The sequence below is a fragment of the Somniosus microcephalus genome, chromosome 3, assembly GCF_052327205.1.
Source record: "Somniosus microcephalus isolate GS21.2 chromosome 3, FLI_Smic_1.0, whole genome shotgun sequence".
NCBI lineage: Eukaryota > Metazoa > Chordata > Chondrichthyes > Squaliformes > Somniosidae > Somniosus > Somniosus microcephalus.
In genome coordinates this window covers 31,852,082-31,981,438 of record NC_140989.1, presented here as the reverse complement: position 1 = coordinate 31,981,438, position 129,357 = coordinate 31,852,082, and the positions used below count along the sequence as shown (strand labels likewise).

General features: G+C 46.9%; 1 protein-coding gene across 1 annotated transcript; it reads left to right on the top strand.

Annotated features, from left to right (window-relative positions):
* Positions 1-28,784: 28,784 nt before the first annotated feature.
* On the top strand, positions 28,785-108,735 carry kif28 (kinesin family member 28). Its single transcript, XM_085979803.1, has 24 exons — positions 28,785-28,981; positions 29,087-29,156; positions 38,971-39,162; positions 46,283-46,489; positions 51,004-51,039; positions 51,823-52,047; positions 60,801-60,955; positions 66,339-66,450; positions 70,003-70,070; positions 70,840-70,982; positions 71,641-71,762; positions 75,891-75,981; positions 77,397-77,457; positions 80,449-80,572; positions 81,977-82,121; positions 84,149-84,267; positions 84,846-84,953; positions 86,093-86,367; positions 87,288-87,422; positions 96,020-96,186; positions 98,206-98,312; positions 102,614-102,758; positions 104,812-104,984; positions 106,943-108,735. Exons 2-24 carry the CDS (start codon positions 29,103-29,105, stop codon positions 107,108-107,110), a joined length of 3,132 nt encoding a protein of 1,043 aa, XP_085835929.1. The 5' UTR covers positions 28,785-28,981; positions 29,087-29,102; the 3' UTR covers positions 107,111-108,735.
* The last annotated feature ends 20,622 nt before the right edge of the window (positions 108,736-129,357 follow it).

The window sequence follows — 129,357 nt, the reverse complement described above, 5'->3', positions numbered from 1 at the left end:
CGCGTGCGGCCGGGCCCTCCTACGGTCGAGTGACGGGACGATTGACCAATCCTACGCTTCGGTGACCTGACGGTCCACCAATCGGTGCCTGTGTGGGCGGGCCTTATCGTTCTGAACCGAGGTGAGTCGCCGCCATCTTGATTCCAAACTTTTCCTTTTTCCCGCTTTCTGCGTCTTTTAAAAAAATTATTAAAAAAAAGTTCCTTTTAAAACAGAAATTCTTTTTAAAAAAAAGTTAATTACTTTCAGAAATTGTTTTTAAAAAAAAAAAAGTTAATTACTTTCTAAGTCTTTTATCTAATCTCATTAATTTTCCTACCTTTCCCCGTTTTTGCAGGTAGGCCTCTAAGCCTGGGCGTCTGTTGCCAGCCATGCTGGACCCTAGGCAATTGTTTTGTGGCAAGCTTCTCCCACCCCTCACCCCCCCCCCCCCCCCTTCGGTCTCCCCCATCACGTGATGGTTGACCAATCCTATGGTGTGTGTGGGCGGGGCCTGATGCTTAATAAGACAGAATAAATAAAAGTTACTTTAGTCTTCGTGAGCACTGGAGTGACTGCAGCAACTATTGCAACGTAAGTGAAGAGATAGAGAATAAATAATTCAGTTTTTATATCTTCTAACTTTATATGTTCTTTCCTTAAAAACTTTCGGCGTTTGTATATCTTCTAACTTTATATCTTCTTTCCTTAAAAAACTTTCGGTTTTCAAAAGGCGAAAGTTTTTTAACGAAAGAAGATATAAAGTTAGAAGATATACAAAAGCCGAAAGTTTTTAAGGAAAGAACATATAAACTTAGAAGATTTCCGATTTTGTACCTTGCAGCTACTTTTTTTTAAAAGTAAAGAAATTTTGCAGTTTTTAATTAAGAAAAAAAAAATTTCCGTGCTTCCAACCGACATGAGAAAATGGCCGCCGGCTTCTTCACGCACCTTCAAGGCTGGCCGCACCCGCCCTGAAGGCTGGCAGACAGCTTTTTTTTCTTTCTGCCCCTATCCCCTCTTTCCCCCCCCCCCCCCCAAAGGTTAACCCGGCAACCGGCTCTGGAGATCGGGAGGGGAGGAGGGTTACCCCGGCAACTGGGCCTGGCCATCTTTCATCCTGGCAGCAGTTCAATGCAGTGACACCACCGCGCCATATTTGATCCTGGCGGCACGACAATTTCCTCGTGACGCTATCTTTGATCATGGCGGAACTTCAATGTGGGCCCGAACAGCGCCATCTTTAGTCTGGGCTGTCCGGTTTCTTCCCCCCTCCCTCTCTTCCCCCCTCCCTCTCTTCCCCCCTCCCCTCTTCCCTCTCCCTCCCTCTCTTCCCCCCAGTCGCTCTCTCTCTCTCTCTTTCCCCCCCCCCCCCCCAGTCGCGCTCTCTCTCTCTCTCTCTTCCAACAACAACATGCCCTCGAAAAAGCCTCGGCACCGCCGGGCACTCCAGCTAGTTTTAATATAAAAGGGGAAGAGCTCCGCTCGTCCCCTTTCCAAATTACTTTTGTACCTCTAATTTCACACATCTGTTGCTTATAATTATTGAAGTACTTGCTTATTTGTGCAACTAAAGACTGGGAAAATATAAAAAAAGAGACTTGTACCTCCGCTGTATCACTCTCGTACATGCTACAGGTAAACAAACTGGATCGTGTAGCTTCAACATTACCAATATTTTTTAAAACTATTGTAAGCTCTAGTCTGAGCCAAAGAAGACCATTGAAGGGCCTGAAACAATTCCAGTTGATTCTTTATAGATCAACTTTCAGATTCACACACACTGGCTTAGGGATTCTAGTCCTTCTCAATACATGGTGCCTCCCAATTGTTGAACTGTAAATTTTGCAAATCCTCTTCTGCTTTTCTTTCCTATCTCAAACAACCTTGCGACATCTGTGCATAAATTGGCCATTTCCACTGTGCAGCAACTTTCATGTTTATGAATCCAGGCTGGGAAAAGGTCAGCCGGCCCAAACACGCAGGTGGGTGAAATGAGGGCGAGCAACAGCCAAACCCCCTTCTCTACATCTCCTGGGAGGGACAAACAAAACTGTAACCTGTAGCCAATCCTGGAGTCCAGTTAAAAATTCCCCTCTGATCTCGCGTGGACAATCAGAAAAGCCCCAGGAGATCCCAAAACCAGTAGTTATATTCCAGAATAATTTATTCTCGCCTTCCATGTAACGTGATCATTTTATTTTCCTGAAATCCATCTAACATTTTCATGAAGGATTATAAGGTATCAGAGCTTCCTCTGGAATCCTGTTCCACATGTTCATTTCATCTACTGAATAAAGTAAAACAACTTCATCCACTGCTTCCTCAATTTGTATGTGTGATACCTAGTTCTACCTAACCCCATCACCTCAAACACACTACTTGCATGATGAACATGCCTTTAATAATCTTAAATAGTTGAATCAGACTACCTCTAAATTTCCATCTTTCCAGTGAACAGAAACCCAAGTCATCAAGCCTATCTTCATAAATCAATAACTCGGGTTAGGGACCATCCTTGTCCTCTGCATCTTCTCCAGAATTGCAGTGTCCTTACTAAGAGGGAGAGGGTGACGGGACCAAAACTGGAACCGTGCTCAAAGCTGCCTAATTACTTTGCCAAGATGCACAACATATCCACGTAGTCCTGACCAAACAACATTGATAGGTTGGGCTTCAAAACTTTCTGCTATGGCACTCAATATTGGATCTTGCACCCCAGCTATATCTTGGCCCTTGAACAATTCATTGTTAGGCTTGAGGGCTACATCAAAACAGTGGGGTAGATTTTAACTATCAGGCTGCCGATCGACGGAGCGTGCCGAACAGCGCCGGCAAGAGGGACAGACTTCGTGGTCATATTTGCAGTGAGTTGCGGGCAACAAATGGGCACTCCGATGCAGCTCTGGCTGAGATTAGGTAGGTCGGGGGAGTGGGAGGTTGCGAGTGGGGGTGGGGGGGTGTCCCAGGATTGCAGCAGCCCACTTAATTTCATTATGACTGGACAGGTGCTCCTGCTCCTCCAGGCCCCAGAAAATTAATTCCAACACATTTTCGAGCCTCTTCTGCAGTTTTACTGAGCGATGTGTCCAGCCAGTAGGCAGTTAAAATGCTGCTGGAGTCCTCTGTATCCAATAGGACCCCGATTTGCACAGATTAATGAGGCTCCTGCCTGATTCAGGCGGGCGTTTCTGCCGTCGGCAGATGCCGTCGGAAAAATGGCGATGGAGCGCGAACGGGGCGGTATGTCGACCGCCTCCATTTTAACTCTGTTACCGCTGTGGTGTATGTAACCGTTCCACCTTTAAGAGAACTATTTTAAGAGAGGCACTACTTTATCTTGGCTGCTGTATACTGTAATACCGGTGGTGACCACACCGGTATATAAGTGCTGTGTAATGATTTATTGGGCAGTTCAGCCTGACCTCCGACTAGTAAAGACCTGTTGAATTTACTCTTGTGGTCTGTGTGCAGTGATTCTTATTAACAATAACTAGAACACACAGACTTAACAGTGGCGACGATGACGATCTTACCCTGCGGCAGAGATATATCCAAGGCAGTTTAACGGGCGTCGAGAAGAGGCATCCGCCTTCATCATCCTGCTGAGAAAAGACTCGGGTCTGAAGCGCAAGGAAGAATCCTGACACGAAGCCTTCCATCAGCAACAGGCAGTGATCATCCCTACTATCACGGTGGTGGGTAAGCCGATCAGCGACGAGCAGCAAGTCGGCCACGTTGGCTGTGAAGTAGGGGAGGGAAAAACGGAGGATATAAGGGCGGAGAACTCGACCACGGCCGGGGAAAAGAGCCGGACAGAAGTCGGGGCCAGAGGCGCTGAGACTGGGGCAGCGTAAGGCACGGGAGCCGCGGTGAATGCAAACGCAGCCGGTGTAAAAGACCGGGCTGCAAGCGGGCTGGGAGACGCAACAGCGTCGAGAGAGAGCTCGACCGCGACCGGGGAAAAAGGCCGGGCAGCTACCGAGGCCGCGAGGTGTGGGATAAAAAAAAAAATTTAAACGCGGAGAACTCAGCCGCAGCCGGGGGAAGGGACCGGACTGCAAGAGGGGCTGGGAGGCACAATTTGAGAACCGCTGGGGAGGGCGAACGCAGCAATATGGCAATCGCCATTACAGGCAGCGGGGGAGAAAGGCAAACGCGGGAAGCCGCCATTTTCGTAGGCAGGGGAAGAAGACAAGCGCGGGAAACCGCCATTTTGAAAAGAAAAAAAAAATTCTTTTTGTTTCTCAAGAAGATTGCGAGGATGCCTAAGCGTGGTAACATCAACGATTTCGATCCCAATGTTGAAGATTGGGCCACGTATGTAGAACGCATAGAGATTTATTGTAAGGCAAATAAAATATCAGATGAAGATAAAGCAATAACCTTACTAAACTCAATGGGTGCGAAGACATACGGGCTATTGAAGCATCTTCTATCACCAGCTAAACCGGCGGATCAGGCTTTCGCTAATATTGTTGCTGTCCTGAGAAATCATTTGAACCCCACACCGCTGATGTTAGCGGAACGATTTAAATTTTATGCGAGAACGCAACTGAAAGAGGAAAGCAACGCGGAGTATTTAATTGAACTGCGTAAGCTAGCGAAATACTGTCAGTTTGGGGAAAGACTGACAGAGGCACTGAGAGACAAATTCGTGTGTGGATTGTCGAAAGAAGGAACACAAAAGCGGCTGCTTGAAGAGAATGATCTTACACTTGATAAGGCTGTCACTATTGCAGCGTCGCACGAAGCTGCAGCGAGAGGCACTGCGGAAATGCAGCTGAAGGCAGCAGTACTCAGCGTAGATCAAATGGCTTTGGGTACAGCGAAATGTTATCGTTGTGGAAAGACAACACACGATCAGAACCAATGCTGGTTTAAAAATCAGGAATGTAGAAAATGTGGCAAGCTTGGTCACATAGCTAAAGTATGCCGGTCAGGAAAGAAGACCAGCAACAAAAAGTCACCGCAGGAAAAGTGCAGAAAGGTACATAAGGTGGCTGAGAAGAGTTCGGATGAACAGAATTCGGATTCAGACTCCAACAGCAAGGAACTGGGTAGTCTGAGAATTCACAATGTGAGTAAGGAAACTGACCTACAAACTATCTGGGTCACACTTCAGATAGCAGGAGTCCAAGTGAAGGTGGAATTGGACACTGGATCGGCGTTGACGGTCATGAATAAGCAAGATTACAAAAGGTTATTCACACATATTCCCCTACGGGATACGGAGATAGTATTGCAGACATACACGGGGCAAAGAGTATACCCCATCGGAAAGATAAAAGTCAAGGTGGTACACAAGGGCAAAGAACACCAAGGAATGGACTTATATGTACTACCTGAGGGAGGTCCACCACTTCTGGGATGGGAGTGTATCAGGAAAATAAATATTGACTGGCACTCCCTAAAAGCAATAACGGTAGATTCCGGAAAAAAAAAGATGTCAAACCTGAACGATTGTCCAGAATATTGGATGAGGTTAAAGAGGTGTTCCAACAGGGACTGGGAACACTGAGAGGAATTACGGCAAAAATCAAGATTGCAGAACATGCAAACCCAAAATTTTTCAAAGCCAGACCTTATGTGATACGATCTGCTGTGGAAGCTGAGCTGGAAGGGCTAGAACGTTCAGGAGTACTGTCTAAGGTGGACTGGAGTGAGTGGGCCACGCCCATTGTTCCCGTCATGAAGCGTTCATCGAGTAACAAGCCAGGGGAACCGGGGAAGGTCCGCATCTGTGGAGACTTCAAGATCACGGTTAATCCGGTGCTTCACACGGTGCAATATCCGCTTCCGCGGATTGAGGATATCTTTGCTTCATTGTCTGGCGGGAAACACTTCACCAAGATAGACCTGGCGCAAGCGTACTTACAGATGGAAGTTGAGGAAGAGTCGCGCCAGTATCTCACAATCAACATGCACAGAGGCTTGTATCGATATAATAGACTGGTTTTTGGAGTGGCTTCGGCTCCAGCAATTTGGCAGAGGGCCATGGAGCAGGTATTACAGGGAATTCCAAGCACTCAATATTACTTGGACGATATCCTGATTACAGGAGATGACGATGAGGAACACTTTGCAAATTTGAAACTGGTGCTCACCAGAGTGAAGGAATATGGACTTCGAGTTAATCGCCAGAAATGTGAGTCCTTTCAGAAACGGATCTCGTACTGTGGTCATGTCATTGACCAGGAGGGGCTGCACAAGTCACCTGACAAGATCGAAGCTGTTGTGAAGGCTCCCGCTCTGGAAAATGTATCCCAGTTGAGGTCATTCCTAGGGTTGATTAACTATTACCATAAGTTTCTGCCAAATCTATCCACGGTGCTGCACCCGCTGAACGCTCTTTTGCAGAAAGAAGTACCATGGAAGTGGAGCGAGGACTGTAAGAAGGTCTTTCGCAAAAGCAAGGCATTGATCCCTCAGAGGAAGTGTTGGCTCACTTCAACCCAACGCTACCTATTCGTTTAGCTTGTAATGCTTCTCCTTATGGTATTGGAGCAGTACTCTCACACAAGTTGCCAAATGGCTTGGAACGGCCAGTCGCATTTGCATCCAGATCATTGACCTCCGCTGAGCGCAACTATGCTCAGATAGATAGGGAGGCTCTCAGCCTTGTGTGGGGAGTAAAGAAGTTTAATCATTACCTGCAGGGCCAGAAGTTTACACTGCTGACAGACCACCAGCCGTTGGTATCCATTTTTAACCCTAAGAAGGGTGTTTCGGTGATGACAGCACAGAGGCTCCAGAGATGGTCCCTTTTCCTAGGGGCACATCAATATCAGATAGAATTCAAAGGTACAAAGCAGCATGGTAATGCTGATGGGCTGTCGCGCCTGCCACTACCTACTGAGGAGGAGGCACCGACGGTTGACCCGGTGGAGTTATTTCACTCGACCATCATCGATTGTTTACCTGTCACCAATGCAAATATTGAAAGGGAGACTAGGAATGACCCGACACTGTCCCGGGTCTACGAATTGACAGTAAAGGGATGGCCAGCCCATGGTGATCCACTGTTACCGGCATTCTCAGCAAGATGAGTCATAGAGTCATAGAGTCATAGAGTTTTACAGCACAGAAAGAGGCCCTTCGGCCCATCGTGTCTGCGCCGCCCATCCATCCCTGTCCAGTCTAATCCCATTTTCCAGCATTTGGTCCATGGCCTTGTATGCAATGGCATTTCAAGTGCTCATCCAAATGCTTCTTGAATGTTGTGAGGGTTCCTGCCTCTACCACCCTTTCAGGCATTGAGTTCCACATTCCAACCACCCTCTGGGTGAAAAAGTTCCTCCTCAAATCCCCTCTAAATCTCCTGCCCCTTACCCTGAATCTATGCCCCCTTGTTATTGACCCCCCTACTAAGGGGAAAAGTTCCTCTTTGTCTACCCTATCTATGCCCCTCATCATTTTGTACACCTCAATCAGGTCCCCCCTCAGCCTTCTTTGCTCCAAGGAAAACAACCCCAGCCTGTCCAGCCTCTCTTCATAGCTGAGGCGCTCCATCCCAGGTAACATCCTGGTGAATCTTCTCTGCACCCTCTCCAAAGCAATCACATCCTTCCTATAGTGAGGCGACCAGAACTGCACACAGTACTCCAGCTGTGGCCTCACCAGCGTTTTGTACAGTTCCATCATAACCTCCCTGCTCTTATATTCTATGCCTCGGCTAATGAAGGCAAGTATCCCATATGCCTTTTTAACCACCTTATCTACCTGTTCCGCTGCCTTCAGGGATCTATGTACATGTACACCAAGGTCCCTCTGACCCTCTGTACTTCCTAGGGTCCTACCACTCCATCTGTCAGGGAACATTGATGTATGGAACAAGGGTGATTATCCCTCCTAAGTTAAGAGAGAGAGTTCTAAAAGAACTACATGAAGGTCATCTGGGGGGAGTCAAGATGAAAAGCCTTGCTAGGGCTTATGTGTGGTGGCCGGGTATCGACCAACAGATAGAGGATCTGACGAAAAGCTGCTCAGGGTGCCAAAAAGTCCAAAATGCACCTCCAATTGCACCGCTGCATCCATGGGAATGGCCTTCAACCCCATGGCAACGTGTACATATTGACTTTGCTGGTCCATTCATGGATTCCATGTTTTTAATTGCGGTGGACGCACATTCTAAATGGCCAGAAGTGATTAAAATGACTACCACTACCTCGGAGAAGACGATCGCGGTGCTAAGAACGATATTTGCAAGAAATGGATTGCCAGAGCAAATATGTTCAGACAACGGACCACAGTTCGTGTCAGAGGAATTCCAGAAATTCCTGAAGAAGAATGGGGTGAAACATTATACCTCTGCCCCATATCATCCAGCTACGAATGGGCTGGCCGAGAGGTTTGTACAGACGTTCAAAAAGGCAATAAAGGCCATGAGCGAAGATCAGATTCCACTGCAACACAAGGTGGACAATTTCCTACTGGCATATCGAAACGCCACCCATGCAACAACAAACCAAAGTCCTGCTATGATGTTCTATAACAGGAGGTTGCGGTCCAGGTTGGACTTGTTAAAACCAAATGTGCGGAGGGAAGTCGAAAACAAACAGTTCCAGCATATCAATAACAAGCCCACTCGGAGTTTTGAAATAGGACAACCGGTGTTAGCCAGGGACTATAAAAATGAGAAATGGCAATCTGGAACAATTCGGGCCAGACAAGGACCCCTGATGTACACGGTAGATGTTGGTGAAAATGTAATGCGACGTCGTGCTGACCAACTGGTGGGATCGAGAACAAGGGTCGAGCCCATGGTTACGACAGAGACAACCGTGGAGGAAGTTCGTGAACCTGAAGCATCTACCTCAGAAGTGAATATACCTGATGATGATGTCCTATCCATAGGGGATCAACTAGATGAGTCACCCCAGCAATGAGAACCAGAGACCCCTGAAAGGCGTTATCCGTCTCGGATCCTCCTCAGAGACTGAATCTGTGAACTGTTTTTACATGAAGTTGTGTATATATGTTATTATGTTATGTTTAATGGGGAATATATACTGTTAAGCTAAAAAGGGAAGATTGTGGTGTATGTAACCGTTCCACCTTTAAGAGAACTATTTTAAGAGATGCACTACTTTATCTTGGCTGCTGTATACTGTAATACCGGTGGTGACCACACCGGTATATAAGTGCTGTGTAATGATTTATTGGGCAGTTCAGCCTGACCTCCGACTAGTAAAGACCTGTTGAATTTACTCTTGTGGTCTGTGTGCAGTGATTCTTATTAACAATAACTAGAACACACAGACTTAACAACCGCCCCGTTTCCACCGGGCAGAGGGAGTTAAAATAGTGTGTGTGGGCTATCATGGATTGATTCTCAGTGTATCCAGGGACAGCACATTTGCACAATGTAGGAAAATTCAGGCATATTATACAAGAGGAATTGTAACAGCATAGAATCATAGACTGATGCAGCACAGAAGGAAGCCATTCAGCCCATCATGACTGTGCCGGCTCTTTGGTAGAGCTGTCCAATTAATCCCACTCCCCTGTTCTTTCCCATAGCCCTGTATTTTTTTTCCTTTTATAGGTTGATTGATGGACCGAAACAAAAGGTTAGGGTAAGAGTTGGGTCACTGCTGGGGTCCACTTTTGTTCCCTGTATATAATAATTTGGATTTGACCATAAGCACCATCTAGAATTACCCAAGAGCCCAAAAGTCGGGGATTTGATGAACAGCAAGGAAGGCTGCAAAAATCTTCGGGATGACAAACCGGTTCGCAGAATGGGTAGACAGTAGGTGCAATGTGGGTAAGTGTGCAGTAATGCACTTTGGGAGCAAAAACAAGGAATGGGCATGTTATGCTCAATGGAAAGACAGTGAAGGGTATGGATGTAAAGGGAAACCCAGGGGTTCAGGTACACAAGTCCCTGAAAGTGAGTGCAGGTAGATAGCCATAAAAGGGGCCCAACAGCATTTTGGGTTTTAAAATAGAGGCGTAAAGAAGTATTAAATTTGTACAAAACATTGTTTAGGCTATATTTAGAGTACTATATGTAGTTTTGGGCAACCTATTATAAAAGGACATTAAATCCATAATGTACAGTATAGATTCGCCAGGATGGGAAACTGTAATTAGGCGACGCTTGAGGTATAGCCTATTTCCACTGGAGTAGAGGCTGAGGAGATTAATAGAGCTTTTTAAAATTATGAAGGGTTTTGATAGAGATTAGGGAAAGACGTTTTCCTCTGATTGGGGAGTCAATGATGAGGAGTGATCACTTTGAAATTGTTTCTCCCTCTTAGGAAGGACACTGCAATTCTAGAGAAGATGCAGAGAAGGACAAAGATGGTCCCTAGCCTGAGTTACTGATCAATGAAGATAGGCTTGATGACTTGGGTTTCTATTCACTGGAAAGATGGAAATTTAGAGGTAGTCTGATTCAGCTATTTAAGATCATTAAAGGCATGTTCATCATGCAAGTAGATAGTGTGTTTGAGGTGATGGGGTTAGGTAGAACTAGGTAGAATCACATTACATGGAAGATGATCATATTTACAGTGAGTTGCGGGCGGCAAATGGGCACTCCGATGCCGCTCTGGCCGAGGATAGGTAGGTCGGGGGAGTGGGAGGTTGCAATCAGAGGTTTGGGGGGTGAGGGGTCCCAGGATGGCAGCAGCCATCCTCATGCAGAGGGCTATTGGAGCACAGAATGCTTTGCCACAGAGCGGCTGATGCAGAGACCATTCCATCTTTTAAGGAAAAAGTGGGTAATATTTGAAGGATGGGACTAAGGGAGGCTGGCGGAGCAGTGGGATCTGTTTTAGGTTGATCGAGCAGAGCTGGTACAGACACACTGAGCCGAACGGCCTCCTGTGCTGTAAACTTCTGTGGTCCTTGGTGAAATCTGCCACCGCTTCCTTTTTGTGATTTAGCTTTTGACGGTTTGCAGAAGGATTCCACATCATGGTTGCAATAGTCATTGGCAGGTGTCTCAGCTCTGTATGCTGCAGCTCCTTGGCTTTCATCACGAGGATGTCTTTCTAATCCAAGAGGCCATTTCTTAAATCTGTGAAATAACAGGGCAGTCTTCGTTATGTCTCCCAGATGATCCTGGATATGTGATGCAAAGGAAAAATATCTGAACTTTGCTGATTCAGTATTCTGTAAGTGCCGCGCTCCATGGTACTGTCACACTTGATAGTTCAGTGTATGTTTTGTTCTCTATTGGTTCAGATTCCCCTTCATTTTGGTTGCAGGCTCGATCACCGTCTGCTAAGTTACTGCGATTGCGGCACGGGGGCGCTAGGTCGTTGCCCACCATTTTGGGGGGTACGACAGCCCTGTTTTTGCCGGGCAGGGCGCCTGAAAATTCATCCTTAATGCTATTGGCGCCCGTGCTACATTTGGCTGACTCTTGAAATCACCACGATGCAATGAACTTGACTGGCACCCAATAGCACAGTTGCATGGGAGAAATTTGAGTATAATTCAGGATATTGTCCTAAACATTATCTCTTATTACAGCCAGGAGGCAATGCAGAATTTTGTTGTTTTTTTTTAAGCTGCTCCACCTTTCTGTGGCTCGTGTGCCAAGACTGCTGGACAAAAGGGTGACCATAATCCCACGCTCATATAGATCCTGTAAAGTTGTTTGGTTTTAATTGCCTTGCTGAATTTGGATTGAAGGTGGAGGGAGGATATTGACTCGTGCTTTTCCCTCTGCTGATGCTATGAAAGCCCACTCTTAATTTCCAAAAGCTTCAAACTGTTCACTCACTATTGAATAGGGCCGCCACCCCTCCAGGGTTGTCCTGGAATCTCCAGGAACTGAAGATTAATCTCCTGAACCCTCGCGAAAAATTATTGGGGCATTAAAAACATTGTTTTTTCCCCTTTTTTTTTAACACTTTCATTTATTAGCGGTAAAAATATTGACTAACAGTCAAGAAGCATGCAGTCGGGTGAAGGAGAGTCCGTTCACTTGCCAATTGGCTGTGGGAAGGCAGTGCGCGGTTAGCATAGTTGTTGGCTGACTCGGCAAGAGCCTGGGGGGCTGTATGGTTGGAGGTAGGAGGGTCATGTGATGATACCTCCAGGAATATGTCCAACCAGAGGTGGCAACCTTACTATTGAAAGTACTCTGGGGCTGGAGAGGAGTGAGAAGATGGTTCAAATTATAATTCCCCACTGCCCTTAGGTGTGTTTATCTAGCTTCCCCTTAAATCATGTTCTTAGGCAGTCCCTCGGAACCGAGAATGACTTGCTTCCACATTAAATATGAGTTCTCAGGTGACTGATGAGTCCAATGCGGGACCTACAGTCTCTGTCACAGGTGGGGCAGACGGTGGTTGAAGGGGCGGGTGGGTGGGGTGCTTGGGTTGACGTGCGCTCCTTGCACTGCCTGCGCTTGGCTTCCGCTTGCTCCCGACGAAGAGACTCAAGGCGTTCGGCGCCTTCCCGGATGCTTCTCCTCCACTTAAATGCATCTATGCTCGTCACCTCAACCATTCCTTGTGGTAGCAAGTTCCACATTCTAACCACTCGCTGGATAAAGAAGTTTCTCCTGAATTCCCGATTGGATTTGTTGGTGACTACATTATATTTATGGCCCCCAGTTCTGGTCTCACCTGCAAGTGGAAGCATCTTCTCTACGTCTTCCAGGGTACTCGTGACCACGCTCCCCTCTGAGATCCCGCAGTCCATCTACTGCAGCTGATTCAGTGAAAGAAGGAAAGGGGAGGGTCCGTGACAAGTGCTGCACTGAGTCAGACAGGCGGAGTGAGGAGCGCTTCTCTTCTCGATCAAACCACTGTTGCTTTAGAGGCTTTCAGCAGGAGCCAGATTGAGGTATTAGAAGAATTTCAGCTGAATTGTTACCCAGGGATTGATTGATTGATTAATTGATGTTGAAGAACTCGCTCGGAAACTGTTTCTAGAGGAAGACCGAACTCAGATCTGGTGCCAGAATCGTCGTGCGAAGATGAAAAGAATCTCATCATGAATCTCAGCTTTTGATGGTGAAGAATGGACTACTCTCCACGGATGCTGCCTGGCCTGCTGAGTTTTTCCAGCGTTTTCTGTTGTTATTTCGGATTTCCAACATCCGCAGTATTTTGCTATTGTATTAGTGTTTGGTTCACTGCCACCTCTCTTCTAGGAATGCCCACCTTGAAGAAGTTCTGCTCTGCTCCAGTTCTGACGAAAGGTCTTCGACCTGAAACGTTAACTTTGTTTCTCTCTCCATGGATGCTGCCTGGCATGCTGAGTTTTTCCAGCATTTTCTTTTGTTATAATGGACTAATATTGTGTGCAGTTTTGGTCGCCTTATCTGAGGAAGGATGTTCTTGCCATGGAGGGAGTGCAGCGAAGATTCACCAGGCTGATACCTGGGATGGCAGGAATGACGTATGAGGAGAGATTGGGTCGATTGGGCTTGTACTCGCTGGAGTTTAGAAGAATGAGAGGGGATCTCATTGAAACTTATACATTTTTAACAGGACTGGACAGACTGGATGCAGGAAGGATGTTCCCGATGGTCGGGGAGTCCAGAACCAGGGGTCACAGTCTGAGGATAAGGGGTAAGCCATTTAGGACAGAGATGAGGAGGAATTTCTTCACCCAGAGAGTGGTGAACCTGTGGAATTCTCTACCACAGCAGGCAGTGGAGGCCAATTCATTAAATATATTCAAGAAGGAGTTGGATATATTTCTTAAGGCTAAAGGGATCAAGGGATAGGGGGAGAAGGCAGGGACAGGGTACTGAATTTGGATGATCAGCCATGATCTCATTGAATGGCGGAGCAGGCTCAAGGGGCCGAATGGCCTACTCCTGCTCCTATCTTCTATGTATCTAAGTTCAGGTGAACCAACACAGAAAACAGGCTCACATTTATAGGAACTTGGACGCCAAAGAGCCCCATTTAAAAATTATTTTCGGCCAATCCTTGATGCTCCATTTTGTATCTTGAGCCGTGCAACAAGGGAAGCTGGAGTTTTGATTCTATGTGCTGAGTGAGTGATTACACCTAGGACAGCAGTAAGGGTCTTGCAGTTCAGCATCCCTGGATTAGAGAGGGGGAATAATTAGTCATGGCTCTTGTGGCTGATTGCAGTTCAGTGACACCTGCTGGAAATGCTCACACATGGCCATCAGGTGGGAGCAGAATTACACTGTTGTGACTTTCACAGTTAAATAGCTCAGCTATTGTCCAGGTTTAGATTAATGTCCTTTTGGCCGTATTGCGGGAAGGCAACCAGTGTCTGGAATCGCACTCTAGCAAGGAGTTGACTGCTTCAAAGAGGGAAGAAAAATCAATGTTGTAATTTCAAAAGCAACTGGGATGGAGAAAACATGGTCTGGTCATTTATCTCGTTGCTGCTGGAGCTTGCTGTATGCAAATTGGCTGCGGTGCTCCCCTACGTTACGACAGTGACTACACTTCAAAAAGTATTTAATTGGCTGTAAAGCGCTTTGGGACATCCCGAGGACGTGTAAGGTGTAAGGTGCCATATAAATGTATGTCCTTTAACCTGTAGGAAAGAGGCCTGCTGAAACTGTATGATTTATGAATGGTATTTAGATTGTATCCAGTATGGTGTCTCCAGTACTGTCCTTCCAGTATGGAATATGACTTGACCGTGATGAGTAATATCCTGCTTTTGTGTGTCTAAATGCAGCTTCTGTTTTATTGAATCCTGTCCAGCATTCTGTTACCAACCCAAGAGAAGACGGGCTGAAGGCCACGAGATGGCAAAGCATCTCCTCAAACGGAACAGAAAATGTTGTCGGTACCTTTCTACCTAGACACAATTTAGGACTCAGAACTCAGAGATTCAAACATGAAGTGCTTTATTGGAAGGTGTAGTGTATGTACCCGTCTACCTTTAAGAGAACTATTGTATGTAACCGTTCACCTTTAAGAGAACTATTTTAGGTGTGGCACTACTTTGTTTGGCTTCTGTATACTGTAATACCGACGGTGACCACACCAGTATATAAGTGTTGTGTCAGGATTTATTGGGCAGATTCGCCCTGACCTTCGAATAGTAAAGTCCTGTTTTAAGTTACTCTGGTAGTCTGTGTATTAATTAACTAAACAACCCACAGACTTTACAGAAGGAAAGGAAGTTCTGGCAAGTTCTGAACAAAGAGAGCTAAACTTAACAGAGAACACCCAACCATTTATCTCCTGTGACAGCGCCACCACAGGTGGGAGGAGAACACACAATAGAACACACAATACATAACATTTCCTCCCCTCTTAAATGGAAGGTCCACATTATTCCTCAACAGGTAAGTTACTTTCAATGCACTCAACGAACATAGGGTAGAGGTAGACTGCCTCAAACCCTAACTTTACCCTGGGGTTTATTCTGCCCCAGTCTTGTGGGTAAGTCACTAAGCCTACAGATCCAAGCGTCTTGGAGGCCGCCGCTCTCTGACAGGATTCCGGCGGTCATCGCTGGCTTCCACAGCAGTAGGCATTGACACAGGCCTGGATGGAGAAGGTGCCTGTGTCGTCAAAAGTCAGGAGTTTGCACAGGTGGAACAGTCTCTTTGACTTCCTGTGATGGAGAAGAGCACTGTGGCAAAGGATGCTGGTTTGCGGTATCATCCGGAAACAGTTCAGGCCAACCAGCCGTTGGAGCCTCTGTGGCTGTCTCTGCTCCTAGCAACAGTTGATCTGTGTGTCTTCTCCAGACGACGTCCTCAGCAGTCTCAACCGTGTAAGACACAGGGCCCGTCTGCGCGATCACCATAGCAGGAACCCATTTCGGTCCAGTGTTGTAATTTCGAGCTAGGACGTGCTCTCCCGGATGAAACCATCTCTCCTTGGCTCTTTTCTCTCTTTCAACTTGAGCTTGTTGTTGACAATGGACAACCTGTTCTGCCCTTGGAGGTTTGAGTAAGTCAAAACTTGTCCGCAACTGCCTCTTCATCATGAGCGAAGCGGGGGAAGTTTTGGTTGTGGCATGCGGCTCGTTCCTGTAGGACAACAGGAAGCTGTTCAGACGTTGGTGGATTGAGCCCTGACCTTGCGATGCCTTCAAGGCGTGCTTCAACGTTTGCACAAACCTTTCTGCCTGGCTGTTAGTAGAGGGATGATAGGGCGCAGACCTGATGTGTTGGACACCATTCACATGCAGGAAGGTTGCAAACTCCTGTGATACAAATTGTGGACCGTTGTCACTTACGAGTTGTTCCAGTGAGCCATAACGGCTGAACATCTCACCAAGTTTCTCAATTGTTTTCTCTGCCGTGGTAGACCTCATCACAGCGACCTCTGGCCACTTGCTACGAGCGTCCACAACCACCATAAACATCTTCTCTTCGAAAGGACCGGCGAAGTCCACATCTACTCGCTGCCACACTTCTGCAGGCCAATCCCAGGGGTGTAGGGTTGCCAGCTGTGGAACATTCTGGACCCTTTGACATGGGGAACATTTTTTGGCTTTCTCCTCAATATTCCCATCGAGACCTGGCCACCAGAAGTAGCTTCTTGCCATTTCCTTCATCCGAACCATCCCACTGTGGCCTGTATGAAGTTGTTGCAGTATAGGTTCCCTCAGAGGTGGCGGAATGATGACACGGCGTCCCCAAAGAAGACAACCTGCCTGGACGGAGAGCTCATTTCTTTTTGAAACGTAAGGTTTCAAACTAGGAGAATCTCCTATAGCTCTCCCTCGAATGACATCGTCCATTAACTCAGACAGGACTGGATCGTTGCGGGTGTGCCTTCGCACCTGAACTGCAGTGACAGGTGCTCCCTCCACTTGTCCAAAGTAGAAGATGTCTATCTGACGAGGCTCTGGGGGAGTAACAGGCAAGGGTAGCCTCGAGAGACCGTCTGCGTTGCCGTGCAAGTCTGATTTGCGATATTTGATGTCGTATGTGTGTCCTGACAATAGTAAAGTCCACCTTTGCATCCTGCTTGCAGCGAGAGACGGAATTCCGGTGTGGGGCCCGAAGATTGAAGTCAATGGACGGTGGTCCGTCAGGAGTGTGAACCTTCTCCCAAACAGGTATTGATGAAATTTTCGAATTCCAAAAACGATTCCCAAAGCCTCGCACTCGATCTGCGCATAGTTACTCTCGGCCTTGTTCAAGGTGCGTGATGCGAAGGCGATAGGTTTCTCTTCACCCGAAGGCATGATGTGGGATATGACTGCTCCCACACCATATGGTGATGCATCACATGCTAGCTGCACGGGTAGCTTTGGGTCGAAGTGTGTCAGGACCTCCGATTTCAGCAATGCTTTCTTTGCCTGGACGAAAGCTTCGTTGCACAGTTCAGTCCATTTCCATGTTTTGCCTTGACATAGCAACTGATGTAACTGTTGGATCTGTGGTTCAGTGGATATGCTCTTAAGCACACCGATGCTGTACATTAACAAATAACAGGTCTTTACTGGAGGAGGGTAGTCTCTAGACTGGGGGTACAAAGGCATGCGCAAAGCTTATATACCGGTGTGGTCACTGCCGTATACAGGAGCTGTAAAAGTAGTTCTGACTTAAAGGCACATACACTACAATTCCTCCCCTTTTAGATTAGTAATACCCCTAATATTCAAATAACAATTAACATTTCAACATGTACATTAAACAACAAAAGTCCATTTATAGATTCAGTCTTTGGGGCGGCTTCCTGACCCTTTCGGGATAGCGCCTTTCCAGAGGTTCTTGTTCTTGGTGCAGAGGCGATTCTGACCCCTTTTCCTTGGGTAGTTCATCGGGTTCCACTGCTACTGGGTCTGAAGTAGATGCTACCGGTATGTCGGGTTCATCCCCAGGTACTCGAGACATGGGGTTGACGCGTTCCTGTGACGCTAAGATCTGATCGACGTGGCGTCTCACAATGTTCTCCCCGACATCCACTGTGTACATTAATGGCCCCTGCCTTGTACATATCGTTCCGGGTTGCCACTTCTCTGTTCGATAGTCACGGGCCAAGACTGGTTGCCCTACATTGAAGCTCCTTGTCGGCTTCTCATTGATGTGCTGGAATTGTTTGTCCTCAACATTTCTTCGCACATTTGGTCTGAGCAAGTCCAGACGAGATCTCAACCTTCGGTTAAAGAACATCATGGCCGGGGTCTGGTTGGTAACTGCATGTGTCGCGTTTCGGTAGGCTAATAAGAAATTGTCCATCTTATGCTGTAGTGGAATTTCATCGTCGCACATGGCCTTTATCGCCTTCTTAAAGGTTTGTACGAACCTCTCAGCCAATCCATTTGTGGCTGGATGATACGGGGCGGATGTGTAATGCCTTACCCCATTCCTTTTCATGAATTTTTGGAACTCGTCGGACACAAACTGTGGTCCATTATCAGAGCAAATCTGCTCTGGCAAACCGTTTCTGGCAAATATGGTCCGTAGGACTGCAATCGTTTTCTCTGTAGTGGTTGAAGACATTTTTATCACCTCAGGCCACTTTGAATGAGCATCCACTGCTATTAAGAACATTGAGTCCATGAATGAACCAGCGAAATCAATATGCACCCGTTGCCATGGAGAGGAGGGCCACTCCCATGGGTGTAGAGGGGCATGTGGTGATGCATTTTGGACCTTCTGGCATCCTAAGCAGCTCTTAGTTAGGTCTTCGATTTGTTGATCGATTCCTGGCCACCACACATAAGCCCTAGCAAGGCTTTTCATTTTCACTCCCCCCAGATGACCTTCATGTAGCTCATTTAGCACTCTCTCCCTTAACTTGGGTGGAATCACCACTCTGGATCCACACATCACTGTCCCCTGGCATACTGACAGCTGTTCTCTTCTGGATGAGAATGCTGGCAACAGTGAGTCGCCATGTGTTGGCCATCCCCTCACCGTCAATTCATATACCCGTGACAACGTCGGATCATTGTGGGTCTCCTTCTCTATATCCGCGTTTGTTACTGGCAATCGTTCAATTATTGATGAATAAAATATCTCGATAGGGTCCACTGCTGGTGCTTCCTCCACAGTAGGCAGTGGCAGGCGCGATAGCCCATCAGCGTTCCCATGCTGTTTCATGCCTTTATATTCTATTTCATATTGATTCGCCCCTAGGAACAGGGATCATCTTTGTAACCGCTGTGCAGTCATCACTGGAACGCCCTTCTTAGGATTAAAGATGAAGACAAGTGGTTGGTGGTCAGTCAGCAAAGTGAACTTCTGCCCATGCAGATAGTGGTTGAATTTTTTTACTCCCCATACTAGGCTGAGGGCCTCCCTGTCAATCTGGGTGTAGTTGCGCTTGACTGAGGTTAGTGACCGAGACGCAAAGGCTACTGGCCTCTCCAACCCGTCTGGGAATTTGTGCGACAGCACCGCTCCAATACCGTAGGATGATGCATCACATGCCAAATGAATTGGTAGTGCTGGGTTGAAATGGGCCAACACCTCTTTTGATGTGATCAATTCTTTACACTTCTGAAAAGCTCGTCTACGTTCGTCATCCCACTTCCATGGTACCCCTGTTTGCAGTAGGGTGTTCAGCGGGTGTAATACCGTAGACAAATTTGGTAAGAACTTGTGGTAGTAGTTTACCAGCCCGAGGAACGACCTCAGTTGTGACACATTTTCCGATGCTGGAGCCTTGACTACTGCCTCAATCTTGTCAGGGGACTTATGTAACCCCTCTTCATCGATGACGTGGCCACAATACGAGATCTGTTTCTGGAAAAACTCGCACTTGTGGCGATTAGCTCGTAGCCCATACTCCTTTTAATCTGGTGAGCACCTTCTCCAAGTTGGCGAGGTGATCACCGTCATTTTCGCCCGTGACCAAGATGTCGTCCAAATAACACTGGGTCCCTGGAATCCCTTGCAGGACCTGATCCATCGCCCTTTGCCAGATAGCCGGAGCCGAGGCTACTCCAAACACCAGCCGGTTGTATTGATAGAAACCTTTATGAGTGTTGATCGTAAGGTAATGTTTCGAAGCTTCTTCTACCTCCATTTGCAAGTACGCCTGGGCTAGATCAATTTTGGTAAAGCGTTTACCTCCAGATAGCGAGGCGAAAATATCCTCAATTCGTGGAAGCGGATATTGCACCGTGTGAAGGACTGGGTTCACTGTCACCTTAAAATCCCCACCGATGCGGACCTTCTTTGGTTCCCCAGGCGTATTACTCAACGACCTCTTCATTACAGGAACGATGGGTGTAGCCCACTCGCTCCAGTCCACTTTGGACAGTACTCCTGAATGTTCCAACCCTTCCAGCTCTGCTTCAACAGCTGGTCTGATCGCATAAGGCACTGGTCCGGCCTTCAGAAACTTTGGGCTTGCATTTTCCTCTATTTTAATCGTTGCTGTCATTCCTTTTAGTGTTCCTAGTCCCTTCTGGAACACTTTTGCATCAGTTAGCATTTTTGACAGTCGTCCAGGTGTGACGTCGTCATCCTTTTTGGCCTCAACCTTCAGTGCCTGTATGGAATGCCAATCTAATTGTATCTTCCAGATCCATTCACGTCCTAGCAGTGGTGGTCCTCCATTTGGCAATACATATATATCCATTTTAGGTATTTCCTGGCCTTTATATGTCACTTTCACCCTTATTTTTCCTTTGGGGTAGACTTTTTGCCCCATATACGTCTTCAAGACAATTTCTGTAGCTTTCAAGGGTATGTGTGAAAATAGCCGCTTGTAGTCTCTTTGATTTATGACTGTTAGAGCTGACCCTGTGTCCAATTCCATTTCCACTTGGACTCCGTCTATCTTGAGTGTAACCCAGATAGTCTGGTGATCCTCCATTTCGGTTACCTTATGTAGTTTCAGACAAGCCAGCTCCTTGCTTCCGGAGTCTGTGTCACTTTTCTGTTCGTCTGAACCACTGTCCCTCACCTGGTGTACCTTTTTGTACTTCTCCTGTGGAGATTTCTTACTGTTGGTTTTCTTCCCAGACCTGCAGACTCTTGCTATGTGTCCTGCTTTCCCACACTGTCTGCACACTTGGTCCTTGAACCAACAATCTTTCTGGTCATGTGTTGTTCTGCCGCAGCGATAGCACTTCCCTGTTCCATAGGACATTTCATTGGTGCCATATTCTTGCGGTCTCCATTGTATCTCTGCAGCGCCCCTTGCGGCTGCTTCGTGTGATACTGCCATACTGAAAGCTTTGTCCAGCGTAAGGTCCTTTTCTGATAGAAGCCGTTTCTGGGTTCCTTCACTTTGTAGCCCACACACAAACTTGTCCCTTAACGTGTCTGCTAGTCCCGCTCCAAACTGGTAGTGTTTCGATAGCTTGCGCAGTTCCGTTAGGTACTCAGCATTGCTTTCGTCTTTGTGTTGGTTCCTTTTATGGAACTTAAATCGTTCTGCTATCAGCAGCGGTGTGGGGTTTAAGTGGTCCTGTAGGATTTCTACTATGCTTTCAAAATTCTTGTTTACCGGCTTCTCTGGGGTTATTAGATTTCGCAGTAACCCATAAGTTTTTGCACCCATGGAATTTAACAGAACCAGTGCTTTATTAGCATCTGGCACTTCATTCGCCCTGCAGTACACCTCAATACATTCCACATATGTCGCCCAATCTTCGACTTCATTGTCGAACGTAGAGATACTGCCACTCTTCGGCATACTTGGGTGTGCGTTAACTATCACAAATGGCGCCTCCCGCGCTTCCCCTTCTTCTCCGCTGGCACAAAATGGCGTCTCCCGCGTTTTCCTTCCTTCCCGCGCTCACCCTTCTTCTCCACTGTGGCTTCTAAAAATGGCGTCTCCCGCGCTCTTCCTTCTTCTCCGCGGCTCAATGGCACCTCCCGTGCTCTTCCTTCTTCACGGCTCAATGGCGTCTCCCCTTCGCCCCACGGACCCTGTTCAGCCCGTGAGCACTGGCTGTGCTCTGCGCGTTCTTTTTATATTTTTCGACGCCGCTCAGTCTAGAACCCGACTGTTTCTTACCCTCTCTCTCTCCGGTTTGTTTTATTTTCCTCGACGCCGCTCGGTGTTCAACCCCCAGCTGCGCCCTGCGCTCTTCACCCTCTGTCTTACCCCATTGACGCTGCTCGGCTCTCTCTCCGCCGTCGGTCGGCTCCAGCCGCCGCTGCTCGGGAAGGGTCTGCGCTGGACCTGTCATCGGTCTCTTACTGCTCGTTGTGGCTGGGGAACCAAGCCCAGCTCTCCACAGCCTCCCCTGCGAAGTTGGATCTCTGCCTGACTGCTGGGCGGCTGCTCGTGGTCGACGCCCGTGTTCCTGGCCTCGACTATTTTTTAATTTATTTTTTTGTTGCAGGTAGATTCGAATCGACACTCGTTGCCACTGTTGGATCCGTGGTTCAGTGGATATGCTCTTATTAAGTAAGCACACGGATGCTGTACATTAACAAATAACAGGTCTTTACTGGAGGAGGGTAGTCTCTAGACTGGGGGTACAAAGGCATGCGCAAAGCTTGCATACCGGTGTGGTCACTGCTGGTACTACAGTATACAGGAGCTGTAAAAGTAGTTCTGACTTAAAGGCACATACACTACAGTAACAGCTTCAGCAATGCTGCTAAGTCTGGAATAAACTTCCCATAGTAGTTAAGTAGCCCCAGAAATGAACGTAACTGGCTCACATTCTGGGGTGCTGGGGCCTCCACGATCGCCTTGACCTTTGACGGCGCCTTATGCAGGGCAGTAGCGTCAATCACATGCCCCAGGTACTCAACTGAAGACTGAAAGAATTCACATTTGTCTTTACGAACTCTGAGTCCGTACTCTTTCAGTCGTTGTAGTGTCGCATCCAAGTTCAGAAGATGATCCTCCTCATTTGTCCCAGTGACAAGGATGTCATCCAGGTAGCACTGGACTCCTGGCAGTCCACTCAAAATCTGATCCATTGCCCTTTGGAATAGAGCAGGGGCCGACGTAATTCCAAAGGAAGGCGGCAGTACCTGTATAGCCCCTTGTGTGTCACAATTGTCAGCAGCTCCTTTGATTTGTCATCGACATGCATTTGTAGATAAGCCTGGCATAAGTCTATTTTGCTGAACTTTTGCCCTCCGGCCAGGCCCGTAAAAAGATCAATGAGGGGAAGAGGGTACTGTTCCGCAGACAGCACCAGGTTAATAGTCACTTTAAAATCCCCGCAGATTCGAACAGATCCATCCTTTTTCAGGACAGGAACAATGGGTGTGGCCCATTTGCTCACGCTCACAGGCTCCAGGACTCCATTCTCGACTAAGGCCTCCAAGTTAGCCTCAACTTTTGGCCTAATTGCATAGGGTACAGGTCGGGCTTTGTGAAACTTCGGCTTGCTGTTAGGTTTAATGTCCAGTCTCACGCTGATCTTTTTCATGCTCCCAAGTTCACCATTGAAGAGTTCTGCATGTTTGTTTAACACTGCAGTCAGACCTGACTCCACTTTTGACATCATGCGGACTGCAGGCCAGTCCAGCGTGATTTTCTCTAGCCACGCACGTCCCAGTAGCGATGGGTAATTTCCCTTTACCACATATAGTGACAGTTTTGCAGTCTGTCCGTTCAATTTAACTGTCGCCTCAATGACGCCTCTCATGGCCACAGGTTCGCCGGTATACATCTTTAGCACAATGTTTGTTGGCTGAAGGGTAAGATGCTTTAGCATTTTGTTGTAGACAGTGTCTGAAACAAGGGACACAGCCGCGCCTGTGTCCACCTCCATCCGCACTGATTGTCCCTCCACCAGTGGTGACACCCAGTAGCCATTTGAATCACCTGCAACCGTCAGTATGTGCACCTCTTCCTCCTCAGAGGTGTCGCTCCCCTCTGTTTTGCTTGTTCCATCATACTGCACTGAATGAACACTCTTTTTCCTCTCTTGTCCAAATACAGACATTTTGCTTCCATGCTTCCCAGCTCTGTCTTTTTTTACCTCTACAGGCGCGTTCAATGTGACCCTTTTTGCCACAATTTCGGCATTCCAGCTCCGTACACCAGCAGTCATTAGCGTGATGGCCCGTTTTCCCACAACGGTAACATGTGCCGTTCCGCGCACCTTTAGGCTCAGACGACGCCTTGTGAACTCTCCCTGTTGAACTCAACTGGTGAGCCTCCTTTTCCGCCATCTCCATGGAGACACTAACTTCAATGGCCTTTTCAAGAGTAAGGTTGTCTTCAGTAAGAAGGCGCTTCTGTGTGGCTGCATTTTGCAGACCACACACAAGTCTGTCTCTAATGGTGTCCTTCAGCACCTCCTTGAACTCGCAGTGTTCTGACAACCTTTTTAAAGCAGCAATAAACATCGTCACTGATTCCCCCTCCTCTTGATTCCGTTTGTGAAATCTAAATCTCTCAGCAATAACCAGAGGTTTTGGTGAAAAATGTGCTCCAAGAATTTCCACTAGTTGCTTATATGTTTTCGTTCCTGGCTTATCTGGCTGCACAAGGCTGCGAAGTAAATTGAATGTCTTTGGCCCGATTACACTCAAAAAGGTAGGCACGACCTTTTCATTTGCCACTGCATTCGCCAATACAAAATAGTCAAAACGTTCCGTATATGCGCTCCATTGCTCCACATTTTCATCAAAATCACTGATGTTTCCTAATATAGTAGCCATCTCATGTTTCAAATTAAATTTTCTGTTTACTCACTGCACCCGTAACGTACGCAGATTCATCCGCTCCTCGTTGCCATTTGTTGTGTCGGTACCTTTCTACCTAGACACAATTTAGGACTCAGAACTCAGAGATTCAAACATGAAGTGCTTTATTGGAAGGAAAGGAAGTTCTGGCAAGTTTCGAACAAAGAGAGCTAAACTTAACAGAGAACACCCAACCATTTATCTCCTGTGACAGCGCCACCACAGGTGGGAGGAGAACACACAATAGAACACACAATACATAACAGAAAACACATCTGGAAATCCCCTCCAATCAACATTCATTAACGGTGGTTAATCAGATTCCTTATATTTTTCAGGTAATAGAAGGCAAACAGTTCATGACCATAATTATTGCACCCTTACAATAAATTGGGGGAGGTCAGTGCCATGGGTAATGGTAAATAAGGGGAAATTCACCTATCAAGTAGGGTGTTTTTTAATAATATAATAGCAAAATACTGCGGATGCTGGAAATCTGAAATAACAACGGAAAATGCTAGAAATATTCAGCAGGCCAGGCAGCATCCGTGGAGAGAGAAACAGAGTTAACGTTTCAGGTCTGGGACCCTTCATCAGAACTGGAAAAATCCAGAGATGTAATAGATATTAAGCAGGTGTAGAGACAGGGGGTGGGGGGTGGTGGTGGGGGGGGGGCGGTTAGGAGGGGAGGAAGGAATTGAAAGAACACCCTGTACTTTTGTAAGAGGCAGGAAAGATAAAATGTTGCAAATGGGAATGACAAAAATCATACTGCATGAAAATTGGGGGCAGGGATAATTATCTGAAATTGTTGAACTCAATGTTGAGTCCGGAAGGCTGTAAAGTGCCTAATCGAAAGATGAGGTGCTGTTCCTCGAGCTTACGTTGAGCTTCATTGGAACAATGTAATAGGCCGAGGACAGGCGACCGGAAGCTCAGGGTCACCCATACGGACTGAACGGAGGTGTTCCACAAAGCGGTCGCCCAATCTGCGTTTGGTCTCCCCAATGTAGAGGAGACCGCATCGTGAGCAGCGAATACAGTATATTAAATTGCAAGAAGTACAAGTAAATCGCTGTTTCACCTGGAAGGGGTGTTTGGGGCCCTGGACAGTGGGAAGGGAGGAGGTAAAAGGGCATGTGTTGCATCTCTTGCGCTTGCATGGGAAGGTGCCAGGTGAAGGAGAAGGGCTGTTGGGGGTGATTGAGGAGTGGACCAGGGTGTCGCGGAGGGAGCGGTCCCTTCGGAATGCTGAAAGGGGAAGTGAGGGGAAGATGTGTTTGGTGGTGGGATCACGTTGGAGGTGGCGGAAATGGTGGAGGATGATCCGTTGAATGTGGAGGCTGGTGGGGTGAAAGGTGAGGACAAGGAACCCTATCGTAGTCCTGGGAGGGAGGGGGAGGGGTGAGAGCAGAAGTGCGGGAAATAGAACGGACACGGTCAAGGGCCGTGTCAACCATGGTAGAGGGGAATCCTCGGTTGAGGAAAAAGGAAGCCATGTCGGAAGCACTGGTATGAAAGGTGGCATCGTCAGAACAGATGCGGCGGAGACGGAGAAACTGGGAGAATGGAATAGAGTCCTTACAGGAAGCGGGGTGGGAGGAAGTGTAGTCCAGGTAGCTGTGGGAGTTGGTGGGCTTGTAGTGGATGTTTGTTGAAAGCCGATCGCCAGAAATGGAGACGGAGAAGTCAAGGAAGGGAAGGGAAGAGTCGGAGATGGACCATGTGAAGGTGAGGGAAGGGTGAAATTGGAAGTAAAGTGAATGAACTTATCTAGTTCAGGGCGAGAGCAGGAAACGGCACCGATACAGTCATTGATGTACTGGAAAAAGAGGTGAGGGAGGGTGATACGCTATCAATTACTCAAAAGACTGAGGTTAAGCGAGTAACTAACAGGCTTTTATTAACAAGAGAATGAAGGTGTGCCTCGAGTGGTCGACCAGTCCAGAATACAGAGGGACTGTGGAGCAGTCACCTTTATACCTGGACTCGTGGGAGGAGTCAGCCGAGGCATGTACAGACATGTACACAGTGGAATACAAACACCCACACAGGCAGGTATAACAGTGGTTTACCACAGAGGGGACCTGAGTAGGACTGGAACAAAGAATGTTCCACATATCCCATGAACAGGCAGGCATAGCTGGGGCCCATGCGGGTTCCCATAGCAACACCTTTAATTTGGAGGAAGTGAGTGGAGTCAAAGGAGAAGTTGTTCAATGTGAGAACAAGTTCAGCCAGGCGGAGGAGGGTGGTGGTGGATGGGGACTAGTTGGGCCTCTGTTCAAGGAAGAAACGGAGCGCCCGAAGGCCGTCCTGGTGGGGGATGGAGGTGTAGAGCGATTGGACGTCCATAGTGAAAAGGAGACGGTTGGGGCCAGGAAACTGGAAACTGTTCAAGTGATGGAGGGCGTCAGAATAGTCGCGAATGTAGGTGGGAAGAGACTGGACAAGGGGAGAAAAAATAGAGTCGAGATAGGAAGAGATAAGTTCCGTGGGGCAAGAACAGGCTGAAATGATGGGTCTACCAGGGCAGTCCTGTTTGTGGATCTTGGGAAGGAGGTAGAAGCGGGCTGTGCGGGGTTGGGGGACTATGAGGTTGGCAGCCATGGAGGGAAGATCTCCAGAGGAGATGAGGTCAGTGACACACTTGGAAACAATGGCTTGATGTTTGCTAGTGGGGTCATGGTCCAGGCGTTTTTTTAATAATGGTCTCCATCCCTCCCTACTTCCTCCTAACTTACATACCAGTTAGTCTTCTATGTACAAAGGCAAAATACTGCGGATGCTGGAAATCTGAAATATAAACAGGAAATGCTCAGCAGCTAAATAAAATCACTGTACCAGAAATACTCTTTGATTATTGTGGGATGATTCTAACCCCCTTTCTCCTTGCATAGCCCCAATGGAGTTTTTGAGAAATTTGTAAATTGCCTATCTCAGTACGAGATATTAAGGACGTCATTAATAAAAAAAACAGATAATGATGGAAAGCACAGCAGATTGCTCAACTTCTGAAAGAGAAGGAAAGGTTAATGTTCCGATGTTACCCCTCAGAATCGACAGTCAGGCTGAACATACCCTTAAACAGGGAGGCATCGAAATTCAGGGCATGCCCCTGAAAGGCCAGCATGATCAGTGTGTTCTGTCAACGTTACAGGGGTCAAAATAGTTGTGGGATGATTTAATAGACTTGCACTTCAAGCTAGAAGCTAAATGGTTTTATTTAAAGCCTTCGCTGATTATAACAACTTGCTCTTCCATGATGCCTATGACATGATCCCCAAACTACCGCACAGAGTGTGTGTGTGTGTGTGGAGGCAGGGGTTAGACATTAGCACCAGTAGGAAGAAACATTAGGGGAGGTGGGCAAAGCCATAGTTGAAGGGATGAGTTTTAAAAGGGGCGTTGAAGAGATGCAGTGAGGGTTTGGAAAAACAACTCCAGGATGTGTGGGCAAGATGTCTGGACCACTGACTGGACAGGACAGCGTGAGGTGGGGGGAAATGCACGGAAGGCAAGAGTCTCGAGGACTGAGTGCGCAGGGCTGGGAACCTAGAGGAGGGAGGTCCTATGGGTGTTATAGTTGTATTATTAAGTTGACTGGTCTGATACTTGTTTGGTATAAAGGAAGAGGAGGAATTGTTTTGTTTAGCTTGACTTTGTTATCTTTTATACACGTAATGGTTTTGGAAATACCATATTAAATGTACCGAGGATGTGCAAGTTGTTTTGTTGGTATAAGTTCATCTGCAGGTCTGTATTTTGTTGAATCAAAGCTGAGTTTCCCAAAAATTGAGTCGTTTTTTTCTGTTGTATGGTTAATTGATCAGTAAAAATAGAGGTTCCATTAAGTTAATGGTTAACTAAACAAAAATAAAATCGTACCGGTTCAATCTTTTGCTATCAGTCATTTTCAAAAGGGGACAATGGTTTAAAATTTTGTCTTGACTTTGTCCAGTTTTAGAGTAACATCACCTCTAAAGGCAATCGGACTAAGTCGGGAGTAAGATTGTTTTTCAATTACAATTTATTTCTCATCGTATTAAAATGTATAAGTTGGCTCTAAACTAGCTTCGGGATCCTATTCAGTCACCAGCGATGCTGTCTACTTTTTCCTTCTGTGATAGATCGGTTTCAAGTTTACCATTTCATTGTGTGCTTTACCCATTTCAAAATGCTTTGTTAAATTCAGTAACATGCCTCAAAAAACCCAAATTTCCGATTTACATTTTCTCTTCGCCCCCCCCCGACCCTTGACCCTTACCCTGAACAGATGCATGCCATTCAAGCACGGTGACCTACGAGGAGGGGTAGGTTTCAGTGTAGACAACGTCTCGGGAGATACTTCGTTTTCTGAGTGTTGGCTGGGCAACAGGTGTTGTGCTAACTCTTCCCTTCCCCCATGCATTTGCTACCAGCCTGGCCTCCAGATACTCTTCCCTTTGTGCACAGCCACCCATAACAGCGCGGCTCACAGAGGGGAAAGTAATGTAGAAGGAGAACCAGGTGAGCAGCTTTCAAGTTAAAAAAGCGACGACCTGCATTCAGTGCTGAAATTAACGCCAGGCCCAATAATTATTAATTCAGCAAGCTTTCTTTTGTTTTCCCCAGCAAGGAAGGATGAAATATGTCGAGTGCAGACAGTGTGAAAGTGGCAGTCCGTGTTCGAGCCTTTAATCAGGTGAGTGAGAGCTACAGATACTCCTTAAATATTTCAAGTGATTAAGGGAACAGTAATTAATACAAGAAGCTGTACACATCGGCAGCGATTAAACTAAGGCTGGGTGCCTAGTAGTTGTGCATTTTATTGCTGTAGGTATTTTCCGGCAGAGTTTAAAGTAGGTCCTTGTTTTCAAATCCCTCCATGGCCTCGGCCCTCCCTATCTCTGCAACCTCCTCCAGCCCTCCAACCCTCCGAGGTCTCTGCGCTCCTCTAATTCTGGCCTCTTGCGCATCGCTGATTTTCATCGCTCCACCATTGGGGGCCATACTTTCAGCTGCCTGGGCCCTAAGCTCTGGACTTCCCTCCCTAAACCTCTCTGTCTCTCTACCTCTGTCTCTCCTCCTTTAACATGCTCCTTAAAACCTACCTCTTTGACCAAGCTGCCCTAATACCTCCCAATGTGGCTTTGGTAGGAAGAATGAGGAAAGGCAATATAAACTAAAGGGTACAATTCTAAAGAGGGTGCAGGAACAGAGAGACCTGGAGGTATATGTGCACAAATCTTTGAAGGTGGCAGGGCAGGTTGAGAAAGTGGTTAAAAAAGCATTAGGGATCCTGGGCTTCATAGAAACATCGAAACATAGAAGATAGGAGCAGGAGTAGGCCATTCGGCCCCTCGAGCCTGCTCTGCCATTCAATGAGATCATGGCTGATCAAGAATCTTAGAACCATAGAATGGTTACAGCATAAAGGCCATTCAGCCCATCGAGCCCATGCCGGCTCTCTGCAAGAGCACTTCGCTAGTCCCACTCCCCCGCCCTTTCCCCGTAGCCCTGCAAATGTTTTTCCTTCAGGTACTTGTCCAACTCCCTTTTGAAAGCCGTGATTGAATCTGCCTCCACTGCCCTTTCAGGCAGTACATTCCAGATCCTAACCACTCGCTGCGTAAAAATGTTTTTTCTTATGTCGCCTTTGGTTCTTCTGCCAATCACCTTAAATCTGTGTCCTTCGGTTCTCGACCCCTCTGCCAACAGTTTCTCTCTATCTACTCTGTCCAGACCCCTCATGATTTTGAACACTTCTATCAAATCTCCTCTCAATCTTCTTGCTCTAAAGAGAACAACCCCAGCTTTTCCAGTCTATCCATGTAACTGAAGTTACTCATCCCTGGAATCATTCTCGTAAATCTTTTCTGCACCCTCTCTCCCTACATCCTTCCTAAAGTGTGGCGCCCAGGATTGGACACAATACTCCAGTTGAGGCTGAACCAATGTTTTATACAGGTTCATCATAATTTCCACACTTTTGTACTCTATACCTGTATTCATGAAGCCCAAGATCCTGTAAACTTTTTTAACTGCTTTCTCAACCTGCCCTGCCACCTTCAACGATTTGTGCAGATATACCCTCAGGTCTCTCTGTTCATGCACCCTCTTTAGGGATTGAACTCTTTAGTTTATATTTTTCATTATTTCCACCAAAATGTGCCACTTTGCATTTTTCTGCATTAAATTTCATCTGCCACGTGTCCACCCATTCCACCAGCCTGTCTATGTCCTCTTGAAGTCTATCACTAACCTCCTCGCTGTTCATTATACTTCCAAGTTTTGTGTCATATGCAAATTTTGAAATTGTGCCTTGTACACCCACATCCAAGTCATTAATATATATCAAGAAAAGCAGCAGTCCTAGAACCGACCCCCGGGGAACACCACTGTATACCTTCCACCAGTCCGAAAAACAACTCTGTTTCTTGTCACTTAGCCAATTTCGTATCCATGCAGCCACTATCCCTTTTATTCCATGGGCTTCAACTTTGCTGGCAAGCATATTATGTGGCACTTGACATGTTGCACTGTCGGAGGTGCCGTCTTTTGGATGAGACGTTAAACCGAGGCTCCATCTGCTCTCTGAGGTGGACGTAAAAGATCCCATGGCACTATTTCGAAGAAGAACAGGGGAGTTATCCTCGGTGTCCTGGCCAATATTTATTCCTCAATCAACATCACTAAAAAACAGATTATCTGGTCATTATCACATTGCTGTTTGTGGGAGCTTGCTATGCGCAAATTGGCTGCCGCGTTTCACATACTACAACAGTGACTACACTTTAAAAGTACTTCATTGGCTGTAAAGTGCTTTGAGACATCCGGAGGTCGTGAAAGGCGCTATATAAATGTAAGTCTTTTTCACTTTGTCGAACGCCTTTTGGAAATCCATGTACACCACGTCAACCGCATTGCCCTCATCAATCCTCTCTGTTACCTCATCAAAAAACTTGATCAAGTTGGTTAACTACGATTTGCCTTTAGCAAATCCATGCTGGCTTTCCTTAATTAATCCACACTTGTCCAAGTGATAATTTTGTCCCTGATTATTGTTTCTAAAAGCTTCCCCACTACCGAGGTTAAACTGACTAGCCTGTAGTTGCTGGGTTTATCTTTACACCCTTTCTTGAACAAGGGTATAACATTTGCAATTTTCCAGTCCTTTGGCACCACCCCCATTTCTAAGGAGGATTGGAAGATTATGGCCAGTACCTCTGCGATTTCTTCCTTCACTTCCCTCAGCATCCTAGGATGCATCTCATCTGGTCCTGGTGACTTATCTACTTTAAGTACAGCCAGCCTTTCTAGTACCTCTTTATCAATTTTTATCCCACCCAGTATCTTGACTACCTCCTCCTTCACTATGTCTATGGCAGCATCTTCTTCCTTAGTGAAGACAGATGCAAAATACTCATTTAGCACCTCAGCCATACTCTCTGCCTCCATGCGTAGGTCTCCTTTTTGGTCCCTAATTGGCCCCATCCCGCCTCTTGCTACCCGTTTACTATTTATATGCCTATAGAAGACTTTTGGATTACCTTTTATGTTAGCTGCCATTCTATTCTCATAACCTCTCTTTGCACCTGAAGGCATAGAGTACAAAAGCAAGGAAGTTATGATGAACCTTTATAAAACACAGCTTCGGCCTCAACTGGAGTATTGTGTCCAATTCTGGGCACCGCACTTTAGGAAGGATGTGAAGGCCTTAGAGAGGGTGTAGAAAAGACTTGCAAGAATGGTTCCAGGGATGAGGGACTTCAGTCACGATGATAGACTGGTGAAGCTGGGGCTGTTCTTCTTAGAGCAGCGAAGGTTGAGAGGAGATTTGATAGAGGTGTTCAAAATCATGAGGGGTCTGGATAGAGAGAAACTGTTCCCATTGGCGGAAGGGCCGAGAACCAGAGGACACAGATTTAAGGTGATTGGCAGAAGAACCAAAGGCGACATGAGGAAAATCCTTTTTACTCAGCGAGTGGTTAAGATCTGGAATGCACTGCTTGAAAGGGTGGTGGAGGCAGATTCAATCGTGGCTTTCAAAGGGGAATTGGATACGTACTTGAAGGAAAAAAAATTGCTGGGCTACAAGGAAAGGGCGGGGATGTGGGACTAGCTGAAGACTTACAGAGAGCTGGCACGGACTCGACGTGCCGAATGGTCTCCTTCCGTGCTGTAACCATTCTATGAGTCTATTCTATGATGACGCTCCTGTGAAGCGCCTTGGGACGTTATATTGCCTTAAAGGCGCTATATAAATGCAAGTCGTTGTTGAATGTACTGTAATAAAGAACCAACATTAGAGTTTAAATGCACACGGTCAGATGAGATCAGTTCATCGGGTGAGAAATGAACTGAACAACATAAAGAAATAATAATTTGATGTTTTCCCCCGACGAAGTGGCTGATGTAATCCCATGCACATTAGCTCTTGTATTGGTCCAGTTAAAGGCCCCATGCTATTTAAGTTATTTCTCCTTGAATATGATTGTCCCAATTCCCTTGTCGTTTCTTGTCCTGTAACCCTCAACTAAATCAGTAATTCACTTTGTGCTATTGCGTGAACCACTGTAGATAATGTATTTTTTCTAAATTAGGGAAAGAGAAAAAAGACTTGCATTTACATAGCGCCTTTCATGACCTCAGGATGTCCCAAAGCGCTTTGCAGCCAGTGAAGTACTTTTAAAGTGTAGTCACTGTTGCAATGTAGGAAACGTGGCAGCCAATTGGTGCACAGCAAGCTCCCACAAACAGCAATGTGATAATGATCAGATAATCTGTTTTAGTGATGTTGGTTGAGGGATAAAGGTAACCCCCACCCCCCTGCTCTTCTTTGAAATAGTGCCATGGGATTTTTTTACATCCAGCTGAGAGAGCTGGTTTAATGTCTCATCCAAAAGACAGCGCCTCTGGCAGTGCAGCACTCCCTCAGTACTGCACTGGTGTGTTAGCCTGGATTTTGTGCTCAAGTCCCTGGAGTGGGACTTGAACCCACAACCTTCTGACTCAGAGGCAAAACTGCTACCATGGCTGTAACTCTATCAAGATATTGTCTCTCTGACATGTTACCACCGCTGGAAAGTGCATGTTATGTGGACCTCAGGTGGGGACAAGGTGGGGCTTGGTTGTGATGATCTCCATGGTTAAATAGGTCACTGACACTCATTGTCTAGGCTGTCCTATGGAGTGCCCTACACATTCCTCAAGAATAAAATCCAGCCTGTCCTTGCCGATTGCTCTGCGGGCCTCCAAAGCATCCGATTCGCAACAGCCCAGAAGAACCATCTTAGAAACATTGACTTGCACAAGATTCCAGGGTGGTTTTTGGTTTCACGCTGATCCTCTTTCTTATGCACAGTTGCATGCTGAAACACCACGAGCACACACCTCTCAGACAGAACCCTATTCACCAGACTCAGGGCAGCTTGAGGGTTTGCCATGGGATTTGTCATTCCCCACCCCCTACCAACTTTTTGGGAACTCAACATCCATGCCCGTCAGCCTACTGTTAGTTAGGTGATGGAATGTGCAGTCCATTCCTTCTGCTCCGCGCCCCCCCCCCCCCCACAGCTGACTAGTTTGTTTAAGGTTTATTTAAGCAGCACACAATACCAATTTTTTCAACCTCTATGTAAACGAGTCCTTGCTGCGGTCTGTTGGGCCAGGCATCAACTTAGTATAGTGCTCTCTCCAGACACCAAGGATGTCCTTAACGGGTTTATTGAAGAGCGTCAGTCATTGGCACTAGCCCAGAGGAGACTGTTGACCATGAATGACAACAGGGTTTTAGCCATCAGAAAAACTATTTAGGATGGGCTTTTGTGTAGTTGTGCACCTTTACAGATCCTGCTGGATCTGTCCAATGATCCTACTGGACTCAAGACATGCTGGATCATATTCTACCTTTGCAGTAGCACTTGACTGCACTGAAGAGGCTCCTAGTACTGCTTTGAAGTTCTTCTGCTTGCACCTAACAGCTATCCTTCCTTTTGCTGTTACCTTGAAAAGATCTTGCTTAGCAGATGAGTATCTAGAAGGTTGGTGTGTTTATGACTTTGGCTGCAGAGGCGAGGAGATCATAGAGCACAATTGGAGGCAGATGATGTAGCCAATCAGCACGGTGGTCAACAATATCCTTTTTGTGGCCGAGCACCATCGCCTGATTATTTGTAATACAGGGGCCAATAGCCACTCTGACTCAGCAGTGGCCCTTTTCGCAAGGCCCAAGACAGTTAGCTGCTTGATAAGGGTGGTAACTGAAGGTGGTCCAAAGTTTTCTTGTAACATCAAACAACTTAATTGGAAAACGTTATACATGCCAAGCTATTCACAACTCCGTGAGTAATTGCTGCCCCGTTCTGAACCATGCCAGTGCCACATAATTGGTGAACCTTGGAAAGGTGGCAGAGAGCATCACCACTGGTGGGAATTGTACCACCTTTGAATAGCCAGGCCTGACGATGACCCATAAAGAGCGTTGGGCAGTCAACGAGAGATGTATCCACAATCGTGAGACTTCTCTGGCACTCGGCATCGTGCAGAAAATACACTGATCCCACATGCCACGGTCTAAACCTCTTAAAAGAGTATCTTTGCTCTCAAAAACTTAATAGAGCACAGCCCAAGTAGGTTCTGGTTAGTGATCAAAACCTTAGTCCTGTTTGAGTCCATAAGCCCTTCAGCTACTTGGTAACTATAGAACCTTAGGCGTTATCTATTGACTAAGTCAACATATTTTCTGGAAGGCAAGGACACAAATCCATTCATGAGGAATGAAACATTGGACTTCTTATCACCAAGTAAGAAGTTGGTATTCCATGTGGCAAAAGAAAGGCCAGATCTTTGAGAGGAACCTTCACACTTGCCTGATGGAGAGATCGCTGAGACATGTCCGAAGTGGCCAATACAGCAACCACATGAATGCGCGCATCACTCATGCTCATGACTAATGACTTTAAGTGTATCGAGCGCACAAGTTTTCATCCCCCGTTTAACCTAGATCTAAAACCAAATTTTTCTAGTTGCTAATGCCAGATTACTTCATCTGGAGTTGGCGCCAAGATCTCTACCAGGGTACCTCTCAAGGACATCCAAAATCATCTTTGACCCAGTTGCACCCAAGAGGAGCTTGGCATCACTATCCAACCCAAGAGCTAACCCCGCCTGGAAACATTTTCAAAGCATAGTCCAGCCACCCAACAAAAGCAGGGATTTCAGGATGACACGCAGCTGAAATCTTTGTTGCTTACAAGCTTAACGCTTTCACTGATAGACTGACCATATCCTTGTTAGCTGGTCCATGGTCCCCAGGACGATATATATTTGATACGAGGGTCTGTCTATTCGTCAGGAACCAGTCCATTTAGTGAGCAGCAGCTTTACCTTGTTCAAAGTAACTGCCAGTCCTGACGAAGGGTTTCGACCCGAAGCGTTGACTCTGTTTCTCTCTCCACGGATGTTGCCTGGCCTGCTGAGTTTTTCCAGCATTTTCTGTTATTTCGGATTTCCAGCATCCGCAGTATTTTGCTATCGTACTAGTGTTTGGTTCACTGCCACACCTCTTCTAGGAATGCCTACCTTGAAGAAGTTCTGCTCTTCTCTTCGACGGGATCTCCGTTTGGCTCTTCAACCTTGTTCATCTTCATTGCTTTCAGTTTCCCTTCTCGTGTTTGATCAGGTATCTGCCAAGACTCGGTTTCCACAGCCACATCATTTTCCTCAGCAACTGTCTCCGGTTCCGACTTATTCCACGTGGATTCCAACTAAAGTTCCACCCTTCGTGTTTCGGATCCACCCAGGATTACAAATATCTCCAAGATATTCATCGTTCCTCGAACTACCGCTCTCGCCGCATCTTGAGATCCACGCTCAATGTCATGCGGCGCCACATGAACACTCTCGACCTCTCTCTTCAGCAGCACCAGTCCCGATGAAGGGTTTCGACCCGAAGCGTTGACTCTATTTCTCTCTCCACGGATGTTGCCTGGCCTGCTGAGTTTTTCCAGCATTTTCTGTTGTTATTGCCAATCCTAAGCATTGATTTATGAAAGAAAAATTCTTGGTCAACATTAAAATATTATAAAATGCCACCTTTAAATTACAACTGCAATAACATTTTTTGGAAACTAGTGTTTCATTAATGACCATCTGTTCAACCTGATATGAGCTTTAAACTCCACAGCTGGTTCATCAGCCACTTTACACTCCAGCCAACCTTTTCTCCAACATTAGCGAACAGAGAAAAATGTAAAGGTGTCTTCATCGGGTGAGAAACGGCAGCTGAGGAACATGAAGAAAGAAGTTAAGCTGGTTGCCATTTTCACCCGATTAATTGACTGATGTAATCCCGTGCATTGGTAATACAGATGAGACGTTAAACCGAGGCCCCACCTGCTCTCTCAGGTGGACATAAAAGATCCCACTGTACTATTTCGAAGAAGAGCAGGGGAGTTCTCCCCGGTGTCCATCAACCAACATCACTAAAACAGATTATTTGGCCATTATCACATTGCTGTTTGTGGGAGCTTGCTGTGTGCAAATTGCCTGCCACGTTTCCTACATTACAACAGTGACTACATTTCAAAAGTACCTCATTGGCTGTAAATATATATTAATGATCTGGACAAGGGACTTGGATGTAGTATCTCCAAATTTGCTGACGACACAAAGCTGGGTGGGAGGGTATGCTGTGAGGAGGATGTCATGAAACTCCAGTACGATTTGGACAGGTTGGGTGATTGGGCAGAAACATGGCAAATGCACTATAATGTGGATAAATGTGAGGTTATCCACATTGGTGGCAAAAACAGGAAGGCAGATTATTATTTGAACGGCAATAGATTGGGAGAAGGGGAAGTGCAAAGAGACCTGGGTGTCCTTGTGCACCAGTCGCTGAAGGTAAGCATGCAGGTGCAGCAGGCGGTTAAGAAGGCAAATGGTATGTTGGCCTTCGTAGCGAGAGGATTCGAGTACCGGAACAAGGATGTCTTGCTGCAGTTGTACAGGGCCTTGGTGAGATCGCACCTTGAGTATTGTGTGCAGTTTTGGTCGCCTTATCTGAGGAAGGATGTTCTTGCCATGAACATTCACCAGGCTGATACCTGGGATGGCAGGAATGACGTATGAGGAGAGATTGTGTAAATTGGGCTTATACTCACTGGAGTTTAGAAGATTGAGAGGGGACCTCATCGAAACCTATAAAATTCTGTCAGGCCTGGACAGACTAGATGCAGGAAGGATGTTCCTGATTTAAAAAAAATTTTTATTCATTGATGGGATGTGGGCGTCACTGGCTAGGCCTGCATTTAGTGCCCATCCCTAATTGCCCTTGAGAAGATGGTGGTGAGCCGCCTTCTTGAACCGCTGCAGTCCATATGGTGTAGGTACACCCACAATGCTGTTAGGAAGGGAGTTCCAGGATTTTGGCCCAGCGACAGTGAAGGAACAGCGATACAGGTCCAAGTCAGGATAGTGTGTGGCTTGGAGGGGAACTTGTAGGTGGTGATGTTCCCATGCGTCTGCTGCCCTTGTCCTTCTAAGTGGTAGAGGTTGCGGGTTTGGAAGGTGCTGTTGAAGGAGCTTTGGCGAGTTGCTGCAGTGCATCTTGTAGATGGTACACACTGCAGCCACAGTGCGCCGGTGGTGGAGGGAGTGAATGTTGAAGGTGGTGGATGGAGTGCCAATCAAGCGGGCTGCTTTATCCTGAATGGTGTCGAGCTTCTTGAGTGTTGTTGGAGCTGCACTCATCCAGGCAAGTGGAGAGTATTCCATCACACTCCTGATGGCCGGGGAGTCCAGAACCAGGGGTCATAGTCTAAGGATAAGGGGTAAGCCATTTAGGATTGAGATGAGGAGGAATTTCTTCACCCAGAGAGTGGTGAACCTGTGGAATTCTCTGCCACAGAGGGCAGTGGAGGCCAGTTCATTAAATATATTCAAGAAGGAGTTGGATATATTTCTTAAGGCTAAAGGGATCAAGGGATATGGGGAGAAGGCAGGGACACGGTACTGAATTTGGATGATCAGCCATGATCTCATTGAATGGCGGAGCAGGCTCGAGGGGCCGAATGGCCTACTCCTGCTCCTATCTTCTATGTTCCTATGTAAAGCGCTTTGGGACGTCCTGATCTAATGAGTATGCTATTAATTTTCTTCAGCATTGCTATTTTAATGTACTTTGTTTTCTCACTCTGTCTGTCTTTTGGGCTCCTGTACACAGCATGTTCTGTGATGTTCTCTACTGCCACAAAGCCTGCCAATAGTTATTACTTATGCTAGTCTCTCCTTAGTTTATGGCACATTGGGTCTCCACTGGTGACATTATGAGATATCTAACCTTACCTTCCATCAGCTGGATATAGAGAATAATCTTTAATCTCCTCAACCTAAAGTTGACCTGGATGTTCCTCACGCATTGTTGCGAATACTTCTACATCAACTTATATTTGATTAACGATTTTTTTAATACAGTGTAACCCCACATATCTTTGTTTTGTTATTAATTCTAACAGACAGAGAAGGATGCAGGAAGCTGTTGCATTATCTCCATGGCTTTAAACAGCATCACAATTTGGGATCCCAGAAATCGGAACGACGTGAAAATCTTTACATTTGATCTGTCCTACTGGTCACACAGTGGGTTTGTTAAAAATGAGGAGGGAATTCTTATTCCAGATGGACCCACTAGCAGATACGCAGACCAGGTAGGTTGGTACCACTGCTCTCTGGACAGGACGAGACTTTTATTATACAGTCTAGTGTTGACCTTATTTAGTGTGTGTGATCTAGTACTGAGGGAGTATTGCATTGCTGCAAGTGCCATGATGAGGCATAGAAGCATCAGAAAAATGAATTTTAAGTGACATTATTTCATAGAGTCATATTTTCATAACGGCACCGAAGGAGGCCATTCGGCCCATCGAGTCCGTGCCGGCTCTCTGTAGAGCAACCCAGTCAGTCCCATTCCCCCGCTCTATCCCCGTAGCCCTGCAAGTTTATTTCCCTCAAGTGCCTATCCATTCTCCCCTGAAAACATCGAGTGTCTCCGCTTCCACCACTTCCGTCAGCAGCGAGTTCCAGGTCCTCGCCACTCGCTGTGTAAAAAAGCTTTTCCTCACAATCCCCCCTGTATCTCTTGCCCAAAACCTTAAATCTGTGTACCCGAGTCTTTGTACCATCAACTAGTGGGAACAGCCTTTCCCCGTCTAGCCTATCCAAACCCGTCATAATCTTTTGCACCTCTATCAAATCACCCCTCAACCTCCTTTGCTCTAATGAGAACAAATCCAGCTTCTCCAACCTGTCCTTGTAGCTAAGATCCCCCATCCCGGAACCATTCTGGTAAATCTCCTCTGCACCCTCTCAAGTGCCTTCACATCCTTCCTAAAGTGTGGTGACCAGAACTGGACGCAGTACTCCAAGTGTAGCCTAACCAGCGCTTTATAAAGGTTCAGCATAACTTCTCTACTTTTGTACTCAGTACCTCTGTTTATGAAACCCAAGATCCCATATGCTTTGCTAACCACTCTCTCAATATGTCCTGCCACCTTCAGGGACCTATGCACATTAACTCCCAGGTCCCTCTGTCCCTGCACACTCTTTAAAACTGTGCCATTAAGTGTATTTTGCCTCTTCCTGTTCCTTCTGCCAAAACTAAGTAGTCGGGGTGGAGGGTTCAGGTGAGCAGGAATTTAAAAAGTCAATGAGAAATGAGAAAACAATAGAGCAGGGGAAATAATAACCAGAGTGTGACAGGAAGGGACAGAATGTTTAAAAATTAGAGTGCAACAGAAAATGGGGCCAAAACAAGGAGAAATGGTAAAAAGACAAAGTTAAAAGCTCTATATCTGAATGCACGCAGCATTCATAACAAGATAAATGAGTTGATGGCACAAATAGATACAAATGGGCATGATCTGATCGCCTTTACAGAGGCATGGTTGCAAGGTGACCAGGGCTGGGAACTGAATATTCCAGGGAATTTGACAATTCGGAAGGATAGACAGAAAGGAAAAGGAGGTGGGGTGGCTTTGTTGCTAAAGGATGGGATCAGGGCAGTGGTGAGAAGTGATATTGGCTCAGAAGATCAAGATGTAGAATTGGTTTGGGTGGAGGTAAAAAATAATAAGGGGAAAAAGTCTCTGGTAGTCTACAGGCCCCCGAATAGTAGCAGTACTGTTGGACAGAGTATAAATCAACAAATAATGGAGGCCTGTAAAAAAAGGTATGGTAATACTCATGGGTGATTTTAATCTCCATATTGATTGGACAAATCAGATTGGCCATGGTAGCCTTGTGGCGGATTTCATACAGTGTATCCAGGATGGTTTCCTAGAACAGTACCAGAGAGCAGGCTATCTTGGATCTGGTACTGTGTAATGAGACAGAATTAATAAATGATCTCATAGTAAAGGATCCTCTAGGTAAGAGTGATCATAACATGGCTGAATTTCAAATTCAGTTGGAGGGTGAGAAAGTTGTATCTGAAACCAGTGCCCTGATCTTAAACAAAGGCAATTACAATGGCATGAGGGCAGAACTGGCTAAAGTGGACTGGAAAAATAAATTAAAAGATAAGACAGTTGAAATGCAGTGGCGGATATTTAAGGAGATATTTCATAACTCTCAACAGAAATATATTCCAGTGAGAAAGAAAGATTTTAAGAGAAGGGAGCACTATCCGTGGCTAACTAAGGAAGTAAAGGATGGTATCAAATTGAAAACAAAGGCATACAATGTTAGCAAGATTGGTGGGAGGCCAGAGGATTGGGAAATTTAAAAAAACCCAGCAAAGGATGACTAAAAAAATAGTAAAGCGAGAGAAGATGAATTATGAGACTAAACTGGCAAGAAATATTAAAACAGATAGTAAGAGCTTCTACAGGTATATAAAAAGGAAGAGAGTAGCTAAAGTAAATGTTGGTCCCTTAGAGGATGCGAATGGGGAATTAATAATGGGGAACGGGGAAATGGCAGAGACTCTAAACAAATATTTTGTATCTGTCTTCACGGTAGAAGACACTAACAACATCCCAATAATGGATAATCAAGGGGCCACAGGGAGGGGGGAACTAAAGACAATCACTATCACTAAGGAAAAAGTACTTGGTAAAATAATGGGACTACAAGACGACAAGTCCCCTGGACCAGATGGCCTGTATCCCAGGGTCTTAAAAGAAGTGGCTGCAGAGATAGTGGATGCATTGGTTGCAATATACCAAAATACCTGGACTCTGGAGAGGTCCCAGCGGATTGGAAAACGGCAAATGTAACACCCCTATTTAAGAAAGGAGGGAGACAGAAAGCAGGAAACTATAGACCAGTTAGCCTAACATCTGTCGTTGGGAAAATGCTGGAGTCTTTCATTAAGGAAGCGGTAGCAGGGCATTTGGAAAATCATAATGCAGTCAAGCAGTGTCAGCATGGTTTTATGAAAGGGAAATCATGTTTAACAAATTTGCTGGAGTTCTTTGAGGATGTAACGAGCAGGGTAGATAAAGGTGAGCCAGTGGATGTGGAGTATTTGGATTTCCAGAAGGCATTCAATAAGGTGCCACATAAAAAGTTACTGCATAAGATAAGAGCTCATGGAGTTGGGGGTAATATATTAGCATGGATAGAGAATTGGCTAACTAACAGAAAGCAGAGAGTCGGGATAAATGGGTAATTTTCCAGTTGGCAAACGGTAACTAGTGGGGTGCCACAGGGATCGGTGCTGGGGCCTCAACTATTTACAATCTACATTAATGACTTGGATGAAGGGACCGAGTGTAATGTAGCCAAGTTTGCGGATGATACAAAGATGGGTGGGAAAGCAAGTTGTGCAGAGGACTCAAAGAATCTGCAAAGCAATATAGACAGGCTAAGTGAGTGGGCAAACATTTGGCAGATGGAGTATAATGTGGGAAAGTGCGAGGTTATCCACTTTGGCAGGAAAAATAAAAAGCAAATTATTATTTAAATGGAGAGAGATTACAAAATGCTACAGTTGAGAGGGACCTGGGGGTCCTTGTGCATGAAACACAAAAAGTTAGCATGCAGGTACAGCAAGTAATCAAAAAGGCAAATGGAATGTTGGCCTTTATTTCAAGGGGGTTGGAGTATAAAAGCAGGGAAGTCCTGCTACAACTGTACAGGTTATTGGTGAGACCACACCTTGAGTACTGCATACAGTTTTGGTCTCCTTATTTATAGAGTCATAGAGTTATACAGCATGGATAGAGGCCCTTCGGCCCATCGTGTCCGCGCCGGCCATCAAGCCCTGTCTAATCTAATCCCATATTCCAGCATTTGGTCCGTAGCCTTGTATGCTATGGCATTTCAAGTGCTCATCCAAATGCTTCTTGAATGTTGTGAGGGTTCCAGCCTCCACAACCCTTTCAGGCAGTGAGTTCCAGACTCCAACCACCCTCTGGGTGAAAAAGTTCTTTCTCAAATCCCCTCTAAACCTCCCGCCCTTTACCTTGAATCTATGCCCCCTAGTTATTGACCCTTCTACTAAGGGAAAAAGCTCCTTAGTATCCATCCTATCTATGCCCCTCATAATTTTGTACACCTCAATCATGTCCCCCCTCAGCCTCCTCTGCTCCAAGGAAAACAAACCCAATCTGCCCAGTCTCTCTTCATAGCTGAAGCGCTCCAGCCCTGGTAACATCCTGGTGAATCTCCTCTGCACCCTCTCCAAAGCTATCACATCCTTCCTGTAGTGTGGCGACCAGAACTGCACACAGTATTCCAGCTGTGGCCTAACCAGTGTTTTATACAGCTCCATCATAACCTCCTTGCTCTTATATTCTATGCCTCGGCTAATGAAGGCAAGTATCCCATATGCCTTTTTTACCACCTTATCCACCTGTTCCGCTGCCTTCAGGGATCTGTGTACTTGCACACCCAGATCCCTCTGACCCTCCATCCTGCCTAGGGTCTTACCATTCATTGTATATTCCCTTGCCTTGTTAGTCCCCCCAAAGGAAGAATATACTTGCATTGGAGGCAGTTCAGAGACGATTCACTCGGTTGGTTCCTGAGATGAGGGGCTTGACTTATGAAGAAAGGTTGAGCAGGTTGGGCCTATACTCATTGGAATTTAGAAGAATGAGAGGTGATCTTATTGAAACATATAAGATACTGAGGGGGCTCGACAAGGTAGAAGCAGAGAGGATGTTTCCCCTCATGGGGAAATCTAGAACTCGGGGGCATAGTTTCAGAATAAAGGGTCGCCCTTTTAGAACAGAGATGAGGAGGAATTTCTTCACTCAGAGGGTCGTAAATCTGTGGAATTCTCTGCCCCAGAGAGCTGTGGAGGCTGGGTCATTAAATACATTTAAGGTGGAGATAGACAGATTTTTACAAGGTAAGGGAGTGAAGGGTTATGGGGAGCGGGCAGGGAAGTGGCTTTGAGCCCAAGATCAGCCATCATCTTATTGAATGACGGAGCAGGCTCCAGGGGCCAAGTGGCCTATTCCAGCTCCTATTTCTTATGTTCTTATGTTCTTAAATGCATCACCTCACACTTTTCTGTATTAAATTCCATCTGCCACTTGTCTGCCCATTCTGCTAGCCTTTCTATGTCCTGTTGCAGTCGATTGGTATCATCCTCACTGTTTGCCACCCCTCCAAGTTTGGTGTCATCGGCAAATTTAGAAATTCTACTCTGTATTCCAATATCCAGGTCATTTATTTATATATATGCAGTGGCCCCACACTGACCCTTGGGGAACACCACTGTCTACCATCCTCCAGTCTGAAAAATAGCCTTTTACCACAACTCGCTGTTTTCTGTCCTTAAGCCAATTCCTTATCCAAGCTGCCACTGACCCACCTATTCCATGAGCCACAATTTTGTTAACCGGCCTTCTATGTGGTACTTTGTCAAACGCCTTCCAAAAATCCATGCAGACAACATCCATTGCATTCCCTTCATCAATCCTCCCTGTTACTTCATCAAAAAATTCAATTAGATTAGTCAAACACAATCTGCCTTTTACAAATCCGTGTTGGCTCTCCTTCATTATCCTTTCAAACAGGGTACATTCCCTGTGACATTTTATCACAGTAGGTTTGGGACTAGGTTAACCTGTAATAAATTCTAGTAACACGTTTCTCTTGAGATTATCTTGCTGAGCTGAAAGGCTTTTTCTTTTCCTTTATATTCTATGCTAGAATAGCACACGGAGATATAATTAAATTATGCGGTGTGAACGTCTAATAAACTGAGGTTCTCTCTTCACTAGTGGAACCTGTAATTCCCAACATTACAACCACTATATGAAAGATGGTCTGGCCCCTCTGTCCATTTAAGTACATAAGCCTTGTTGCCTTTGGGTTATTTTTTGGAATTACATAGGATTACATAGGATATACGGCACAGAAACAAGTCATTCGGCCCAACCAGTCCATGCCGGTGTTTGTGCGCCACTCGAACCTCCTCCCGTCTTTCCTCATCTAAATCTATCAACATAACCCTCGATTCCCTTCTCCCTCATATGCTTGTCCAGCCTCCCCTTAAATGCATCTATACTATTCGCTTCAACCACTCCCTGTGGCAGCGAGTTCCACATTCTCACCACTCTTTGGGTAAAGAAGTTTCTTCTGAATTACTGATTGGATTTCTTGGTGACTATCTTATATTGATGGCCTCTAGTTATATTCTTCCCCGCAAGTGGAAACACTCTGTAGCCACTCTATCAAAACCTCTCAATTTTAAAGACCTCTATTAGGTTACCCCTCAGCCTTCTTTTTTCAAGAGAAAGAAGACCCAGCCTGTTCTTCCTTTCCTGATGTGTATACCCTCACATTTCTGGAAGGGTACATATCTCTCATTCAAGCTATATCTCCTCTTTTCTCTATTTGCCCCGGTCATTGCACCACCAACAAAAACACTTTTAAGGGCCAGGCTGAATGAGGCATTAAAGGCTGATGCTGGGGTTCCTGTCCCAGGACCATTCTGATAATGTGGAATGCCTCAAGGCTGGACTTTGAAGCTTGCCTGCTGGCTCAGTGAGCAGAAGTGTTGCTCGGTGTGCTCCTTGATCTCTCATAGATCAGAGTATTTTCTAAACGGCGAGAAGCTAGGAACTGTGGATGAGCAGAGAGATTTAGAGCTCCAAGTACAGAAATCACTAAAATCTAGTGGACAGGTACGAAAATATAATTTAAAAAGGCTAATAGGACGTTGGCCTTTATCTCAAGAGGGCTGGCATACAAAGGAGTGGAAGTTATGTCACAGCTGTACAAAGCTCTGGTTAGACCCTGTCTGGTGTCACTGCGTTCGGTCCTGGGCACCGCACCACAGGAAGGATATATTGGCCTTGGAGTGGATCCAATGCAGATTCACCAGAATAATACCAGGGCTGAAAAGGTTAAATTACAAGAACAGGTTGCATAGATTAGGCTTGTATTCCCTTGAGTATAGAGATTAAGGGGTGATTAATTGATGTATTTAAGATGATTAAAGGATTTAATAGGGTCGATAGAAATTATTTCCTCCGGTGGGGGGAAGTCCAGAACAAGGGGGCATAACCTTAAAATCAGAGCTAGGCCGTTCAGGGGTGATGTCAAGAAGCACTTCTTCACACAAAGGGCAGTGGAAATCTGGAATTCTCTCCCCCAACAGACTGTTGAGGCTGGGGGTCAGTTGAAAATTTCACAACTGAGATTTTTGTTAGGCAAGGGTATTAAGGGTTACGGGACCAAGGCGGGGAGATGGAGTTAATTCCGGAGGGTTTTCATCACCAGCATGGAGTCAGTTTTCTCAGGAAAGAAGGGGGAGAAAATGGAGGGGAAAGAAAAACACTGAATTCTGTTTAAAATTTGTTTTCTTAGAGAAGGGTGTTCGGTGACCTTGGCCAAGGAGTGTTGAACAATGCGTGGAAAGGTTACAACGCTACACTGTTAGCCTATGGTCAGACCGGCTCAGGGAAGAGCTACTCCATGATCGGTTATGGTCCGGACAGAGGGATAATCCCATTAACTTGTGATGAGTTGTTCAAAGCAATTAAACAAAATCAGGAACTTGATAAACAGTACCAGGTAAGCATTAGCTACCGTCAAGTGAAATGTTTGGAGGTAGTGGGTATTAGGGTTTAGTGGGTATTGGGGAGCAGTTGGTGGAGGATTATAGCTTTGAGATGCGCAATGGGTACTGTGGAGACTGGTAGTAGGTATTAGTGGGTAATGGGTGTGGGAGAGTTGATGGAGGCAGACTGTAAGTGTAAGTTACAGCCTAGAACACCTAAATGATGCTTATTTATATATTGCACATTACTAGAGATGGCTAAGTATCCCAGCATGCTTTTCAAACAGGCTCTATAGCTGCTTTTACAAGTCATTAACCATTTCAGAAGTTTAGCAGAGGAAACCCAGCTGGCTGTTCAAGGCTAACTGTTGTAGAAACACCATTCATTAATCAACTGGCCAAGGCACCTCACGGATGCCTCCTCCTAGATTAAGTCCAGCAGCTATCAGTCCTCCATAACAGGCTATTGACCAAGGGATGATGACTCAACTAAAAGAATGTGAATAACAAGATGGGGTTAGGATTCTAGGAGATGAGGCGAGGTATAAAGACAGCACAAGTTCCACATATTGAGGGAGATAAGAAAGAATTTCGGAAGTCAGCACTCCTCCCAGTAGGATCGGGTAACATTGCTTCTGTTGCATTAATCGCTTTAACTTGTTGAAGTACTAGGCCATTCTTGTACACAAGAATTGTGCTTTGCGAGTGAGTCCACTTGTTAACTCTGTGGCTGCTATATATTCTTGTAAATCTGCTACTAATAAAATATACTGTACTCGCTATACACCAGATTGGTTAGGTCTCCTTCTGAGTCCCTTACATAAAGTGGGACACAGGTAGGCGCTGCCATTTCAAATAAATCTAAATAGAGAGGAGTAGAGTTGGATGGAGGATTTAAGAACATAAGAAATAGGAGCAGGAGTCGGCCATTCGGCCCCTCGAGCCTGCTCCGCCATTCAATAAGATCATGGCTGATCTGATCTTGGCCTCAACTCCACTTTCTGCCTGTTCCCCATAACCCTTGACTCCCCTGTAGCTCAAAAATCTGTCTATCTCCACCTTGAATATATTCACTGACTCTGCCTCCACAGCTCTTGATAATGGAGGCCCAAAGAGAGCAGGACCTAAGTGTAGAGAGCTACAGAGGAATAGGGAGAGCGCACCGCCAACACGGACACAGATGGGCATGGAAGAATGCTGAGAGGTCAGGGCTGAGGCTGTAGAAACCACTACCAGGGGTTGAAGAAGGCCGCTCACCACCACTTGCTCAGGAGAAGCTAGGGATGGGCAATAAATGCCGGCCTTGCCAGTGACGTCCACATTCCCGAGAACGAATAAAAATAAATAAATAAAAGATTAAATGGAGGAAATAGAGCCCAATCAGAAATAAGTCTTTTTGGCCTCAGAGCACAGGGTTTCTCCAGATTAATTAACTAAATAAAAATGAGCCCTCAATGGGAGTGATCCTGCAGTGGGTTAATTGAATAAATACATGAGGGTCCAAAGAGAAAAGTCAAAAAGTAACAGAAGCAATTCAAAGTTAGGTTCATTTTAAAAAGATGAACATTAAAGAGAGGTTTGCCACAAATTATTTGAGCTGGAGCGGGTTTATTGTGAATGAATTCATTAATATTTAAGAGATCAAAATTAAAAGATTCATTTTTTAAAGATTTTAAATATTACAAAATAACTTACAGCTGGTGGCAGAAGAACTGACTGAGAGACAGAGTTATAGTCTCGTGCTTTATCCCCCAATCCCTATTGGCCTCGGACACAGACATACAGGGAGAGTTAGGTGAAAGTTACGGGGGAAATGGGGATGGGAGAGTCAGAGGCCAATTGGGATTGGAGGATAAAGCACATGAGACAACAGACAGATAAGAGAGTGTGGAATTAAAGGTCAATAACATGGGAGAGGAGGATAGGGGTGAGGGTTAGGACAGACCGTGATGTGGAGGGTTGGCAGTACAGAAGGCAAGTGTGACGGGACAGATGGGGTTGAGGGAGAGAACCTGGGGACAACATGATGGGTGCAGCAATGGGAGAGGGACGAGGGGAAAGAAGGCAACAATGCAGTGAGGATGACATGGGGGTTTGACACTACAGGAAAGCTGTATGGAAGTCAATAGGAGCAATGAGGTGGGAAGGGATAGAGGAAACAATGGAAACGAGGCCATTTTGCAGGAAGCAAGAGGGATAGGACAATAATCGGGAATGAGGAAGAGCAAAATGAACAAGGGAGTGATGGGCTGGGAATCAATACAGGAGACGATAGGAATAAGAGGCTGAGTGAAAGAAGACAGAAAGGGAGCGATAAACACAAAAGGAGACATCCAGAAAAAGCAGAAAAGGACAGAACCAGACATGGACAGAACAAAGGTAAGAAAGGGAGACAACAACGGACGTAGACGTAAAGAGGGAAGAACAGAACAGTGTACCTAAAAGGAGAGGAAGATATAATTGTAGTCGTCCATTCTCTGTGATATGACAGGTGAGAGAAAGAGAGTGTATCCTCTAACTGACTGTGTGCAACAGCAGCGAGATCTGCTGGAATATATCATACACATTCTTGTTTTACTCTGGTCTGACAACAGTGAGCATGTGCAGATTGTAATCTTCCTCTACTCTGTGACTGAAATAACTTAGCAGTTCACATAAGCCAAATGTGTCTTTAGGTGTTAGTTCATAACTTCAACACAACAACATATAGCGTGTTAAAGGGGATATAGACAGGCTAAGTGAGTGGGCAAGAACATGGCAAATGGAATATAATGTGGAGAAATGTGAAGTTATCCACTTTGGTAGGAAAAATAGAAAAGTAGAGTATTGTTTTAAATGGTGAGAGATTGGGAAATGTTGGTGTTCAGAGGGACCTGGGTGTCCTTGTACACGAATCACTGAAAGTTAACATGCAGGCACAGCAAGCAATTAGGAAAGCAAATGGTATGTTGGCCTTTATTACAAGAGGATTTGAGTATAAGAGTAAAGACATCTTACTGTAATTATATAGGGCCCTGGTGAGACCACACCTGGAGTATTGTGTACAATTTTGGTCTCCTTATCTAAGGAAGGATATACTTGCCATAGAGGGAGTGCAACGCAGATTCACCAGATTGATTCTTGGGATGGGGGGATTGTCCTATGAGGAGAGATTGAGTAGACTAAGCCTATATTCTCTAGAGTTTACAAGAATGAGAGGTGACCTCATTGCAACATACATAATTCTTACAGGGCTTGACAGGGTAGATGCAGGGAGGATGTTTCCCCTGGCTGGGCAGTCTAGAACCAGGGGTCACAGTCTCAGAATAAGGGGCTGGCCATTTAGGACTGAGATGAGGGTAAATTTCTTCACTCAGAGGGTGGTGAATCTTTGGAATTCTCTACCCCAGAGGGCTGTGGAGGCTCAGTCGTTGAGTATATTCAAGACAGAGATTGATAGATTTTTGGATATTAAGGGAATCAAGGGATATGGGGATAGTGCAGGAAGGTGGAGTTGAGTTAGAAGATCAGCCATGATCTTATTGAATGGTGGAGCAGGCTCGAGGGGCCGAATGGCCTACTCCTGCTCCTATTTCTTATGTTCTTAATGTAGTAAAACGTCCCAAGGTGCTTCACAGGAGCGTTATAAAACAAGATTTGACACCGAGCCATATAAGGAGAAATTAGGGCAGATGACCAAAAGCTTGGTCAAAGAGGTAGGTTTTAAGGAGCGTCTTAAAGGAGGAAAGAGAAGTATAGAGAGACGCAGAGGTTTATGGAGGGAATTCCAGAGAAGGGTTGAGAGAGAGATTTGGGAGGGCAGAGTACCCAGGAGAGGAGGAATAAAAGGAGGCATGACGACAGGAGAGAGTGGTCAAGGAGGGGTAGAGAGAAAAGAAAAAGGGGGAGAAAAAAGTGGAAATAGAAGCGATCGCCTCGGGTCCGGAGCGGCAGCCAAAATGCGCACACGAATGGACACAGGGAAAACTCAAGTTGCATAGGGCTGGTTATGCAGCAATTATTAGGATACATATTTCCTGGTAGTAACAGGGACTAGATAGGGGACAATTGGAGTACGAATCAATGTCCGCTATCAAACAGCATTATTTCACATATAAATAGTATCGAGGAACATCCCCATCAAACTACACCGTAAGAGCAGGAAAACCCATTGAAGAGGAAATTTACTAGCTGGTATATATTGTGAACTATACCCAATATTCCTGAATGAATTCAAGGCAGTAATTCAGTGTTATGATTCAGGGATCATTCATAAACTGCTTAAGCTTTGCTCTCGTTAGTGGTTTCTGATGTGATCCAAATCTCTCAATTGAATTTTTGATTATAATTGGCTTGAGTTACCCTATCATTACCTATTTATCTTGACGGCCATTAACTGAATGGTGATAGACACTGAAATGTCCGTCAGTCTGGAATGCACGGAGAGGTTAATGATGTAAGAGGGAGATGTCTGTGTTATGAATGTAGGATGATTTTGTTGAGTGTAACATAGTATTAAAGTCCCAGATTAATTTCTTTTCTTTCACAGATTTATTTCAGTATGTTGGAAATCTACAATGAAAGGGTAATTTTTCCTCTTTATTGGCATATGCATGAAATATTTCAATATTGTCCAACTCTTGTCATAGTGTGAATGTATGCATTAAGTAGGTGATATGCTGGTATAAGATAAAGGCAAGTTCCAAGAGGATAAGCTCAAAGATCTTTCTAGTGCATTGGAAACCAATGATTTTTGGATAAGTGGACATTTTATTAACTTGATTATACTATACCAAGAATTTTTGCTTTGTAAGCACAGATCAGCCTTTCGGGTTGGTTCCAGTGAAATAAATAAATAAATAATGTATTATATGTCAATGTGTACTCCAGTTAATTATACAGGGGAGTTTCTGGTTCCCACACATAACTGTTTGGCATTATCTAGGATGTTGGTGGGCTGGAGGTGCTCATATAGAAGCTGTGTGAAGACTGCACACTTCATAGATGTGATGATATGAATCTTCACAACCTAAGCTTTGCATTGGCTGAAAAACCAGCCTTTAGATATGTAACCAATAGAAACTTGTTTTAGACAAATATTGCTCTTATATTGACACTACACAAGGAGTTACCTTGACTTTATTTATTATTAAATAGCAAAACTTACAACAATTTGGGCAAGCTTGATAATTGTGCATCTTTATTACTGTAATGTTAGGGTTCATTTCAGTCTCGCAGTGTATGAGCTGAAAACGGAAAAAAGAACTGGCTGACCCAGGGAGACTGGAATTTCCAGCAGTCTAAAAGTTAAAAGAAAGAAGAACAGCCTGGTTATTTTTACTGCCTCTAAAACCAATATGTTTCCTAGGTGATTGACTTGTTATCCAAGAATAAACAGCCTGGGGGTCTAAAAGTGCGAGAAAGCCCCCAAAGGGGTTTCTATGTGGAGGATCTAAAATCAGTGCCTTGTGAAAGCTACGAGCAGATTGAACAGTTGATGAAGGAAGGAAATAAGAAGAGGAGCACGGCATCCACCAATATCAACACGACCAGCAGCCGTTCACACATGATCATCACCATCCGATTCAAACAGGTACAAGCCTATCGGGTCTGTGGATAAAGGCAGCAAATGTGGTTGCACCAATTCAGACAGTCGTCTTAGTCATTAACCATAGTCAATTGAAATAACTTGTGCAAAGTTTACTATTATATTAATAACCTGGTCTTGGGCATAATTTCAATGTATGCAGATGGCACGAAACTCAAATGTAATAAACAATGAGGAGGATATAACAGACTTCAGGAGGACATAGATAGACTGATGAAATAGGCAGACACAGGGCAGATGAAATTTAATGCAGAGAAGTGTGAAGTGATTCATTTTGGTAGGAAGAATGAAGAGAGGTAATATAAATTAAATGGTACTTTTTTTAAAGGGGGTGCATTTTAAAAAGGCAAAGGGGATCCTTGGCTTTATAAATAGAGGTATAGAGTACAAAAGCAAGGAAGTTATGGTAAGCCTTTATAAAACACTGCTTAGGCCCCAGCTGGAGTATTGTGGCCAATTCTGGGCACCACGCTTTAGGAAGGATGCCAAGGCCTTGGTGAAGGTAGAGAGGAGATTTACTAGAATGGTGTAGTGTCCGTGTGTTGATAAAGACACTGAAGACAGGAGTTGGTTCATAGGTATTTACTAAGCAAAGTCTGGGGGGGGTTCTAACGGATATACACAATATACAGGCTTATATAGCCCGAGTGGCAATTACCGGCATTACAGCACACCTGGGGCTCTTAAAGGCACATACACCACAATTCCTCCCCTTTTAGCTAACCAGTACATCATATTTTAAGTAATTATTAATTACATGTTATAAGCAAAATAATATACATTGCTGTAGTTAATTAATTATAAGTTAGTCTCTCAGGAGGCTTCCTGACTCGGTCCGGATAACGCCTCGGGGGTGTAGTAGTTTCTGGTGGTGTAGTAGGTTCTTCTGGCAAGGCTGATTCGGCTTGAATGCCAGTGTCGGGTTCATTGGGTTCCAATATCACCGGATCGGAGGTAGATATGGGTATCTCTACTTCATCGTTAGATGTATAGAGTTGTGGTGTAGGTTGTCCCTTTTCGGATGACTTTATGATTTGGTCAGCATGGCGCCTTATTATGCTTTCTCCGATGTCCACGGTATACATCAGTGGTCCTAGTCGTGTGCAGATAGTTCCAGGCTGCCATTTCTCGGTACGGTAGTCCCGGGCCAAAACCTGTTGACCTATCTGGAAGGCCCTAGTTGGCCTTTCATTCATGCCTTGAAACTGCCGGTTCTCCGCGTCCCTTCTGATGTTGGGCTTGACCAAATCCAGCCGGCATCTTAGGTTTCTATTGAAGAACATCATGGCGGGAGTTTGGTTGGTAACCATATGTGTTGCATTCCTGTATGCGAATAAGAAGTTATCCACCTTGTGCTGACGTTTTATGTCTTCATTACCCATGGCCTTTATGGCCTTCTTGAAGGTCTGGACAAACCTTTCAGCCAATCCATTGGTGGCGGGATGGTATGGGGCGGACGTGTAGTGCTTAACCCCATTGTTTTTTAAGAACTTTCTGAATTCTTCGGACACAAATTGCGGTCCATTATCAGAACATATCTGTTCCGGCAGCCCATTCCTGGCAAATATGGTCCTTAATACTGTGATGGTTTTTTCCGTGGTGGTGGAGGACATCTTTATTACCTCTGGCCACTTGGAGTGTGCATCAACCGCGATTAAGAACATTGAGTCCATAAATGGACCAGCAAAGTCGATGTGCACCCTTTGCCAGGGAGATGAGGGCCACTCCCATGGATGTAGAGGGGCTTGTGGTGGAGCGTTTTGGACCTTCTGGCATCCTAGGCAGCTCTTGGTCATTTCTTCGATGTCTCCATCGATACCTGGCCACCATACAAACGCCCTAGCTAGGTTCTTCATTTTCACTCCACCCAGATGCCCCTCGTGAAGCTCCTTTAGCACTTTATCCTGGAGTTTGGGTGGAATCACCACTCTGGATCCACACATCAAGGTTCCTCGGCACACTGACAGCTGTTCTCTTCTTTGCGAGAATGCTGGCAACAGTGGTTCGCCATGTGCTGGCCATCCCTTCACTGTTAAATCGTAGACCCGTGAGAGAGTCGGGTCATTTCTCGTCTCCCTTTCAATGGCAGAATTTGTCACTGGTAGACATTCCACTATGGTAGAGTGGAACATCTCTACTGGGTCTACTGTAGGTGCCTCTTCTACCGTTGGCAACGGTAGGCGCGATAAACCGTCAGCATTCCCATGCTGTTTTGACCCTTTGTATTCTATGTTGTATTGGTGTGCCCCTAGAAAAAGGGACCACCTGTGTAGCCTTTGCGCTGTCATAATGGGAACACCTTTTTTAGGGTTGAATATGGAGATGAGGGGTTGATGGTCAGTCAACAAGGTAAATTTTTGTCCGTGTAGGTAATGGTTGAATTTCTTCACTCCCTATACCAGGCTGAGTGCTTCCCTGTCGATTTGGGCATAGTTACGCTCAGCTGAGTTTAATGAGCGTGACGCAAAAGCTATTGGCCGTTCTGAGCCATCAGGGAATTTATGGGATAATACTGCTCCTATGCCGTAAGGGGATGCATCGCACACCAGTCTGATTGGCAGTGATGGGTTGTAATGAGCCAAAACTTCTTCGGATGTGATTAAGTCTTTGCATTTATGGAAGGCACGTTTACAGTCTTCGTTCCATTTCCAAATCACTCCTGTTTGTAGAAGTTCATTAAGAGGGTGTAGAAGAGTTGATAAGTTCGGTAAAAATTTATGATAGTAATTTATTAATCCCAGGAACGACCTTAATTGTGAAACATTTTCAGGTGCTGGGGCTTTATAACCGCTTCAATTTTTTCAGGTGACTTATGCAACCCTTCATTATTAATTATGTGGCCACAATATGATATCTGATTTTGGAAAAATTCGCACTTGGGGCGATTCGCTCATAGGCCCCGTTCTTTCAGCCTAGTGAGCACCTGCTCCAAATTGGCAAGGTGCTCGTTGTCATTTTCTCCTGTTATAAGGATGTCGTCTAGGTAGCATTGAGTCCCCGGAATCCCTTGCAGGACTTGCTCCATAGCTCTTTGCCAGATAGCTGGAGCTGATGCTACTCCAAAAACCAGTCGATTGTACTGGTACAGGCCTTTGTGTGTGTTTATCGTGAGATACTTTTTAGAGGCCTCCTCAACCTCCATCTGTAGATATGTCTGTGCCAAGTCAATTTTGGTGAAACGTTTCCCTCCGGATAGTGAGGCGAAAATATCTTCTATCCTCGGAAGAGGATACTGTACTGTGTGAAGGACCGGGTTTACAGTCACCTTGAAGTCACCACAGATGCGAATTTTTCTCTGTTCTTCAGATTTATCTTTATTCAATGCTTTTTTCATGACTGGAACGATGGGTGTTGCCCATTCGCTCCAATCTATTTTGGATAATACGCCTGCTTTTTCCAAATTCTCCAGCTCTGCCTCGACTGCTGGACGTATTGCTGCATCTTCCACTTTTATTGAGGCGGTGATGCCTTTCAAGGTTCCTAGTTTCTCTTGAAACACTTCTTTGGCGTTGGCCAAGATGTCTTTTAATCGTTCAGGTATGATGTCATCAATGTTTTTTTCCTTACTGGTCACCGTCAGTGCCTGAATGGAGTGCCAGTCTAAACGTATCTTCCTGATCCATTCACGTCCCAACAACAGTGGACCACCATCTTGTAGAATGTATAAATACAACTTTTGTATTTCTTTGCCGTTGTATACAACAGGCACCCTTATTTTTCCTCTGGGGTATACTTTCTGCCCCGTATATGTTTTTAAGATAATGGATGTGTCTTTTAGAGGTATATGCGAAAATAGCGCCTCGTAATCCCGTCGATTTATTACGGTTAGAGCTGATCCTGTATCTAGCTCCATTTTAACTGGGGACCCTGCTATTGTGAGGGTAACCCAAATGGTTTGGTAATCATCTTTGGCAAGTACATTATGTAATTTGAGACAGCTTAGTCTCTTGTTTTCGAAGTCGCTATCGCTCTTCTGGTCTTCGGAGCTACTGTCCGTCATCATTTGTACCTTCCTGTACTTTTCTTTATTGATTTTTTTTTTCCTGTCAGTGGATTTATTTTGTCCAGATCGGCATACCCGTGCAATGTGTCCAATCTTCCCGCATTGCCTGCATGCTTTGTCCTTGTCTGGTTATGGGTGGATCTGCCGCAGCGATAACATCTTTCAAAACCCTGTGTCATTTCATGGGTGCCGAAGTCCTGTGTCTTTTGTTGTATCTCTGCAGCTCCTTTTGCTGCTGCTTCGTATGATACAGCCATACTGAAAGCTTTGTCCAATGTTAAATCTTTTTCAGAAAGCAGTCTTTTTTGTGTTCCTTCACTTAAGAGACCGCAAACGAATTTGTCTCGAAGATAATCTGATAGTCCTGAATTGGCAGTACTTTGATAGCTTTCTTAATTCAGTTAGGTAATCAGCATTACTTTCATTCTTGTGTTGATTTCTCTTGAAGAACTTGAATCGTTCCGCTATCAGCAGCGGTGTTGGGTTTCAGTGCTCCTGCAGGGTATCAACAATTTCTTTAAAATTCTTGTCCTTTGGTTTGGCTGGAGTGATTAAATTTCGTAACAGCCCATATGTCTTTGCACCCATTAAGTTCAGAAGTACTGAAGCTTTTTTTTCATCTTCTATTCCATTTGCAGTGCAATATACCTCTACTCTTTCCACGTATGTGGTCCAATCCTCTATTTCGCTATCAAAAGCATCAATATTACCAGATTTAGGCATTTCAGAAAAGATATGGTGCTTCCCGCGCTTTTTTTTTCTTTTCTGTAGCAAAGATATGGCGCTTCCCATGCTTTCCCGCCGCTGCTGCCGATAACAACACTGTTTACTGCGGTTTCCGTTCTCTTTTTTTTTAATTTACTGTTGGAGACTTGTTCCCGCTGGAGGTCTGAACGCTGACCTGCTTGCCGTCTCCCGAGTGCTCCCTCCCAGTCCGTTATTGCTTGCCTCCGATTTCGCTGCCTGTGTCAGCTGTAGAGCCAGCCGCTGGAGCCCCAGCCTGACGCCCAGGAAGGATTAGCACAGTACCTGCCACCAGCTTGGCCAGCTGGTGAAACCACAGCTTCTCTCACTTCCTTGAGTCTTCTGGACGCCCGAGGAATCGATGTCCTTGAGGTGCTGCCGAATTGCAGGTAAGTCCGTTTCCACTTTGTCGCCACTGTAGTGTCCGTGTGTTGATAAAGACACTGAAGACAGGAGTTGGTTCATAGGTATTTACTAAGCAAAGTCTGGGGGGGGTTCTAATGGATATACACAATATACAGGTTTATATAGCCCGAGTGGCAATTACCGGCATTACAGCACACCTGGGGCTCTTAAAGGCACATACACCACAATTGGTACCAGGGATTAAATGACTTCAGTTTTGTGGAGAGACTGGAGAAGCTGGGGTTGTTCTCCCGACAGCAGAGAAGGTTAAGGGGAGATTTGATAGAGGTGTTCAAAATTTTGAAGGGTTTTGATAGAGTAAATAAGGAGAAACTGTTTCCAGTGGAAGATGAGTCGATAACCAGAGGATACAGTTAAAATAATTGGCAAAAGAAGCAGAGGTGAGATGCGGAAAGAAAAATGTTGTGATGTAGAATGCACCGCCTGACAGGGCGGTGGAAGCAGGTTCAATAATAACTTTCAAAAGGGAATTGGATAAATACTTGAAAATTAACAACTTGCTGGGCTATAGGGAAAAGAGCAGGGGAGTGGGACTTATTGGATCACTCTTTCAAAGAGCCGGCACAGGCAGGATGGGCCGAATAGCCTCCTTTTTGTGCTATGTCATTCTATGATTATTCTAAAGTGAAGTTACCGAATATTTTAAGCAAATAGAAAATACGCATTGGTGACCAGTGGGTTATGGACTATAAACAATGGAGTGGCATCCACTACATAAATCAAAAGCATCACAAATACAGGCAAGTTATGTCACTGCCGATAAAAGTCTTTTACTTTTCACAAACTTACTGTCACCAATGGGCATCTTAATTCTATGTCACAGACACTGCAAACTTAATATCAACAGGAGCATTTGTAAGAGCCACCTTGCCTCACTTAGTAGCATGCTCACTCACTTCCGGGTCAGAAGGTTGTGAATACTGTTAATAAGTAGTTTAAAATTGTTCTTTAAAAAGTTAAATGGGCCTTTTCAGCTGCACTTCCCATTTTGACTGCCAATCGATCCTACTGTGGAATAGGTGATGCAGACATGCTCTTTCAGTGGCATTTTGGGGCTTAGTGCTTGCAAGGTTGGGTTGCACGCAAGTTAGGTGTCAGTCGTGGCACTCTCGCCTCCGAGTCAGAAGGTTGTGGGATCAAATTCCGCTGCAGAGATTAGAGCAATTAACCGAGGCTGACACTCCCAGTGCAGTGCTGAGGGAGTGCTGCACTGGTCAGAGGTGCCGTCTTTTGGATGAGGTGTTCAGCCGAGGCTCCGTCCACCTTCTCGGGTGGACATAAAAGATCCTATGCCACTTTTCAAAGAAGAGCAGGTGAGTTCCCCACCGTGTCCTGGTCAATATTTATCCCTCAACCAATATTACTAAAGCATCTTGCCATCATCTCATTGCTGTTTGTGGGAGCTTGCTGTGCGTAAATTGGCTGCTGTATTTCCTACATTACAACAGTGACTACACTTCAAAAGTATTTAATTGACTGTAAAGCGCTTTGGGATGTCCGGTGGTCGTGAAAGGCGCTATAGAAATGCAAGTCTTTCATTCTTTCTTTACAGAGTTTTAGGCAAATTGCCATTTGATTGACTGCAAAAGTTACCGTGCTGTATTACCATTGGTGAAGCTGTGTCATAAGCATGCTTTGTTTGTGACATGACTGACATTGATATCATTTCTGACACACTTCAGGACTAAGGGTATCTGCTTTTGACACTAAAGCATCTCAAGAAAAAATTACAGTGATGACTCTTGGGAAGCATAAGTGGGGGCCACCAGTCTGGAGGCTGCACATACTACATAAATTACGTTTTGTATGTCCGTACCATTCTTGTAGCAGCGAATATTGGAGCACCTGCCATTTCTATTTTAAAGTTGGGAACATCATTAAACTTTAAAGATGCCATTACCTGGGATCACCTTTCCTGCTGTGTGCAACCTCAGATCTTTACTCCTCCGTGAACCTGACCATAAATGTAACCATTGACGTAAGAAAACTACTAGGCACTTGGTCTAAGCGTTAAACAAAGCTTTAATCAACTGTTTTACAACATGGAGGTCTAGTTGTGTCCTTCACTAGTTCCTGTTAATGTCCTGCACAAGCTGGGCCCGTGCCCGAGTATTTATACTCTCCCTGGACAGCGCCACCCGTAGGCCGCTCAGTATTATTTCATGAATGACTGATTCATGTCAACCATTATGTTAGATTCTTTCCTTTAGCCCTGCGAAGATGTACGTGTGATAGACAGAGGCAGTCACCTTCCTGACAAACCGCAGTCATTATTGGTAATTGTCTTTCTTTTTGCTTTTATAGAGGCTCACAGTGAGAGTTAATAGTTTTCTGTATCATTCCATTCCATTTCTACATGTATAATAAAAATTGTCTGTATAAAGTGTCTTGCTGCACTGTATCACCCAGCAGTAGAATGGGGGTCCCACGATTCTCTGTCAAGGTGAGTCACCGGCCTTGACAACAGGGACTCAGCCGCTTGCCATGGAGAGAAAGGGAAAATCATTCATCCCAGCCTGTTGCTGTGTACCTACCAGCTGCAAGGCTAAGAATGGTATTGGCAAAGGCATTGGGAATATGTTGACTGCCTGCCTTTTCTGACAGAGACTGGTGAGGGGAAACCAAAAGAGGGGAAGGAAATTATTTTTTAATAAAGGACAACAACAACTTGCATTTATATAGCACCTTTAACTTAGTAAAATGTCCCAAGGAGCTTCACAGGAGTGTTAATAATCAAAGTTTGACACCGAGTCACATAAGGAGATATTAGGATAGGTGACCAAAAGCTTGGTCAAAGAGGTAGGTTTTAAGGAGCCTCTAAAAGGAGAAGAGTGAGGCGGAGAGGCTTAAGGAGGGAATTCCAGAGCTTAGGGCTTAAGCAGCTGAAGGCGCGGCCACCGATGATTGAGCGATTAAAACCGGGGATGCGCAAGAGGCCAGAATTGGAGGAGCGCCGAGATCTCGGAAGGTTGTAGGGCTGGAGGAGTTACAGAAATATTGGGGGGCTAGGCCATGGGGGGGATTTGAAAACAAAATGAGGATTTTAAAATTGAGGCGTTGCTCAACCGGGGACCAATGTAGGTCAGCGAGCACAGGGGTGATGGGGTGAGCGGGACTAGGTGCGAGTTAGGATACGGGCAACAGAGTTTTGGATGAGCTCAAGTTTACAGAGGATACAAGGAGGGAGGCGGGCCAGGAGGGCGTCGGAATAGTTGAGTCTGTTGAGAACTGTTGATGGAGAGTAATTGGACATTACCAGCTGGGTAGGGACGGTTTTGACCACAAGTGTTTGTAACATTGGAGAAAGTGACCAATCGAATAGATTCACTCGCTGCTGTATTCCAAATGATTGTGAAACATTTTAGTTATTTTAGGGCTGTTTGAAAATAACAACAAAAGGAAGAGGAGCTCGTCGCCAAAGACATCAAGACATTATTGCTTATTTACTGAAGCTCAATTAAAGCAGAAGAACTATGTCCTTTTAGGTCAATGGCACAGCTGCTTGGCTAGCGATTCAGATTGTAGAACACCAATGGTTACTTCTGCTTGATGTGCTTTCACACAGGTATTTTTAAAAGAGCACCTCACAAAACAGTCTGACATAAACCTGGTGGACTTGGCCGGCAGCGAGCGGCAGAGGTCCTCTGGTTCTGAGGGCGACCGTCTGAGAGAGGGAGCCGCCATCAATCTCAGCCTAACTACTCTGGGCAACGTCATCAGGTGGGACAACACGGGCAGCAAACTGAAAGTGGGAGGTGGAGAACCGGGTAAAGTCGAGGATCTCCACTTTAATTTTCTCCCCTTCTTCTAAAAATGTTGGGTTTGGGCTTCCAAAAAAAAAAACTCCCCAGCATCTTCTGGAAATGTCACGGTGTATTCAATCTCTGTGTCTCTGTTGACTATCTCTCCGTCAAGTCTGGGGTCGCCCTCATTTTCTCTTCTGTTGAAGACCCAGGTAGAATGAGATCCCTTAAAGATAAGACAGCGGAGACGGTGGTCAAATAACAAAAAATACAGTGAAAATTTCACTGCAGAAAATGCTAGGTGGGCGGATTGTACTTTGTGCACCCAAGTGTGTGCAGAAGATACAGAGTAGTAATGAAATGACTACACTATTTGAATTTTAAATAACAAGAGGACCAAATGGAATGAATCCAAATTACTTAACTAAATGAAGGTAGCAGTAGGGTTACTTTGCCTATTTTTTGGGAGTTCACTAAATACAGGGGGAGTTCTCGATTATTTGAAAATAACTTAACATTTCAATTAATGAAAAGGATCAGTAAGCTGATTGTGTGTTCTTAATATTATTTTATCAATTTCCTTTCTTCCTCACCTCAAGGTGCTGTAGTACAGTTCCGCTGGCTACAGAAGCCCTCTGATACTTTGGCCGTTCTTCATACGAGTGTTAGCAGGCTATTTGACCTGTGGAGGCATCGCAGTTTAGCCCAATCCTAGGATGCTTGCACATGCTCACTCTCAGCAGAGGCCACTGGATAAGTGGGGGAGGAAGGGAGGGATTGGGGGAGGGAGGAAGTGTTTAAGTCCTGATGCTCCAGCCATCATGAGTGTGGAGCAGGCTTGATGGACCAGCTGGTCTTTGTCTGCCCGCCAATGTCATGTGTTCGACGAGCAATCAAGAGTAGAAGCCCGGGCTGTTTTGTTTCCCACTCTCTACTCCGGGGTACTGAGGTCAATTGCTGATCCAATTGCGATGATGAAGAGTTAAAATAGCCCTTATGGATCAATATAATAGCAAAATACTGCGGATGCTGGAAATCTGAAATAACAACAGAAAATGCTGGAAATACTCAGCAGGCCAGGCAGCATCCGTGGAGAGAGAAACAGAGTTAATGTTTCAGGTCTGGGACCCTTCATCAGAACTGGAAAAAGCTGGAAATGTAACAGATATTAAGCAGGTGCAGAGACGGGGGTTGGGGTGGGGGGTTTAGGAGGGGAGGAAGGAATTGAAAGAACATACTGTGAAAATGTTGCAAATGGGAATGGCAAAATCATACAGCATGAATGGATCAATGTTTTGTTTGTGCCATGTTTTCCCCTATTCTGAAGGCACCGATATTGATGGGATATGGCCCCGGGAGCTCAATGATATCCTGACCCGGCAATCACATATTCTGGTGGGGTAAATGCATATGATGAGGAGCAGGAACCCCCGGAATTCCTTTCTCAGCACAAGGGGTAGTACGGAGGCTGATTGCTGCCTAGCACAGATCAGCTAACTCAGCATAGCCCAAGAATCAAACCTGGGACTTTCTGGTCTGTATGGCTCAGGACCGCGCCAACATGGCAATAGGGAGGGGGGCAAGTCTATTCTTTCAGCTCTTCGTGCAAATTGTTCTGCATCAGTTGGTGGTCATCTCCTTGAAGTGTTCTTCTCATCTCGACGAATCCCACTGCCGAGGTATGTGAATGAGTCAGTTGGTAATCTGTAAAACACCATACCGACATACAAAATTGACGGGCAGGAAAAGACCAGCTGGTCCATCAAGCCTGCCCCACACTCATGATAGCTGGAGCACCATGACTAGACACTTCACGCCCACCACCCCTTCCTCATCCCTCCCTCCTCCCCCGCCCAGCCTCCTAGGAGAGGCAAAATAAACCAGAGGCCAACCCAGGGCCAACAAGGGGGAAAAAAAGTAACTGGAAAATTCCTCTCGGACCCCTCAGGTGATCGAAACCAGTCCAGGCGATCACGTGGACCATGTGTTCTCTCTTAATCCTGGACTGATGGAGTTCCACAATTTTGCTCACCTTTGTCTTCTCTGAAGAACACCTTCTGGAACTATGTAGAAAAGACTGTTCAGTTAAATGTTTATACAGGTATACTGTTTCTCATGAATTATTTCTGAGTTTCTTACAGAGTGTATCTCTACTACAGTTAACAGATGGAAGCCATTGTCACTTGTGATTCCAGTTGCATTAAATGGTAACCGGATCTCTCTCAATATGCTAAAATAGGATCTGTACTTTGTTTTTTGGTGCTAGGTGGCTCTAAGTAAATGAATTAGGATTCCAGTACAACAACTGGATAAAATCGAGCAAAAAACAAAAAAATGGATAGCAGATTGGTCAGCGTCTGAAAGAGGAAAATATCATTTGGCTCAACTGGTTTATGCCGGTATTTATGCACACAAGCCTCCTCCCAACCTACTTCATCTCAACCTATCTGCATATCCTTCTATTCCTTTCTCCCTCATGTACGTATCTAACTTCCCCTTAAAGGCATCTATGCTATTCTCCTCAACTACTCCCTGTGGTAGTGAGTGCCACATGCAGAGCACTCTCTGGGTAGAGAAGTTTCTCCTGAACTCCTTACTGGATTTATGAGTGACTACCTTATATTTATGGCCTCTAGTTTTGGACTCCCCCAACAAGTGGAAATATCTTCTCTAAGTCTACCCTCTCAAACCCCTTCATAATTCTAAAGACCTCGATCAGGTCACCCCTCGGCCTCTTTTCTAGAGAAAAGAGCCTCAGCCTGTTCAATATTTCCTGATGAGTCAGACATGGAAAAGAATAGAAGCGGCATGTGTAAGGCAGCTTTTGGGAGTAATTATTAGGCCCACAGTTAAAAGCCAACCATTGCTATAATTTAATGCAAGTCCATTTTTTTTTATTTGTTACTACATTCATAGATCTTATTCGAGCCTGGAATGAGTTGGTGTGTAAGTGTGAATGGATAAGTAAGTTTGCATACGTTTAAACTGGAATGTTACAGGAGCTGGGAACCATCTGGGAATATGTACCGTCCATCTCTAGGAGATCATTAAATGCCTAAACTTGGCTCAGGTGAACCGTCTTGCATTAACTGGTGCAAGTTATAGTCACACTTACACAACCAACCAGCCTTCAGAGGACCAGTGCACCAATCGGTGTTCTTCTCAAAAAAAAATTAAAGCGTCAGACTTTTCTTAATTAACACTTATACTTACACGATTAGCAGCATTTTAATACTAAACATTAAAATAGGCAACATACTTAAGCAGGTAAGTTGTCTTGTATTTGTTAGGTGCTACAGCAATACGGCTTAGCTTTTTTATTCGTTCATGGGATGTGGGCGTCGCTGTCAAGCCCGTCACAGTCACAGCACGCAGGGAAGTGGTGGTGACAACTGAGTGGCTTGCTAGGCCATTTCAGAGGACAGTTAAGAGTTAACCACATTGCTGTGGGCCTGGAGTCACATATAAGGACGGCAGATTTCCTTCCCTAAAGGACATTAGTGAATCAGATGGGTTTTTACGACAATCCAATAGTTTCATGGTTACCATTACTGATACTGGCTTTTTATTCCAGATTAATTTAATTAACTGAATTTAAATTCCCCAGCTGCCGTGGTGGGATTTGAACTCACGTCTCCGGATCATTAGTCCAGGCCTCGGTTTTAACTTGAATCCTACTGCTATGGATACAGAGGGCTGGATTTTATTTACTGAGATTTGTTGGGGGCGGGACTGCTGTCTTCCGTGTTCTAGTCCTGCCCCCAGCAACGTCTGACGCACAGACGCTATTTTCCCCTGATTGGCCTTGTTAAGCCTGCCCTGCGGGCTTGCTGGCCAATTAAGGGAAAGCCGGTGTCAGGTGACGTCAGTTGATGATGCTTCAAAGCCGGTTTTCTTAAAGGGACATGAACCATCTATTTTTGATAGATGATTTGACAGTGTTTGACAGCATTGAGGTGCTGTCAAACACTGACAATCACTGTACAAAGGTGAGCCCTTGCAGCCAGGTTCTCCAATGACTCTCTCCTTAGGATAAAACAGATGGCAGTTGCAGGTGAGGGAACAGAAGCGACCTGTCACTTCTCCCAATGAGGTGAGGCCACATAAACACTTTAAAGCTTGTCACCTACAGAAAAATCTAAACGCATTAAAAATGACTTTCCCAACATTTCCTTACCTCTGATACTCACCAGTGTCCCATTGCATCCTTCACACCACTTCTGCAGCTGTCATCTATACACAAGCATTACAACAGACCCACAGCACGCCTCACTTACCCTGGCGGGGTTCCCCGACGTCAGGAAGCCCGCAGCAGAAGTCACAAATGGGAAAAAGCCTCTTAACTGCTTGTTAACTACCTGTTAACTGGCTATAATCCTCTTCCCGCCACTAGGAGTCGGGTCCCTGTGCAAATCGGGGATTGACTCCCGGGAAGATTTGTTGGAGGCGGGTTGGGAGCGGGTTCGGGACCAGCTCCCATTCTTTTTGATTGTCCCAGCAGTCCCGCCTCCTCGGGGCTGGTAAAATCCAGCCCAGAATGTTTAAAATTATTTGCTGCTGTTCCTCATTAAATTGACTGTAAGGGCTGGAGTTGTTTTAAGCAATGCAGTTTTTTAACTGAAGGAATGAATAAACTTAAAGTTACAAAAGCAAATCATGTGTATCACACGTTGTGGCCTCGATGACCTAGGTCTATCAGCTCTGGGTGTGAAAGGCTCTTTTTCTCGCAGTGATGTCTTGACGTTCCCATGGTTCTCATCATTAACTTCCAGAGTTCAGCAGGATTGTTGAAAACTCCATTTTTTGGGCTTCTTCCTTACAGCTGCCACAAACTAGGATGAGCTAAATGAGCCCAGACCAGGGATCGAGCCTGGGAGCCTTCCTTCGCTTTGTTTGTTTGTTTGTTCGTTCATTCTCGGGATCTGGGTGTTGCAGCAAGGCCAGCATTTATTCCCCATCCTTAAACTGTGGGGCTCGCTTGGCTGCTTCAGAGTCAACCACGTTGGTGTGGGACTGGAGTTACATATAGGCCCAGACCAAGTAAGGACGGCAGGTTTCCTTCCCTAAAGGACATTAGTGAGCCAGTTGGGTTTTTACGACAATCCGATAGCTTCGTGGCAACTTTTCCTGATACCAGCCTTTCATTTCCAAAATGTTTCAACTGAATTCAAATTTTCAGACTGCCATGGTGGGATTTCTGAACTCCTGTTCTCTGGGATTATTAGTCAAGGCCTCTGGATTACTAGTTCAGTAATACAATCACTACACTACTGTACTCCTTCCTGGTTTGTATGCTTCTCTACCGATAGCATGTTTTATCTAACTAACCAAGTCTTCATTTGTTCTGTCTTTTTCCCCAGTGCCTTAGCAGGAATAGCCATGGGGAGGAAGGTGCTACACGTGCCTTATAGAAACTCCACACTCACCAAACTATTGCAATCAGCTCTGGGAGGAAACAGTAAGACGATGATGGTAAATGTTCTATGAGAAAAAGGTGCGGCCTACGCAGACCTATTTAGCGAGCAAGTCTGAAAGGACTGCTTTCTGTTTCGTTCTCCAGCTTAACTGTCTTTTCTCTTTCTCAGCTTCCAGGCTCAGCCTTGCTGGCCCGTGCCTCACATTGTGTGTTAGGTTTGCTAATAGCGTGCATCCCACTCACAGGACGTTCAGAAATCAAAGTCTTGTGTGAAACCTAGACCCTGGACTCTTACCCCAGACCCTGGACCCTTACCCCAGACCCTGAACCCTTACCCCGGACCCTGAACCCTTACCCCGGACCCTGAACCCTTACCCCTTACCCCGGACCCTGAACCCTTACCCCGGACCCTGAACCCTTACCCCGGACCCTGAACCCTTACCCCGGACCCTGAACCCTTACCCCGGACCCTGAACCCTTACCCCGGACCCTGAACCCTTACCCCGGACCCTGAACCCTTACCCCGGACCCTGAACCCTTACCCCGGACCCTGAACCCTTACCCCGGACCCTGAACCCTTACCCCGGACCCTGAACCCTTACCCCGGACCCTGAACCCTTACCCCGGACCCTGAACCCTTACCCCGAACCCTTACCCCGGACCCCGAACCCTTACCCCGGACCCCGAACCCTTACCCCGGACCCCGGACCCTGAACCCTTACCCCGAACCCTTACCCCGGACCCCGAACCCTTACCCCGGACCCCGAACCCTTACCCCGGACCCCGGACCCCGAACCCTTACCCCGGACCCCGAACCCTTACCCCGGACCCCGAACCCTTACCCCGGACCCCGAACCCTTACCCCGGACCCCGAACCCTTACCCCGGACCCCGAACCCTTACCCCGAACCCTTACCCCGGACCCTTACCCCGGACCCTTACCCCGGACCCTTACCCCGGACCCTTACTCCGGACCCTGCAACTCTTACCATAGACCCTGAACCCTGCCCCTGGACCCTGCCGCCTAGACCCTGAACCCTGACCTCTTACCCTGAAACCTGGACCCTGACCCTGACCCTAGACCCTGAACTCTGACCCTAGACCCTGAACTCTGACCCTAGACCCTGAACTCTGACAGAGTGATCTCCTGGACAAGTTTCGATCGCCTAGATGGGTCGGAGAGGAATTTCCCAGATTTTTTCTCCCAAATTGACCATTGGGTTTTTTATCTGGTTTTTCGCCTCTCCCGGGAGATCACATGGGTTCGGGTGGGATGGAGAGTGATAGAAGATTTGAGGTTAGGTTCAGATCAGCCATGATCTTATTGAATGGTGGAGCAGGCTCGAGGGGCCGATTGGCCTACTCCTGCTCCTATTTCTTTTGTTCTTATGTTCTTATAACCCTTACCCCAGACCCTGAACCCTTACCCCAGACCCTGAACCCTTACCCCAGACCCTGAACCCTTACCCCAGAACCTGAACCCGGACCCTTACCCCTGACTCCGGACCCTGAACCCTGCCCCCTTACCCTAGACCCTGAACTCTTACCCTGAACCCTGCCCCTGGACCCTAGACCCTGAACCCTTACCCTAGATCCTAAATGGACAGGATTATCTTGGCAACTGCCATTAACCAAGAATTATTCTACGATTGTACCATTTCAGTTTTCTATATAATGATTGGGGTCTTTTCTGCTGTCATGTCCCTCTAATGATATCATCAGCAACATTTAAGTAAAAAAAAAAGGTCAGAAACATCAAGGAGATGATTAGCTTTCCAAATCAATCATTATTCCATTTACCAGTTGTACCTCTAAGTGATAATCATAATCATAAAGTTGTCCCCCACATGGAGATGAGGCTGCTGGCGCATTTACACCTTCCAGGGTGTTCCACTTTGTCCAGAATCACACGCTCGATATTCCTTCAGTTGAAATCCTTGGAGGTTGTCATCATTTCCAGTTATCACAAAATTTCAAGATGGGGCAGCAACAATTAGGATCGCCAACTAACATCCAGAAAAAAACAAAAAACAGTAGGCTCCTCATAGCGCACATTTGGCTCACCTTCATTTTAGTACCCAAAATCTCCCATTATATTATCCAATTGTGTCCTTAATACTTTTGCCTCCACTACACTGCCGGGCAAATTGTTCCAAGCATTTACTTTGGGGATGGAAATGCTTCCTTTTATTCATTACATCTGTACTTTTCTGCTGTTTATGGTCTGTACTGTTTTAATTTCCTTTTATTATGACGATACTTACATTCATGCAGCACCTTATCACATCAAAACAACAAAATAAAAGCAATGAATTATGTTTGAGATGCAGTGACTGTTAGGTAGGCAATCAAAGTGACTGCACTCCCAATGCATTCGGGAATCTGCATCACAATTCACCATTAATTCTGTCCGTCTGGTTATTTACTTTCTTTAGATGTATTTCTGCCTGTTTTTATCCATCCTTAACGCCACTTTAATAGCCAGAATGAGGACACAGATGCTCGATCTGTGGATCAACAGAGGAAGTGATTTAAGGGAGGCAAACGAGACCTTCTAAAAGAGCTTGCTTATTTCCACAGAGTAATGTTTTGTTGTATTACCATGTCTAAATTCTAAGTTCTTTTTATATATAGTGCAGACAAACTGAGCCTTACTGGCAATAAAGTTTCCTTTTTTTGACCTAGTTTAAGAGCAAATAGTGTTGAAGGGGTTGGATAGTGCAATGGGTCACCTCTGGGATCTGAGGGTTTGAATCCAGGCCAGGCTGTGGAGATTAATGTCTCCTTTTTCTTCTGGCTACAAAATGAATATGACCAGTTTTAACCCAGTGTCAAGTAGGTATGAATTTACAGCACAAAAGTACCCTTAACTGTACTGTGTACCGTTTTGGTCTTCTTACCTAAGGAAGGATATACTTGCCTTGGAGGGAGTGCAACGAAGGTTCACCAGACTGATTCCTGGGATGGCGGGGATTGTCCTATGAGGAGAGATTGAGGAGACTAGGCCTATATTCCTTAGAGTTTAGAAGAATGAGCCCCAGAGGGCTGTGGATGCTCAGTCGTTGAGTATATTCGAGACTGAGATCGATAGATTTTTGGACTCTAGGGGAATTAAGGGATATGGGGATAGTGCAGGAAAGTGGAGTTGAGATAGAAGATCAGCCGTGATCCTATTGAATGGTGGAGTAGGCTCGAGGAGCCAAATGGCCTATTCCTGCTCCTATTTCTTATGTTCTAATAATCTGGGATGAACTGGTACTATATTAACTATCTCATTCAGAGAGACCAGGAACATGGCTGATGTGAGGAGCAGATATGTCACACGGGTGCATTTTGGGCTGCTTTTCTGAGGTTGGGAATAAGATACATTGGGGGAAGATTTCTACTATTTATTTTTTGAAGCAAAATTGTAAATGCCTGTATAAAGAAAGTTATAAGTAGTGAACAGCGGAAATCTTCCGCCATTGTCGAGTAGAGGGAGGCTTGCATCAGTCCCACGATAGGAGACATGGGGCTGGTTAATGCTATCACGAGTGATCCATTCTCAGCACCGCCATCCCTCAACTTGATGAGTGCAGCTTTCTAAATGAATCAAGAATTGTTTTACAGATTGCAACAGTCAGTCCAGCCGACATCTGCTACGAGGAAACGCTATCAACATTACGTTACGCTGAGAGGTAAAATTAATGTGTATCTTATTTGGAATTCACTTGAATTGAGACAGCACCTTTACCGACCTCGGGACGTCCCAATTTACAGCCACTGAAGGAATTTTTAAGTATAGTCACTGTTGCGATGTAGGAAATGCCACAGCCAATTTGTGCACAGCAAGCTCCCGCAAACAGCAACGTGATGATGACCAGATCATCTGTTTTTTAGTGATATTGGTTGAGGGGTAAATGTTGGCCAGGACGCAGGGGGGGTTAGCGTCATGGGATTTTTTACACCCACCCGAGAGGGCAGGTGGGGCCTTGGTTTAACATTGCATCCGAAAAACGGCACCTCCGACAGTGCAGCACTCCTCAGCACTGCACTGGGAGTGTCAGCCGAGATTTTGTGCTCAAGTCTCTGGAGTGGGACTTGAACCCACAACCTTCTGACTCCAAGGCGAGAGTGCGGCTACTGAGCCACTGCTGACACTTGTACAAACCAATGGTTTGTGTATAAATGCAACACAAAGTAGCTAAATATCACGCGATTTAAAAAAAAACATTTTCACGGGGTATTTTTCTGGTTAAACGTCCCTCCTTTTCCCATGTACATTTTTTCTTTCCCTCCACCTCTTTCCTCGCTTCTTCCTGGTCCAACTCATTACAGCTAGGAGGGTAGCAGGGAGCGGGGGCCACAGTCTGCTTCCGGGTGGCTGCTTGCTGCTTTAATCTGTACATTAGGAATTTGAAAGAGGAAATGTTGTAATTATTATCCCGTCCATCCTTCACGCATAAGGACTAAGAATATCCAGAACAAGGCGGTGATAAATGAAAATCCAACAGAGCGACTCATACGGGAACTGAAGGCTGAGAATGCTAGGCTGCGATCAAAGATCACCAAAGTTAGAAACACTGGGCAAAGGGTCGAGGATGAAACAAGTACGTGTCTGCGGCTGGTTTGGCAGAATGTAATCGTTTTAATATTTTAATTTGTTTAAACTGCGCTCTGATGTGTTACTCTATCACTTTCGAAGGCTGGAACGGGATCTTCTGGATGCACACGTCCATTAGCCAAAAGCAATTACCAGACAGAGTTTGCGGTTTATTTTCCTGGCATGTTATCTGGACCTCAAAGCAAGGATAGACATTCTTGAAGATTTGGGGCGCTGGCACTTAACTATGAGAATGATTTAAACTATGATAATCCAGGATCATATGATGGATAGCGGTTTCCACGAGTCCCACTCCGCGGCACTCTCAGTAATCTTCATCACGCCGCGAGCCTTTAGTTCTTCTCATAGATAGATAGATTTTTGGATACTAAGGAAATCGAGGGATATGGGGATAGGGCGGGAAAGTGGAGTTGAGATAGAAGATCAGCCATGATCTTATTGAATGGTGGTGCAGGCTCGAGGGGACGTATGGCCTACTCCTGCTCTTTCATATGTTCTTATGTTTATCTCCAGCCTTCTGAAGAATCTCCCCTTCTATCCTCCCACCAAACCCTGACACCTTGCTTCCATTGCATACACCTCATGCTTCCACCCCACATTTAGAAGGTTTATTGCAACATCATGCTGCCCTTCTTTTTCACCAGAGGAGTTACGACATTCACTGACTGAGAATGAGCTCCAGATGACGGAGATTCAGACTTCTTGGGAGCAGCGTCTCGAGATAGCGCGAAAAGAATGGGAGCAACAATACCTAACTCTAACGCAGGTAAGAATGAGCAAAACACATCGGCCCGGATTTTGCGGTGGTAATGACGGCGAAACTATCAGAGTTCACCGTCATTGCACCTCTAAAACTGACCGTAACTTCAGGATGTAGCGCATGCGCAGATAAACATGGAAATCCTGAAGTTGCAGTCAGTCATTCCCTGCTCCGCCACAGATTGTGCTGTGGAACTCCCTATAGCTGGCAAACAGTGAAATCAGTGGAACTGATAAAAACTTCCCCTTTTCTGCTCTATTATCACTGTTAAACATCCAATAAAAAGTTAAATCTTGTTGAAGTAGGTGTAACTGGGGTTTTAACTGCTGACTGCTGAACAACCGTTCTGGCCATGAAAAATAATTTTATATTTGTTGAATGTCAAATTTCTCCATTATCATAAAAATGACTAGATATTAAAATAATAAATATTTAAATTTTTTAAAGTCTGTTTATGATGTTTCAGCTTCTACCTTAACCCCATGTGTATGTCCCAATCTTTATTTTGCTCTCTGTAAATTTTTTAAAAAGTGAATGATAATCAGTGCCTTTTATTTCCTGGTTTGCTGTCAGTGAGAATTCTTCAATGTGATTGGTTGCTTAGACAGCTTGATGACATCATTGCTAATGTATGCTGGGGATCCCCTATAGATAGGGCTACAATCAAATTAAGGTTGAGAAAGCTAAAGTTTTCACCACCGAGATTGCGAGATCTTTGTGGGCAGCTTTCTTCCAGGTCAGTGGCGAGCGCCGTCACTTTGCCACTGACCACAAATTCCGGGCCATCAGTTCCTGCCTTCAGTTTGCTCACCCTCAATCAGCCCAGTGTGCACAATATATGGGATAAGATTGCCACTCAGCTAGGATTTTCACCAGCACAACTGTTTTTCCAAATTGATGCTAAGATTCTTTTATTAAATATGTTTTTAAAATATGGAAGCTAAAATATTTGATTAGTCAGAAGCTGAGCCTTCATGAAAAATGTTTCCATAAAAATACATATTTCATCAATAAAAAGCTGATTGTTTCGCGTTGCCTCCCATGGGAACTAGTCTGCCGAAACACACTGCCAGGGCCCGTACACGAATATCAGCACTTAACAAATGAGGTGACGCAGGCTGGAGCATGACGGAATACCCGGAGCGCAGGGGGAACAAGTGACGGAAGTCCAAAGGACCAAAGTATCAATAAAAAGAGCTTCTGCTGCTGAATCCCTTCAGCAGAGGGAACACCATGACCAAAGTAAGCTGTACGTTGGGAAGAAAAGGGAGGCTTTTGGCAGATACAAAGGACTAAAAACAGTGGAAGCCCTAGAGGAGAATAGAAAGTGCAGGGGGGGTACTTAAAAAAGAAATTCGAGCGAAGAGGGGGCATGAAAAAACACTGGTGGGCAAAATAAAGGTGTTTTATAAGTATATTAAGGGCAAGAGGATAACCAAGGAAAGAGTAGGGTCCATTAGCGACCAAAGTGGCAATCTGTGTGTAGAGCCGGAAGATGTAGGTGAGGTTTTAAATGAATATTTTGCATCTGTGTTCACTATGGAGAAGGACAATGTAGGCATAGAAATCAGGCAGAGGGATTGTGATATACTTGAACAAATTAGTATTGAGAGGGAGGAGGTACTAGCGGTTTTAGCGGGCTTAAAAGTGGATAAATCCCCAGGCCCAGACGAGATGTATCCCAGGCTGCTGTGTGAGGCAAGGGAGGAGATTGCAGGGGCTCTGACACAAATTTTCAGAGCCTCTCTGGCCACAGGGGAGGTGCCAGAGGACTGGAGCACAGCTAACGTAGTACCATTATTCAAGAAGGGTGGTAGGGATAAACAAGGGAATTACAGGCCGATGAGCCTAACATCAGTGGTAGGGAAATTATTGGAAAAAATTCTGAGGGACAGAATTAATCTCCACTTGGAGATGCAAGGATTAATCAAGAATAGCCAGCATGGCTTTGTCAGGGGGAGATCATGTCTAACCAATTTGATTGAATTTTTCGAGGGGGTGACTAGGTGTGTGGATGAGGGTAGTGCAGTTTATGTAGTCTACATGGACTTCAGTAAGGCGTTTGACAAAGTCCCACATGGGAGACTGGTCAAGAAGGTAAGAGCCCATGGGATCCAGGGCAATTTGGCACATTGGATCCAATATTGGCTTAGCGGCAGGAGGCAGAGGGTGATGGTCGAAGGTTGTTTTTGTGACTGGAAGCCTGTGTTCAGTGGTGTACCGCATGGATTGGTGCTGGGTCCTTTTCTGTTTGTAGTGTACATTAATGATTTAGATATGAATGTAGGAGGTATGATCAGTAAGTTCGCAGATGACACAAAAATTGGTGGAGTGGTAAATAGCGAGGAGGGAAGCCTCAGGCTACAGGACAATATAGATGGGTTGGTCAGATGGGCAGAACAGTGGCAAATGGAATTTAACCCTGAAAAGTGTGAGGTGATGCATTTTGGGAGGACTAACAAGGCAAGGGAATACACAATGAATGGTAGGACCCTAGGAAGGGCAGAGGATCAGAGGGACCTTGGTGTGCATGTACATAGATCCCTGAAAGCAGCAGGACAGGTAGATAAAGTGGTTAAAAAGGCATATGGGATACTTGCCTTCATTAGCCAAGGCATAGAATATAAGAGCAGGGAGGTTATGATGGAGCTGTACAAAACGCTAGTTAGGCCACAGCTGGAATAATGTGTGCAGTTCTGGTCGCCACACTATAGGAAGGATGTGATTGCATTGAAGAGGGTGCAGAGGAGATTCACCAGGATGTTACCTGGGCTTGAGCGCTTCAGCTATGAAGAGAGATTGGACAGGCTGGGGTTGTTTTCCTTAGAGCAGAGAAGGCTGAGGGGGGACCTGATTGAGGTGTACAAAATTATGAGGGGCATAGATAGGGTAGATAGAAAGGAACTTTTCCCCTTAGTAGACGGGTCAATAGCCAGGGGGCATAGTTTCAAGGTAAGGGGCAGGAGGTTTAGAGGGGATTTGAGGAAAACGTTTTCACCCAGAGGGTGGTTGGAATCTGGAACTCACTGCCTAAAAGGGTGGTAGCGGCAGGAACCCTCACAACATTCAAGAAGCATTTAGATGAGCACTTGAAACGCCATAACATACAAGGCTACGGACCAAGTGCTGGAAAATGGGATTAGAATAGACAGGGCTTGATGGCCAGCGCGGACACGATGGGCCGAAGAGCTTCTTTCTGTGCTGTATAACTCTATTGGCCTAGAAATTCGGTGGTGCCCCCAGTCTCGCCAGGGCGCCGGAAGTACCGCCCCGGAAGGAGTCGCGAACACCCACCGGAAATTTAGTTTCAGCGCCCCAGCGGAAGCGCAGCGCTACTCGAGGCGCCCCGCATCCCTCTTGGGACGCTGCAACTGAAAATCGCAGTGCAACATGCCGCAGTGCCACACGCTGCGGCACGGCGCGCTGTGGTACTGCAGGCCTTCCTCCCCTTCTTAAAGGGGAGGGGCCTGCTGCAGCGCAATCGGCAATCGCGAGTGCCGGCAAAAGAGCCCGGCACCGAGGTGAAGTGCCGGGCTCTTGGGAGACAGCCGGCACAACGCGGGGGGGGGGCGCTCAGGAGGCCGGGGACGGCGGCGCAGAGAGGTGCTGGCAGGCTGCCAGCAAAAAAAAATGGCCGCCCCGCACCTCCGTGCCTCTACCGCCGCAGGTAGGCCCCCCTGAACCGGTTGCAAATTGCAACCGGCATTACAGCGAGGGGTGCTACCAAATTTGGCGATCGGGGCGGTAGCGGGGCGCTGCGCACACCGGTGACGTCATCGGTGGCGGCGCGGCTCTACCGGCTAACGCCACCATTAGCGCCCAGCTAAATTTTGCGGGAGGCGTGGCCAGTGGCGCTAAACCCGCTAAGTGCCCTCTTTGGGCGCTAACTGGTGGCGCAGCCCACCGAATTTCTAGGCCTATGACTCTAAAGGCTGGAATTCTGAAACAACAGCCCAAGTATAAGGGAAGCGCTCGTAATCTGGAACATCTGTATTCATTTCAGTAGTCGTCTTGTTACTTTTATAGGCATTTTAATTACAAGAGCGTACTTGTTGCTGCCAATTTAACCCAGCTGACTTGAATAATTTGTGTAATGGAAAGCATTACTGACCTTTATATAAATCTGTTTTCTAGGAGCAGCACATGATTCAGTTATTCCCCTATCTGTCGAATGTCAATGCGGACCCACAGCTCTCTGCCTTTGTCAAGCTCTTCATTCAAGATGGTACTGGCCTCTAACGCTGTGTCACTCTGCAGGTTTTGCTTGTTTGCACTTTCTGATTGTTCTTTCAATCTTCACCTGGACTGGAGTCAATTCTCTTTCCAACTTAAATCTACTTGATGCATTTCTACAGCTATAACACCTGGTGCGTTTTAGAATCGGGAAGAACACCCAGGCGTATGAGCTTGGTGGCGTGGAAACATTTATCAAAATTTGCACAGAAGCTGCCCATGATTTTCCGTTCTATTAAAATGATTAAACATAAGAAATAAGAGCAGGAGTCGGCCATTTGGCCCCTCGAGCCTGCTCTGCCATTCAATAAGATCATGGCTGATCTTCTACCTCATCTCCACTTTCCTGCACAATCCCCATATCCCTTGATTCCCTTATTATTCAAAAATCTATCGATCCCAGGCTTGAATATACTCAATGACTGAGCCTCCACAGCTCTCTGGGGTAGAGAATTCCAAAGATTCCCCACCCACTGAGTGAAGACATTTCTCCTCATCTCAGTCCTAAATGGCTGACCCCTTATTCTGAGACTGTGAGCCCTGGTTCTAGACTCTCCAGCCAGGGGAAACATCCTCCCTGCATTTACCCTGTCGAGCCCTGTAAGAATTTTGTATGTTTCAATGAGATCACCTCTCATTCTTCTAAACTCTAGAGAATATGGGTCTAGTCTACTCAATCTCTCCTCATAGGACAATCCATCCATCCCAGAAACCAGTCTGGTGAACCTTCGTTGCACTCCCTCTATGGCAAATATATCCTTCCTTAGGTAAGGAGACCAAAACTGGACACAGTACTCCAGATGCACTCTCACCAGGGCCCTATATAATTGCAGTAAGACGCCTTTACTCTTTTATACTCAAATCCTCTTGTAATAAAGGCCAACATACCATTTGCTTTCCTAATTGCTTGCTGTACCTGCATGTTAACTTTCAGTGATTCATGTACAAGGACACAGAAAATAGTGAGCTGCTTGTGCCTGATTTTTGCGACTATCACTACTGTCTCACCATGCTCCTACACCAGGACACCGAAGAGGCAAATCGGCTCCATGGAGCTGAGATTATAAAACAAAGACCGAAAGACCGTGATTGCTGGCAATCTGAAATAAAAACAACAGAATGGTGGAGATGCCCAGTCTGTCGTTCATCAGATTGATAGGTTAGCGTTGCGGGCGAAACAGTTCATTCAGAATCAATGAGGTCCGGATGTTAGTGTCTCCCAGTACAGCAGTTGCATTCAGTTTCCACAATTTGGGGAGATAGATAGTTTAAATGCAGGTTGCCGTGACCCGTTCACTCATGTGCACACCGTACCTGCCATTTGTCTGCCCGGTTTTAAAGAATGATATGCCTCCATTGACATTTCAAATGCGCTGAATATTTTAGAGTGCCTGTGTTTTGTTTCAGGAGAGACTGTCGTGGGACAATCCGGACGTTCCCCAGAGGCCATTGTTATTAAAGGCTTCGGGTATGTGGAAACCTCAACCGAATTCTTAAAAAATACAGGCAGGCTGTGGGATAGTCAACTGGATGTTGCAGCCAAGTATCAATACAGGTGTTAGATTATTGAAAGTGGTAATATATGAATGAGGGGCTATTTATGCTCTCAGACTTAATGACTACACAATGCTAGTGTTATATTTTCCTCTTTTATGAGTGGAATGCAGTACACCTCTCATAGTTCAGTTGAGAAAATGCGCTGCCTTGATTAGTAACAAACCATATAAAGCAGGTTTAAAGTTCAACGTTTGATTCCTTGTAGGTGATGAATTAGCCAATCTCGGCCAATTCACAGTGGGAAGAGTTACAATTCCTTCAACATCCCAGGGTGAGGACACTGCTTCTCATTGCTGTCCAGTGTCTCCTGCTGGATAGTATGCACACACATGGATGTCTGGTGAAGACAGAATCAGGCACGGCTGTGCTGCCCTCCTTCCCGCCTCCCCCCCCTCCCCCCATGGTTGAATGACCTGTCAACAAACGTCCTCAAGGTTCAAACCTCGCACATGAAGATCTTTGCTGATGACACAGCATTAGGAGGCTTGGGGAATAGTGAGCACAACTTGTAAAAGGTTTCATGAAGACAGGTTAGTGGAATGGGCAGACAGGTGGCAGATGCAATTTAATGTGGACAAGTGTGAGGTAATACATTTTGAGGGGGAAAAAACACAAGTGTAAGATTTCAGATCACGGGTCACACACAGATTACCCAAAGGGTCTTAGGAGTCGTAGGTCATCTTATTAAGGAGCGGTGGTTCAAATATAGTTAAATCAGGATAGACATAGTAGACATACAACCTGTAACAGATGAGAACGGTTTACCGGCCCCGGTTGAGGCAGAACGGTGGTCTCGGATCCCTGCAGCCTGCGGCAGCGGCCTCTTCCTCTTTGGTTGTCTCCCGAAGCTGGCGGAGGTGTTAAGCCGAAGCTAGCATGGAATCCAACTCAGAGGTTAAACTTGACCAGGGGTGTTAAGCCGAAGCTAGCATGCATCCACCCCGGTGAAGCCATTCCTCCCTTTCTGCCTGCCTTTCCCTCTCGGCTGCCCGTTTATATACCTTATTTTAAGGGCTGGTGGATACCTCACGTCAGTCACTTGTTTTAATAATTTTTACCTATTCAACTGTCCATTTACGGAGGAATATGCACCTGGACCACATCCCTCCTGGTCTTATGAGACCATCCCTTTACTCATCTCTTGCACATTCTCCTCGACAGCTTATTTATTCTACTCAACCCCTTATCAGCCCTAGTGATGCCCAGTCGAAGGCCTGTTTTGTGTTAAGACCTTGCAACGACCTCAGCTCTTTGGGCAACAGCTGCATCAGCCGCTTATCCTGGCTGCTCAGCTCGGATGAGCTTATTTGTTTTACAAAGCCGTTATTTCTCAGAATTCACAATTTCTTCCAATTCACGATTTCTGACACAAGAAATGGGAGTGTACACTGAATGGAAACCTGCGATTTGTCGACCCAATTTTAAAGAATGATATGCCCTCATTGATATTTCAACAAGGGTTCAAATAAATAATTCCCTAAAAGTTCAAGAGTAGCTACATAAAGTCATAAAAAAAGGCTAATAGAATTTCAGGTTTTATTAATGGGGCATAGCGTACAAAAGTACAAGGAGTAATGATAAATTTATATAAACTATTGATTCGGCCACAGTTACAGTGCGGTGGGCAGATTCGGGTACCCCATTACAGAATGGACATTAAAGTCACAGAAAGCGTACCATGTAGATTCACCAAAGCGCTGCCAGTGATGGGAAACTATAGTTATGAGGAGCGACTTGAGATGCTGGGCACTGTTTACACTGGAGCAAAAGGGATTTAGAGTTTTTTTAATTATGAAGGGTTTTGATAGAGGCAACAAGGAAAGAAAGTTCCTCTGATTGGGGAGTCAATGACGAGGGGTCAACAATTTAAAATTGTCACTAATTGATGAGGAGAGAAGTTAGAAGAAACTTTTCCACACAGAGTTCCTGGAGCACGAAGTGCTTTGCCACAGCGAGTGGTTGAGTCAGAGACCGTTGCATCTTTTACTAGAAAATATTTGAAGCAAAGATACAGGGCTATGGGTGAATTGCTCAAGCATGGACACGATAGGCTGAATGGCCTCCTTCCATGCTGTAACGTTCTATCGTTCTATAGTCCTATGGTCTGTTATGCTATAATATAGTGACATTTTTAAAAATTTGTTCATGGCATGTGGGCGTCGCTGGCAAGGCCAGCATTTATTACCCATCCTTAGCTGCCCTTGAGAAGGTTGTGGTGAGCTGCCTTCTTGAACCGCTGCAGTCCGTGTGGTGAAGGTATTCCCACAGAGCTGTTTGGGAGGGAGTTCCAGGATTTTGACCCAGCGACGATGAAGGAACGGCGATATACTTCCAAGTCAGGATGGTGTGTGACTTGGAGGGGAACGTACAGGTGATGGTGTTCCCATGCACCTGCTGCCCTGTCCTTCTAGGTGGAAGAGGTTGCGGGATTGGAAGGTGCTGCCGAAGAAGCCTTCACGAGTTGCTGCAGTGCATCTTGTAGATGGTACACACTGCAGCCACGGTACGCCGGTGATGGAGGGAGTGAATGTTTAAGGTGGTGGATGGTGTCGAGCTTCTTGAGTGTTGCTGGAGCTGCACTCATCCAGGCAAGTGGAGAGTATTCCATCACACTCCTTACTTGTGCCTTGTAGATGGCGGAAAGGCTTTGGGGAGTCAGGAGGTGAGACACTCGCCGCAGAATACCCAGCCTCTGACCTGCTCTTGTTGCCACAGTATTTATGAGCTGGCCCAGTTAAGTTTCTGGTCAATGGTGACCCCCAGGCTGAATGGCCTCCTTCCATGCTGTAAAGTTCTATCATTCTATAGTCCTACGGTCTGTTATGCTGCAATATCTTGACGGGATTATTCCTTGAAAAAACCTGGTTGATTTTATACATTGCATGTTATTTTCCTTCTATAGTATTACTGATAAACATGCCACCATCACAAACCTAGACAGAAAAGTAACTCTGGAACCACAAGGACAGGCAAAAGTGACATTAAACGGGGTCCTTGTTCTTACTAAAGTTCAACTTAGACACTTGGTAAGTCTCTTGCTCTTAACAAAAAAGAAGTTCTTCATGCGGACTGATGTGTTACATTCTGAAGGGCGTCCACAGGGAGTGCTTTCTCTTAAAAGTACTTTCCATTATGTATGTTAAAATATATTGTCAAAATATTTGTTACCCTTCTGTTAAATTGAGTGAGTCAACAATTTCAAATAAAAGCTAATAAAAAATAAGAAAAAAGGAAAGTTCTTTGCCCAGCAAAGATGCACCATTTTTGGGCCGTCTGTCATTTTAGGCCTCCTTTCATTCCTGGGACCTGGGTTCACAATCAGCCCAGAATGAAGAGATGTCATTTGTAAGGATCCTACCAGATGGGAGTGAATTGTGAGATTCATCCATGCTTTTTTTACCTCTAGACTTGACTATTCCAATGCGCTCCTAGCTGCCCCCCCCCCCATGTTCTACCCTACGTAAACATGAGGTCATCCTGTTGCCCATGTCCTAACTCGCACCAAGTCCCGTTCACCCATCACCCCTGTGCTCACTGACCTACATTGGCTCCTGGTTAAGCAACGCCTCGATTTCAAAATTCTCATCCTTGTTTTCAAATCCCTCCATGGCCTCGTCCCTCCCTATCTCTGTAATCTCCTCCAGCCCCACAAATCTCCAAGACATGTGCTCTTCTCTAATTCTGGCCTCTTGCAAACCTCCAATAGCAATCGTTCCAACATTAGCAGCCGTGCCTTCTGTTGCCTAGGCCCTAATCACAGAAATCACACAGAATCACAGAAACCCCACAGTGCAGATAGAGGCCATTTCGGCCCATCGAGCCTGCACCGACACATATCCCACCCGATCCCCATAACCCCTACACCAACACATATCCCACCCTATCCCTGTAACCCCACGTATTTAATCCTCCTAACACTAAGGGTCAATTTATCATAGCCAATCAACCTAATCCGCACATCTTTGGACTGTGGGAGGAAACCGGAGCACCCGGAGAAAACCCACGCAAACACGGGGAGAATGTGCAAACTCCACACAGACAGTCGCCCGAGGCCGGATTCGAACCCGGGGCTCTGGCGCTGTGAGGCAACAGTGCTAACCACTATGCCACCGTGCCGCCCTGGAATTCCCTGCCTAAACCTCTCTGCTTCGCTATCTCTCTTTCCCCCTTTAAGACACTCCTTAAAACCTACCTCCTTGACCAAGCTTTTGATCATCTGCTCTAATATCTCCTTATATATGTGGCTCGGTGTCAAATTCTGTTTGATAATCGCTCCTGTGCAGTGCCTTGGGGATTTTTACTATCTTAAAGGCGCTATATAAATACAAGTTGTTGTTGTTTATTTTGCCATGGGTATTTTTGTGTTATCAGAAAACATGGCCAATTAATGAATGGTGAGTCTTTTTAATTTTTGTAATTGTGTGCCCCAGGACCGAGTTATTCTGGGATCCAACAGTACTTATCTTTACGTGGGATATCCGTGCGAGCGTAACGGTGAGGACTTGAGCAAGTACGACTACGATTTCTTCCAGTCAGAGCTGGCAGCAGTAGAAGGTTTTGACAGAGATGCTCTTGGTAAGCAAATAAAGGGAGAAGTGTATGTCTATTCATCTTTGTTAAATTAGTGTATAATATGTGGCAACTTCACATGGTAGTGTGTAGCGGTTACGGTACTGGACTATTAACCCCAGAGGTCATGAGTTCAAACCCCACTCATGGCAAGTTGTGAAACCGAATTCAGTAAATCTGGTGATGCGTGGGCCGACACCAGAACAATGACCGTGAACGCTGTCGGATTGTCGCAAAAACCCCAACTAATGTTCATCAGGGAAGGGAATTTGCCACCTCTACCTGATCCGGCCTACACGGGACTCCAATCCCACACTATCGGGGGTGATTTTGCCAATGGGGAGCTTTTGGAGGCGGAACTCCCACTTGTCAGGTTTCAGTCCCGCCTCCATCAACTTCTGGCCAACCCACGCTATTTTCCCTTGATTGACTTTGTTAAGCCCGCCCAGCGGGCTTAGCAGGCCAATTAAGGGAAAGCCGGTTACAGAGAACGTCAGCGCATGACGTTTCACCTGTCAAAGATTTTTGACAGATGAATTGTCATTGTTTGACAGCTCTGTGAAGCTGTCAAGCACTGACATTCTCTGTAGTTTGATGAGGTCTTGAATTCAAGACCTCATCAAACATCTTTCTTTTGCAGAGCTGAGATGGTTGTTGCATCTGAGAATGCAATGGCCATCTCTCATCTCTGCCGCGGAGATGCGAGACTCTCCACATACACACTGACTGAAGCCTGCAGGGAGAAACAAAGGTAAGTATACTTTTACTAACACTTTGCATTTACCTCAGATACTCACCTCTACACTCTTGCACCCATCACTTACCTTCACAGCACACTTTTGAATCCCCCAACCCCCGCAGACCCACTACTCGCCTCGCTGACCTGGCGGGTTTCGGAGCTTTTGGGAAGACTGCACTTGTGAAGGCAAAAAGGGGATAATCCTATTTTCTGCCTGCTAACTACTTGTTAACAGGCAGTTAATAGGCTTTAATCCCTTCCCGCCTCCAAGGAGACGGGACCCGACGCGGGACGGCTACCCGCCTCCTGGGAAGCTGGCATGGAGGCAGGTTGGGGGCAGGTTGGGCACCTGCTGCCAAATTTTGCCATTTTCCCGGCAGTCCCGCCTCCATGCCTGCCTCCCCAGGGCTGGCAAAATCGCCCGCTATGTGGTTGACTCTTAATAGCCTCTGAGGCCTCTCTGATATCCGAGTGGTAAGGTCAGAAACTGAGAGAAGCGAGATATAAGGAACAAAACCCAACTGTTTATTTACCCGGTGTAGCAGAGAAACATCTCTTACAGGCTGCAAGCAAAGCACACAATTCTTACTGCACGATGGCAAGATGGAGGATTCACCTCTGAGTCATACCCATAATGCAATGCCACATTACCGTATAAACTGGTGTACCAGGACATTGAATACATGACCCATTACCTTAAAAACTGTGAACCCTTAATATTTGGCTCCATCTGGTGGATAACTTAAACATTACATCCCAGATTACTATACTCTTAATAGCCTCTGAAGTGGCCTCTCAGTTGTAAAGACAATAGGTACCAGCTCAAAACACTACCTTGGGCAATTGGGATGCTTAATAAATGTGGCCTAGTCACAGTCATCCACATCCCATGAGCAAATTTTAAAAAGTGAGCTTGACAGCCACGTGCTAAAGGTATTGAGTGATGTACGTTCCTTTTACTTATGTCATGGTTAAAAATAACATGAAGTTTTGGTGTTGGTGGTTGGCAGAATCTTCAGAAGCCATCAGGAGCTCCTTGGCAATTCCTGATCATTTTCTAATACAAACTGTGATGGGGTTGTGGCCCTTGACTAAACACGAGTGGGTAACACTGAATTAGGCATTTGCAATTCCTGGTGGTAATGCTGCAGTCACAGTCTGGCTTTTTAACCGGCTCGAGTGCACAGAAATCATTGACATAGGGCTCATGAAAGTGACTCTTGGCCACCGGTAGGCAGATTATTGGAAAAGGAGTGCTGCGGCTTTAATGACTTTCTCACCATCTGCTGACCAGGTCCTGCGTGTAGGAGTAACAGGAAAGTAGACCCGAGTGTGCTTGCTGTGTTCCATGATTACATCCGGGTCAAGCCTATGGTGGCGGAAGCGAACCAGATCAGCGAAGAGTTAAATAAGGTAACCGCTCCGTTTCTCTCCCTTGCTCAGGTACCTCCCCATCTTCCTCCTTCATCCTCCTCCAGACAGGCAAGTGGTGCCTCACACATCACTACAAAAACCAGAAGAAAGAACTTACATTTACATAACGCCTTTCACGTCCTCAGGACTTCCCAAAATGCTTTACGACTAACAGCTTGCGCCTGAAGTGCAGTCACTGCTGTGTTGAAGGCGAGCGTGCGGCAGCCAATTTCCCCACACCAAGGCCCCACAAGCAGCAAATTAACGAATGACCGTCTGTTTTTGATGGTGTTGCTCAAGAGAGAAATGTTGTCCAGGTCACCGGGATAATCCCCTGCTCTTCTTTGAAATAGCGCCGTGGGATCTTTTACGTCCACCTGAGAGGGCAGTCGGGGCCTGGGTTTAACAGCTCATCCAAAAGACGGCACCTCCGACAAGGCAGCACTCCCTCAGCACTGCATTGAAGTCACTGCTGAGAATATGCGCTCAAGCCCACAGTTGGGTCTTGGAGTTGTTGCAAAGTTTTGAGTGCAATTTTTTTTGAGGTTTGAATAACTATTTAAATTTTACAATAACAGGAGCTCAAGTTTGAATTGGAAGTGAAGAACTTGGCATTAACAGACTCCAGGGGGCATGACCTGGTAAAGGAGGTGATGGTGAAGGTGATGAACAAAGTGACTCATCAGGTAGGAAGGAATCCACTCATGTCATGCTTGGGTACCAGTTATATACCATTATAAGAAACTCATTCTCTCTTCAGGCCTTTTCCTATTTTTCCCACCTCTCCCAATTTTAAAATGTGTTTTCCCTTCTTGAGCATCATTGGGTATTGAAGGGATTTAGATACTTTGGTGGGTGTGGGACAGAAGAGTTAAATGGGAAAAGACAGTGGCAAAAATCTGCCCCGAAAGAGAATTCTGAAATGAGTTGCTAGTTTGGTCAATATGATCAAAGTCCCATCTCTTCTGTCTGGCTGCGAGGGTCTTAAGTGCAAATAGTTTGAATAGTTCCTAGTACACTGCACAAAAGTGCCCCAATTTGACACAAATCTGGGGTAAAACTTGGACTGAAACCGTCAATAGGGAGCAAACTTCAGGTGCAAATCTTCACTGAGATACTTTTATGAATCTCCCAGTGACGGGGCAAGAGAAGCATTGACAGAAACCTGGGAGCAGGTTGCTCACATCATCACAAGATAAGGGTTTTTTTGGACTGCACCAGCTATCTCTCCGAGTCAGCATCAGCGACCACTCCTTTTAAGCAAGTTCTCACTCCCTACACAGTGCGACCGTATATGCACAATATCTGGTGATGCAGAGTTGCCCAGGTTTGAACTTAAAACCCTTGTTACTGTAATACGCTCACTGGAAATTACAGCATACTCTCTCGTGTTCATGAGCAGAGGAGGCTGAGGGGGGACATGATTGAGGTGTACAAAATTATGAGGGGCATAGATAGGATGGATGCTGAGGAGCTTTTTCCCTTAGTAGAGGGGTCAATAACTAGGGGGCATAGATTCAAGGTAAAGGGCGGGAGGTTTAGAGGGGATTTGAGAAAGAACTTTTTCACCCAGAGGGTGGTTGGAGTCTGGAACTCACTGCCTGAAAGGGTTGTGGAGGCAGAAACCCTCACAACATTTAAGAAGCATTTGGATGAGCACTTGAAATGCCATAACATACAAGGCTACAGACCAAATGCTGGAATATGGGATTAGATTAGACAGGGCTTGATGGCCGGTGCGGACACGATGGGCCGAAGGGCCTCTATCCGTGCTGTATTACTCTATGACTCTATGACTTATCTAAGTGGTTCTCCATTATAACAGGTGTGGGTCTGGTCAAGGTCCAAGTTTGTGAACAGGAAGTTTATCATGGAGGACATGTACCAGCGTTTTGTCGATGGGGAGAACATCTCTGTGGACAGAGAGAGTGATCCGTTCTGGGACCCTATTGAGGCAGTGCATTTAGGTACTGCATATGTCTGGCTTCAGTCTCTGAACTACTGTATTGCACTGGAGGAACATGTGGAGTTTCACAATTCCCAGGGCAAAGAAGAGGCCATTTTACAGATGAACCTGGTGCCGTGCACCCCAACTGGACAGTAAGTTTCAGAATGGACCTTTAGTTTTTTTTTAATATCATCTATAATATATAACCAATATATATTGCAAAAGACAGACTGATATTTTGCAAATCCACTTTGAGTGTGTTTGGAAGGTTGAAGTGAAAGGCTGTAAGACAGCCAACAATAAAAATAAAACTCCATACAGTACACCACAGATAGTTAGAGCCATTTGGCCTATCGTATCTGTACCGGCTCTTTTGTAGAGCAATTCTAAATTAATCCCACTCCCCATAAGCCCTGTATTTTCCTCTACTTCAAATATTTATCCACTTTTCCCTTGAAAGATGCAATGATCTCTGCCTCAGCCATTCCCTGTGGCAAAGCAATTCATGCTCCAACAAATCTCTGCAGGCGTAGATCATATTGGACCAAACAGAAATGACTAAAAGGCATGTTAGTGGAAAACTCCTTTATAGGCCAGTTACACTACACAGTTTGTATTGGTGCAAAGTGATCTGAGCTTTGTGTCAACGCGAAACGTATAAGACAACTCAAATATGAAGTTGCTTGAATTGAACTTAAGCCAATGGTGTGAGAGCACCTTGAGGAGTTAGCCTCACTCTGGTTCAGCTTCACGCTGCCAACAGTATAACTAGAAACCGGGCCAGAGCAATTTAAAAAAAAATTCACTAGTGATCCCAAAGCTTCATTTTGAACCTTTTAAGTGCTAAGGATGAGCTTATTGTCCCAATAGCTTTTCGATATTAAAATTTAATCAGCATTTGGATGCCAATGTTAGGCGTAGAGCTTCACTTTGTCTGGCTAGAGCACATGGTGCAGCCAGTGGTATAACTCTGGTCTGGCTGCTCTACATTGCTGTGAGCAGATACCCATCTCTAACCGGTTCCTGTAGTATAACGGTGCCCTTATTAAATAAGTTTGTACTTTTTCTCTAGACCTCTGGGAGAAGATGACATCCTCATTGACCCCACAGAGTTAGTGGGCCAGAGGCTAGATTTTCAAGTTCAGGTCATTCAGTGCCTGGGAACCAAGTGGCTGAGGCAAAACAGCAAGAGAGGAATTCAGATTTGGTGAGTATATCCTTTATTACGGATCTTAAACATTCTGATTGCTTGGCTAATGGCTACTAATCACTCCTTGGGACCTCCCTGAACCAACCACAGGAACGTAGGAATGGACAGGACTGGACCAGACCATTGTCATCCTGCCGGTTGTCTGAAACGTATCATACACTTTGTACCTCCCAAATCCCCTCATCCCTTTCTCTGCCAAATAATCTGTCCATTTCCCTCTTGAATTTCCTGATGCCATTGACCTCCACCACATTCCTGGGAAATCCGATCCATAGCTTCACCATCTTCTGTGTAAAGTAGTTAAATCCAAAACCGCATGTTCACTTCTCCTCTCCTGCACTTGGGTCCATTCCACTTTGTGGTAGAGTTTTTGATTATGTCAGATAATTTATTAGGATTCTGTTTATCTATGCCCCTTGCAATGTAAACACGTTCATCCAGAGCTGCCTTTTGCCAAAGTAAACATTCCCAGTTGGGTTTGTCTCTCCTTGCTCAGATTCCTAATCCAAGTTATAATTTTAGTTATTCTTCACTGCATCCTCTCCGATGTCAGGAGGTCCCCACTGGGGTATTGTGACCAAAACTCTACAAAATACTCCAGTGCTTTGTACAAGATGATTATGACTTACTGAGACATGCTGTGTCCCTCTGGCTCTAAATCCTAAGCTATAACTCAGCCAAGAATCTAGGCAGGACATGGGGTTGCTTCGAGGTATAGGAGGAGAGTGATCTGGGTGCTTTTCCTTCCATTGAGGAAGAGTTTGCCCTCTGGCCTGGAAGACCCAGTATTCTGATGATGGGTCCCACCCAAAACAATAAATTGTCTTTTCCTCTTAGTTGCTGATCAACTGGCATTTTCTAATTACGTTTCCGATTTCCACCAAGATACACAAGGGTATTTACATGGGTGAATCAAAAATGTTAATGTTAAGTTTCAGTTATATTTATTATGCACAGAAATTTATTTCTTTGCACAACTTTCCTGTCTTGTCAATTTTTGCCTGCTACCTGGGAAGTGGCTTTGTCACTTGGAGTGAATGGTGAGACATTACTTAACCTCAAGCAATGGGGGTTTGGGTAATGGGAATGGCTTGGGCATTGTAGGGATGCTTTATGTTGTTGTTGGGGGGGGGGGGGTGTCAGGCGGAAGTTGGTACAGCATCTAGGAGCCATATGGGTGCAAGTTAAGTAAATCTGGCCACTGAGGCCATCCCGGACCTCCCAGGCAGCAATGTGCACCGCTGCTGGTGCCATCCCCACCTCAGGTTCCTCCTCCTCCTCCTCGTCTTCCACCTATTCATCCTCCGCCTCTGAAGAGGCTGTGTGCTCTGTGCCTTGCTCCTCCTGCAGCTCCAATCCTCGCTGCTGCGCTATGTTGTGCAGCGCGCAGCAGACAATTATGATTCTGGAGACACTGGTTGGTGTGTACTGAAGGGCTCCTCCAGATCTGTCAAGGCATCTGAAGCACCACTTCATCATGCTAATTGCTTACTCTATGACACATCTGGTGGACATGTGGCTGTCATTTTATCGCTCCTCTGCCTCATTACTTGGCCTCCTCTAGGGTGTCATTAGCCATGTCTTCAGTGGATAGCCCTTGTCTCCAAGCAGCCAGCCGGTAAGTCTATTTGGAGGTGCGAAGAGCTGAGGGAGGCTGGACTGATGCAGCACAAAAGAGTCATGGCAGCTGCCAGGGAATCAGGCACACACATGCATGATGATCTTTTTATGGTTGCAGACGAGCTGCAGATTGAGGGAGTGGAAGCCCTTGCGGTTCACAAACACTCCTGGGTGATGTGGGGGTGCCTTGATGGCCGCATGTGTGCAGTCGATGACGCCCTGCACCTGTGGGAAGTCAGCCAGAGCTGCAAAGCCGAGCGCCCGCTCAGTAACACTGGCTTCATCAGTGGCAAAGTTCATATAAGTAGCAGACTTGTGAAACATGGTCACCTGGGTGATGTATCTGAGGGCGACCGACTGCGAGATCCCGCAACTGTCTGCTGCAGATCCCTGAAAGGAGCCTGAGGCGAAGAAGTTGAGGGCAGTGGTGACTTTGACAGCCACTGGTAAGGCATGTCCTCTGGGCAGCAGGTCTTGTTCCAGCAAGCTACAAGTGTTGCCACGACCTGGCGTGATAGCCTGAGCCTCCTGAAGCACTGCTGCTCAGTCATGTCCAGGAAGCTCATCCTCTGCCTGTATACCCTGTGTTGGGGGTATCGCCTCCGGTGCGGTGCACCCCTGTGCTGATCCCCTCTCTCCTGTGGAGCATCAGGTCAGTGAGGAGAAGGCTGGTGTTGTGGCTGCTGCTGCTGGTGTTGTGGTTGGTGGTGGGGCTCTTCTTGGTCTGATTCTGAGGTCCAAGGTGAGAGAGCATAAGCGGCACACGTGCTGATCTAATAGATGGCAGGCCAAGTGGAGATCAGAGGCACAATCCTCCAATGTGGTGAGAGTGATGAGCAATGTGGTGAGAGTGGCTTCCGAGGTTGCAGAAATCACCTGCAAACTCCTGACAGCTAAGTGGAGTCAGCCAGAGCCTTTCCCTTAGGCAAGGAAACACATGTAAGGTGTGAGTATTTATGTGCTTTTTCCAGCTGTCACTTAATGAACTCGCACAATGGCCAGTGAGCTCCCACCTCCCCTTCACAGGCGAGCTTCCCGAGGTGCGTGAACCCCGTGCGCAACCAGTTAAAGTTCAAACCTGATATTGAACAGGCAGTTAAGGGTGTCTCAACAAGCAATTAACCACCTCAATGAGGTCGCCCGCCTCTCCCGAGCGGGTTCGTGGCGCGCCTCGAAATGCACCCCAGTTAAATGCGGAAGTTGGCGGGATGACAGCGGGTTCCCGACGCGCTGGCAATTTCCGCAAATTTAACTGCTGACCCGCACGCTCGGCAGCGGGAAAATTCCAGCCCACATCTTTGGGAGGAAAATAGGAAAAATCGTAAAGGGGAAGCTAGATAACCACACTGTAAGGGGTCGTTTTAACGAGCTTGTGGTGTGCGAGATCGGTTTTTGATTTCACACTGCCCGTGAGCGGTTCCGAAGCGCTCCCCCCTCACCGGTTCTAGACACTGGGCTTATTGCCAGACCACCTTGATGTGTTGGCCCAACTTGTGACTCAGAAGACAAATGGATCAGGTGAGACAAGGTAAGTTTTAAATCAAAGGTATCTTTATTTTTAAGGAGAATAAAACATAGAGAATGACGAAACAATGCAGACAAAAATCATGAACACGCCTCTCAATGGGAACTAAAATTTAACACACGAGTTACTTTGACTATCATAATACATCAATTCTAGATCAGCGATATAATAAAACGGGGGTGGAGAAAGCGCACGGCACAACGAAGGATGAATAACACTCCCGAATTACAAAGCCCTTAATATTAAAAACCCTCCCGTCTCTAAAATATACCTCAACTAGATCAGCTAGGTGGAGTTGAGCCTCTATGCTCACCAGGGTTTTTAAAACTGTCCTTGACCTTGGTGTTCCTGTATCGTCCGGGATCTCCAATCTTCCTTATGGGACCGGCTCCTGAACCTGCTCTCCTGCTCGAACTTGTAGGCCCTCCGTGCTCCTCGAACCTCACCAAGGTTTTAAAACTGTCCTTGACCTTGGTGCTCCTGTATCGTCCGGGATCTCCAATCTTCCTTATGGGACCGGCTGCTGAACCTGCTCTCCTGCTCAAACTTGTAGGCCCTCCATGCTCCTCGAACCTCACCAGGGTTTTAAAACTGTCCTTGACCTTGGCGCTCCTGTATGAAACTGTGTTTTTTTAAATGTCTCTTTTCCCCCCAACAGTTATACTGTTTTCTTGCCCTTATCTTGGCGCCAAATCAGGGGTTTTCTTTTGTTAAAGTAATGGGCAGGCTGCTTTGACAAAAGCGGGTACTTTATTTTAATGTCTTCTAAATGAAACTAATGGGATCTGTCCTGTGTCCCTCTGAGTTTGGTACAGATAATAGGTTTTGTCTGTGCTCTGCGATTTCAGAGATGGGTTTGCGTTTTGCTAGCAATTAACACACCTTGAGGTGTAAATACGTTTGTTTTGACTTTGTTACTGCTGTAACCATTTTACCATATCAATTGCAGTCAGTTCTGGAATCTTCTAATCGGTGGTGACTCAGGTTTCTTTAAGATACTGCAGTGGTATGTCCTTCTGAAATGAGTCATGTGATCTGCCAACTCCATCTTGTGTTCATAAAATGTGGCCATTTCAGGGGTTTTACAATGTAGACTGTATTTTCCTGGATTTTTGTGAATCCTACAACACGAGGGAGAAAGGAATAGAAGGATATGCAGATAGGGTGAGATGAAGTAAGGTGGGAGGAGGCTCGAGTGGAGCATAAACACCGGCATGGATCCAATGGGTCAAATGGCCTGTTTCTGTGCTATACAGTCTATGTACTTCCAAGTAGGATGAAGTGTAACTGAATGGGTAGAAGTGTTACGAAGCGAGGTCTCTGGAATAACTGTACAGAGCAAACTCGGGCTGCAATAAGTGATCCTGCACTGAACAAGTTTAACTACAATTCTGCTCCTCTTTCCAGTGTAACATGGACACCAATGACTTTAGCTAAGAGTGAGCCTTGTCCGAACAGTATGCTGCCACACTAATTACAAGTGAAGTCTGATGTACACTTACTGAAATATTCAGCTACTGGCAGTGTCAGTTTCTAAACATATTTTCCACAGTTGACATAAGAACATAAGAAATAGGAGCAGGAGTAGGCCAATCGGCCCCTCGAGCCTGCTCCGCCATTCAATAAGATCATGGCTGACCTGATCCTAACCGCCAATCCACTATCACAGAACCATCTCCTGAATCTAACAGAATTAGACACACGAAATAGGAGCAGGATCAGGCTACACGGCCCCTGGGCCCGCTCCGCTACCCACAGGGCCATGAGCGATCCGCAGCTAAACTCATGTCCAAATTCCTGCCCGCTCCCCGTAACCCTTAATTCCCTTTTCTTCTAGGAAACTGTCTATTTCTGTTTTAAATTTATGTAATGATGTAGCTTCGTCAGCTTTTTGGGGCAGCATATTCCATGGACCTACCACCCTCCGAGTGAAGTAGTTCCTCCTCATCTCAGTTTTGAAAGAGCAGCCCCTTATTCTAAGACTATGCCCCCTAGTTCTAGTTTCACCCATCATCTGGAACATCCTCCCCGCATCCACCCGATCCAACCCCTTCACAATCTTATATGTTTCAATAAGATCGCCTCTCATTCTTCTGAACTCCAATGAGTAGAGTCCCAATCTACTCAACCTCTCCTCATATGTCCATCCCCTCATCCCCGGGATTAACCGAGTGAACCTTCTTTGTACTGACTCGAGAGCAAGTATGTCTTTTCTTAAGTATGGACACCAAAACTGTATGCAGTATTCCAGGTGCGGTCTCACCAATACCTTGTACAACTGAAGCAATACCTCCCTATTTTTATATTCTATCCCCCTAGCAATGAAAGCCAACATTCCATTGGCCTTCTTAATCACTTGCTGCACCTGCATACTAACCTTTTGAGTTTCGTGCACCAGGACCCCCAGATCCCTTTGTACTTCAGTACTTTCCAGTTTCTTGCCATTAAGATAATAACTTGCTCTACGATTTTTCCTGCCAAAGTGCATAACCTCACACTTTCCAGTATTGTATTCCATCTGCCAAGTCTCTGCCCACTTACTTAGCCTGTCTGTGTCCCCTTGCAGGTTTTTTATGTCCTCCTCTCTCACTACTTTCCCTCCCATCTTAGTATCATCTGCAAACTTTGATATGTTACACTCGGTCCCCTCCTCCAAATCGTTAATATAGATTGTAAAGAGTTGGGGACCCAGCACTGACCCCTGCGGAACACCACTAGTTACTGATTGCCAGTCTGAGAATGAACCATTTATCCCAACTCTCTGCCTTCTGTTAGATAGCCAATCCTCTATCCATGCCAGAATATTACCCCCAATCCCGTGATTTTTTATCTTAAGCAATAATCTTTTGTGTGGCACCTTGTCAAATGCCTTTTGGAAGTCTAAATACACTACGTCCACTGGTTCACCTTTATCCACCCTGTATGTTACTTCCTCAAAGAACTCCAGCAAATTTGTCAAACATGACTTCCCCTTCATAAAACCATGCTGACTTTGTCTTATTAAACTATGATTATCCAAATGTCCTGTTACTGTCTCCTTAATAATGGACTCCAAAATTTTACCTACCACAGATGTTAGGCTAACCGGTCTATAGTTTCCAGCCTTCTGTCTACTGCCCTTTTTAAATAAGGGTGTTACATTAGCAGTTTTCCAGTCTGCTGGGACCTTTGCTGAGTCCAGGGAGTTTTGGAAGATTATTACCAATGCATCCACAATCCCTACCGCCACTTCCCTCAAGACCCTTGGATGTAAGCCATCAGGTCCAGGCGATTTATCCGCCTTGAGTCCCATTATTTTACCGAGTACCACTTCCTTAGTGATTTTGATCGTGTTTATCTCCTCCCCCCCTATAGCCCCCTGCTTGTCCAGTGTTGGGATATTCTTGGTGTCCTCTACTGTAAAGACTGATACAAAATATTCATTCAGTGTTTTTGCCATCTCCATATTTCCCACCATTAATTTCCCGGCCTCATCCTCTAAGGGACCAACATTTACTTTAGCCACCCTTTTTCTTTTTATATAACTATAAAAACTCTTACTATCTGTTTTTATATTTTTTGCTAATTTACTTTCATAATCTATCTTCCCTTTCCTAATCAATCTTTTTGTTATTTTTTGCTGTCTTTTAAAGTTTTCCCAATCCTCTATCCTCCCACTAGATTTGGCTACCTTATATGCCCTTGTTTTTAGTCGAATACTATCCTTAATTTCTTTACTTAGCCACGGATGGCTGTCTTTTCTTTTACACCCTTTTCTTCTCAGTGGAATATACTTTTTTTGGAAGTTGTAAAATAACTCCTTAGAGGTACACCACTGATCATGTATCGTCTTACCCTTTAATCTATTTTCCCAATCCACTTTGCTCAATTCTGCTCTCATACCTTCATAGTCTCCTTTATTCAAGCTTAGCACGTTTGTTTGAGATACAACCTCCTCACCCTCTAATTGAACATGGAATTCAACCATGTTATGGTCACTCATTCCAAGGGGATCCTTTACTAGGACATTTTTAATTAATCCTAACCGCCAATCCACTATCACAGAACCATCTCCTGAATCTAACAGAATTAGACACACGAAATAGGAGCAGGATCAGGCTACACGGCCCCTGGGCCCGCTCCGCTACCCACAGGGCCATGACCGATCCGAACCTAGACTCATGTCCAAATTCCTGCCCGCTCCCCGTAACCCTTAATTCCCTTTACTTCTAGGAAACTGTCTATTTCTGTTTTAAATTTATGTAATGATGTAGCTTCTACAGCTTTTTGGGGCAGCATATTCCATGGACCTACCACCCTCTGAGTGAAGTAGTTCCTCCTCATCTCAGTTTTGAAAGAGCAGCCCCTTATTCTAAGACTATGCCCTCTAGTTCTAGTTTCACCCACCATTGGGAACATCTTCCCCGCATCCACCCGATCCAACCCCTTCACAATCTTATATGTTTCAATAAGATCGCCTCTCTTCTGAACTCCAATGAGTAGAGTCCCAATCTACTCAACCTCTCCTCATATGTCCATCCCCTCATCCCTGGGATTAACCGAGTGAACCTTCTTTGTACTGACTCGAGAGCAAGTATGTCCTTTCTTAAGTATGGACACCAAAACTGTACGCAGTATTCCAGGTGCGGTCTCACCAATACCTTGTACAACTGAAGCAATACCTCCCTATTTTTATATTCTATCCCCCTAGCAATGAAAGCCAACATTCCATTGGCCTTCTTAATCACTTGCTGCACCTGCATACTAACCTTTTGAGTTTCGTACCCAGTGTCCGTGTAAAATAAACCTGAAGAACTTGTAACCCAACAAAATGAAACAACAACAACAACTTGCATTTATATAGCGCCTTTAACATAGTAAAACGTCCCAAGGCCATTCACAGGAGCGTCATAAAACAAAAAATTTGACACCGAGCCACATAAGGAGGAATATGGGCAGATGACCAAAAGCTTGGTCAAAGAGGTAGGTTTTATGGAGCGTCTTAAAGGAGGAAAGAGAGGCGGAGAGGTTAAGGCAGGGATTTCCAGAGCTTAGGGCCTAGGTAGCAGAAGGCACGGCCACCAATGGTGGAGCGATTATAATCAGGGATGCTCAAGAGGGCAGAATTAGAGGAGCGCAGATATCGCGGTGGGGGGGCGGTGGTTGTGGGGCTGGAGGAGATTACAGAGATAGGGAGGGGCGAGGCCATGGAGGGATTTGAAAACAAGTGTGAGAATTTTGAAATCATGGCCTTGCTTAACTAGGAACCAATGTAAATCAGTGAGCACAAGGTGAACAGGACTTGGTGCGAGTTAGAACACGGGCAGCCAAGTTTTGGATGACCTTAAGTTTACGGAGGGTAGAACGTGGGAGGCCAGCCAGAAGTGCGTTGGAATAGTGAAGTCTAGAAGTAACAAAGGTAGCAAAGTCTAGCGATAACAAAGTACTAACTGTGTGCTAATCCCACCAGGTATCGTGTATTGAACCATCCATACCCTTTCCACACACAGCCCGTCTGGAACACTGTAAATGCAAAAATAGATCAAGTACTCCAGTTCACCGTCAAAAGTGTGTCACAGGAGTTACTGAACTATCTACAAAACCATGCCCTGGTTCTGGATCTGTGGGGTCTACAAGGTAATAAAAAGTTTGACATTCTGGGAAAGAATGAGTTAAAGTCAGAAACCTCCCCCCCTCAGAATGCTAGTTTTGGGTCGAGAGCAATGAATCGAACAAAAGTATTAACATTCTTTGTTGTAATGTAGGATTTGAAGGGTTAGTCCATAAGACATTGTTGTGGGAAATCGGTTCCCAGCGATGGGTAGCTCCAATAAAGCAGGTATCCCACTTACTGGCATCTTACTAAAAAGGTATTCACAGCACAAGTCACATCACAGTACTGCTGTTTCCCATCCCTCCCTGCCTGTCCATCTCCTTTCTACACAGAGCAGTCTGAGCCCAGATAGGACATTCCAATTACAGCAACCGATTTGGCCAAATGCTCACCGTAACCGACTGGTCAGTAGGAATCTGCAGAGCGTTCTCTATCGCTGAACTCACTCAGCAGTCGCCAGCGCTTCAATCAGCCGATGCAGCTGCTGCTAAGAGCAAAAAACGAACTGGAGATGTTGGAAATCGGGCGCAAAAAGAGGAAAGGCGAGAAATCGCCTTGAATTAGCTGCTCAACGCCTCTGCACGATGCGTGTTCCTCAGCCCCTCCGGCAATTAAAGCGTTAGCTTAACTGCGAGACAGTGCTTCAGTGGCGCAGAGCAGAAGGGAGTGGGTTTGTGCCTGTGGGTCCCCACACAGCAAGTTTGCAATCTCAGCCAAAACCAGCTACTGAGGTGCCTGCTTAGTTAGGAATCTAAAACCAAATGATGGAGGTCATCAACAGTGGCTGAAGCAGGTGATCCTATCAGCCCTCTTCAACTAGTGGATGGTTCCCCTGCCCAGGGAGTGTGAAAAGGAGATGGAAATTTCAATTACATTTCAAAAGTGGAGGGAAAATTCATTTGGAGGATAAAACAGTAGAACTTTTCCAATAGTGAAGACTCGGGGTGGGGTTCAAACATTGGGGTAAATGTTCTCTCCGAGGGCGACTACCGGTTACCTGACAGATCTGACGGGAGGCCGGGTCCAATTTCGAGGGCCAGTCCTTGTTAGCAGGCTCCGGGTGGAAAATGAGTGTCCCGGGGGAGCCGGCAGGCTTCGGCCTGCCTCTGGGCCCGAAAAAAAGGTAGGTCGTCAGGGGGGAGGGGGGAGACCCAGTGTGACGGCGCCCCAGGTTGTTTTAGAAATAAATTACAACCTACCCTTTGGGCTCCTCTTCGGTTAGCCCGCCAGCTGAAAGTGGGCGGGGCAAGCCAGGCGCACGATCCACACAGTACTGTCCTAAAAGGGCAATTGGAGTCTTAGGTACGTCTTAACCTATTTTACGTTCTTACAGTTCAATTCCAAAACACACAGCTATGTAAGGTTGAACAACACTGGTAACAACCTCCTTCTTGCTAGGCCTATCCATTTAATTCACGAAAAGGAGTCGGCAGTAAATAGCGGTTTGTTTTTCTTATATTGTCACTCCAATTTTTTTTATTCATTCCTGGGATGTGGTAGTCGCTGACAAGGCCAGCCTTTATTGCCCATCCTTAATTACCCTTGAGAAGGTGAGCCGCCGCCTTGAACCGCTGCAGTCCGTGTGGTGAAGGTGCTCCCACAGTGCTGTTAGGCAGGGAGTTCCAGGATTTTGACCCAGTGACAATGAAGGATTTCCAAGTCAATATTTCCAAGTCAGGATGGTGTGTGACTTGGAGGGGAACTTGGAGGTGGTGGTGTTCCCATGCGCCTGCTGCCCTTGTCCTTCTAGGTGGAAGAGGTCACGGGTTTGGGAGGTGCTGTCGAAGAAGCCTTGGCGAGTTGCTGCGGTGCATCTTGTAGATGGTACACACTGCAACCACGGTACGCCGGTGGTGGAGGGAGTGAATGTTTAAGGTGGTGGATGGGGTGCCAATCAAGCGGGCTGCTTTGTCCTGGATGGTGTCGAGCTTCTTGAGTGTCCTGTGGGGTCAGCATGTTGGTAGACTGCAAATGCGAATGAGTGCCAGTACTGTAATTGTGTTCTGTACTCTGGGATTTTGTTTCTTTTTCATGTTATGAAGAGGGTTGCACAGAGACGGCCATCTCTTCGAGTGACGTTGAGGTCACTGATGAAGGCAGCATCATTATTGACTATGTGGGTCCACAACTGCCCAACAGCAGTAGTGCGGTAGGTGCACTTTACTCGCTCTAAAGTATATATCCCTGTAGTTTTCCTTATTAAATGTATTTTATCACGGTCAGGATTTGGAATGCACTGCCTGACAGGGTGGTGGAAACAGATTCAATAGTAGCCTTCAAAATGGAATTGGATAAATACTTGAAGGAGAAAAAATTGCAGGGATATGAGTGGGGGAGTGGGACTAACTGGATCGTTCTTCGAAAGAGCCGGCGCAGACTCGATGGGCCGAATGGCCTCCTTCTATACTATTCTACGATTCTTTGATTTCCATGCTCTGGTATAGCTGACTGCTTAACTCGTGAACCAAAGGTCGTAAATGAGTTCCAGTCAGCCTCATAAGTGGCATTTTCCTTACTGCCTCCTTGGTGAGGGGTGCGTTAGGAAGAGATGTTAAAGCAGTAGGGATTACCACCACCTGCTTTCGAACTGGTCTGATCACTTTTTGAGTGGGTGTAACACATAAACTGAGCCTATCAACAATTTGGATTTATGGTAATTTGCTGATGACACAAAGATTGATGGTATGATAAGTTGTGGGTACAGTAGCATAGTGGTTCAAATCCCACCATGGCAGCTGGGGAATTTAAATTCAGTTAATTAAATAAATCTGGAATAAAAAGCTAGTATCAGTAATGGTGACCATGAAATTATTGGATTGTCGTAAAAACCCATCTGGTTCACTAATGTCCTTTAGGGAAGGAAATCTACCGCCCTTACCCGGTCTGGCCTATATGTGACTCCAGACCCAAAGCAATGTGGTTGACACTTAACTGTTGTATAAGACGGCTCACCACCACCTTCTCCAGGGCAATTTAGGGATGGGCAATAAATGCTGACCTAGCCAGTGACATCCCACATCCCACGAATGGAAAAAAAAAAGACGGGAGCATAAAATTACAAAGAAACATTGATAGATTAAGTAATCAAAAAGGCTATGGAATGTTAGAATTTATAACTAGAGGACAAGAAAGGGGAGGAAGTTTTGCTACAGCTGGCTGGAGTCATACCTAGCACAAAGGAAGATGGTTGTGGTGGTTGAAGGTCAATCATCACAGCCCCAGGACATCACTGCAGGAGTTCCTCAGGGCAGTGTCCTAGGCCCAACCATCTTCAGCTGCTTCATCATCAACCTTCCCTCCAACATAAGGTCAGAAATGGAGATGTTCGCTGATGACTGCACAGTGTTCAGCGCCATTCACAACTCCTCAGATAATGAAGCAGTCCTAATGCAACAAGACCTGGACAACGTTCAGGCTTGGGCTGATAAATGACAGGCAACATTCACGCCGTAGAAGTGCCAATGACTATCTCCAACAAGCGAGAGTCTAACCACCTCCCCTTGACATTCAATGGCATTACTATCGCTGAATCCCCCACCATCAACATCCTGTGGGTCACCATTGACCAGAAACTTAACTGGACCAGCCACATAAATACTGTGGTAACAAGAGCAGATCAGAAACTAACTATTCTGCGTTGAGTGTCTCACCTCCTGACTCCCCAAAGCCTTTCCACCATCTACAAGGCACAAGTCAGGACTGTGATGGAACACTCTCCACTTGCCTGGATGAGTGCAGCTCTAACAACACTCAAGAAGCTCGACACCATCCAGGACAAAGCAGTCCGCTTGATTGGCACCCCATCCACCACCTTAAAAATTCACTCCCTCCACCGCCGATGTACCGTGGCTGCAGTGTGTACCATCTACAAGATGCACTGCAGCAACTCGCCAAGGCTTCTTCGGCAGCACCTCCCAAACCCGCGACCTCTTCCACCTAGAAGAACAAGGGCAGCAGGCGCATGGGAACACCACCACCTCCAAGTACCCCTCCAAGTCATTCACAACCTGACTTGGAAATATATCGCCATTCCTTCATCGTCGCTGGAATCAAAATCCTGGAACTCCCTCCCTAACAGCACTGTGGGAGCACATTCACCACACAGACTGCAGCGGTTCAAGAAAGCGGCTCACCACCACCATCTCCTTGGCAATTAGGGATGGGCAATAAATGCTGGCCTTGCCAGCAACGCCCACATCCCATAAAAATGAATTTTTAAAAAAGCTATACAAAGCTCTAGTTAGACCACATCTGTAGTATTGTGCATTGTTCTGGGCACCGCATCTTAGTGCAGGGCAGTTTCACCAGAATGTTACCGTGGCTCCAAGGGTTAGATTATGAGGAGAGATTACATAAACTAGGCTTGTATTTCCTGTAATCTAGAAGGTTAAGGGGTGATTTGATTGAGGTTTTTTTTAGGATTTTGAAAGGAATTGATAGGATGGATAGAGAAAATTTTTCTGCTGATGGGGGAGTCTAGGACAAGGAGACATAGGGCTAGAAATTCAGTAGGCGTTGTGCCCAGTTTTCGCCCAAAGAGGGCTTTTGCGCCACTTGATGAGGTTGCGCCGATATTCAGCGCTGTGGTAATGGCGGCGTTAGCCAGTAGCGCTGCGCTGCCGCCGATGATGTCATCGGCGTGCGCAGTGCCCCGCTACCGCCCCGATACCAGCCCGACCGCCATATTGAGTAGCGGCCGCCTCTTCTGTAGCGGCCGCAAACAACGTTCAGAGACCGGGGCCGTACTGCAGCCTTAGTGGGGCGAGTTAAGGTGGAGGTGCGGCCGGCCGCTTTTTCGGCGGCCGCCTGCCCGCACCTCCTTCCCCGGCCTCCTCCACCCCCCCCCCCTGCGGCATTGCCAGCTGTTTTCCGGGAGCCCGGCACTTCTCCGTGGTGCCGGGCTCATTTGCCGGCACTAGCGAGCGGCGATCTCGCTGTGGCAGGCACCTCCCCCTTAAGAGAGGAAGGAAGGCCTGCAGTACCGCAGCCTGCCACTCTGCAGCGGGTGGCGCTGCGGCAGCTAGTGCGCCGAAATTCAGTTTCAGCGCCCCAAGCAGGGGCGGCCACACCCTTGAACAGCAGCCGTCTTCGACTTGGGGCGCTGAAACTGAATATCCGACGGGCGCGAGTGGCTCCGCGCCCAGCGGTAACTTCTGGGCGCAAGCGAGCTGGCGGGGCCTAACTGAATTTCTGGCCCATAACCTTTAAAATCAGAGCCAGGCCATTCAGGAGAGACGTTAGGAAACACGTCGTCACGCAAAGGGTGGTAGAAGTGTAGGACTCTCTCCCACAAAGAGCAGTAGGTGCTAGGTAGAAGGGCCCACCTTGGAACCAATGCAGCTACCTTTCAATGAAATGGATCTGTTGTTGCCAAACATCCAAAAAAACAAGTTGGTTTGAATCTCTCTGTTTTATTTTCGACCTGCTGCCCATTTTATTAACATGATGATGGAAAGAATTGCCATCTGACCAGATTATGTTTGTAACGCTCATACTTTGTGACATGAATCTTGTCATTCATGTGGAAATGACTTATGAAATAATACTGGGCGGCCTGCTGGTGGCGCTGTCCAGGGAGAGTATAAATACTCGGGCATGGGCCCAGCTTGCTCAGGACATTCTTTAACAGGAGCTAGTGAAGGACACAACTACAGGAAACTCTTTTTTATCCGGCACCGACTCATAAAGCACGGTATCCAGTTCTTCAAGCTTAGGCTTACAAAGCGTACGCCGTTTCTCTACACCCTTAGATGTCTCCGAGCTTGAATAAAACTTAAGCAGCTTATCCTTCTGCGATTTGATGTCATAGATTGTTGACGAACCGATTTTGAATCCATTCATAATATTGATACGCTTCTCTCCCCTTTCTAGTTGTTGGCATATGTCGATTTTCTGTTTTAAAGTTAACACCACTCTCTTCCTTTTGCTTGGACCAACTTTTGGGATTTCCATAATGCAATGCAATGACTACCAGCAGCGTGGGAGACACACGGTACCCCTGTAAAATGGCGGATCAGAAGAGACTACTGGCAGCGCGGGAGAGTCAAGACTCCTGTTACAGGGGTATTGAGGTGTTCGGACTTCCGACAGCGCCAAGAAGCCGAGTAGTGGCAGTTTGGAGAACTACCTCCACTGACTAACTCGGCCACCGCGGGAGACTCGAACTCGGCAACATTGCCGGTTATTGAGGTGTTGTTTTTGGAGTGAGAATTTTGCCGGTTAATAGAGAATTCTGGATATTTAGGTGCCGTTTAAACGAGAGTTTCCTGTAGATCTCCACGTTGAAAAACAGTTGATTAAAGCCTTGTTTAATACTCAGACCAAGTGCCTGGTAGTTTTCTTACGTCACTTTGTGCATTGCAGGAAACTCAATAAAGGTTGGAAAACAAATTTTTTTTAAAAATACATTCCGTACAACATGTCGTGATCAAATTTCTTGTTGAATTGCAGGAGGTGGGCGATGACCAGCTCTCCGAACTTTACGTCAAGTTATCGAAGTTGGAACAAGAGATTGAACTTCTGAGAGATGTCAACAGAACCTTGAGCAAAGACAATGTCGCCCTGAAGGTCACCTTAAAGAAAATGATGAGTGGTGGTATGAAGAACTAGCAGAGTGCATTGTGGTGCCCACTGCAAATGAGTTCAGGCCGAAGAGCAAACACTCCCATTACATCACCAAGCATCAAATCAAATCCTGCTTAACATAAACCACGGGGACTAAGATCTAATTTCCCAGCTTCCTTCTCATACACAATAACCTATAGGGACATACGAACAGGATTAAGCCATTCAGCCCCTTGAGCCTGTTCAGCCATTCTATTGGGTAATGGCTGATCTGTACCTCATCTCCATTGACCCGCCTTTGTTCCGTATCCCTTGATTACCCAACCAAAGTCCATCGATCTCAGTCTTGAAAATTTCACTTGACCCAGCATTTACAACCTTTTGGGGAGCGAGTTCCAGATTTCCTCTATCCTTCTGTGTGAAGAAACTGCTGCCTGATTTCACTTCTAAATGGCCTAGCTCTAATTTTAAGATTATGCCCTCTTGTTCTGGATTCCCCCACCAGAGGGAATAGTTTCTCTGTATCCACCCTATTGAATTCCGTTATCATTTTAAGCATGTCAATTAGATCACCCACCAAGCTTCTAAACTGAGTGGGATACAGGCCAAAGTTATGCAACCTCTCCTCCTAATTTAGCCCTTTAAGCCCTGGTATAACTCTGGGGAATCTGCACTGTACCCTTTCCGAGACCAATTTATCCTTCCTGAGGATCGGTGCCCCAAACTGAACACAGTACCCCAGGTGGGGTCTGATCAAGGTTCTGTACAACTGAAGCATCACTTCCTCAGTTTTGAATTGCAACTAAACAGAGGTCTAGCATCTTTCCATAAGGGAGAGGAAAAAATCCAAAGGATTCATTCCCAGAACCTTTAAACTATGGAACTCTGTACTTGATCCTCCCAAAATCCAGAAGCTCATGAAATATAAGCTTGGTAATAAGAAAGACTTGCATTTCTATAGCGCCTTTCATGACTACCGGATGTCTCAAAGCGCTTTACAGCGAATGAAGTACTTTTTGAAGTGGAGTCACTGTTGTAATGTGGGAAACGCGGCAGCCAATTTGCACACAGCAAGCTCCCACAGACAGCAATGTGATATTGACCAGATAACAACTTGTTTTTTGTTATGTTGAGGGATAAATATTGGCCAGGACACCAGGGATAACTCCCCTGCTGTTCTTCAAAATAGTGCCATGGGATCTTTTATGTCCACCTGAGAGGGCAGACGGGGCCTCGGTTTAACATCTCATCCGAAAGACAGCACCTCCAACAGTGCAGCACTCCCTCAGCACTGCACTGGAGTGTCAGCCTAGCTTTATCTGCTCAAGTCCCTGGAGTGGGACTTGAACCCACAACCTGCGTTTCGATGCAAATCCCGCACGTGACTGCCAGAAAAATATCTCCAGTTGCGTAGGAACAGGAGGAGCCCATTCAGCCCCTCTAGCCTGTTGCACCATTCAATCAGATCATGGCTGATCTGTCCCTTAACTCCATCTACCTGGCTTGGTTCCATATCCCTTATCTTGCCTAACAAAAAAATCTCAATCTCAGTTTTGAAATTTTTAATTGACCTCCAGTCTCAACAGCTTTTTGGGGGAGTTTCAGATTTCCCCTACCCTTTGTGTGAAGAAGTGCTTCCTGACATCACCTCTAAACGGCCTGGCTCTAATTTTAAGGTTATGCCCCGATAGCAACTTAGGCTGCTTTTAATTATCACTGAAAATAGCCACCTCCCAACCTGTACAGTTGGTGAACAGGAGCAGGAGGTGGCGGCAGTCAGGCGAGCAGGAAGGAAAGTTACATCGGGGTCTCGGTTGTGTCCCTTGACCCCTATTTGCATATATGTATGATGCTTCCACCTGTTTCCAATGGGAGCTTCAGCCACCAGAATACAGGTTCGCACAAAAATTCGACTGGTCGTCAATGCAGCAATTAGTCAGCCTGACTACCTGCTGCTTGATTTTGACTCCGCTACTGTCCCTTTCCTAAGCGCAAAAACGGGGCAGTAGTGACATGAATGTTGCCCGCCCCCCCCCCCACCCTTCCAGTGTCTTACCTCTTTGTCTCATTTTGTTTTCCTCTAGCCTCAAGGCCTGGTGAGAAGTCTTTCCCCCAAACGAACATACAAGCCTTTGGCTGTAGGGGTACACCTAAGGCCAGCTACGAAGTTGAATTTGCTAAGGCCCTTAAAGCATTTTACCAAAGCATGAACAGGGTGCGAAGCCAACTGCTGGGGCTGAGGCGGCATCGACCACCGGTATGTTTGATGCAAGTTCAACTCGGGAACTAGATGTAATAGCTCCAAGTTTGCAAACGACACAAAGCTGGGTGGGCGTGTGTGCTGTGAGGAGGATGCCGAGAAACCCAATATGATTTGGACAGGTTGGGTGATTGGGCAGAAGCATGGCAGATGCAATATCACGTGGATAAACGCGAGGTTATCCACTTTGGTGTCAAAAACAAGAAGGCAGATTATTATCTGAATGGCAATAGATTGGGAGAAGGGGAAGTGCAACGAGACCTGGGTGTCCTTGTGCACCAGTCGCTGAAGGTAAGCATGCAGGTGCAGCAGGCGGTTAAGAAGGCAAATGGTATGTTGGCCTTCGTAGCGAGAGGGTTTGAGTACAGGAACAAGGATGTCTTGCTGCAGTTGTACAGGGCCTTGGTGAGACCACATCTTGAGTATTGTGTGCAGTTTTGGTCGCCTTATCTGAGGAAGGATGTTCTTGCCATGGAAGGAGTGCAGCGAAGATTCACCAGGCTGATACCTGGGATGGCAGGAATGACGTATGAGGAGTGATTGGGTCGATTGGGCTTGTACTCGCTGGAGTTTAGAAGAATGAGAGGGGATCTCATTGAAACTTATAAAATTCTAACAGGACTGGACAGACTAGATGCAGGAAGGATGTTCCCGATGGTTGGGGAGTCCAGAACCAGGGGTCATAGTCTAAGGATAAGGGGTAAGTCATTTAGGACAGAGCTGAGGAGGAATTTCTTCACCCAGAGAGTGGTGAACCTGTGGAATTCTCTACCACAGAAGGCAATAGAGGCCAATTCATTTAATATATTCAAGAAGGAGTTGGATATATTTCTTAAGGCTAAAGGGATCAAGGGATATGGGGAGAAGGCAGGGACAGGGTACTGAATTTGGATGATCTGCCATGATCGCATTGAATGGCGGAGCAGGCTCGAGGGGCCGAATGGCCTACTCCTGCTCCTATCTTCTATGTTTCTATGTTTCTTCAACCTGCCTGGTTGCACATGCAACAAGTGCAGAGGTCTCTGAAGGTGGCAGGGCATATTGAAAGAGTGGTTAACAAAGCACATGGGATCTTGGGTTTCATAAATAGAGGTATTGAGTACAAAAGTAGAGAAGTTATGCTGAACCTTTATAAAGCACTGGTTAGGCCACAACTGGAGTATTGCATCCAGTTCTGGTCACCACACTTTAGGAAGGATGTGAAGGCCCTTGAGAGGGTGCAGAGGAGTCTTACCAGAATGGTTCCGGGGATGGGGAATCTTAGCTACAAGGATAGGTTGGAGAAGCTGGATTTTTTTTCATTAGCGCAAAGGAGGTTGCGGGGTGATTTGATAGAGGTGTACAAGATTATGACGGGTTTGCATAGGCTAGACAGGGAAAGGCTGTTCCCACTAGTTGATGGTACAAGGACTAGGGGGATACATATTTAAGGTTTTGGGCAAGAGATACAGGGGGGAATGTGAGGAAAAACTTTTTTATGCAGCGAGTGGTGAGGACCTGGAACTCGCTGCCGACGGAAGTGGTGGAAGCGGAGACACTCAATGTTTTTAAGGGGAGACTGGATAGACACTTGACGGAAATAAACTTGCAGGGCTACGGGGATAGAGCGGGGGAATGGGACTGACTGGATTGCTCTACAGAGAGCCAGCACGGACTCGATGGGCCGATTGGCCTCCTTCTGTGCCATTATGACTCTATATGACTAGGTGTAAATGAGATATGGGTCTTGCAGGACATATTGATTCACCATTGTCCTTCTGCTCAGTGACACAGTGCACGTGTTTGTGCCTACGATTCTCACCATTGCAGGTTCCCGATCTTAACTGTGCTGTGGTGGGAGTTGATAAGCAGACATCAAACACTGCGGACAGTATTTCAACCATGTCAAACAGTGCATGTATTTTTCCACCTCTGCAACAACTCTAGTTCGTAAGATTTTAACATTGATGTTGCAGGATGAAGATGATGTTGAAATGCTGCGAATATACCTAGACAAGCAAACTCAGGTGATAAAGGATTTTGGGGATTATCTTGAATCGTGCATTAACACTCTGAAGAATGATGTCAGCCTCATTGTTAAGAAAAAGAGGGAGAACACCCTGTGGAGCTCTGTGACTAAGTGAATCCAGGCCCTGCTCTACACAGTGAATCCAGGCCCTGCTCTACACAGTGAATCCAGGTCCTGCTCCACACAGTGAATCCAGGTCCTACTCTACACTGTGAATCCAGGTCCTGCTCTACACACAGAATCCAGGTCCCGCTCTACACAGTGAATCCAGGTCCTGCTCCACACAGTGAATCCAGGTCCTACTCTACACTGTGAATCCAGGTCCTGCTCTACACAGTGAATCCAGGTCCCGCTCTACACAGTGAATCCAGGTCTTGCTCTATACAGTGAATCCAGGTCCCGCTCTACACAGTGAATCCAGGTCCTGCTCTACACAGTGAATCCAGGTCCTGATCTACACAGTGAATCCAGGTCCTGCTCTGCACAGTGAATCCAGGTCCTACTCTGCGGAGTAAATGCAGGTCCTGCTCTACACAGTAAATCCAGATCCCGCTCTACACAGTGAATCCAGGTCCCGCTCTACACAGTGAATCCAGGTCCCGCTCTACACAGTGAATCCAGGTCCCGCTCTACACAGTGAATCCAGGGCCCGCTCTACACAGTGAATCCAGGGCCCGCTCTACACAGTGAATCCAGGTCCCCCTCTACACAGTGAATCCAGGTCCCCCTCTACACTGAATCCAGGTCCCGCTCTACACAGTGAATCCAGGTCCCGCTCTACACTGTGAATCCAGGTCCCGCTCTACACAGTGAATCCAGGTCCCGCTCTACACAGTGAATCCAGGTCCCGCTCTACACAGTGAATCCAGGTCCCGCTCCACACAGTGAATCCAGGTCCTACTCTACACGGGAAATCCAGGTCCCGCTCTACACAGTGAATCCAGGTCCCACTCTACACACTGACTCCAGGTCCCGCTCTCCACAGTGAATCCAGGTCCCGCTCTACACAGTGAATCCAGGTCCCGCTCTACACAGTGAATCCAGGCCCTGCTCTACACAGTGAATCCATGTCCCGCTCTACACAGTGAATCCAGGTCCTGCTCTACACAGTGAATCCAGGTCCCACTCTACACAGTGAATCCAGGTCCCGCTCCACACAGTGAATCCAGGTCCTACTCTACACGGGAAATCCAGGTCCCGCTCTACACAGTGAATCCAGGTCCCGCTCTACACAGTGAATCCAGGTCCGACTCTACACGGTGAATCCAGGTCCCGCTCTACACAGTGAATCCAGGTCCCGCTCTACACAGTGAATCCAGGTCCCGCTCTCCACAGTGAATCCAGGTCCCGCTCTACACAGTGAATCCAGGTCCCGCTCTACACAGTGAATCCAGGCCCTGCTCTACACAGTGAATCCATGTCCCGCTCTACACAGTGAATCCAGGTCCTGCTCTACACAGTGAATCCAGGTCCCGCTCTACACAGTGAATCCAGGTCCTACTCTATGTGATGAAATATATGCCTTCATCAGCCTATGTGTTTTACCTGTGTGTTTCACCTGCTTGTATTGTGTGAACCGCCCCCTTTTGTTCCTATTGTGTGTATTGGCTACGCCCCTGTCTTTTGCCATATAAAGATCTCAGGAGCTGTATGAGTCATTCCTACCAGACGCCCGATGTGGGAAGACCTGTAATGCTGCTATGTTCTTAGTGATTAAAAGCCTTAGTTGAATCCTTTAAATTCCTTGTCTTTGAGTTATTGAAGACACATCAATTTTAATCACTAAAACACCAGGATGGATCGACTCCTGAAACCAGAGCGCTTGGATCTGGACCCCCATGCCACAGACGCAGCCACACAGTTCGGACACTGGTTCCAATGCTTCGAATTTTTCATTGCAAACTCATCCACTGCCATAGCCGCAGCCGAAACCGCTACCGGAGACATGAAACTGGGAATCCTGCGAAACTGGGTGAGCCATCAGGTCTCCCCCCTCATCCAAGATGCCACCAGCTACGAGGAGGCCTGCACCATCCTGAAGGCCCACTACGCGCGGCCAATAAACGTGGTGTACGCCAGGCATCTTCTGACTACTCGCACGCAGCGGCATGGTGAGTCACTAGAGGACTATATACTAAACCTAAAAGTACTGGGCCGAGACTGTAACTGTAATGCCGTGTCTGCCATCGTGTACACGGAGGAGCTGATTCGAGACTCCCTTATTGCGGGCCTCAGTTCAAATTATATTCGGCAGAAACTGTTTGAAAAGGAGGGATTGGACTTAAAACAGGCTATAGATATAGCGCGATCGCTGGATATGGCCCAGAGGACCTCTGAATCCTGTTCCCCAGGCCACGCGGCCCACTCCGCCTCGTGCGCGCCATGGGGGCCGCCATCTTGGAAGCCAGCTTCACCTCCCAGGTCTCAGGCCAGCCCAGCACCATCGGAGCCCCAGCCTCCACCCAGGAGCCCCACTACTGCCGCAATGCATCGGGGCCCGAAATGCTACTTCTGCGGCCAGGACAAACACTCCAGGCATCTGTGCCCAGCGAAGGGCACCACCTGTTTTAAATGCGGGAAGAAAGGACATTTCAGCAAAGTCTGCAGAGGGAACCCCGCCTCCAACTCCACCACCGCCGCGTGCGCGCCGTGGGAGCGGCCATCTTGGAAGCCATCTTGTCCACCCTCATGGAGTCCACCACTATTGGAATTTTTTGAGGGAGTAACTGGTAGAATAGATGGGGGAGAGCCAGTAGATGTGGTGTACCTGGACTTCCAAAAGGCCTTCGATAAGGTCCCACATAAAAGATTAGCATGGAAAATTGAGGCTCATGGGATAAAGGGGAAAGTTTTGGCGTGGATAGGGAACTGGCTGTCAGATAGAAAACAGAGAGTTGGAATAAACGGCTCATTTTCTGAATGGCAGGCAGTAACAAGTGGGGTACCACAGGGATCTGTCCTGGGCCCCCAGCTGTTCACAATTTACATTAATGACCTGGATCAGGGAGTCGGATGCAGCATTTCCAAATTTGCAGACGACACTAAACTAGGAGGTGGGGTGGGCTCAGAGGAAGAGACCAGGAAGCTCCAGAGCGATTTGGACAGACTGGGCGATTGGGCGGATAAATGGCAGATGCACTATAATGTGGACAAGTGCGAAGTTATCCACCTTGGGTGCAGGAACGGGAGGGCAAATTATTATTTAAATGGCAATAGATTGGGAGAGGGGGAAGTACAGAGAGACCTGGGTGTTCTTGTACACCAGTCACTGAAGGCGAGCATGCAGGTGCAACAGGCGGTCAAGAAGGCAAACGGTATGCTGGCCTTCATAGCAAAAGGGTTAGAATACAGGAACAGGGATACCTTGCTGCAGCTGTACAGGGCACTGGTGAGACCACACCTCGAGTACTGTGTACAGTTTTGGTCGCCTCATCTGAGGAAGGATGTTCTTGCCATGGAGGGGGTGCAGCGGCGATTCACCAGGCTGATACCAGGAATGGCGGGAATGACCTATGAGGAGAGACTATGTAGTTTAGGGATGTACACACTGGAGTTTAGAAGATTGAGAGGGGACCTCATAGAAGTGTATAAAATTCTGACAGGTCTAGACAGACTGGATGCAGAAGGAATGTTTCCCTTGGCGGGTGAAAACAGAACTAGAGGACATAATTTAAGGATAAGGGCTAAACCATTTAGGACAGAGATGAGGGGGAATTTCTTCACTCAGAGAGTGGTGAACCTGTGGAACTCATTGCCACAGAGGGCAGTGTACGCCAGCTCATTAAATATATTTAAGAGGGAATTAGATATATTTCTACGGGCAAAAGGGGTTAAGGGTTACGGAGAGAAGGCGGGGACGGGATACTGAATTAAAGGATCAGCCATGATCTCATTAAATGGCGGAGCAGGCACGAAGGGCCGAATGGCCTACTCCTGCTCCTATCTTCTATGTATCTATGTATCTATGTATGTATCTTGCCCCGACTACACGGACCTCCAGGACCCACTGGTGGCCTCGATCACAGTGGATCAGTCCAGGCCGCATCCGTTGTCTAAATCGATGATGGACATAGAGGTAAACGGGAACAAGGTTAAATGCTTGATTGACTGCGGGAGCACCGAAAGCTTTATTCATCCTAGCCTGGTAAAACGACTTTCACTAACGATAGTCCCCACACAGGGCAAAATCGCCATGGCCGATAAGACTCATACCTCAAAAATTACAGGTTTCTGCGCGGTTATGTTGTCGGTAAAAGGCAATGATTACAGAGATTTTAAACTGTTGATAATGCCAGATCTCTGTGAGCGTGATCTTGGGTCTGGACTTCCAGTGCCACCACCAAAGTATCACGCTTACCTACGGTGGGTCCCACAGTGTGCGGTCTGGCTACCCTGAAGGTCAAGCCGCCCTCTCTGTTTGCCAACCTCGCACCCAACTGTCGACCCATAGCGACCAAGAGTAGGCGGTACAGCTGGGAGGACAGACGGTTCATTGCGTCGGAAGTAGAAAGACTCAAGCGGGAAGGTATCATCGAATGCAGTACCAGCCCGTGGCGCGCCCAGGTAGTAGTAGTTAAGGGTAGCGAAAAGAAGCGGATGGTGATAGATTATAGCCAGACGGTTAATCTATACACCCAGCTAGACGCCTACCCTCTGCCCCGCATAGCGGATATGGTTAACCAAATCGCGCAATACCGGGTGTTTTCCACCATCGACCTAAAATCGGCATACCACCAGCTCCCCATTAGGCCGGAGGACCGTCCATACACCGCCTTTGAGGCGAACGGACGTCTCTACCACTTCCTCAGAGTCCCCTTTGGGGTAACGAACGGGGTCTCTGTCTTCCAGCGGGAGATGGACCGCATGGTCGATGAGAACCAGTTAATAGCCACCTACCCATACCTAGACAACGTCACCATCTGCGGCCACAACCAGCAAGACCACGACTCGAACCTCGCGAGATTTCTGAAAACCGCCCTCAGACTCAATCTCACCTACAACGAGGATAAGTGTGTCTTTAGCACCACGCGCCTCTGTATCCTGGGCTGCGTGGTGGAAAACGGGGAAATCGGTCCGGACCCCGACCGATTGCGCCCCCTACGGGAGCTACCCCTACCAAACACCCACAAGACCCTGAAAAGGTGCCTAAGGTTCTTCTCCTATTACGCCCAATGGGTCCCCAATTATTCCGACAAGGCCCGTCCCCTCCTGAAATCAACGTCCTTCCCGCTCTCGGCCGAGGCCCACACCGCCTTCAACAGCATTAAACACGACATTGAGAAGGCCGCGCTGTGGGCAGTGGACGAAAACATCCCTTTCCAGGTCGAAAGCGATGCGTCCGACTTCGCTTTAGCAGCCACCCTCAACCAGGATGGGCGGCCCGTAGCCTTTTTCTCAAGAACCCTCCAAGGGCCCGAGATCAGGCACTCCTCGGTAGAGAAGGAGGCCCAGGCCATAGTGGAGGCAGTGCGGCACTGGAGGCACTACCTAGCCGGCAAACGCTTCACCCTGCTTACCGACCAGCGGTCGGTAGCCTTCATGTTTAACAACAAACAGAGGGGGAAGATCAAGAACGACAAAATTCTCAGGTAGCGGATCGAACTCTCCACGTTTGAGTACGACATAATATATAGGCCGGGGGCCCTCAACGAATCCCCCGACGCCCTATCACGAGGGATGTGTGCCAGCATCCAGGGGGACAGGCTACAGGGCCTCCACAATGGCCTCTGCCACCCAGGGGTCACCCGGCTATTCCACTTTATAAAATCCCGTAACCTGCCCTATTCCATCGAGGAGGTCCGATCTATGACCAGGGACTGCCGCACTTGTGCGGAATGCAAGCCCCGTTTTTTCAGGCCCGACCGAGCCCACCTGATCAAAGCTACACGGCCATTCGAGCGCCTGAGCTTAGATTTCAAGGGACCACTCCCCTCCACCGACCGCAATGTGTACTTCCTCAACATTGTGGACGAGTACTCCCGCTTCCCATTCGCCTACCCCTGCCCAGATATGACCAGTGCCACGGTTATCAAGTGCCTCGGCAACCTGTTTTGAACGTTCGGCATGCCCAACTACATCCACACTGACGGGGGCGTCGTTCATGAGCGATGAACTGCGCCAATACCTGCTGTCAAAGGGGACAGCCACGAGTCGGACCACTAGTTATAACCCCCGGGGTAATGGGCAAGTGGAGAGGGAGAACGCGACAGTGTGGAAGGCGGTCACCTTAGCACTAAGGTCTAAAGGCCTCCCCACCTCCCGCTGGCAGGAGGTCCTCCCAGACGTACTCCACTCGATAAGGTCGCTACTGTGTACTGCTACTAACGCCACTCCTCACGAGAAGATGTTTGTTTTTCCCTGCAAATCAACCTCAGGAGTATCCCTACCCTCGTGGCTCTCCGCCCCAGGGACAGTCCTGTTACGGAAACATGTGAGGGGCCACAAAACGGATCCCCTCGTGGAGGCAGTACACGTACTCCACGCAAACCCACAGTACGCGTACGTCAAGCACGCCGACAGGCGTGAAGACACCGTGTCCACAAAGGACCTCGCCTCGGCAGGAAGCGACGACGACGACCCATCACCACCACCCCCAGAAGAACCTCCACCATCCCCAGAGGTATCCTCACCACCCCCAGCAGTACCTGCAACAACCCCAGCACATGGGTATGCCCAGGAGGGCACCACGAACTCCCGGTCGGAACCCGAGGTACTGTTGCGACGTTCAGGAAGGACTATCACACCCCCGGACAGACTAAATCTGTAGAAGGGGTGAATGTGATGAAATATATGCCTTCATCAGCCTATGTGTTTTACCTGTGTGTTTCACCTGCTTGTATTGTGTGAACCGCCCCCTTTTGTTCCTATTGTGTGTATTGGCTACGCCCCTGTCTTTTGCCATATAAAGGTCTCGAGAGCTGTATGAGTCATTCCTACCAGACGCCCGATGTGGGAAGACCTGTAATGCTGCTATGTTCTTAGTGATTAAAATCCTTAGTTGAATCCTTTAAATTCCTTGTCTTTGCGTTATTGAAGGCACATCACTCTACACAGTAAATCCAGGTCCCACTCTGCACAGTGAATCCAGGTCCCACTCTGACCCTTAGTGTTAGGGGGATTAAATACGGGGGGTTACAGGGATCGGGTGGGATATGTGTCGGTGCAGGCTCGATGGGCCGAAATGGCCTCTATCTGCACTGTGGGGTTTCTGTGATTCTGTGATTCTACACAGTGAATCCAGGTCCCACTCTACACAGTGAATCCAGGTCCCGCTCTACACAGTGAATCCAGGTCCCACTCTACACAGTGAATCCAGGTCCCGCTCTACACAGTGAATCCAGGTCCCGCTCTACACAGTGAATCCAGGTCCCGCTCTACACAGTGAATCCAGGTCCCGCCCTACACAGTGAATCCAGGTCCCGCTCTACACAGTGAATCCAGGTCCTGCTCTACACAGTGGGTTTTCTCCGGGTGCTCCGGTTTCCTCCCACAGTCTAAAGATGTGTGGGTTAGGTTGATTGGCTATGATAAATTGACCCTTAGTGTTAGGGGGATTAAATACGTGGGGTTACAGGGATAGGGTGGGATATGTGTTGGTGTAGGGGTTACGGGGATCGGGTGAGATATGCGTCGGTTCAGGCTCGATGGGCCGAAATGGCCTCTATCTGCACTGTGGGGTTTCTGTGAATCCAGGTCCCGCTCTACACAGTGAATCCAGGTTCTGCTCTACACAATGAATCCAGGTCCCGCTCTACACAGTGAATCCAGGTCCTGCTCTACACAGTGAATCTAGATCCTGCTCCACACAATGAATCGAGGGCCGCTCTACACAGTGAATCCAGGTCCTGCTCTACACAGTGAATCCAGGTCCCGCTCTACACAGTGAATCCAGGTCCCGCTCTACACAGTGAATCCAGGTCCTGCTCCACACAGTGAATCCAGGACCTGCTCTATGCAGTGAATCCAGGTCACGCTCCACACAGTGAATCCAGGTCCTGCTCTACTCAGTGAACCCAGGTCCTGCTCTACACAGTGAATCCAGGTCCTGCTCTACACAGTGAATCCAGGTCCTGCTCTACACAGTGAATCCAGGACCTGCTCTACACAGTGAATCCAGGTCCTGCTCTACACAGTGAATCCAGGTCCCGCTCTACACAGTGAATCCAGGTCCTGCTCTACACAGTGAATCTAGATCCTGCTCCACACAATGAATCGAGGGCCGCTCCACACAATGAATCCAGGTCCTGCTCTACACAGTGAACCCAGGTCCTGCTCTACACAGTGAATCCAGGTCCTGCTCTACACAGTGAATCCAGGACCTGCTCTATGCAGTGAATCCAGGTCACGCTCCACACAGTGAATCCAGGTCCTGCTCTACACAGTGAATCCAGGTCCCACTCTACACAGTGAATCCAGGTCCCGCTCTACACAGTGAATCTAGATCCTGCTCTACACAGTGAACCCAGGTCCTGCTCTACACAGTGAATCCAGGACCTGCTCTACACAGTGAATCCAGGCCCTGCTCTACACAGTGAATCCAGGTCCCGCTCTACACAGTGAATCCAGGCCCTGCTCTACACAGTGAATCCAGGTCCCGCTCTACACAGTGAATCCAGGTCCCGCTCTACACAGTGAATCCAGGTCCCACTCTACACGGTGAATCCAGGCCCTGCTCTACACAGTGAATCCAGGTCCCGCTCTACACAGTGAATCCAGGTCCCACTCTACACAGTGAATCCAGGCCCTGCTCTACACAGTGAATCCAGGTCCTGCTCTACACAGTGAATCCAGATCCCGCTCTACACAGTGAATCCAGGTCCCGCTCTACACAGTGAATCCAGGTCCCGCTCTACACAGTGAATCTAGATCCTGCTCTACACAGTGAATCTAGATCCTGATCTACACAGTGAATCCAGGTCCTACTCAACACAGTGAATCCAGGTCCCGCTCTACACAGTGAATCCAGATCCCGCTCCACACAGTGAATCCAGGTCCCGCTCTCCACAGTGAATCCAGGTCCCGCTCTACACAGTGAATCCAGGTCCCGCTCTACACAGTGAATCCAGGTCCCGCTCTACACAGTGAATCCAGGTCCCGCTCTACACAGTGAATCCAGGTCCCGCTCTACACAGTGAATTCAGGTCCCGCTCCACACAGTGAATCCAGGTCCCGCTCTACACAGTGAATCCAGGTCCCGCTCTACACAGTGAATCCAGATCCTGCTCTACACAGTGAATCTAGATCCTGATCTACACAGTGAATCCAGGTCCCGCTCTACACAGTGAATCTAGATCCTGCTCTACACTGTGAATCCAGGTCCTACTCTACACAGTGAATCCAGGTCCCACTCTACACAGTGAATCCAGGTCCTACTCTACACACTGAATCCAGGTCCTGCTCTACACAGTGAATCCAGGTCCCGCTCTACACAGTGAATCTAGATCCTGCTCTACACAGTGAATCCAGGTCCCGCTCTACACAGTGAATCCAGGTCCCGCTCTACACAGTGAATCCAGGTCCTGCTCCACACAGTGAATCCAGGACCTGCTCTATGCAGTGAATCCAGGTCACGCTCCACACAGTGAATCCAGGTCCTGCTCTACTCAGTGAACCCAGGTCCTGCTCTACACAGTGAATCCAGGTCCTGCTCTACACAGTGAATCCAGGTCCTGCTCTACACAGTGAATCCAGGACCTGCTCTACACAGTGAATCCAGGTCCTGCTCTACACAGTGAATCCAGGTCCCGCTCTACACAGTGAATCCAGGTCCTGCTCTACACAGTGAATCTAGATCCTGCTCCACACAATGAATCGAGGGCCGCTCCACACAATGAATCCAGGTCCTGCTCTATACAGTGAACCCAGGTCCTGCTCTACACAGTGAATCCAGGTCCTGCTCTACACAGTGAATCCAGGACCTGCTCTATGCAGTGAATCCAGGTCACGCTCCACACAGTGAATCCAGGTCCTGCTCTACACAGTGAATCCAGGTCCCGCTCTACACAGTGAATCCAGGTCCCGCTCTACACAGTGAATCCAGGTCCCACTCTACACGGTGAATCCAGGCCCTGCTCTACACAGTGAATCCAGGTCCCGCTCTACACAGTGAATCCAGGTCCCACTCTACACAGTGAATCCAGGCCCTGCTCTACACAGTGAATCCAGGTCTTGCTCTACACAGTGAATCCAGATCCCGCTCTACACAGTGAATCCAGGTCCCGCTCTACACAGTGAATCCAGGTCCCGCTCTACACAGTGAATCTAGATCCTGCTCTACACAGTGAATCTAGATCCTGATCTACACAGTGAATCCAGGTCCTACTCAACACAGTGAATCCAGGTCCCGCTCTACACAGTGAATCCAGATCCCGCTCCACACAGTGAATCTAGATCCTGATCTACACAGTGAATCCAGGTCCCGCTCTACACAGTGAATCCAGGTCCTGCTCAACACAGTGAATCCAGGTCCTGCTCTACACAGTGAATCCAGGTCCCGCTCTCCACAGTGAATCCAGGTCCCGCTCTACACAGTGAATCCAGGTCCCGCTCTACACAGTGAATCCAGGTCCCGCTCTACACAGTGAATCCAGGTCCCGCTCTACACAGTGAATCCAGGTCCCGCTCTACACAGTGAATTCAGGTCCCGCTCTACACAGTGAATCCAGGTCCCGCTCTACACAGTGAATCCAGGTCCCGCTCTACACAGTGAATCCAGATCCTGCTCTACACAGTGAATCTAGATCCTGATCTACACAGTGAATCCAGGTCCCGCTCTACACAGTGAATCTAGATCCTGCTCTACACTGTGAATCCAGGTCCTACTCTACACAGTGAATCCAGGTCCCACTCTACACAGTGAATCCAGGTCCTACTCTACACACTGAATCCAGGTCCTGCTCTACACAGTGAATCCAGGTCCCGCTCTACACAGTGAATCTAGATCCTGCTCTACACAGTGAATCCAGGTCCCGCTCTACACAGTGAATCCAGGTCCCGCTCTACACAGTGAATCCAGGTCCTGCTCCACACAGTGAATCCAGGACCTGCTCTATGCAGTGAATCCAGGTCACGCTCCACACAGTGAATCCAGGTCCTGCTCTACTCAGTGAACCCAGGTCCTGCTCTACACAGTGAATCCAGGTCCTGCTCTACACAGTGAATCCAGGTCCTGCTCTACACAGTGAATCCAGGACCTGCTCTACACAGTGAATCCAGGTCCTGCTCTACACAGTGAATCCAGGTCCCGCTCTACACAGTGAATCCAGGTCCTGCTCTACACAGTGAATCTAGATCCTGCTCCACACAATGAATCGAGGGCCGCTCCACACAATGAATCCAGGTCCTGCTCTATACAGTGAACCCAGGTCCTGCTCTACACAGTGAATCCAGGTCCTGCTCTACACAGTGAATCCAGGACCTGCTCTATGCAGTGAATCCAGGTCACGCTCCACACAGTGAATCCAGGTCCTGCTCTACACAGTGAATCCAGGTCCCACTCTACACAGTGAATCCAGGTCCCGCTCTACACAGTGAATCTAGATCCTGCTCTACACAGTGAACCCAGGTCCTGCTCTACACAGTGAATCCAGGACCTGCTCTACACAGTGAATCCAGGCCCTGCTCTACACAGTGAATCCAGGTCCCGCTCTACACAGTGAATCCAGGCCCTGCTCTACACAGTGAATCCAGGTCCCGCTCTACACAGTGAATCCAGGTCCCGCTCTACACAGTGAATCCAGGTCCCACTCTACACGGTGAATCCAGGCCCTGCTCTACACAGTGAATCCAGGTCCCGCTCTACACAGTGAATCCAGGTCCCACTCTACACAGTGAATCCAGGCCCTGCTCTACACAGTGAATCCAGGTCCTGCTCTACACAGTGAATCCAGATCCCGCTCTACACAGTGAATCCAGGTCCCGCTCTACACAGTGAATCCAGGTCCCGCTCTACACAGTGAATCTAGATCCTGCTCTACACAGTGAATCTAGATCCTGATCTACACAGTGAATCCAGGTCCTACTCAACACAGTGAATCCAGGTCCCGCTCTACACAGTGAATCCAGATCCCGCTCCACACAGTGAATCTAGATCCTGATCTACACAGTGAATCCAGGTCCCGCTCTACACAGTGAATCCAGGTCCTGCTCAACACAGTGAATCCAGGTCCTGCTCTACACAGTGAATCCAGGTCCCGCTCTCCACAGTGAATCCAGGTCCCGCTCTACACAGTGAATCCAGGTCCCGCTCTACACAGTGAATCCAGGTCCCGCTCTACACAGTGAATCCAGGTCCCGCTCTACACAGTGAATACAGGTCCCGCTCTACACAGTGAATTCAGGTCCCGCTCCACACAGTGAATCCAGGTCCCGCTCTACACAGTGAATCCAGGTCCCGCTCTACACAGTGAATCCAGATCCTGCTCTACACAGTGAATCTAGATCCTGATCTACACAGTGAATCCAGGTCCCGCTCTACACAGTGAATCTAGATCCTGCTCTACACAGTGAATCCAGGTCCTACTCTACACAGTGAATCCAGGTCCCACTCTACACAGTGAATCCAGGTCCTACTCTACACACTGAATCCAGGTCCTGCTCTACACAGTGAATCCAGGTCCCGCTCTACACAGTGAATCTAGATCCTGCTCTACACAGTGAATCCAGGTCCCGCTCTACACAGTGAATCCAGGTCCCGCTCTACACAGTGAATCCAGGTCCTGCTCTACACAGTGAATCCAGGTCCTGCTCTACACAGTGAATCCAGGTCCCGCTCTACAGAGTGAATCCAGGTCCTGCTCTACACAGTGAATCCAGGTCCCGCTCTACACAGTGAATCCAGATCCTGCTCTACACAGTGAATCTAGATCCTGATCTACACAGTGAATCCAGGTCCCGCTCTACACAGTGAATCCAGGTCCCGCTCCACACAGTGAATCCAGGTCCCGCTCTACACAGTGAATCCAGGTCCCGCTCTACACAGTGAATCCAGGTCCCGCTCTACACAGTGAATCCAGGTCCCGCTCTACACAGTGAATCCAGGTCCCGCTCTACACAGTGAATCCAGGTCCCGCTCTACACAGTGAATCCAGGTCCCGCTCTACACAGTGAATCCAGGTCCCGCTCTACACAGTGAATCCAGGTCCCGCTCTACACAGTGAATCCAGGTCCCGCTCTACACAGTGAATCCAGGTCCCGCTCTACACAGTGCATCCAGGTCCTGATCTACACAGTGAATCCAGGTCCTGCTCTACACAGTGAATCCAGGTCCTGATCTACACAGTGAATCCAGGTCCTGATCTACACAGTGAATCCAGGTCCCGCTCTCCACAGTGAATCCAGGTCCCGCTCTACACAGTGAATCCAGGTCCCGCTCTACACAGTGAATCCAGGTCCTGCTCCACACAGTGAATCCAGGTCCTGCTCTACACAGTGAATCCAGGTCCTGCTCCACACAGTGAATCCAGGTCCTGCTCCACACAGTGAATCCAGGTCCTGCTCTACACAGTGAATCCAGGTCCCGCTCTACACAGTGAATCCAGGTCCTGCTCTACACAGTGAATCCAGGTCCCGCTCTACACAGTGAATCCAGATCCCGCTCTACACAGTGAATCCAGGTCCCACTCTACACAGTGAATCCAGGTCCTGCTCTACACAGTGAATCCAGGTCCCGCTCTACACAGTGAATCCAGATCCTGCTCTACACAGTGAATCTAGATCCTGATCTACACAGTGAATCCAGATCCCGCTCTACACAGTGCATCCAGGTCCCGCTCTACACAGTAAATCCAGGCCCTGCTCTACACAGTGAATCCAGGTCCCGCTCTACACAGTAAATCCAGGTCCCGCTCTACACAGTGAATCCAGGTCCCGCTCTACACAATGAATCCAGGTCCCGCTCTACACAGTGCATCCAGGTCCTGCTCTACACAGTGAATTCAGGTCCCGCTCTACACAGTGAATCCAGGTCCCGCTCCACACAGTGCATCCAGGTCCTGCTCTACACAGTGAATCCAGGTCCTGATCTACACAGTGAATCCAGGTCCTGCTCTGCACAGTGAATCCAGGTCCCGCTCTACACAGTGAATCCAGGTCCCGCTCTACACAGTGAATCCAGGTCCCGCTCTACACAGTGAATCCAGGTCCCGCTCTACACAGTGAATCCAGGTCCCGCTCTACACAGTGAATCCAGGTCCCGCTCTACACAGTGAATCCAGATCCTGATCTACACAGTGAATCCAGGTCCTGATCTACACAGTGAATCCAGGTCCTGCTCTGCACAGTGAATCCAGGTCCCGCTCGACACAGTGAATCCAGGTCCTGCTCTACACAGTGAATCCAGGTCCCGCTCTACACAGTGAATCCAGGTCCCGCTCTACACAGTGAATCCAGATCCTGCTCTACACAGTGAATCCAGGTCCTGCTCTACACAGTGAATCCAGGTCCCGCTCTACACAGTGAATCCAGATCCTGCTCTACACAGTGAATCCAGGTCCCGCTCTACACAGTGAATCCAGGTCCTACTCTACACAGTGAATCCAGGTCCTGCTCTACACATTGAATCCAGATCCTGCTCTACACAGTGAATCTAGATCCTGATCTACACAGTGAATCCAGGTCCTGCTCTACACAGTGAATCCAGGTCCTACTCTACACAGTGAATCCAGGTCCTGCTCTACACAGTGAATCCAGGTCCTGCTCTACACAGTGAATCCAGGTCCCGCTCTACACAGTGAATCCAGATCCTGCTCTACACAGTGAATCCAGGTCCTGCTCTACACAGTGAATCCAGGCCCTGCTCTACACAGTGAATCCAGGCCCTGCTCTACACAGTGAATCCAGGTCCCGCTCTACACAGTGAATCCAGGCCCTGCTCTACAAAGTGAATCCAGGTCCCGCTCTACACAGTGAATCCAGGCCCTGCTCTACACAGTGAATCCAGGTCCCGCTCTACACAGTGAATCCAGATCCCGCTCTACACAGTGAATCTAGATCCTGATCTACACAGTGAATCCAGGTCCCGCTCTACACAGTGAATCCAGGTCCCGCTCTACACAGTGAATCCAGGTCCTGCTCTACACAGTGAATCCAGATCCCGCTCTACACAGTGAATCTAGATCCTGATCTACACAGTGAATCCAGGTCCTGCTCTACACAGTAATCCAGGTCCCGCTCTACACAGTGAATCTAGATCCTGCTCTACACAGTGAATCCAGGTCCCGCTCCACACAGTGAATCCAGGTCCCGCTCTACACAGTGAATCCAGGTCCCGCTCTACACAGTGAATCCAGGTCCCGCTCTACACAGTGAATCCAGGTCCCGCTCTACACAGTGAATCCAGGTCCTGCTCTACACAGTGAATCCAGGTCCCGCTCTACACAGTGAATCCAGGTCCCGCTCTACACAGTGAATCCAGGTCCCACTCTACACAGTGAATCCAGGTCCCGCTCTACACAGTGAATCCAGATCCCGCTCTACACAGTGAATCCAGATCCCGCTCCACACAGTGAATCTAGATCCTGATCTACACAGTGAATCCAGGTCCCGCTCTACACAGTGAATCCAGGTCCCGCTCTACACAGTGAATCCAGATCCCGCTCTACACAGTGAATCCAGGTCCCGCTCTACACAGTGAATCCAGGTCCCGCTCTACACAGTGAATCCAGGTCCCGCTCTACACAGTGAATCCAGGTCCTGCTCTACACAGTGAATCCAGGTCCCGCTCTACACAGTGAATCCAGGTCCTGCTCTGCACAGTGAATCCAGGTCCCGCTCTACACAGTGAATCCAGATCCCGCTCCACACAGTGAATCCAGGTCCTACTCCACACAGTGAATCCAGGTCCTACTCCACACAGTGAATCCAGGTCCTACTCCACACAGTGAATCCAGGTCCTACTCCACACAGTGAATCCTCTCTCGGGCGACTGACTTCTCTTTCCAAAACAAAGTTGTTTTTTCTTTTACTGGGTAAGAAAAGTCCAGCTCTCTCTGTTCAATGGTAACAACTGCATATTCACTTCCTTTTATATAAAGAGTTGCATCTCCCCTCTCTATCTCTGTAACCTCCTCCAGTCCTACAACCCTCCGAGAACTCTGCGTTCCTCCAATTCTGGCCTCTTGTGCATCTCCGGTTTTCATCGCTCCACCATTGGTGGCCGTGCCTTCAGCCGACTAGGCCCTCAGCTCTGGAATTCCCTCCCTAAACCTCTCCGCCGCTCTCCTCCTTTAAGATGCTCCTTAAAAATCTACCTCATTAACGGTTCTAAGGTCTCCTTCATTGGCTCGGTGTCAATTTTTGTCGGATAATATCTCTGTGAAGCGCCTTTGATGTTTGGCTATGTTAAAGGCGCTATATAAATGCGTTGTTGTTTTTGTTGTTGTTGTAAAGGAGCTAATTTTAAGGGCCTGGCCAGGGAGACTTACTCACCCTGCAGCAGAGAGTCTCAAAATCACCCCTATGATGTGTTGTTAGAAAGATGAACATCATCCCAAATGCTAGGAGGTATACAAAGATCAGTTGTCGGGTGAGGCACCCACATTTGTTAAAGTAGCATTACATTTCCCTACACAAGCCTTCCTTCCCTCTCTTTATTTACCCTTCCTTTCTCTGTGTTGCAGTGCTGGTCAAATAGACCAAAGTGAAGTAAAACCCTATGGAGTACGACCGAGCAGCTGCCAATCTAGAGAAATGTCCAACAATACGTAGCGTCTAATTGACCTCAGGACCTATCCAGACAACTTCCCCACAGGCATAGCTGAGCAGCCGTCTTAAAGGGACAGGCCAAGTTAGTCTCTACCACGCTTCACCCTTGAGTAATGCCACAGGAGATCAGAGTTAACTTAACTGGAGTACTCATAAAATAGTAATAAATCATCACCGAACAATTTTTTAAAAATATAAAAAGATAGTCATTCCTCTGACGTCGATAATCTGGTCACTCCAGATGGGAATTTACAAGCAGCTTGTGATACAGAGAAACTTCCCTCAGCAACAGCAATTAGCCTCTGCTTTACCCTCAGGAGTTCCTTATTTAGACCACTTGGCCAGAGGGAGTATCGGAGCAGTGGTCATAAAGGAACAGGCAAGGTTAAACACAACTCCACATTATAACAGCTAAACATCACAACCCTGCTCCAGTCCAGACCCTAGATTACCCCTGAGCAACACCAGCGACTAGAAATAAAAACAATGTTGGAAATGCACAGCAGGACAATCCACAGCTGAAATAGGATAGTCTAAAAGCTTCAGGTTGGACGCTTCAACAGAATACCAATATCATAGACCCTATCAGCTGTAGTCAGCTGGCTTATTTTACACCCAATCAACAATATCCTATTTCAGTGAGGAATTCCTGCTAATTAATAAAACTGTTCCACGTTAAGTTTCTGTTTACTTGAGGGGAATTGGCTGTATTAGAGATAGCTCTGTAAAGACGAGGAGCAGGTTATGGTAAGGAGTACAATTGCTCAGTTTAATACCATGTTTCTATAATTGGTTTTAAACCTTGTACTGCATTTCTGGTTAAGGTACTTAGCTTGCATTCATGTTTGTTTTTTTAAAGGTCTTAAATAAAAGTTTAAAACAAAAAAGGTTGTTAAGAGTGCTACGATCAACGCAATTATGGTCCCAAGAGGCAGGATTTAGCTATTGCTGCGATTAAATGAATATTTATCAAAGGTTTCCAGCTTCCTAACATTCTTATTACTTGAAAATTTCACAATCTAATTGTGGCAAAAAAATACCCAAGAGAATATTTCCACCTTGGTTAGGGGCAGCACTGGGCAATCTCTCTCTCCTTCTCTCAATGGGAGTGGCGAATTGTAGCATAGGTCCTGTATTCAAAATTATGCAAGAAATCAATCATTCTTTTCAACACTAAAGTAACTTTCCATGTGTCAATCTTAACGTCTCTTTCACCTTTTAAGTGTTGATGTGGATCCTTTGAGCACCATAGTTTATGTGTCCACTAAATATTCTTTTAAATCCTCTCGCCTCGGAGTCCAAAGGTTGTGGGTTCAAGTCCCACTCCAGAGACTTGAGCACAAAAATCTAGGCTCGCACTCCAGTGCAGTGCTGAGGGAGTGCTGCACTGTCAGAGGAGCCGTCTTTCAGATGAGACGTTAAACCGAGGCCCCGTCTGCCCTCTCAGGTAAAAGATCCCATGGCACTATTTTGAAGAGTGGCAGGCAGTGACTAGTGGGGTACCGCAGGGATTAGTCCTAGGACCCCAGCTATTCACAATATATATTAATGATCTAGACGAGGGAACTAGATGTAATATCTCCAAGTTTGCAGATGACACAAAGTTGGGTGGGTGTGTGCTGCGAGGAGGATGCCGAGAAACTCCAGTATGATTTGGACAGGTTGGGTGATTGGGCAGAAGCATGGCAGATACAGTATAATGTGGATAAATGCAAGGTTACCCACTTTGGTGGTAAAAACAGGAAGGCAGATTATTATCTGAATGGCAATAGATTGGGAAAAGGGGAAGTGCAACGAGACCTGGGTGTTCTTGTACACCAGTCGCTGAAGGTAAGCATGCAGGTGCAGCAGGCAGTTAAGAAGGCAAATGGTATGTTGGCCTTCATAGTGAGAGGGTTCGAGTACAGGAACAAGGATGTCTTGCTGCAGTTGTACAGGGCCTTGGTGAGACCACACCTTGAGTATTGTGTGCAGTTTTGGTCGCCTTTTCTGAGGAAGGATGTTCTTGCCATGGAGGGAGTGCAGCGAAGATTCACCAGACTGATCCCTGGGATGGCAGGAATGACGTATGAGGAGAGATTGGGTCGATTGGGCTTATACTCGCTGGAGTTTAGAAGAATGAGAGGGGATTTCATCGAAACTTATAAAATTCTAACAGGACTAGACAGACTAGATGCAGGAAGGATGTTCCCAATGGCCGGGGTGTCCAGAACCAGGGGTCACAGTCTAAGGATAAGGGGTAAGCCATTTAGGACAGAGATGAGGAGGAATTTCTTCACCCAGAAAGTGGTGAACCTGTGGAATTCTCTACCACAGAAGGCAGTAGAGGCCAATTCATTAAATATATTCAAGAAGAAGTTAGATATATTTCTTAAGGCTAAAGGGATCAAGGGATATGGGGAGAAAGCAGGGACAGGGTACTGAATTTGGATGATCAGCCATGATCTCATTGAATGGCGGAGCAGGCTCGAGGGGCCAAATGGCCTACTCCTGCTCCTATCTCCTATGTATCTATGAACAGCAAGGGAGTTATCCCTCGTGTCCTGGCTGATATTTATCCCTCAACCAACATCACTAAAACAGATTATGTGGTCATTATCACATTGCTGTTTGTGGGAGCTTGCTATGTGCAAATTGGCTGCCGCGTGTCCCAGATCACAACAGTGACCACACTCCAAAAAAGTACTTCATTGGCTGTAAAGAGCTTTAGGATGTCCGGTGGTTGTGAAAGGCGCTATATTGATGCTAGTTCTTTCTTTGTTTCATCATTCATTCTTGGGATGCGTGTGTCACTGGCAAGGCCGGCATTTATTGCTTATCCTGGTTGCCCGAGAAGGTGATGGGTCGCCTTCTTGAACCATTGCAGTCCATGTGGTGAAGGAGGTCGAACAGTTGTTAGGGAGGGAGTTCCAAGAATTTGACCAAGTGACAATGAAGGAATGGCAATATATGTCCAAGTCAGGGTGGTGGGTGACTTGGAGGTCCCATTCATATGCTGCCCTTGTCATACTAGATGGTGGAGGTCGCGGGTTTGGGAAGTGCTGCCCAAGAAGCCTTGGCGAGTTACTGCAGTGCATCCTGTAGAAAGTAAACACTGCAGACACAGTGTTCTGGTGATGGAGGGAGTGAATGTTTAAGCTGATGGATGGGGTGCCAATCAAGCGGGCTGCTTTGTCCTGGGTGGTGTCGAGCTTCTTGAGTGTTGTTGGAGCTGCACTCATCCAGGCAAGTGGAGAGTATGCCATCACACTGCTGACTTGTGCCTTGTATGTGGTGGAGAGGCTTTGAGGAGTCAAGTGAGCCATTTGCTCAGCCTCTGACCTGCTGCCATTTATGTGGCGGGTGCAGTTGAGCTTCTGGTCAATGGATGTTCATGGTGGGGGACTCGGTGACGGTAATGTCATTGAATGTCATGGGGAGGTGTCTTGTTGGAGATGGTCATTGTCTGGCAACGATCATTTTACTCATCAAACCCATTCCTTCCACAGATCCTTTATAGAGCAAGCTATCATGAACTGTACCTCACCCATTTAGTCTGCTGAGCAATGGCTTGGCAATGTTTAACCCAGCTCCCTCCCAAAACATCCATTAAGCAAACTCTAACCTACTTATCTAACATTATACATCTTGATCGGTTGCCTTCCTTGGCATACTTCCTTAGTTCCAGTAGCACAGGAACCATTATGTTCATAATTTAAAGTACCTGTATGGAGCTGTTCTTGGCACAGTGGTAAACCACTGTTATTGTATATTGTTACCTCTGGGTGGCGCTGTGTACCAAGGCATGCCTCAGCTGACTCCGCCCACATGACCAGGTATAAAGGTGGGGGTTTCGCCGACTCACTTCCTTTTTGGAACCAGCCACCCACGAGAGGCATGCTCTGTTCTCTAGTTAATAAAAGCCTTTTCATCACCTTCCTGATTCATCGTCTTTTATGGAGTAATTGATAAGCGTATCAATTTTATTAACTAGAAGTAAAATGGCGACACCTGAACAGCAACAACAGCAGGCGTTGCTGCGAGCCCTCAGACCGGCATGCCTGGACCTCGACCCTCAAGCAGCGGGTTCATCAACCAATTTCGAACACTGGCTGAGCTGCTTTGAATCCTTCCTAGGAGCCTCCGCCGTGACATCGGAGGAGAACAAACTAAAAGTTTTGACCGCCCAGGTGAGCCCTCAAGTATATACGCTCATCCGGGACGCTACTACGTACACGGCGGCCCTCGAACTACTAAAAGGGCAATACGCGCGCCGAGTGAACATGATTTACGCCAGACACCTCTTGGGATCCCGCAGGCAGCAACCGGGGGAATCGGTAGAGGCATTTTTACGGGCGTTACAGACACTCTGCAGAGACTGCGACTGTAAGGAGGTAACGGCTGCGGGGCACGCGGAGGGACTTACTTGTGATGCCTTCGTCAGAGGCCTCCAGTCCGACTACTCCCGGCAGAGACTGCTCGAAAGCAAGGAGCTCGACCTGAAGACGGCCGTAGCCCTTGCGCTCTCGCTAGGTGCGGCCCACCGAAACCTCGAAGCATACCCACGTAACGGCGCCGCGCCATGGCCATCGCGACCGTGGGACATGGGACCGCCGCCCCCGGCACCAACTGCTGCAGCGATGTCCCGAAATCAACTGGGACAGCCGCCCCCGGTAAGAACCGCAGCGATGCCCCGTAACCAGGCCCAAAAATGCTATTTCTGTGGCCAGTTAAAACACCCTAGAGCGCACTGCCCGGCTAAGACCGCTACCTGCTCGGGCTGCGGGAAGGCCATTACGCCAATGCCTGCAGGGGGAAACCAGCGAACGCCAGCAGCGCCGCGTGCGAACCATGGGGGCAGCCATCTTATCCGCCATTTTGTGCACCTCCGGCCGCATGGCCGCCGCCATTTTATCCGCCGCACTCAACCGCCACTTCGTCTGCGGACTCGACCACCGTCTCGTCGGACGACCATACCGACTCACTAAGCCATACACTGGCCTCCGTTACGCTGGATCAAGCCCTCCCTCATCATCTATCCAGCTCCATGATGAATATCACGGTAAACGGCCGCGCCACCACTTGCCTAATCGACAGCGGGAGCATAGAGTTTTATTCACCCAGACACGGTACGTAGCCACTCCCTCACGGTCCTGCCGACGCGCCATCGGATTTCTATGGCATCCAAGTCCCATTCAATGGACGTCGGCGGCTACTGTGTGGTGACCCTTTCGGTTGGGGGCACAGAATATAAAAATTTTAAACTTCTAGTCCTGCCCCGTCTCTGCGCTGCCGTGCTGCTAGGGTTGGATTTTCAGTGCCACCTTAAAAGTGTCACATTAGCATACGGTGGACCCCTCCCCCCACTCACAGTCTGCAACCAACACCTTTTAAATCGCCCGCCGCAAACCACCTGCAGCCTTTCCACACTAAAAGTCCCCCCCGCTCCCTTGTTCGCTAACCTCACCGACGACTGTAAACCCATCGCTACCAAGAGCAAGCGGTACAGCGCCGGGGACAGAGCTTTCATTAGCTCCGAGGTAGAGCGGCTTTTAAAGGAGGGCATTATCGAAGGGAGCACTAGCCCCTGGCGAGCCCAGGTTGTAGTCATTAAAACCACTGATAAACGCCGCCTGGTCATTGACTACAGCCAAACCATAAACCGGTACACTCAGCTGGACG

Excerpts from the sequence above, each read along its gene's own strand:
- kif28 (XM_085979803.1), top strand. The coding sequence starts at position 29,103 with ATGTCGAGTGCAGACAGTGTGAAAGTGGCAGTCCGTGTTCGAGCCTTT. Across the intron at positions 66,451-70,002 it reads GAAACAGTAAGACGATGATG|ATTGCAACAGTCAGTCCAGC; the intron begins GTAAATGTTCTA and ends ATTGTTTTACAG. Across the intron at positions 86,368-87,287 it reads CCGTGCACCCCAACTGGACA|ACCTCTGGGAGAAGATGACA; the intron begins GTAAGTTTCAGA and ends CTTTTTCTCTAG.